Source organism: Paroedura picta, chromosome 2 (assembly GCF_049243985.1).
Source record: "Paroedura picta isolate Pp20150507F chromosome 2, Ppicta_v3.0, whole genome shotgun sequence".
Lineage (NCBI taxonomy): Eukaryota > Metazoa > Chordata > Lepidosauria > Squamata > Gekkonidae > Paroedura > Paroedura picta.
The window spans coordinates 8,399,799-8,543,977 of record NC_135370.1 but is presented as its reverse complement, the minus strand read 5'-3'; the positions used below and the strand labels follow the sequence as shown (position 1 = coordinate 8,543,977).

General features: G+C 47.2%; 1 protein-coding gene across 4 annotated transcripts; it reads right to left on the bottom strand.

The window, feature by feature from the left end:
• Positions 1 to 42,531: 42,531 nt before the first annotated feature.
• IKZF2 (IKAROS family zinc finger 2) lies at positions 42,532 to 143,795 on the bottom strand. 4 transcript variants are annotated; one of them, XM_077319324.1, is made up of 8 exons: positions 143,547 to 143,795; positions 142,615 to 142,663; positions 142,183 to 142,287; positions 89,273 to 89,542; positions 75,382 to 75,549; positions 64,245 to 64,382; positions 53,968 to 54,111; positions 42,532 to 48,287 (listed from the first exon to the last, which is right to left on the bottom strand). In XM_077319324.1, the coding sequence occupies exons 2-8, from the start codon at positions 142,646 to 142,648 to the stop codon at positions 47,563 to 47,565; spliced, it is 1,584 nt and encodes a 527-aa protein (XP_077175439.1). In that variant the 5' UTR covers positions 142,649 to 142,663; positions 143,547 to 143,795; the 3' UTR covers positions 42,532 to 47,562. The 4 variants fall into 4 exon arrangements, with proteins under 4 accessions (XP_077175439.1, XP_077175436.1, XP_077175437.1 ...); XM_077319321.1 differs by lacking the exon at positions 143,547 to 143,795 and adding an exon at positions 143,163 to 143,297; XM_077319322.1 differs by lacking the exon at positions 143,547 to 143,795 and adding an exon at positions 143,163 to 143,297 and having other exon boundaries at positions 89,351 to 89,542.
• Between the last annotated feature and the right edge of the window lie 384 nt (positions 143,796 to 144,179).

Below are 144,179 nucleotides of genomic sequence, written 5' to 3'. Positions count from 1 at the left end.
GACATCAGTCCTGTCTAGGAATTACTGGGAACTCTATGTTTTTTTCTGTAGAGTTTCTCGGAAATCCTAGAGAGGTGTGAAGTCACCCAGAAGTGACATCACACTGGTGCTCCTCTGGTCTCCCTAAGTCCTGCATCCATCATTTTAAAAGTTGAAACGATTCATTTTTGAGAATTCAGCACTTCCTATTGCTAAGGGCCCAACGAGATGTGACTCTGTCCTTGTGGCCACCGGTGACGGCTGAGGTCTTCTTCTTCCCTCTGCCATGCACCCTCCGTGAAAGTCTTTGGGGGGGGGGGCGGGGTGACAGCCCACCATGTTGCAGATCTGATTCGACTTAGGGACTCATGACATTCAGCATATGAAAATGACAATGACATCTGTGGGCAAAAAGCATGCCCTGACCTCTCTTTTGGTTCCAGGCTGACACCAGTTGAGGCTTTGACAGAGTTCTGTTTTTATTTTGTTGAAAACAGATTTTTCATTCCGCCTCCTTTGAAGAAGAGCCAGCCAGAACTGGGAGCGGTCCAAGCATTTCCTGTCTCACCGTGGGCCTGCCTCTCTCCAGGTTTCCATGTGAGTTTTTCTCCTGTGAAATTCCCACATCATCCACCTGCACCTTCCTCCCCCCCCCCCCCCCGTTCTTGTGGCTTTTTTCAGCAGTTCTGCCAAAATTAGGTGGACTAGGAATAAAGATGCAGGTTTGTCGAAGATGCCCTGATTGTAATCCCAGGATTTTCTTAGTACAAAATTTGGGGGGGGGGGGAGGGGAGGTCCTACAAAATGACATAGAGAAGATTTTCCCTTGATCATGGACTCATGCTTTGGCCATAGACTGTGACTAGCAAACAAGGCAGCCATGGAGATCCCCGAGATCACATGATGCTTTGAAATCCTTGAAGATATGCCCCTTACCTCTCTCAGCCCACTTCTCTGATGCACACCTTCTTCGTCTCTCAGCTGTGAGGAGAAACAAAACCACACTTGAGTCTGCAGAAGTGAGGAATTGTAAGCAGGTCTACCTAGAGTCCATCTCAGGTCTGTCCTAGGGGGCTTACTCCCAGGAAGAGTCAGAAGGAGGGCAAAAGGGGGTTGAGGAACGAGGTGGGAGGTGAAGTGACTGTAAAGCTTTCCATGGGATCAGATGTCCTCTAGATGGCTGGGTGGAAGTCCCTCAGTCAAGGATCTTCTTCTACAAAAGTCAGCACAGACCACTGACTTCTCCAGGGGTAGTCAAACTGCGGCCCTCCAGATGTCCATGGACTACAATTCCTATGAGCCTCTGCCAGAGAATGCTGGCAGGGGCTCATGGGAATTGTAGTCCACAGACATCTGGAGGGCCGCAGTTTGACTACCCCTGGACTTCTCTAACATATATATATATATATATATATATATGGGGTCATTGAGTTGGTATACATTTGAGCCTGCTGAGTAACCTATTCATATACGGAAATGAACAGTCCGCATTTTCTCAGCTCCACCTAGATTAGAAATGACAATTTTGACTCATGGGGGTGCTGATAGCTCTATGGAACCGTGTGGCTTTTGCCTTCCCAGTTTCTGAATGTGAACATCACTCAGAGGTGCCATGCTCCAGTTCCTTTGCAACTTGCCTGTAATTATAGTATAAACACAGTGTGGAGAGCGGCAGGGTGACGTTCATGGATTCAGGTATCGTCTTGTTTTGGCTTGCGCTTTGTTTTCCCATCCTTGGAGAAAGAGCTAAATGGAAGAGAAAAAAATACCAGCTTGTTTTCGACCAGTTGTGACAGCTGAAGCACACCGTGCATTTCAAGGATCAGGGAACCAGCAGTTTGAACTCTGGGAAAATAGATGTAGGTAAATTTAGGTAGGGAAAAATTGATTTAGAAATAACGCTTCAGTAAAACTCACAAAATTTATTGTCATAGTTTCTGTGTGCCTTGTTTCTTGGAGGTGATTTTTCCCATCCTTCATCTGCAGGGGATCCCTCTTGCAGGCAGAGTTTAGGTGAATGCCTGGAAAAGGATTCCCCATGAACAGTACAGTCCTGGAATAAGTTGTCTGGGATGGCTGCAGATTCTCCTTCACTGAATCAGCACCTGGGAAAGATCATTTAATTCAAGGATCCCCAACAGGGTGCCCACAGCCCCCTATCCTGGTGCTTGCCAAGTGTTTTTCAAGAGTGGCAGGAGGGGCTTTTGCCCAGCAAGCCTCCTGATTGGCCACAGGAGATCTGATTGGCTTTGCCAGTTTTGAAGATGTTGCTTGGACAGGAGTTTTGCTGCATGCCTGAAGATAATTTGCATGTGTGCCAGAAAATATTTTTGAACAATATGTTCATTTTTAAAAGGTACCTCTTTTGAACATTTTGCCCAGAGGGGTAGGAGTTAACTAATATGTGGCGATAAAGAGGTAAGACAGGCCTTGACCTGGGCCAGCGCTTTTTCAGCCTTGGTCCATCTGGGTAGAATGCTCCACTGAGTGAGATCAGGACCTTAAGCAGCCTGTAAGACAAAGCTGTTCTACTAGGTCAATGGGCAGGAATAACTTCATGAAAAGGCTGCCCTTCCTGCTTGAGAATCCACCCAAACGCCCACAAACTAACGTCTGCCAGAAAATCTGAGGCAATTTTAGTATATTTCAAACATTTTGAGATGTTTTAAAACCTAATCAATTTAATCATTACTCATATAAAAGGGTGTCTATGTATTATATCTGTATTATTTTATTTGATGTAACCAATCCTGAGTCAATTGAGAAGGGTGCAATAGAGGAATAATTTTTTTATTATTACGATTAATAGGAAATGTATCCCCTAGAGCCAGAATGCTAATCGCTGGAGACTAAAGAAAGCAGCAGAGACTGAGAAATGGCTAGGGAAAATATGGTCTGCTTTATGAATGAGGAAAATATCTTCGTATGGGAAGTTCTGGGACAGAGGCAGATATACACCAGGCATGTATGTACGAGTTGTCTGATTCTCTCCATTGTTTTTTGGAACAGGGATAAATCTAAAGAAAAAGAGACATTGGCCCTTGTCTAGACTGTCAAATCTTCCCTCAGGGATATTGAAAAATCTCTTAAATATTCTATAGGGTGCTTTCATGTACCCCCGAAATAATATGCTCTCAATCCATTTTCAATGCACTTTGCAGCTGGAGTTGACTGTGGCCTTTTATGCATCGGTGTTTCCCTTTGCTTTTGGCTTGCATTCCCCTCAGGTGAAATTTCTCTTGTGCATGTAAACTCACTTTCACTTTGCAGGTGGGTCGAGCATTCCTTTTGCTTCTGTGTGGATTGAGCTCCCTTCAGGGTACAGTTCATTTTCTGTTCACTGGATGTCCATTTTCTTAAATATCATACAAGAGTATAAGAAGGACGGTCTAATAATTAAACCAAACAGAGAGAAACAGACCTATCCACGGGCAATATGATAAATAAAGAAAAATGTCTATTTTTGTGGTTTTCCTTGTTTCTTTATTGTTTAGGACTTCTGTCAAAACGGAATCCAGGTAATCTCCGTGTCAATACAGACTGGTATCCCCATACCTATGTGAGCCTGTGGCCAGTATTATACTATTAATATATATATAAGGACTTGTCACTGATGAAAGAACTGAAAATGGAGATTACCTGGATTCCATTTTGACAGAAGTCCTAAACAATAAAGAAACAAGGAAAACCACAAAAATAGGACATTTTTCTTTATTTATCATATTGCCAGTGAATAGGTCTGTTTCTCTCCATTTTCTTAAATAGTCTTATTGCTGCAGTTTCCCTCCTTTCCCGTGTGCTTTCTCATCTTTGCCTGTTCTGGTTTTGCCTCACTTGGAATCCTGTGTTCAGTTTTGGGCACCCCAGTCGAAGAGGGATGTAGACAAACTGGAGCGTGCCCAAAGGAGGGCAACGAAGTTGGTGAGGGGTTTGGAGACCAAGACGTATGAAGAAAGGCTGGGGGAGCTTGGTCTGTTTAGCCTGGAGAGGAGACAACTAAGAGGGGATCTGATAACCATCTTCAAGTATTTAAAAGGCTTCCATATAGGGCAGTGGTCCACAACCCCTGGTCCGGAGACTGGTACCGGTCCGGAGACTGGTACCAGTCCATAGATCAGTTGGTACCTTCTCCGGCTGCTGCCTCAAAGGCTGCCCTGCCACTCTACCGCTGGCTCACCTTTGGTGCTCTCCAGTGGCCGCCATGGCTGGGGCTCCCCCTTGGCATGGCACTGTGCAGCTGCTGCTGGCAGCGCCCCCAGTGGGCGGCGGGAAGTCAGGGGCACCAGTGGGAAAGCAAGTGGAACAGGGGCTCAGGCAGCAGCGGCGATGTCCCTCAGCCAAAGACTACCCCCCCCGGGCCTCAGTAAAATTGTCAAGTGTTGACCAGTCCCCATTGATAAAAAGGTTGGGGCCCACTGATATAGGGGATGGAGCAGAGTTGTTTGCTCTTTCCCCGGTGGGATGGACCAGAACCAATGGGATGAAATTAATTCAAAAGAAATTCTGTCTAAACATCCAGAAGTTCCTGAAAGTTAGAACAGTTTCTCAGTGGAACAGGCTTCCTCAGGAGGTGATGAGTTCTCTATCTTTGGAAATTCTTAAACAGAGGCTGGATAGCCATCTGGCAGAGAGGCTGATTCTGTGAAGGCTCAAGGGGGTGGCAGGTGACAGTGGATGAGCGATAGGGTTGAGAGTGTCCTACACAATGCAGGGGGTTGGACTAGGTGACCCATAAGGTCCCTTCCAACTCTATGATTCTATGATTCTATGATTCTATGATTCTATGATTCTATGATTCTATGATTCTATGATTCTATGATTCTATGATTCTATGATTCTATGACAGGATCGGGCTTGCCTGGGCTGTCCAGGTCAGGGCTTGGAGATAAGCATCTCAGCACTACGGAACAGAGACCGAAATGTACCCCTTGGCCCTCAGAACTCTGCAGCTCCCATCTCACTCTGGATCCGACAGGTGCAGGGCCTCGGGTGCCACCTTCACCTCTTCAACACTTGATGACTCATGCTAAAACCATCATTGTGTTGGATGGAATTTTTTTTGCTGTTTTAAGAGTCCATCCTGTTTTATGTTGTAAGTCGCCTCAAGGAAAGCCTCTGCTGAGGCATCCTATAGATGTTTAGTATGACCGGTTTCTGGCATGCAGCAACCCTGGGTCCCCAAGGCGTGGGGATCGCTTCCTGTGGAATGGGATTAAATTGCCAGCAGGAAAGTGGCTTCTGCCTCATGCCAACCAAGTGGAGCATTTTATTCCCTCTGCTGAAAGTTCCCCCAACACCCTCCCCTGCGTGCCAGCCCAGAAGGAGAGAAAAGCCACAGGAGGGCAAAAGCAGAAATCTTGCTTGCTTAAGGCAGGGACGGCACCAGACGGAGAGGCACAGCCTCCACCGTCATCAGGGGAGAAGAGGACACCTGACGGTCTGAATAAAAGAGAAGGGAGGGAGAGGAGGAAAAAGTAAACAGGCAGAGCACTGGATGAGGAAGAGAATAGGAGACATTAATTCGCTCTGAGAGTACCCGGGACCCACCCATCAAGTATCAGGTTGGTGTTGTTCAGAACGGATTAACCAGACCTCGCCCTTTTGGGAATTCTCCGCTCTGTTTTTGTTATCGTCACCCAGCTAAGGTGTGGCTCTGGAAGGGTCACCTGAAAGGTGAGTGAGATGTTAACTGCTCCACTTGCCCCTAGCAAGGAGAACACGGAAGAGGCAGGCGAGGTGAGGGGAAGGCAAGGCGGGAGAGAAAAAAGCCACGCCACAGAAATAACAAGTCCCAAGCTGGCGGGGAGGGGACTGAGGGCTTTGCTCCAGGCACGGTCACCGGTCCCCACTTGCAGACCTGTTTTTTTCTGCGCTTCCCTGCTTCCTGCTTTGCAGTGCAGCAATGGCCTCATGTCACGCACCCTCCACCCTTACTCGTCCATTTGAGGAGAAGTCACAGTTCGGCGGGAAAGGAAAGGCTCTGCCCAAGGGGACTCGGCCCTCAGCCTCTCCCATGAGAGGCCACTGTGAGCAGGAGGAGATGGGCCGACCAAGGCGTGTCAGGGAGCATGGCAGGATCCATGAAGCAGTGGCAGCAACACTGAGTCATTTCTAAGGCAATGAGTGGCTGGAGTGAATTGAAAAGTAGTAGAGAGCTACATCAAAACCCGGGGCTCTTTTTAATCCCATTGTTTGTGTTGTAATGGTGTTGAGTCCCAACGCAATCCTGGTAACTTAAAAAGAACTATTTTGGACTTGGAGCGGGGGGGGGTGTGCTCAAACGAGACAACATGGCGCTGGAAGAGGATTGGGGAGTTTTTGTCACATGTCAATGATCGATGAGTAAAACAAGTGGCGGGAGGTTCTGACTTCCTGTCCCTTGGCTATCCCTTGTGCTCACAAATCCTGGGGGCAAACTGGGGGGAGAGCAGGGGAAGGGCTCCCTGTGCAGTCACTGGGAAAGATTGGGAGAATTGGCCTGTGGCAAAAAACCAGGGGGCAGTGTGGCATAATGTTTGGGTGAGTCCTCCATGTGGTAGATGTCTTAATGGTGAACAAGGGTTTGCCATAAGGCTCATCAAAGATGCTCCCATTCATTTCTTACATCAGTGGTCCCCAACCTTTTTATCACCGGGGACCAGTCGACGCTTGACAATTTTACTGAGGCCCGGGGGGGGGTAGTCTTTTGCCGAGGGACGTTGCTGCTGACTGAGCCCCTGCTCCATTTGCTTTCCCGCCAGTGCCCCTGACTTCCTGCCGCCCACTGGGGGGCTCTTGCCAGCAGCAGCTGCGCAGTGCCACGCCGAGAGGGAGCCCCAGCCATGGCAGCTGCTGGAGAGCACCAAAGGTGAGCTGGCGGTAGAGTGGCAGGGCAGCCCCCGAGGCAGAAGCCGGGGAGGAGGATGAGGAGGAGCTGCGACCTGGTACCAACTGATCCACGGACCGGTACTGGTCCCCAGACCGGAGGTTGGGGACCACTGTCTTTACATTATCCCTTTAGTAGAACAAAGTTTGAGGCCAGTGGTACCTTTTCAGACCAATGAAGCTTAATGCTGGGTATAAGCTTGCATGCCCACCGAAGCTTCTACCCAGAATTCAATTTTGTTGGACTTCCAAGTGCTTCTGGACTCAGACTTTATTCTGTTTCTTCAGACCAGCCTGGCCACTCACCTGAATCCTTCTTCTTCCCGTTCGTCAAAATTAAATCCACATCAAAACAGATGATACTTGAAGGAGAGTGCCTGCACACGAAAGCAAAGTAGCAAATGTCGGATGGGCTCTCTTTAAACATGAGCTATCGCATGTTCAAGCCATGACTAGGCTAGCAAGACAGAAACATGGTAAGGGATCCAAGAAGCGTATTTGGATGAACAGAGAACTCCAGGAGGAGCTAAGGAAGAAAAAGGAAATGTTCAAGAAATGGAGGGAAGGACGTCTGTAAGAGTGTCTGCAAGTTACAAGGCACTGCAGGTCAGCCACCGGAAAGGCCAAAGCTGGGAGGGAGCTGGGACTGGCCAGGGAAGCCCACTGTAACAAGAAAATGAGGAGCAAACGTAATGTAATTGAGGCAATAGGTCCTTTGGTGGATGAAGATCGAGAGACTCTGATGGGACAGAGAGAAAGCAGAAAGGCTTAGTACCTATTTTGCTCTGTGTTTTCTCAGAAGAATATGGACACATCTAGGGGTGATAGCAGGCAAAGTAGAGTGTCTGGGTAGCAGGTTGACATGGACAGAGAGGTTATTCAGAGGCACCAAGATGCACTGGATGAGTTCAAACCCCCTGAACCGGATGGTGTGCAACTGAGAATGCTCAAAGAACTTTCTGGAGATCTTGCAGAACCTTTGCCCATCTTCTTTAAGACCTCTTGGAGGACTGGAGAGGTGCCAGAAGACTGGAGGAGAGCAAAGGTTATCCCAATTGTCAAAAAGGGAGAGAAATGACCTGGGAAGCTACAGGCCAGTGAGTCTGACCTCTATCTTGGGGAAGATAACAGAACAGATATTAATGGGGGTGATCTGCAGACATCGGAAGGACAACTTGGGGAAGAAAGCATGGATTTGTCTCCAACAAGCCCTGCCAGGCAAATCTGGTTTCCTTCTTTGACCAAGTGATGGGCTTACTAGACTGTGGAGACTCAAAATTTCAAGACGTCATAGTTCTGCATTGGTCAAACTGCACCTGGAGTCCTGTGTGCAGTTCTGGAGGTCTCCTTTCAAAAAGGACGTGGACAAAACTTCATATGTTTAACTAAAAGTGCAATTCCATGTTTCTTGCATTGCAGCAAAATTGCCATTATGAAAGATGTCTTGTTGAAGCTTACCCAGAGATGATGAACTCCTGGCTATATTCCTTGTAGACTGAGCCGCCAGGAAAGGTGAACTCAATGTTCCTGCCCTGATTCGCACTCACTGCAAGGTCTGATTCAGCCCCTGGAGGACAAGGGAGTGGCTCCAATCAATCAACTCCTGATCCCTTTGCTCAAGGGAGAGAGCTCTGCTGACAGGTGAAAAGCGCTCTCCGGCCCCAGAATTATAGAAAAGGAAGAACAGGACAAGGAGCGCTCCAAGAAGGAAGGAAGGAGGATGGGGACGCTGTACCATTTGTAGCCCCCTCAGTCATTATTTCAAGCACTATATTATTTGGCAAGAGCCTCTTGTGGCACAGGGTGGTAAGGCAGCTGACATGAGGCTGGGAGTTTGATCCCAGCAGCGGGCTCAAGGTTGACTCAGCCTTCCATCCTTCCGAGGTCGGTAAAATGAGGACCCAGTTTGCTGGGGGGGAAACGGTAATGACTGGGGGAGGCACTGGCCAACCCCCCCCCCGTATTGAGTCTGCCATGAAAACGCTAGAGGGCGTCACCCCAAGGGTCAGACATGACTTGGTGCTTGCACAGAGGATACCTTTACCTTTACCTATATTATTTGGCACCAATTTATTTTTTTAAAAGGCCTTTATCAATCCCTGGGGTTGCCATATTTGGGCAGGGAGACTTTTGGAGATTTGAGGATGGAGCCTGGGGAGGGGAGGACTTCAGTGGGGTTCACTGCCATAGAGTCCACCTCCCAAAGCTGCTGCTTTCTGGAGATAAATGGTTATTTGGCATCCCCAGGTCTCCCTGGAGGTTGGCATCCCAGTCTTATTGCTACAAGTCTTGCTGGCGTCAGGAAAACCTGACAGATTATTCAAAAGGCATAAATAGATGCGAGAACTTCTTTCCCAGCCACACTGGAACATTCTAATGCATTTGCAGACTGGAGCAAGAGCAACTGTGGATGCCACCAAGGCTTGCCAACCTCCAGGTGATAGCTGGAGATCTCCAGATATCACAACTGACAGAGGTCGTTCACCTGGACGTTTTCCACAGTACGGACTTCCTTTCTTTTTTCTTCATGTTGGTTTCCAAGGGAAACCTGAGATTTTGCACCAATTGTTCCGCAGTTGTCGTCTCTCTTTTATCCTTTAGCTGGCGTTCCGTTGAGCATATTGTCTTCTCAGCCAATACTGAGGTGCTGTAGGAGCCGCTGGAATTTTTGCCTGGTTTATAATACGTTTCCACTCTTGGCGATTGTTGGCAGTAGTTCTGACTATGTGGATAGTCAATTGTTAGTTTTTAAGGTCTTCCTTGGTCTGTTTCAGCCATGTTTTCTTTGTTGCCCATCACTGGATCTTCCATTCAGTTGGTCGTTCTCGCTGGAGGAGTTTATGAGGCAGTCTGCTGGTGTTCATTCTGCAGACATGGCCGAACCATTGCACTCTGTGCTTTTGGATTTGTTCTTTAATTTGCGGCTGGTTGTCACATTTTGTCTGAATTGTCTCATTTCGATCAGGAGACACCCAGAATCTACTGCAGACATTGCATTTGGAAGGGCTCGAGTTTGTTTATATCAGGTTTTAGTAAAGTTCATGTTTCTGATCCATATAGGATTGGCAGGATTAGAGTCCAGGAGAGATGAACTTTGGTCTTGAGAGAAATGTTTGTCTTCTTCCAGAGACACCACTTGTCTCTGTGGCAAATGCTGATGATTCTTGGCCAATCCTATTGTGGGCCTCAGTAGTAGATGACACTTCTTTTCTTGCACCAATGAACCTAAGTATTTAAATTCTTTGACTTGCTCCACTCAGGTATACATTTGTCAGTGATCCATCTGTGGTTACGACTTTGGTTTTGTCCACATTTATTTTTCAGCCATAAGATTGGGCAATGTAGGCAATATCATAAAGGATGTTAGTAGCCCCTGCATCTGTATCGGCAAATATGGCCCTATCATCTGCAAACATTACATCTGTCAGGAAGTTGTTTTGGCCATATTTTAACTCCATGTCTATTCTTGAATACTGTTCTTATAATAGCATCAACTACGATAGTATAAATTAGGGGAGAGGCCACATATCCTTGATGCACTCCAGTGTGGATGGTCAACACTTCTGTTAGCTCATTTTGAATTCACACTTGAAGAAGAAGAAGAAGAGTTAGTTCTTATATGCCGCTTTTCCCTACCCGAAGGAGGCTCAAAGCGGCTTACAGTCGCCTTCCCATTCTTCTCCCCACAACAGACACCCTGTGGGGTGAGTGAGGCTGAGAGAGCCCTGATATCACTGCCCAGTCAGAACAATTTTATCAGTGCCATGGCGAGCCCAAGGTCACCCAGATGGTTGCATATGGGGAGTGCAGAATCAAACCTGGCATGCCAGATTAGAAGTCCGCACTCCTAACCACTACACCAAACTTGGCTTGTTGAACCATTATATGTTATTTGGAGGAGTGTGATTATTTTTGGGGGTACATTTTTAGTTTCTAGTACCTTCCATAGAGAAGGCCAGTGGAAACAGTCAAAAGCGGATTTGAAGTCAATAAAGACAATGACAGTTCTCTAACCGCACCTAATTCTTTCCTATGCTAGTTGATGGATGGTGAACATTTGATCTATACAGCCCCAATGTGGTCTAAATCCTTCCTGCTCTTCTCTACTCTGTGGCCTAAATCCTGCCTGCTCTTCGTGATGTTCCTGTAGCCTTGATTGTATGATCTTCATGAACATTTTGCTAATAACTGACAAGAGGCTGATGCCCCGGTAATTCTTACATTCTCGGTTGTCACCTTTCTTCAGGATTGGGACTATGATGGCTTTCTTCCATATTGAAGGGATGCATTCTGAGTGCCATATGAGAGTTAAGAGGCTGTGGAGCTGCTGTAGCAGAATGTCTCCCCCAGCTTTAATCATTTCAGCAGTAACTTGGTCTACTCCAGGTGCCTTTCCATTCTTCAATGATTTTATTGCGGTTTTTAGTTCATTGATAGTTGGTTCACTGCTGATGAATATATTTTCTGGCAAGTCAGTAGGTGGCAGTTCTGGTGGTGGCCCCTGAGATGCATCATGGTTGTATAGCTCGTTAAAGAATTATTTCCATCGCTGCAGGTGTTCGGTAGTAGATCTCACAAAAGTACCATCTTCTTTCTTAATATCATAATTTGTCAACTTAGCTTTACCACTTAGTCATTTGAGGGTCTGCTATAGGGTTCTGTATTCATGTGGGGATGCTGCTTCTTCCAGGTCTGCTGAAATATTGTTCCAATGGGCTTCTGTTTCCTCTTTCCTCTTCTGTCTAACCTCTTTGTTCAGTCTTCAGTTCTGCTCAAAGTCAACTTGTTTGGCTCGTTTATGTTTTTCTATGAGGTTTATACATTCATCTGAAATCCATGGTTGTGTTTGGCATTGGATGGGTGGACATAAAGAGGTGGCACATTCTGAGAGATTCTGAGAGCTCCTTTTCATCTATGAAAAGAGCCAGTTTGGTGTAGTGGTTAGGAGTGCGGACTTCTATTCTGGCATGCCAGGTTCGATTCTACGCTCTCCCACAGGTAGCCAGCTAGGTGACCTTGGGCTCACCACGGCACTGATAAAACTGCTCTGACTGGGTAGTGATATCAGGGCTCTCTCAGCCTCACCCACCCCACAGGTGTCTGTTGTGGGGAGAGGAAAGGGAAGGCGACTGTAAGCCGCTTGAGCCTCCTTCGGGTAGGAAAAAGCGGCATGTAAGAACCAACTCTTCTTCTTCTTATATGTCCATGTCATCTGATGTTTCAAGAAGGGCAAATGTATTTGATAAAACAATTTGAAATTTTTGTCTGAGTACCAGCTCTCTCAGACATGCCCAATTCATTTTGGCTGGTGCACGTGTCTTGGTCGCAGTTGTACCTTGGCTTGTACCAGGTATTGATCAGATCTTCTTGTCAGGTCCTCTCATGGCCAGGACATGTTTGGGTGATGAACGGAACCTGGAGTTGACCAGGATATAGTCCGGTATTGCTGACTCCTTGCCTGATGGATTTCTCCATGTTAGTTGATGTTTTGTGGGATACTGAAGGTAGCATTCCAAATGATAAAATTACCTGATGCAGCAAAAGACATGAGATGCAGTCCTTTGTCACATATCTTCCCATGGCCAAATCTGCCCATTATTTCCTCCCAACCGGACCTGTCAGTACTGATATAGGCCTTGAAATCTCCAGCCAGTATAGTCAAATCCGTCTGTGGGATTGAATCTAGTACATCTTGGAGCTGAGTGTAAAAGTTGCCCTTAGCTACATCTGTGCTGGTTTCAGTGGGGGTTTGTTTCCTGCTATATGACTTCCTCAATTTCTCCAAAATTTCTCCAATGGGCTAGTGATCCTTGGCCCCAAAGAAGCATGCTGGACCCCAACCAGGGTCAGAGCCTTCTCGGTCCTGGCCCCCACCTGGTGGAACGAGCTCCCCAAAGATATCAGGGCCCTTCCTGACCTACTACAATTCTGAAGGGCATGTAAAAGGGAGCTCCTCCACCAGGCATTTGGCTGAGGCCGGCCAACTCAACAACATCTGTTGGTCCCCCAAATATGCACTCCATGATCTGAGCCATGCTGACCTCTCACGGGTTCTTGTTAAAAGCTGTGAGGAGTTGTTGCACTGCGAATCTGTTACAGTATTTTGTTATAATTTGTTATGTTCAATTATGGAACCACTCTTATGTTCCTGTCACTAGATTTCTATGTATATTCATGAAGTTTTATGTAAACCGCCCTGAGCCTTATGAAAGGGTGGCATAGAAATTCAATAAATAAATAAATATTTGTACATTCAATCTAAATTCATTAGGCAGGTGCTGGGAAAGGTCTTGATAAAATAAGGAGCCTCAGCATGCTCAATGGGGACTCCTGGATTACAGCATCACATCATTATCCCATGACATGATAGACCCAATTGTTGTCTGGGAGATGTGATCCCAATGCTTTTCTTTCTGTGAGGGAATCGACTTGTGAAGCAACAGACTGCCCCAGAGATTGTGGAATATGTGTGTCTCAAGGTGCCCTGGCTCCCGCCATCTAAGTCCACAATTCTGCCCAGTTTGTGGATTTCAACAGGGGCTGGACTCAGGAGCCTCAGAGGGAAGCAGCATTATGAGAGAAGCAAACAATGAACTCACAGCTGTAAAAACCCTGAGAGATTTCCTTGTGCACATAATAAACGTCTTGGCAGGATTCAGAAGGAAATGCTCATATATTCCAGGTAATAAGCATCTCCCGATCAGAAAATGAGATTATCTCGAGGTTTCAAGGGCCTCAGGTGTACTTGAATCAGAATGCTTCTTTTAAGGAGGCCAGCCTCCAGGTGGGACCTGAAGATCCCCTGAGTCACATCTCATCTCCAGACTACGGTTTTCAGTTCCCCGGGAGGAAATGGATGCTTTGGAGGGGTGGGGGGTGTATGGCACTGTGCCCCACTGGGGTCCCCCATCCTCCCCAGGCTCTATGACCAAATCTCCAGGAGTTTCCCAGCCTGGATCTGGGGAGCTCCTGTCTCCGTGGAATCTGCAGAACGAGGAAGGACAACAAGGTCCAGTGACGCCACCCTGAATCTCAGCACAGTTGAAGGAAGACTGCCTCGCCCACGCTTGAGGGCCTGGGATTGACTTCTGAGCAGGGGGCATCCAAGGAGTCTAAAGTATTTGTCTTAAAAAATCGGGTCAAGGTACATTATTATTTCCTTTGTGCCGTACGTTCTTCTCCTTCCCTCTCTAACTATTCCATTCAGTTTTCAATGGGAAGACGAGAGACAGTTCCAAAAGCAGTACAAGGAAAACATGGGAGCAGACTGGCTTTGACCGAAGAAACTCACCGGAAATCCCAGCTCCCACTTGCTGCTTTGATTATCCCAAGGGAGGCGTCTCCCGAAATGACAAGCGTTCTCCAGAGGTCAGTTCCCCTGGGGAGAATGGCTGTGCAGGGACCCTCTACAGCAGGGGTAGTCAAACTGCAGCATTTGCTGGCAGGGGCTCATGGGAATTGTAGTCCATGGACATCTGGAGGGGTTTGACTACCCCTGCTCTAGGGCATTATATTCTCATGTTAGTGCACTCCTTGCTGCACTAACCTTTGGGGATTTTTCCCTACAGCAGAGCAAAGCCTTCCAAGACGACACCCGCTGCCCCCACCCCGGCCCCGCCATGCCAAGTGGTAAAGATTCTATTATAGAACACTCTCAGACCAGACAAAATTCTGGAAGAGGCGGAGCCTTTGAGCTATGGCTTCTATCTTGAGTGCACTGTATCTGTATGTCAACCTCACCCAACATGGGGGGTTGTATTTGAGTCCACCTGCCCAGGTTTGGCTTGGGGCTGTTTCAGGAGCTCTGTGTTGGGCTGAGGAATGGAGTACAAACACAGCAGCCACAATGAAACTCCTCGTTTCCCACTCCATCCCTGCGTATCTTTTCCCATTTTTTTTCAAAAATTACCTGTCCTAGAATCATCGGATCATAGAGTTGGAAGGCACCTCCTGGGTCATCTAGTCCAACCTCCTGCACTATACACCCACAGCCCTATTACTCCTCCACTGTAACCTGCCACCCCCTTAAGCCTTCACAGAATTAGCATCTCCTGTGCTCTCCTAGACAGACTGACCCCCTTATAAGTCTGGCAAAGTCGGTGGGTTTGGTGGCAAGGACTGTTATATCTGTGATCTCCATACTTCTAATGACAACCACTATGCTAATGAAGCACCAGCCAATCAGAGACTACCTTTACGTGAACTTAGAGACCAATGAACTGCTCCCATTAAGGACCAATCAGGTTCTTTGGCAAGGACCAATTCAGGACCAATCAGGTTCTTTGGCAAGCTTGTACAAGTATATATGTCGTGTTCTGTTGTTGAGTGCTTGGTGTTTCTGGTTGGAGTTGACGTTGATACAAGAGCTACGAAGTTGATACCAAGAGTGTCTACCAAACCCGCAGGCTTATTATGATCACCCCTCTCAGGGTTTCCGAGGCAAGAGACAATCAGGGGTGTTTTTTCATTGCCTGCCTCCCCCTCAAGACTCTAATATTCCTTGCTGGTCTCTTTCTTATCCACAGACCAGCCAGGGTTTGAGCCAGCTGGTCCAGGGCTCCACGGGCTGAGAAGGGTATCATTCTGCCTAGGACTGACGGCTAATGCAGAGTGATTCTTAAAGATCTGTACTTGACAATGGAGATTGAGGTAAAGGTAAAGGTAAAGGTATCCCCCGTGCAAGCACCGGGTCATGTCTGACCCTTGGGGTGATGCCCTCTAGCGTTTTCATGGCAGACTCAATAAGGGGTGGTTTGCCAGTGCCTTCCCCAGTCATTACCACTAACCCCCCAACAAGCAAGCTGGGTCCTCATTTTACCGACCTCGGAAGGATGGAAGGCTGAGTCGACCTTGAGCCGGCTGCTGGGATTGAACTCCCAGCCTCATGGGCAGAGCTTTCAGACTGCATGTCTGCTGCCTTACCACTCTGTACCACAAGAGGCTCAGGAGATTGAGGTACAATACACAATACCCATGCCAGCACAAGACGAGTGGCACCAAAACCCTATTTCCTTCTTTAAAATGAGGGTTTTCTTAAAATTCTTTTTCCCCATTTGCTGCTTGTGAACCCTCCAGAAACTCTCTTTTCCCACGCTAAGAAGCAAAGAAGTGCATTGTTCACAGCTGATGTTGCAAATTTGTGCTCCTCTGTGTCTCTCTTGCTTTGCACCTGCTGCTTGCACAAAACAAACTTTTAAAGGCTTTGCAAGCGCCAGAGAGAAAACCTGGAGCAGTTTTGGGAATCCAGTCATGATCTCTGCACTTCTGGCTGGCGAAGAAGACTTTGAGAAGGGGAGACTCTGTGCTTTGTAGCCCCTTGGATGGCAGGAACCCATCCCAATGGAGCCTGCTGGCACAGCAACAAACATCTGTTGGGAGGTATCGGCCCACTTCATGAGCACCCCAGTGGCTGGCTTCTGAGTGCCCTTGGAGCCAAGCCCACAGTCAGCCCCTCCTGCCCCAAGTCCTTCAGAGGGTACTGTTTATCCATCCACCTGGTAAGCCATCCAGAAGCAGCAAGAGGGAGAGAGCAAAGTGGAGGGCTCCCATGGGGTTGGAAAGGTGGTCACTAAGGCGTGATTCCCTGCTGCTGGTCATATTTGTGGAATCCAGTTCAAGTTCAGGTTCTGATCCATGTGTACCACTACAATTAGCAGCGTTGTATTTTACATGGGCAAGAGAAAGTGGCAGAACCCATAGCACCTTTAAGACCAATCTGGTTTTGTTCTGGGGATAAGATTTTGTGTGTATGCACACTTTGTCAGCTACACTGCAATGAAGAAGAAGAAGAAGAAGAAGAAGAAGAAGAAGAAGAAGAAGAAGAAGAAGAAGAAGAAGAAGAAGAAGAAGAAGAGTTGGTTCTTATACCCACTTTTCTCTACCTGAAGGAGGCTCAAACTGGCTTACAGTTGTCTTCCCTTTCCTCTCCCCACAACAGACACCCTGTTAGGTTGGTGAGGCTGAGAGAGCCCTGATATCACTGCCCGGTCAGAACAGTTTTATCAGTGCTGTGGTGAGCCCAAGGTCACCCAGCTGGCTGCATGTGGAGGTGTGCAGGATCAAACCCAGCTTGCCAGATTAGAAGTCCACGCTCCTAACCACTATACCAAACTGGCTCTCAATGGGAGTTAGCACATCATACTTCTAGGTAGAGTATGAGCAGTAAATTAACATACCGCTTAATTAAAATATTTACCAGATTCCCTTTCTGGTACTGAATTTACTGCTCACACTTTCCCTGTCCGTATGGACTGCTAAGTCCCATTGCAGAGTAGCTGATGAAGTGGGCGTGCCCACAAAAGCTCATACCTTGAATAAAACTTGGTTGGTCTTCAAGGTGCTTGACTAGACTCCAAATTTGTCCCGTTGATTCAGACCAACATGGCCATCCACCTGACTCTGTTTCAATAGGAGATAGTGTTTGTTAGTTGGAAAGTTTTCAGTACCCTTCCCGTTGAAAGCAGCCTGCATATTGGTTTCAGAGCTGACCCCTCTCTAATGTTAGCATTTAATGTTAATTCATAGCATAGGAAAAGCCATAGTTGAGCTCCTCTCAATGTGCACCAGGGAAGAGGCCATTTGCAAGGGCTGCATGTCTCTCTTCCTCTGGGAGACCTGGGTGTAGTCTGCATGGGGCTTCTTACCCAGTGTCAGCTCAAATAAATCCCTCCTGTCTATACTGAATTCAATTTCCATTCTGATTTGGGGCACTATAAATTTTCCCTCTGCAACATGCATGAGTGATCTGGAATGACCCTACCTTTCCCTGTGATATCCAGAAGTGGATATAACCCTTGATATGTGAAAAATCACCATCAGTAAGTGTGCAGATTTCTGCCTTTTGCAAATTAACTTCCTTCTCCATGCCTCACAGCAAAGAAGTCTTCCCTGACTGGCCAGGGCATTAATTCAAAGTCTTCCTGGTTCCAGATGCAAGGCTTGTCTTAAAGTGACTACGCTCCGGAAGCCCTAACTTCTCTCAAAAGAGATTTGCCTCTTGGATTTATTCCCCCTCCTCTGCCGCCTCCAATCCTCCCCCCCCCCCAATTCAGTAAAAGAAAGAGACTTCTGCTTCACTTGGCTCCCATCCCCAATCTGAGCTTCTCCAATCTAGTGCAGAACACTTTTCTGTTTCAATGGCGGGGGGGGGGGGGGATAGAGGAAGACCCGAGTTCAAATCGATCTGAATTCAGCAGGATCTATGACAGAAAAAAACAAAGTAAGTGCAGAATCAGCCCTGGACACTTTGAATTCCTGCCATTTCATCAGAAAGCACCACGCCTGTCTGGACTGGGCTTCTTTTGCAGATTTATGGTGTTGAATGCCAAAACAATAAATTGGCACTTGTTCCATTCTTTCCTCTGGGGTTACAAAAAGTGGATCAGCAGGTTCCCACCATTTTTTAAATTACTGGAATTGGGCTTAGAAGGCTGCAACACACACAAGATACAGTTTCCAGTTTAGATCTGGTAACACAGGAGTCAAGTAATCTTACTCAATCCTGAGAAGTGACACTCAGTTTTCAATGCTTATACAAAGAGTAGAGCTGAAATGGGGAGGGGGGGACCTACACTAATGAGGCTCCATGTAATGTCCTTGGTACAGGAGGTATAGGGATCAGTGTCTCTCAGAACGGACAGCAATGTATGCAGCTGAATTGGTCTGTATAATAATGGGAGTGCTGCGCTGGTCTATGCTGCTGTGTGCATGTTTCAGTAGCGCATGATTATCCTACAGGGAGCATTGGGGGAGAGGTTTTTTTGTTTAATATTTTTTGTTTAATGTTTCCTTAAAACTGACTTCAAATTAATTCAAATTTCTATTTTGTGTGGTTTGGAATTTATCTTGGTTGCAATCTGAGCCTATGGAGTGAGGACAGAATATAAATGTAACGGTACATAAATAATATGTGTTCATAAATCAGCACTCACTAAGACTCAGGCTGGAATAGCTTCCGTCTCCGTGGCACCCCGGGACTCTCCTTGAAGCTTCTGCTTTAACTTTCTGGCTTTGCAAAAATGCGTAGTTTGGTACTGAGATCAGCCCTTTCAATCCCAATTCTCTTGTCTCCACCTTGGGCACACTTGCTTGCACCACTCACAATGCACCGAGTGTAGCGCATCCGCAGTGCATGCAGGTGCTTAACAAGCGCTTCCCCCTCCTGCTCTGGGTGCTGATGTGTTTCAAGAGAGGCAGCGAGAGTGAGAAGCTTCTCAAGGCCTCCACGGAGAGCCCCTTACAGGGCTGGTAAGCTGTGCTCCACTGTTGGGCGGGGGGTATTGTGGAGGCCCCACTACTTAATGCAGGGCTCCCGCCTCATCTATAAGTGGGCAGGTCTTGGGAGAGGAGGCATGCACGTTTCCACAAGAAGATCAACATGTAGTTGTGTGCGCACAGCCTGGAGCAGTGTTCGTCCCATTTCACTTCTGGAAAATCTGATCCAGGAGACATTCTGCAATGGGATGTGGTGACCCACTTGAAAGGCTTGGGGACACGCCTTCTTAACCAGGGCTTCGTGAAGCCTTGGAGTTTCTTGATGGCCCTGGAAGGGTTTCCTGAGTGGGTGGAAGCAAATTACTTTTTCAATATATATTTTAAATGTGTTAAACATATAACTATATTTGGTCATGTCAGCCCACCCTCCCCTCCCGCAGAATGGACAATGATGGGCCTGGAGGGGGTGGGAAGGGGAGGGGCCCCGGGTGGGAGTGTCCACAGCTGTGCTTCCCAATCGTATTTTGATGATTGTACCACTTCTGGGGTTTCTCGAAGCCTGAAGAATGTTTCAGGGGTGCCTCAATGGTAAAAAGGTTGAGAAAGACTGCTTTAGAAGAAGAGTAGTTTTTTATACCCCACTTACTACCCGAAGGAGTCTCCAAGTGGTTTACAATCGTTTCCCCATCACTTCCATGAGATAGGAGGGGCTGAGAGAACTCTGAGAGAACTGGAATTGACTCAAGGTCACCCAGCTGGCTGCAAGTGGGGGAGGTGTGGGGAATCAAACCCAGTTCTCTAGATCAGAGGCTGCCACAAAACCACCACAACACCAAGCCAGATTAGGGGAAGTATACAAAGCATGGAGAACAGGGATGTGACAAAGAACCAAAAAGACTGAGGTTCAAAACCATGTAACCCAGCTTTTGCCATCTGCTGTTTCTATCTGCTTTTCATCCTGCATTAATTGATTATTTTAGGCGTGAATTGTAGCTAGTTTGAGGTAATGCAGCTTGCACCAGGAATGCCGGCTATAACACTTGTTGATGTGTGGGAATGCATTACCTCTCCCTGACCTTGAGGCAGGAGGTGCCAGTTCTATCTGTCTGGCCTGGATATGGGGGAGGAAATCTCTAATGTTTCCCATCCAAATGAGGAGGCAGGGGAGAGCTGAGGGTGATGGTAGAGGCTAAGGCAGGACAATGGTTCCTAGGTGTTTAGTCTTAGCAAGGATTTAGAGATCAGCATTGTTGTATCTTCAGTAAAGAGATTTTCTTCAAAAAACTGCTTATTGGGAGCAATTGGCTGAACTGTCACATTGGAAAATCTAAAAATTATTGTTATAAAAATATTTCAAATACAGCTTTTATTGCATAGTGCTAAACAAGGTCAAAAATATGCCACAGATACCAAAATGACCTGACACATTTTGATCCAATTGGATCTTCTTCAGAGGTCAATTACCAACCTACACATACATAAACAGCATATCCATATACAAAAAAATCCCTTTTTACAGCCAGGGAGACTAAGCATGGGTCTGTACTTTAATGAGATACCAATACATACCCTGGGTCTATGATGGATGTAAAGAATTCATGATCACCAGGTTGATTTCTCAAAAACGTAAACGTCTCCTGGACTGAAATGGAATAATCTCTGTGTGGGTTTTTACATATTTTCTACTGTGATGTTAATGCATTCTTTTTAATTGACCTTGCTCAGCACTATGCAATAAAACATGTTATTTAACATATTTTATTTAAAAGTCGGTACGCTAAAATCCAATATACTGACAGACTCTGCCCATGTCCTGCAAAGAAACCTGAGTCAGTGGAACACATTCTCTTTTGTGAGCAACATAACCATCTCAGAGAACGGCACATATTTCCTCTTGTGGGGGGCAAGCAAGACTCACAGTCCTGCAACAATAGTGCACTTTCTCTTATCGGATAGTAACCCTCAAATAACTGAAGGCACTGCAAAATTCCTTCATGGGATTTTCTCCAAGTGACCTGGGATCTGAACCACCTTGTCTTTTGTATAAATGTTTTATTATTACTATTATTATGCCAATAAAGGTATTTGATTGATTGTTTGATTGAATATATTTTATTATAAGGATTTTTAGATTTCTCAACCTTTTATCTATTGATGTGGAACACATCTTCTGGCACGCCTCAGCTCTTCTGGGAGCGCATTCCGCCAGATCGGGGCCAGGACCAAAAAGGCAGTGGCCCGGGTCGAGGCCAGGTGTGCTTCTCTGGGGCCAGGGACCACAAGCAGATTAGCACCCACAGAGTCAAGAACCCTGTGGGGGGCATAAAGAGACAAGCGATCACAGGTTGGGTTTCTTTCCTCCCCTCTTTCGTTTTCACACAGGAATGTGATTCCCGAGTTCACTTTGTGAAGCTGCTGTTTTCTCGAGGAGGACGGATCTTTGCTGTCTGGAGCAGGGGTAGTCAAACTGCAGCCCTCCCAATGTCCATGGACTACAATTCCCATGAGCCCCTGCCAGCATTTGCTGGCAGGGGCTCATGGGAATTGTAGTCCATGGACATCTGGAGGGCTGCAGTTTGACTACTCCTGGTCTGGAGAATAGTTGTGATTCGGAGAGAACTGCAGACCCGCCTAAAGGCTGGCACTGAGGGGGTATTGCCCACAGGTCCTGAGCACCGTGCCCCTTCCACCTCTGCCTTCCATGTCCATGCCAGAATTACGCCTTCAAGAAGTTCCCCAGGCTTGGGAACAGCTTGGCCGATATAGAGCTGCCTTAGGACTGCCAAGCGACCCCAGAGTTCAAGTTGACACCTCAGCGGTGAGCAAAACACTGAACCCGATGAGATGGTGAAGTTTGTCCTGTATTCACACACTGCCCTATGGCTCCCTTCTGGGAACTGCCCCCAAAACACTCCTGACATGAGTTTCCCCAGGGGCAATGCTCACACAGCATTGGGGGGGGGACAGGCACTCAGTGGGTGCCACCTGCTAGAAGCTGGGGTTGCTGGAGGGTGAGTGATGCGCTTCCACCTTCCCTGTGCTTGGCTGATCACCTTTGAGTGGCTGCAGGCAATGCTATGAGTCTTCCTGCTGAATGAACCCCGTCCTCCTGCCAGGAATGGAACAAGCACTCATACATGCAAATGATGAATCACAAAAAGATTTGGGTGCGATAAACAGGCAGAGGTGGATCGCACTTTCATAACAAGAGCATGCTCGCAGGCACTTTGGGCTGGGGGATTATTTTACTTTCGCTGTGGGGAACTGCAGGGGCCTGGAAAAGAACAACCGTGGCCACGATTGGGGAGTCCTGAAGCAGGCCTGTCAGATGCCCCCAGGGGCTAGAAAGAGCCTGTGGGACTGCCTGCCCCCTGGGCATCAGGGTCAAGATCATGAACCTGCAGGTCATGGGAGAAGGAGGAAACACATGAGTAAAATGTTGTGGGAAGCAAGGGAACCACAAATTAACTTCATAAGAAGAATACCCTGCAGGGGCCAGAGGAGAGGTGTATTGTGCATTGGTAGATTAAGAACTTCCTGATGTTTTCAAATCATCTCCTCCCTATTGGCTCAACTGGAGACTTCCTGCTCCTTTTATTTATTTGTTTGTTTGTTTGTTTGTTTAGATTTCTATACCGCCCATTTCTTTGCAGCTCTGGGCGGTTTACACAGAACATTATAACTTACATGGAACATTACATAACATCAAACATCAAAAAGATTACAAAACCACAATTATAATATAATAACAATTAACAGTAACTTTGGGAGAGTCATGGGCAGGCGTCTGGGGGGACCAGCAGGTGTTCTGAGTCGGTCAGCCTCAAGCAAATGCCTGGTGGAAGAGCTCCCTCTTGCAGGCGCTGCGGAACTGTGGAAGTTTGGGCAGGGCTCTGATTTCCTCAGGGAGCTCGTTCCACCAGGTGGGGGCCAGGACCGAGAAGGCTCTGGCCCTTGTGGAGTCCGACGAGTTTCTCTGGGGCCAGGGATCCGCAGCCAGTTGGAGGTGGCAGAGCGTAAGACTCTTTTGGGGGTATAGGCAGGAAGGCGGTCTCTCAGATACACTGGGCCCAAACCGCGTATGGCCTTAAAGGTGATTACCAGAACCTTAAACTTAATCCGAAATTCAACTGGGAGCCAGCCAAGTTGTTGGAGTGCCAGCCGGATGTGGGATCTCCATGATGTTTTAGTGAGAATCCTGGCCGCAGCATTCTGTACCAGTTGTAGTTTCCGGATCAAGGATGACGGTAGGCCTGCGTAGAGCGAGTTGCAGAAGTCCAGCCTAGAGGTGACCGTCGCATAGATCACTGTGGCTAGGTGTTCTGGGTCCAGGTAGGGCGCTAGTAGCTTGGCTTGGCGGAAGTGGTAGAATGCCAGCCGCGCTACCTTTGTGACCTGGGCTTCCATTGTAAAGGAAGAATCCAGGATCACGTCCAGGTTCCTGGTGGAGTGTGTTGGTAAGAGCTGCACACCATCCAGGGTGGGCAGATGTGCTCCCTCCCATGGTCCCTTCCTACCCAACCATAGTCTTTGTAGGGTTGAGCTTCAGGCAACTCTGTTTGATCCATTTTGTCACGGCTTCCAGACATCTGGCTAAGGATTCTGGGGGGGAGTCAGTGCAGTCATCCATCAGGAGGTAAAGCTGGGTGTCATCCGCATATTGGTGGCAACCCAGCCCAAACCTCCGCACCAGCTGAGCCAGAGGGAGCATAAAGATGTTAAATAAGATAGGAGAGAGGACTGTTCCTTGTGGGGCTCCACATGTGAGCTGGTGTTGGTTAGATATTCTCTCTCCTATCACTACCCTCTATCCATGGCCCCGGAGGAAGGAATTCAGCCATTTGTGGGCCGTTCCCCATATTCCGGTGTCGGCGAGGCAGCAAGCTAGGAGCTCATGGTCTACTGTGTCAAACGCTGCCGATAGGTCTAGTAGTATGAGCAGCGCTGACCCGCCCTGGTCTAGCTGACGTCGGAGGTCATCCATCAGGGTGACTAGCGCTGTCTCCACCCCATGTCCAGGCCGGAAGCCCGACTGAAATGGGTCAAGTGCTGAAGTTTCCTCCAGGAATGCTGATATTTGGTCCACAGCAGCCCTTTTGACTAACTTCCCCAGAAACGCTAAGTGCGAAACGGGGCGATAGTTGTCAGGGTCTTGCGCAGCCAGGGACGGTTTCCTGAGTAACGGGCGTACCACTGCCTCTTTTAGACCCTCCGGGAATTCTCCTGTAGAGAGGGAGAGGTTAATTATTTCCCGGAGGGGGGCTCATATTCTTCTGTCTGTTGTTTTTAGGAGCCATGATGGGCAGGGGTCTAGTGGGCAAGTGGTTGGCTTCGTTGCTGCTAGCATCCTGTCCACTTCAGTCTGTGAGAGTCATCTGAAGTGACTCATTGTCCTCTCCAAAGACGGCCAAGGGGCCTCTAGTTCACTTTCTGTGTCTAAAGTTGAAGGAAGGTCACGACGAAGCCTCGAGATTTTGTCTGCGAAGTGACTCGCAAATGCCTCACAGGTAATGTCCAATTGGCTATTATTTTGGCGCCCTTCATCGAGGGCGGTGAGAGATCGGACTATCCTAAATAATTGTGATGGGCGTGAGTGCGCAGACGTGATGTTGGTCGAGTAAAAGTTTCGTTTCACTGACTTCACCGCCATCTCATAGGCTCTTAACTGCATTCTATAAGATGTTCTAGATTCTTAGTTACGAGTCTTCCTCCAAACTCGCTCTAGACGTCTCAGTTCCCGTTTCTTCTGGCGGAGCTTCTCCGTATACCATGGAGCCCGCTTGAGACGGGGTCGGAGAGGGCGTTTGGGAGCTATCTCATCAATGGCTGCCAGCATTCTGTCATGCCAGTCGCTGACCAGTCCATCTAGAGAAGTGCCGGGAGGCATTGGGTCCCGCAGAGCATTCAGGAATCCAATTAGATCCATAAGTCTCCGCAGGCGAGCTGAAATGTGCTCGGCGCCCAGTTGAGGGGGAGATGGCAACCTAAGCCGAGTCTTCAGGGTATAGTGGTCCAACCGCGGCACGGCAGTAGTCGTGACCGGATCCATACTCAACCCTGCTCCGAAAATTAAGTCCAGGGTGTGACCTGCCTGGTGGACAGGGCCAACAACAAATTGCGAGAGCCCTAGCGTCACCATGGCTGACACCAGGTCCAGCCCGTTGCCAGAAGACGGCAATTCCGTATGGACATTAAAGACCCCCAGAATTAATAGTCTGGGGAACTGTAGTGTCCAGGCGGCGGCCACCTCTAGCAGGGCAGGCAGGGCATCTGGAGATGCATTGGGCGCGCGATACACCAGCCAGATGGCCATGCTCTCGGTTGTGCCCCACCCGAGGCCAACACACTCAATTCCTGGGATTGTCGGTGCAGGGAGAGCCCTACTTTGAGCACACTTCCTTCCAGATTGCCTGCAGAACAACAGTTAGACTGTTAGGACTTTCTCTCTCTCCTCTCTTCTTTTAATAGTTATTTCTCATCTCAATAAGGCCATTTATTCTTTAAGCTTCTGGAGCTTTGCATCCTCCCTTGCGTATTTAAACTCTGCCAACACAAAAGGCCAAGACATTTCTATTCTATTATCAATTTATTAAAGTATTATTAAAAAGAATAACCAAAAGAGATAGTCAATGGCTTTGAGAGAGGCGGCGTCAGTCACATGAGTACCAAGGCTGAGCAGGAGGTTTGCTACTGCCAGCTTCCAGGTAGGGGCCAGGACAGTACTAGTCCCCGGACTTCAAGGATGGATTCTCTCTCTCTCAGTTTTCCTTTTTTTTAGTCAGCCCCTCAATCATCTCCCTCAGCCACTTCCTCACATTAATAGAGCACCACCTCCTTAGACAACCCATTCCACTGCTTAACTAGACTCGTAGAACCCTAGAATCTGAAGGGGCCATGCAGGCCACCTAGTCCAACCCCCTGCTCAATGCAGGATCAGCCTCAGGCATCCAGGAGAAGGATCTGTCCAGCCGCTGCTTAAAGAACAGCAGTGAGGGGGAGCTCACCACCTTCTTTAAGCAGCCCATTCCACTGCTGAACTAGACTCCTGAGAATCCTAGAGTGGGAAGGGGCCATCCAGGCCATCTAGTCCCACCCACTACTCAAGGCAGGATCAGCCTCAAGCATCCAGGATAAGGACCTGTCCAGCCGCTGCTTGAAGACAGCCAGTGAGGGGGAGCTCCCCACCTCCTTGGGCAGCCCATTCCACTGCTGAACTAGACTCTTAGAATCCTAGAGTGGGAAGGGGCCATCCAGGCCATCTGGTCCCACTCCTTGCAGGGTGCAATGAGAAGAAAAGCACAAGTGGGCAGCATGTCGCAGAGCATGTCTGAGAAATGCAATTGTGTTATTGTGCATATGCAGACTAAAAAAAATATATAGGGAGCAATGCATGACTGGTGGCTGCTTCCTTTTGAACCAGATGCGGGAAACATATACCAGATTTCAGAGGAAGGGAAAGCCCGAATGCGGAACAACTAGCGTCGACTTGCAGTGTCAGGTGGAAATCCAAAACGAGGCTCAAACAAGGCATGGCCTTCTTGCAGAAATGGCCTGTCTCTCCTGAAAGGAGGACCTCTTTTCCCCTTACCCAGCTCACAGTGAGGGATAGCTGTGTCCTTTCTCACTCTGGCTATTGTTGTGTCTTTGACTCATGCACGCCAATGCCAGGGATATTTTAGGGCAGGGGTAGTCAAACTGCGGCCTTCCAGAGGTCCATGGACTACAATTCCCATGAGCCCCTGCCAGCATTCGCTGGCAGGGGCTCATGGGAATTGTAGTCCATTGACCTCTGGAAGGCCGCAGTTTGACTACCCCTGCTTTAGGGCTTTCAGGAATCATAACTTTGGAATCACGGAGGGGATCCCAAGGTCATCCCTATCTGTCACTGGAATCTCCTCTTTCAGACACAAGCATTCCTGTCCTAATAGATTACTGCACGCAAGAGATATAGGGCATGTCCGTATCCAAGGCTGCTGCATCCCAAGGAAAAAGCGAGACCCAGCCTGTCTTCTGTGCCTGCGGGCCAAGAACACATTCGCGGCTCTGTCCCCTGCGTGTTTATTTGGAAATCAGCTTACAGCGATCAGGTCGGCTTACTCCTCAGGAAGGAATGCGGCTTGAGTAACACAACCCCATCCGATGCACAGAAGAAAGCCCAAGCAGGCGTGAGGAAGGAGGAAGGGAACTATCTCAGGGGTTCGCCTTTCCACCGCAGGTTTCGAGGGAGTCGAGATGGCTCCCTGGTTTTCTGCACACTCTGCAAAACTTAATTGTTCAAGAGCGTATTTCTACGCAGGCGTTAAGGCGCTGTACAAAATGATTCACAAAGTTACTTAGATAAGTCATTAGGGACTGAGGCCTGGGCTGCTGGGTACTGACACCGGGATCCTACTCCATAATTTGTGCATCCTTTCATGTGTCCTGCTAATATTATGCTTGGCTTCAGTTGTTTTCAGACTTCTGGTTGGTTCTGCAACCCTAATTCCTCTTTCCATCTGCACTGTTAGAGGACTGACGTTAAAGGACTCCGAAAGGTGAGAGAGCACGAGGTCAAGGGCCGCTTGAACGTGTTTTCTTTCGGGACCCCTCTATGCCGTACACCACAATAAAATCATTGTTCCCCTTTTGCTTGGGTCTCCTGGAGCAGAGGTAGTCAACCTGTGGTCCTCCAGATGTCCGTGGACTACAATTCCCATGAGCCCCTGTCCATGGACATCTGGAGGACCACAGGTTGACTACCCCTGTCCTGGAGCATCCGAGGGAGGAAATATCAAAATGCTCCTCTCAGGGGAAAACGCTGACTTCTCTAAACAGGCCGCTGAATGTTGGGCCATGGCTTCCAAATTGCGTCCAACATATCTTAGTGCCAGAAACTCTTCATGAATTTGGGTAATTTCACTTTCCTTTTAAGCTATTCCTGTTTAAGATTATTTGAGATCCCCCCTTTTTATGTGCGCTTGCTTGTTTACAATATTTTGTAATCATTAGAGTGTTGGTTTTTGTTTTTGTACTTTGGAGGTTTTCTTTGCTTCTAGTCCAGGCTTTCTCAAGCAGGGTTTTGTGAAACTCTGGGGTTCTTGTACAGGAAACCTGTACGGGTTTCCTCAATGCGGGGGAGTTAATTAATTATATATATTTGCTATCTATCTATCTATCTATCTATCTATCTATCTATCTATCTATCTATCTATCTATCTATCTATCTATCTATCTATCTATCTATCTATCTATCTATCTATCTATCTATCTATCTATCTATATGTATAATATAGCAAATTATATATATTTGCCATGAATATAAAATTATATATATTTGCTATGTATATAAAATTAATTATATACAAAATTATATATATATATATATATATATATATATACACACACACAAATATATATATATATATATACAAATATATATATACAAATTAGATTTTGTGTGGGTGTGTGTGTCTATGTGTGTATGTAAGTACGTACGTACGTACGTATATGTATATGTATATAAAATTTGTTAAACATTTATTGGGTATATGACCATATATGGTCATGACAACCCACCCACTCCTCCCAAAATGGCCAATGATGGTTCGGGGGGGGGGCAATTGGGCATGTGTACAGCTATGCTTCCTAAATATATTCCGCACAATTACGCCATGTCGGGTTCCTTGAAGCCTGAGGAAGGTTTCAGGGGTTTCTCAGTGGTATAAAAGTTGAGAAAGGCTGCCCTTCATGTTCACCATAAATAAGCAATGACGATGCTCTTTACCAGCGCACAAAAAAAAGACTGAAGGGTCTAGATCCAAAGCAAAATCATCATCTTAAACCACTGAGATATATACCATATACAATTAAGTATATACGCTATATACCTAATTAATTGTTCACCAGTGAAAATTGTTGTTGTTGTTGTTAGGTGCGAAGTCGTGATACATGGTATCGTCGTGATACATATTTCTTTGAATCCAGCTTCCAAGACATGTTTGCTGGCTTTGCTCCGGATTGATGAACCAGAGTCCAACTCATCTGGTCTTTGCTGTGAAGTTGTTTACCTGTAACGACTTACCACATCATTGGGCTACGTGTGAGTGACTTCTAGAATGTTTCCCAAAAGGATTTATGGGGTTTGTTAACATTAGTTTGAGGTTTAATGTCATGATTAGGGATGATCTGGGTCATCACCCAGGAAGAGCGAGTGATTGACAATAAGACAGTTCAAAGCAGAGTGTGAGAAGTACTTGGAAGGTCAGGAGTGTGGTATTTACAACAACACCCAGTTGAAGAGCTGTGCAAGGGCTGACACACAGCAACACCTGCAGAGGACTAGCTGATCGGGCCAGGGTTGGTCCAAGTGGATGGGGTTGAACCTCTTGCAGAATGAGTTCAGGGGATGCAAGACTGCAGAAAAGAGATTTTTTTCTTACTGTTATTTCTACCAACCCTTCTAGGGATGGAATAATTCACAAATCTCTTGCATTTGAGAGAATGGGAGACTCCGGTAAACCATGTTCTAGTCTATCAACTTCCCCAGGCTATGCATTAACATAGCATCTCTGGATAGGAGACCATTCAGGATCATTCAGAGACTTCAACCCAAGCGAGCATAAAAGCTCTCCTGTATTGAGGCACAATTATCGCCTGCCCTGAGCCTCTAGGAAAGGACCAGGGATGAATGTAAAAATAGATAAATAAATGGCTGGAGAGGACAGTCCCAGGTCATCTTATCCCTGTTGGCTGTGCATTAACTTCATGAGAATACATAACCCCATACAATGGGCAGCTCTACAGGAGAAAGCCAGCACAGTAATCGCTAGAGAATTCGCTACACCACACCCAAGAGCTGAATGCCCAGTGATACTGTTGATGCTAGCTGGTTCGTCATGGGCCACACTGACCATCCCTGGCTATTAAGACACAAAGAGAGAAGTCACGTGATGGGTTTTTGCTAGGAAATGTGACCAAGAGGTGAGAAATCCCTGGAATTTTCTGTACTTTAGCTGGGAAACATGCCTTTGTGTAGCAAAGCAGAAATAATGCAATATCTGGGGAAAAAATAGAAAGTGGGTAATTTCAGTACCATGGCATTTTTATTTCACCATGTGGGAATACCTTTATTAAGACTGAATATAACCACTGAAGTAACTTTTCAACCTTCTGCTTCAACTGTAGCAGCAAAAGCACAATCCAGGAAAGGATTCCTGTCCTCAGTTCCCTTTCTCAGAAATGGTTTGACATGAAATCGATAATGTCACCTCCTGTCATATCTGTCACCATTTCTATTAACATCGACGTTTTTAACTGATAGATAATATTTAGATGGTAGATTAAAATAGTTTTGGCAAAATGATTCATTTTTTTTTCAAAGTTTTCAATTACACGTATTTATTAGAAATTGAATATGTCGTCCACGTAGAAGTATGTATTCGTCCCTCTGCGGGCTTTACGGACTGGGACTTACCCACTTCCCCTTCCTGCTGGGGCTCTCTGGGTATTTATAGGGCTTTTTTGGTCTTAGCAAGCTGTCTTAGAAAGCAGTTGTGGAGTCAAAACCAGGACACAATATTTCCTTCACTGGGCGGTGGGGCGTTTGTGTGTGTGTATGTCAGTAGACACTTGGAAGCAGCAAAGAGACAAAGCAGGGCTCTGCAGTGGGAAATCACTGGAAAACCGAACTACCAACCTCTTGTACAAATGGAAGTGCTGCTACTTCCAAGGCATAGTGCTCTGTGGCAGATATTAGAAGATGCTGCCATTACCCGCCAGAAAAATCTACCGACAAGGATCCTCACCCCGTCTGTGGAACATCTACGTAAGGGGTGACAATCCTTGTCCCCTGCCCACTCCCACTTCCCAGATATCCAGTCTTTCCTTCCCCTACTTACCTGTGCAGCTTCTGGGCGCTGCGTCTGGCCTGGCCTCCACGGATGGGTCCTGCACTGAGGCCCACTTGCCGCTGCTGCCAGTCTTCTGAGGCTGCTCATGCTCTCCGGAGAGCGGGAGCGGCTTTGGAAGACTAGTGGCCGCAGCTCCAGCACTGAGATGTGCTCATTGCTCTGGTATTGTGGCCATTGATGAGTGTCTTCCAAGGCCACTCCTGCTCCTCGGAAAATGGGAGCAGCCTCGGAAAATTGGCAGTGGCACTGGTGCCACAGCAACAAGCGTGCTAGGCCTCTCTGCTCTGGCACCACTCCCGCTGTTGTGGTCCATCCACTGGCACACTCCCTAAGGCCGGACAACAGATATCACATTTCTGTTAGAGGGACCATGCCAGTAGATGTTCCACATCAACAACAACCACACACACAAAGCGTGAATGGATGGAATCAATCTAACAAAATAATGATGTTTCCCAAGAAAATAACTTTATGGCAGACTATTATACACCCCCCCCCCTTCTTACCATTGTAAAGCACTGAGAGTTCATTATCACGTGAGTTCTAAGAGCGAGAACGAGTAGATCTCTACGAAGCGCGAAGAGTTTCCTCACCCCCTCTGGCCAACGTTCAACTCATTGCATCTCCACTGAAAACCAGAAGTCCAGTTTATCAGGAGAAAGGGGAAGGGGTTAACGCTGTTAGGAGGAAAGATAAGTCATCGGGCGGTTGGAAGCCAACGCACTTTATCTTGAGGAACAGGCCCAGCCATGTCTCCATCTTGATAAGCCTTCAATTGGAAATTTCTGCAGGGATTGAAGTTGTGATAAAACACTGAAGGAAAGTCTGTCTCGGGGTTTTGAGATCATGACTACCCGGCCTGGTCAGAACAGCCAGACAAATGCTTCTGTATTCTGAAAAACACATGCCAAATCACCTAAGTGTGCCTATGCACTGAAAAACACAACACTGTGAGGGTCATGCAGTTTGACGCAAAGGGGTACCGAGTGTCTCAACTGGCTGAAATAAAAATGTATCCACGAGGAAGGCAGACTATAAACAAAGCAGAGAAGTATGTGTGTTCTGCCTTGCTTCTAACTGACGTGGTTCATCCTGTAAGTCCAACATATCTTTCCAAACATTTTAAGTGGCAGGTTCTCCTCCGTGTTTCCGGGCATTGTCTCCACATGACCCAGCACTTCTCTATGTGCCTACTGCTACTCAGGAGTTCTGTTAGCCAGGCCTGGTGGAGAAGCATCTTTTCATCCAACCAACGCCCAACTCCGTTGCCCTCGTTCAGGACGCTTCTCATTCCATTCTGACTCGAGGTCCTTCTGGAGTTTCAGAGGCCAGCCACAAAACAGCCTGATGCAGGCCCCGGAGAACCTTCGAAACCAACTGGATTGTCAGGGCAGGAGCTTTTGAGAGCCAAGGCTTCCTTTCTCTGACAAGGGGAACTGGGGCTCTCGTTGCTGATACCTAGGGATGCTAGCTCCTGGTTGGGAAACACCGGGAGATTTGGGGGGGGGGGGGGCTGATGAGGATAGTGTTTGGGGAGGGTGTTCAGTGGTGTATAATGCCATAGACTTCCCCTTTCAATACCCACGGGGCCTCCCCGACCGGTTGGGATTTCATCCCACAGTTCCCCTACTCTGCAGAGAGTAATGTGAGCTTTCTAGCAATTTTAATGGATTGATGTGTTTTTGCTGGCTTCTTGATAACGTTATATGCCGAACTAAGATGACGGGCTCAAGAGAGGTGGCTTATAAATCTAAGGGATTAATAAATAGATGATCTCCAGCTACCACTTGGAGGTTGGCAGCCCTATTTATGTCCCCAAATGTTGCTGGTCTCTAAATCTAACTGTTCTTTTTGTGTTTGTTTCTCTTTTCAGCCATCCTAAAACGCTCTTCTAAACAACTTACATCAACACCAACCAACACTGTTATCCTCAAATGGCCAGAGTTTCAATCTTTAAGTTGCCCAAAGACCCTTTCCAATGCTAATATATAGGGACCTGGATTGGCAGGACTGAATTACGTATCCTGTCCTGGCCCTCTTTCCAGAAACCATTCCGACCCAATTATTAGGGGATGGTCATTGCTGCAACCCCATGTACTTGTAGACAGCTGGTCCTAGAACGTGCAGCATGCTGGCAGGGGCTCATGGTAATTGTAGTTCATAAACATCTGGAGAGCCACCCCCGTTCTACAACATGAGGCCTTTGATGGGTGTGTCTGGCCACAAGGTGGCTGTCCCCAAAGACTCTCTTTCCCTTATTTGCATAGAGCGTCTATGAACCCAGTTCCTCTGCCTGTACATTTCTCTCCCAAGTTGAGAGCCCCATGGGGAATTCCTCTGATCCCCTGCCCACCTTTTTCCTCTAGTGTCCTCCGTAATTTGAATGGCCAAATCATAGAGTTGGATGGAACCTTTTGGATCATCTAGTCCAACTGTGAAGGACACTCACAACCTTATCGCTCATCCACTGTAACCTGCCATCCCCTTGAGTCTTCACAGAATCAGCCTCTCCGTCAGATGGCTCTCCAGCCTCTGCTTAAAAATCTCCAAAGATGGAGAACCCACCACCTCCCGAGAGGTGTGGCTTCCGCTAACAGCTGCCGTTCCTTGGGAAAGGACCTGGCCGTGGCGAGAAAGTCCCTGCAACAAACTGTTCCGTGTGAGAAGTTTATTTTTATTCGTAAAATATTAAATAGTATACAGAATTAAAAACTGCACGTACACATTTGAGAAATAAGTCTTGGACAAATTTAATGCTTGTTCCTGAGATTCCCTACATTTAATTCCAGTAGCTGTGCACAGTACAAACGCTCATAATATAATCCTTTTCACAAAGTATTACAAAGGTTTTGCAGCTTTTTTTCTTTTATTTATATACATACCCACTCACTCTCTCATGCATTTTCACCACCCACATCCATATACAGTGCACACATACAAGTATCAAACCATTTGTATGCTTTTAAGGAAAAGAAAAAATATATATATATATGCCCCATTTCAGTGACTAAAACAGGGGTAGTCAAACTGCGGCCCTCCAGATGGCCATGGACTACAATTCCCAGGAGCCCCTGCCAGCGAATGCTGGCAGGGGCTTCTGGGAATTGTAGTCCATGGCCATCTGGAGGGCCGCAGTTTGACTACCCCTGGACTAAAATGTACAGCAGTTGTATACAAACTTTGATAGCAACCCTAACATCACTTACTCTAGAGCAGTCCCATTTCACGGCAGCATGGCTCCCTCTTTTCCTCAAATGCTTCCAGAACTAATTCTAGATTATTGGGTTCCGTGCGAGAAGAACACATGCTCACTGGCTCCATGCCCCTCTTATGTACATGACGTTACCGTCTCCTGTCCCTTATAAAGCAGCCAGCTGGTCATTCCCCACCGTATAGGAAAATGGCCAAGCCCACCCCAGACCCCAGCTCCAGCCAACATCAGTACCACAAAGTACCTCTCCCTGGACAACTGTCCCATGTGCCCAGTAAGATGGTTAGCTTTGAGCCCCTTTGGAAAGATTGCAGTGAAATGCTGCTGATCAAAAGCCCTTCCTAATTACCTAGAAGTTGCTCCCAATTATCTCACCTACCTTTCTCCAGGTGTCCGTGGACTACAATTCCCATGCTGGCAGGGGCTCATGGGAATTGCAGTCCATGGCCATCCCTGCCCTAAGGTCTGTGCTTGTTCATAACAAAGAGATTGAGGTGGGAGGCTGTGTTAGTCCGAAGCAGCAAAACAAAGTTGGAGTCGAGGGACACCTTTAAGACCACCAAAGTTTTATGCTGGGTATAAGTTTTCAGGTGCAAGCACATGTCTTCAGATAAGTGTGCTTGCACACCAACGCTTATACCGTGGATAAAATCTTGGTGGCCTTAAAGGCGTCCCTCTACTCCAACTTTGTTCTTGTTCGTAACAGAGAGATTCAAGCCGGTAGCCGTGTTGGTCTGAAGCAGCAGAATAAATTTAGACTCCAGTAGCACCTTTAAGACCAACAAAGGATTATTCAAGGCATGCGCGCACACAGCTCAGGCCTTGAATAAACCTTTGCTGGTCTTAAAGATGCTACTGGACTCTAAATTTATTCTTGTTCATAACAGTTAGGGCGAAAAGTACCTCATCTTAGGAACAACTTAATTTTCAATTTTGCCCACCAAATTGCACATGTCAAATCGTATCACAGTATAGGGATACTGGAAGTCCACAGAGCCCCACCATCTTCCAGGTTCAGTCACCCCAAACTGGCTTGTTCATATAATTCCCCCTTGCACGCTCGATGCCTGTCCAAATTGTGGGTGAAAAGAGATGCTGGAAATAAATACATTGCATCTACAGGAGGGATCACTCTTAATACCAACACGCTGCAAAAAAAAAATGGAGAACTGGTTTTCAAAGGATAACATAATGTGGGTCAGCAAAGAACCCAACTGGACAGGCCGTACAAGAAAAGGGTCCGAGAGCCAAAGAAAGTGGACAGACCACTAACACAAGGCACCATCTTGTGTCGGGTTGACAACGTAATGCACAGGCTTGGTGAACCTTTTCACCCACTCTGTCCACAGATTGACGCTATTGTTGACTTCACACATAATATATAGGTATGTACCTCTAGGGAGAGTTGGAAATCTGGAGAGACCAGTTTGGGTCCAATTTCGTTTAGGTCTTCAGGCATCCAAATTCTGCATGTTAGGATTGGGAGGAGATTGGGAGACTTGTTCCCTTACATTTTTACGAATAAAGAGAGAGAGATGAAGTGTCTGTTTATTAGGACAAGGGCTCCTGGCTGTCTGGGAAGGAAACTCACAGCCATGGATTCTTTCCACCCCCCCACCCCCCACTCCCCAAGCTCCCATTCGTGCTGTGGGTTGGAATAGGTAAGAAATGGTCTCTTCCAAGCCACAGGAGAGATTCTCCCACTTTCTCACCTTCTCCATATCCAATGCAAACGGGAAAACATGGCACCTCTCCCAATGGCCCATGGGGCATGCCATTGGACAAAGGGACTGGAGGGGGGAATGCAAAAGTTGGTCACGGAGATTTGCCCACCCAGCATTCGTGTTCCCACCCCCACCCCTTGAACTAACCCAACTGACTCAATAGGAAAGCTTCCCATGGTCCACAGGGTGAGACCCCAGACAAAGACCTTCATGCTCCAAAGAACCAGGACCTCTGGCTGAAGACTCCTATTTTGGATGTGCTTTACTTCTTTAAATAGAAATGTCTTTAAAACGAATTTTTGGCAAGTGCTTAAAATACAAGATTAATTTCGCTAACCTCTCTCGACTAAACAAACAAACAATCAAATACCAAGAAGCTTCTGGGGTCAGTAACAGCTTCCCAAGAAATTTCACGCAGAATGTCATTCTGTACCTACTCACTTATGTGCAGCGCTGTCGTCTCCATCTATCGGATAATCCCCCCCCCCCCGGTTAATAATATATCAAACAAGCCCATCACATTTGCAAAAGGAGAACGGAAAGCAAGTTGTCCTGGGGAGAGAAAGCCTGCCTGGTGCGTTTCCCCCCAGGCAAATCTTTTACGGTTGTCAGTGGACCTAGCGCTTCTATTCCGTTTGAAACACTTCCTTCCCCCAGCAGTAAAAAAAATCTCCTGCTAGTGGAAGATGGCTTTCTCATGGAAGCCAACCCATTGCAAGTGCCAAGTCTGAGTCAAAGTCCTTTAAAAGGGAGGAAAATTTGGAATGGGCTTCTACGGACTTTGGATCCACAGCTCCCTATTAAAGTTAAGTGCTCTAACCAAGGAGGGGAGAAAAAGCTCACCAGTAAAGAGAGAAGCAGCCTTAATAAGAACGGATCGAAGGCACGCTTGTAGACAAGAAAAATACAGAGGAGGAAGGGAACTCACAGACCCTTCGCTTGCATCCACCCCGCTGAAGAAGCAGCCCTGTGCACCCATTCTTGGCCATTATCCAGTCTTGCCCAGCAGTTCCGTCAAGCAGAAGGGCGAGGCCAAGTGTGTCCCTGTAACATTCGTACCCTTTCCAATGGAACTGGTCAACCTTGTTTCTTTCTAAACCATATTGAAAAAGGTTTCTCCTGACTGTTCAAAGGAGAAGGGCAGGCACAGCATGATCCAACACATCTGGAACCAACTGTGCCCCTCAGAATATGTCCCAGAATCCTCTGCAACATGCCAGGGAGGGGGGGTCCCTGTGGCGGATGCCACATTCTCAAAAGGGTGTCTGACAGCAGACATTTTTGAAATCACTATTTTAAACGGTTGGCCTGGGAACCTTGCCTTCCTCTCCTCTTCAGTCCGCTTTGCAATTTCATGTAGTTAATGAACGTTTAATGCACAGTAAGACTTCCAGTATTGCACTTGAACAGACATTGACTCAGAGCAGACCGAGGGCTGCTTGTTCCCTTAACTAAACAACAGGAATGCAAGCTTCAAGCCTGCTAGAAGCAGGCTCTAAAATAAAGGTCGACGAATGAAACATCAACAAAAGCAAATGTGCAAGTGGGCGGGTGGTTAAAAACCCAAGACCCAGGAATATAACAACAGCAAAACTTCTTTTAAAGCAAATTTTCCATTAGGAAAAATCACGTTTTAACATTTTAAATCTGTTGCGTTAGAACTTTCCAATCTATCATAAAAAGATACACATTTTAAGGGGGGAGGGAATACGACCAGAGAAGAAAACCAACATAAGGGGAGGCAAATATGGAATTATATAGTTCTGTATCTTTGTATCTCTTTAGGTACCGTAAGACTGAAAAGTGTTACAAAGATTATTTTCCTTTAGCTATCAGATCTGCTTTTTATTCCTTTTCATTTCTTAAATATATAAAACTATGCTTGAGTACAAAAATACGTAAACAAACTGTAAGTCGATGAACAGACAACCACAAGTTAAAATTTAAAATGAGATACCTAAAAAGCTACAGTCAGTAAGCCCAAAGCTAGAACTTTAAAAATACAGGAAAAATGGAATATGAAGAGACCAGAAGAAATCAAGAAACACTCCTCATGTGACACAAAAAGTAAATATGGTCCATCCTTCGGAGTGCTCGGAAAGAGGTCAGATCTCAAATCACTACTTCCAATCTTGAATTACTCAAAAATAACCAAATCCCTTCCTTTTTACATATTCCTCAGACATATTTCTACTATATACTACAACATGGAAACAAATTTGTAATTTAAAGGGCATAATAGAGTCAGGATGAAGTTCAGTACTTGAAACCCCATTGATAGATGTAGGAGAATCAAGCATGTATCTAAACATCTCCCATGGAAATAAATGGGGCTTCAAAGGGAGGAGTGCTGGCAAGGCTATGCCCAAATTCTTAACTGAAGCACACGTATTTCAGTGCATTAAAAGAAATTAACATTTACATTTATTGAGGCAAAACTTCAGTTTTGAGGACAGGGAGCCAAACATTCTCCTATGCAAGACCCACCCCATCTTTCCAATCTCCTTGCCTAACTGGAAATTTACCCTGCCCTGGAGGCCATCTTGGAGTCCCCATGGAAAGGCCCAGGAAAGCGCTGGAAACATCCAAATGTTATTTGAGCTTTGTGGTGAATTTGGATGAAAGATGCAGGCAGCTACTCAGCCTCTGTTGGGGATACATAAATTGTTTGGCACCCAATCCAGTTTCTTAAACGCCGGTCTCAATTTTTGGTTATCCAAATTGGAGTTTATTGATTTTGAACTGATACATGATTTGATTTCTTCTCTAAAAGTAACACACTGTCCTAGGTAGGGGGCACTGAAGAACTGGATCACTCCTGTGCTTTAATCCCTATTAATTGCAGCAGGTTCACATTAAGAGGACCCACTCCAGTGCTGTGTAATTAACTTGAGACTGCATGGAAACACTATCGCTTTTCTCTCACCATTGGATAAATGTTTTTTGGGGATCCTGGCATTGCCTAAATCCAGGCAAGTGATTTGCATGTTATACAAATTCTTTGCTAATTATGCAAACCAAGGACACTGTTTTGCGGCCTACCGGTTGCTTTGCGTCTCCTTGTGTTAACTACCACAAAAACGCATGCAGAGAGAAAACTCCTCCCTCATGTCACAATTTGCGCAAGATCCACGCAAAGCTTATATGGGCTGGAGAAACGCCTTTGTGGCCCTCCTGGCACAGATTCTGCTGCTCCAGCTGTTCATGGCTCTGCTGTTAACGGGCAGGAGAAGATGCCCTGTTAGAAGAGCCATGTTTCTTCTCCTCCCTTGGCCGTCAAATTCTAAACATCTACCTTTGCTTGTACCGCTACTAGCTTCAGTTAGATTCGGGCTGTTGTTCTGTGCACACCTGCCCACTATGGACTTCAGCAGGGCGCGCAGGATGCTGCACACTAGAATTAATATCATGGATCTCTCCCAACACCACAGAACAAAAGAGCTTATCTACACAATTAGAAACGAGATTGCAGAACTCAAGATTAATCGATTAATTAATTATTAATCAGGCAAGCCCAAACCCGTCAGACCTCGGAAGCTAAGCGGGGCCGACCCTGGCTCATATTTGGATGGGAGACCCCCAAGGAATACCAGGGTCATGGTGTAGAGGGAGGCAACGGCAAGCCACCTCTGAACATTACTTGACCGGCTGCCAGACTACCGTCGGATCTCCTGGCTACACGACACACACGAAATCACACCCATCTATCATCTCAGACTGACTGCTGGACCCTGGGAACTGCTGCCCCAGAATCCTGGCCTTCAGACTGCTCTATGGCTCTTCCACATACGCTTCAGGGCTGCAGGGCTGGGAAAGACTTTTGGGCTGGCCTAACCAATCAAAGCCTGTGCCGAAGATCAGAACAAGGAAGATGGTCGAGACTGAGTGAGAACAGTCTCTCTTCAGGGTATCCAACATACCATTAGAAGGAAGAAGCATAAGTCTGGCAAGCCACAGTTTTTGTGAGCATTCAGCCCTCACCAAAGGAGAAGCCGTTTGGAAAGCTAGTACGTAGCAGGAAAACAATTGCAAGCCAGTCCCTTTTATTAAGGTTGTTACAAAGCCAAATGCTTTGCAGTCCCCAAAGACTCACACCCAGCCTTGCTATAGGCTACTAGCAATGAAGGACATGGGTTGCCCAAGACATCCTAAATGTAGGTATGTATTTATTTAATTGACTAGGGGCCAAGCCCATTGCATTCAGGAATAGAACGGGAGCTAGATTGGGGGGAAGAACTCTGCGGATGGCCTCCATCTCCCCCCAAGACCCGGAAAGACTACGGGCTAGAGGCCCCCGGGAAGGGAACTCACTGGCAGGGGCAGCTCTCACGTAGCAGGGATCTGCAGCCTCTGAGAATCGGAGGGAAGTGGGAGGGGATGGACAGGGATGGGGGATGGAAGGAGAACGGCTAGCCGCAGGACAGACAGGCAAGCCGGTTGGAGGAGGCACTCAAGGGTGGGGCAGCCGCCCTGAGTGGGTGTTAAGTGCTGAGTGGCATTTAAGCCATGAGACATGCTCCTCCTCCAAGCCCTTGCCAGAAATATTATGTGGATCAGGTGTACCGCCCTAAGACGTCATAGTGAGGAGTGGTATCAAAATTAAATAAATAAAGTCTGGGGGGGGGGCTGCATGCCTTCAGTCCACAAGTTATCCGGTGTGGTCCTTTTGATCGGCTGGTGTTTAACTCCCAGCTGGGAAAACAAAAAGGCCGCTTGGGTTTTCCCTGCTGCTCTCACCCTCAGAGGTAAAACTGAGAAATAAGCACCTCCCTTTTATTTTTGAAGGAAAATTTTCAAAAAGACAGTGGGGTTTGTTAAAGATGGATGCTAAACATAAATGCGTTCCTCTATAACGTCGTGCTTATGGATGCTTTTATTCTGTACTTGTATTTTTATCACTGGCATATCTCTAAACTTAGACGAGTGTATATCTTAGGGTGATGTCATACTTTTAACTCAAAATGATGGGATGATTCAAAAATATCCCTTCAGAAAGCTGCAGGTGTGGTTTTTGGTCTCATCTACTGGATTGCGTATTTCATACTTTTAATATTGTTATTAAATTTTAAAAGTCCGGTGATATATTACTCCCTGATTTAGACAGCTGGCATCTATTCCCCGTGTGCAGAAATTGAAATGTTTGTTTTCCTGCAGATTAAAAAATTGCATGGTGGACGCTGCTCTGTTTTACCGTAAAATTCCTGTACATCTACCAAACTGAGTTTCCTTTAAGGATGTCTGGCCTTTAGGATGTTAAATCCAGGGAAGGGCTCTTTTTAAAGTGGAAGATGTCATTTGATCTAGGTTTCTGGGTTGTTTGTTCTTGGAATTATTTGAAAACTTGATGGCAGGAGGTATTTTCCCATAACATTACTTCCTTTTAGAAGTCAGGGGAAGAGTCAGTAGATGCTGAAAGAACTAGCCTCGGAATTCACCATAATTTATCTTATTGACCAGAAGGAATAGGGCTCTCTCCAGCGCATAGATGTTTTGCATCTTTTTGCCTTTCTACCTGCCAACTAAGAAGAGAAGAAGAGCTGGTTCTTATACCCCACTATTCACTGCCCGAAGGAGTTTCAAAGTGGCTGACCATCTGGAGGACCCTCCTCTCCGGAAAACAAACACCCTGTGAGGTAAGTGGGGCGGAGAGATCTGAGAGAACTGCGACTGGCTCAGGGCCTCCCAGCCAGTGACATATGGAGGAGGAAGAATGGGGAATCAAACCCAGGTCTCCAGATTAGGGGCCTCTGCTCTTCACCACAACACCAAGCTGGAGTTACACCAACGGCTTGATATGTAAAAGAGAAATATGGGAATCCAGGCAATGGTCTAGAGCAGGGGTAGTCAACCTGTGGTCCTCCAGATGTTCATGGACTACAATTCCCATGAGCCCCTGCCAGCGTTTGCTGGCAGGGGCTCATGGGAGTTGCAGTCCATGAACAGGTTGACTACCCCTGGTCTAGAGTCAGGGTAAAACCTGGTCAGCCAAGCAAGATGGCGGCCCCATCAGGGACAAGGCCTGCAACATTGGGGAGGCTTCCCCAGGAGCAGTCTGCCTACTGCAGGTGACCTTCCTGCACTCTTCAAGAGTCACCTAAGATGTTCTAAGCCAGGGGCAGTCAACCTGTGGTCCTCCAGTTCTTCGTGGACTACAATTCCCAGCAAACGCTGGCAAGGGCTCATGGGAATTTTAGTCCATGGACATCTGGAGGACCACAGGTTGACTACCCCTGTTCTAAGCATTCTAGGAAGGATTGTGCTTGCCTGAATTTTCTGTGATTAGTCAATCAATCAATCCAAATCAAAAGAACCTTTCTCTTTGTTTTAACTGACTTTACTACCTTTACAAAAAACGACCCAATCAGAAAACTGACTGTCGTTTCAGTTCCACTGACAAATAAGGTTGTATTTTTCTGGGATGCGTATGTTGAGAGAATCACTCGCCTTTGAATCCTGAGCGTTAAAAGTTCTGCCTCTTGAAAACAGCCAGAAATGCCTATATATATATATATATATATATATATATATATATATATATATATATATATATATATATATATATATATATATATATATATATATATATATATATATATATATATATATATATATATATATATATATATATATATATATATATATATATATATATATATCAACTACCAAAATTGAATTCTGAAATAGTTTGCTCAGACATCTGCATTTGTGCATACAAATTAAAATTTTAAAAAATCATTTTACCCTTATTTTTATCACACCAAAATTTCACTTTACCCACTTCCAATTTCATGCCATTAGAATATTCCAATTTCCATTCTCCAAAACCATTCAGATTTTTTTGTGTGGATTCAAAGCCTTATTACAAGAAAACAGAAAGGGAACTCACCACCCTGCAGTATTTTCAGCATTCTTCCTGCAGTGACGTTTCATTTGGCTCTAAACCGTACAATATAGTTGTGAGGATAGACTAGCTCCCATTTCATTCTCCAATGTCCCATTTCATTCTCCAATGAAAATGCTAGGGAACAGCATTTAACCTAATCCTCACCCGTCTCCCAGCTGTAAGGAGCAGGACAGGGTTAGAAAGGGTCTCCCTTTGCTTCCTGTCACACTGTGTGTCTATATTGATCCTCTGATTTTATGTAACTCTGGAATGATTGTTTTTTTTAAGTAAATCCTTTCTTTCTTTCAACTGGCTAGTCTCAGTGTGGTTACTGGCCCTCTGCAATTGGTGAACTCACGGAGGTTTGAAGGGGAATCCCAATGGTCCCCAAACTTTTTATCACTGGGGACCGGTCAACGCTTGACAATTTTACTGATGCTCGGGGGGGGGGGTAGTCTTTTGCCAAGGGACATTGCCGCCACCTGAGCCCCTGCTCCACTTGCTTTCCTGCCAGCGCCCCTGACTTCCTGCCACCCGCTGGGGGGCACTGCCAGTAGCAGCTGCACAGTGCCACGTCGAGAGGGAGCCACAGCTATGGCAGCTGCCGGAGAGCACCAAAGGTGAGCCAGCAGCAGAGTGGCAGGGCAGCCCCCAAGGCAGCAGCCGGGGAGGAGGACGAGGAGGAGCTGCGGCCCGGTACCGACTGATCCACGGACCGGTACCAGTCCCCGGACCGGGGTTGGGGACCGCTGCCCTAAACCTTCCCTTAGTATAAGAAACACTGAAAGTAATATTATAATCCAAGCCTTGACTGTCAAAACCCTAACTAGAGCATCCAACTTAGGTTCACAATGTTTTTCGGAACACCCAGTGCCAAATTAATATCAAGGAAACCCTAGAAATGGTAACACACAGTACTCCTTGATCGCTCTGTCAAAAAAGTCTGAGAAAAAAACAAGTGTGACCATAAATTCTCAGAAATAAATAATCTGGGCATTCTATGAAGCTCTGCAGAAATCCAATGGATTTCAAAACGTCTCCGACATAAATCTATGGGTTGGCCATGCATTTTAAGACTATTAAATATTTGTGGAGATGCCAATCTTTTTTGCCTTTTCATTCCATTCCACTGCGAAGACTTCAAGGGTGTCTTCAGGGCTTCTTCAGTGGTCAAAGAGCATGGGTATTATTTTGCCTGGGCCAGGCCTCTCCAAGGACAGTTCTGTGAGAAGCTTCTGGCTCTTCCAGCTATTATGCTTTGCTTTCTGCGTGCCCCCATTGGTCCTGGAAGCATTTCAGCAGTTATCAACCAGAAGGGGGTCTTGAACGTACTAGCACAACAGAATGAGAGAATGAACTGCTTTTTGTGTACCTGGAAACCATAAGAAGGGGAGATGACAGTGTCTCTTGTGTGCAGAGAGACAGGATCCTAGAACCAGAGGGGTCAAATAAGTGCAAGTTCAACCAGTGTTTTTCAAAACAGTATTTTTGGCTGAACTCTTTGTAAGAGGAGCCCCTGAAAACCACAGTGCTGGCCTAAGGATCCCCACTCCTGGTTCCTAATGTGAAATGTCTATTAGGCAAAGGATCTTTATAGTTTCCAATGAATTTTTTGCCCTTGTGGTGGAAAGCTCTCCTTTTTGCCTAACTGCCAAGCTTCTTTTTGAGCTGAGAATAGATCAACCCGCAACTTGGGTGTGTAGGGATCTTCCGTCGTCAACTGACCCAAGACGTGGAAATACCTGCTAAACAGACGGCTTGCTTATGGAACCACAGCCTCAAAATAGGAACCGCCAAAATCTCTCATTAGTTCACAGAATTAAGGGATTAGCCATAAAAAAAAAAAAGTTTTCAGTCAAGAATAAAAAAGGCCCTGGATAATTAGGAGCTCTTGGTTTAGTACTGTTTCATCCTGGAATAAACAGTCATGGAAAGCAAAATGGGCCATTCTCTACGATATGCAAATATGACCAGAATTCACAATCTTGCTCCCCATCCCAGGTCCCCCCCCCCAGGAATTTCTTACATTACTTAAACATTTCTACCTATAATGCATTTTACAGACACTTATTAATTAAGCCCTTACATTTTTTAATGCTAAGAGTATGTTAGTGCTGGAGAACAATCACACAGTAATCCGGCTTTGTCCTTCCAACACAGTTTGTACCTGCCAACCGTGCCTCCAGAAAGTCATTCTGCTCCCATCGACTGCTCGCACAAGCCAGGGAAGGGAAGAGCAGCGTGTCAAAGCGGACAATAGGGCTAAACCTTCTTGCAGTCTTCTATGGGTAAAGTCAACCTTCTTTTAAAAAATTTAGCCAGACAGTTCAAAAAACGCTTTCTGAAAGACTCAACCCCACTTGAGTCCACGGTCATCAGAACTCAAAACAGCAAATCAATTGCAAGGACTTGGCCAGGACTTGATCTGGTACTACAGCAGGGCCGTCAAGCAGACTTGGTGGAACACCCCCCTGGACTCCCATTTTAGCACAAGGTGGAGACCCGCTCTATGGTTCTTCAGATTCATTGGAGAGACCAAAGAGGTGCTGGTGCTGGATGATGGAAAAGTCAAGCCAAAGACTACACATTCTCAGTCCAAGGAAGAAGCTTAGAGCCTCATCAGTCAGCAGGGTGCAAATGTTTATGTACTCTCTTTGCAGTTTTACAGCAAGATCAGAAAACTTCTCAGCCCAGGAGCAGGGGGGGAAAAAGAACTAAGGATGTAGAAAAACATGAGGTAGCCAGTGATTTACGAACAAAAATAAAAAATAATATCAAGCAAACAAAAAAAAAAGAGCCTAACAAAAATAAAAATTCAGAATCCAGATATTAACTCACCTAAATTACTGTTCATAGAGGGTTTGCCTATACAATCATAGCCACAAAATAATAACCTCCTGAATCACTTGAATGGCTCATTAGTTAATAGGGTCAAGGGATTAACCAGAAGCCAAAGTTTTCAGCACAGAAAGAAAGCCCCTGGACTATTCAGAACTCCCAATTAGGTTCTATTTCACCTTAGAATAAGGGACTGTGCAAACAATTAAGAGGTCATTATCTCTGGTATGCAAAAATGCAACTGAAATTCACTATGAACCCCAACTATGCTGCAACCCAAGAATTAATAAAGATGTCAGTCAGAGTATAGTGTGAGACTGTGCTGCTTCACACATGATGGCTTTCCAATATGGTACAGAGGATGTTCCTATGCGCTTATGCATGAAACAAATATCTGTTAAGTTGCACATACATTTCAAGACGTTTGTGACATTTTCTTTCCGTATTGTACATCTTTTTTCTCAGCAACCTGTTCTGAAACAGCGTCACGTGTGAAGCGGCCCCCACCTCCCCCCAAATCCCTGCCTGTGTAAACTACAGCTGCTGAGTCAGCAGAAGAGGCCTGACATCTTTGAACTTTTGTATCAAAGTACCGTATTTGCCGGCGTATAAGATGACCCCCCCAACATTTCCACTCAAAATATAGAGTTTGTTACATTACAGTACTATGGGCCACTATGGGCAGCTATGTCTATCCCAACTGAAGTGCACCCGGCATATAGGACGACCCCCCCACTTGGAGGCATGTTTTTCTGGGGGAAAATGTAGTCTTATACGCCAGCAAATACTGTAAGTTATTCAGCATGACGTAACCCAGTCCAAAAAGCACACCGAGAGAAGGCCTAAGTTCTTTGAACTTGAAACCTCATTTTAAATGGTGGCAGGGTGGTCCACGTACAAAAACTAAAAGCAAACCAAAAAAAGAATAATCAAGATTTAAAATCTATTTGTGAGTAATATATCTGAGATTCTCAAGCAAGCCTTAAAAACTGCAGAATCCATTACATAAACTTTAGATGCTTCTACTTCTAAAACTGCATTCCTGTGAAGTAAACTCTCGCTGAACTCAGTAGGACTTACTCCTGAGTAAACATGCATAGAAGCCGATTGTTAGTCACCTAATCAGGTAGATTTGAAAATGTCTTTCTTTGTACACAGGGCTCAACTAGTTAAGGCTAAGGGAGCATCCGTAAGGAACCAGTGAAGTTACGTTTATCACACAATAACACACCAGCAATTCTCTTGATTTGAAAGTGCATGTTAGGGAAAGGTTATAGGGCTTCCAACCTCTTGCAGAATGTTGTACCATGTTTAAAATCGAGTGCCTGATGGTTCAGTGTTACGCAGAAAAGGTTTCAGAGATAGTCCAGGAAAAAAAAATAACACGAGGGGTGTTGTTCACCTTGGGAAGAAATGACGGAATATAACGCTTGGTTTGTGCTCCTAAATCGCTGGAATGCGGGAGCGTGACCCCCCTTCCCCCCACTCCCCACTGGAAAATGTTGAAAAATGAGAATTCTCCATCCTGAACCCCCAAACCTACATATTGGAAAGGGCTTTCATCTGAAAGGTGTGATTTATTTGCCTGAAATTACTCATCTGCCAAAAGTTGGCAGCTTGATCAGGTCTTGAGCACCTAGCGGAGCCCAGCCGTATAAAAATCTATAGAAATAGCGTTGCCTGTCAGTTCCCATGAAAAAAGTAACACCGGTTTTCAGAGACAAACAACAGAACTACTCTGTGGTCCCTTCCTTCCCTCCTCAATAGGGGTGCCAAGTGAGGCTGGGTTAACAAAATAAGATTAACAAGAAAATAACAATAATAAAAAAAAACAGCAACAAAATGACAACAAAGATAACCAACGGTGGGTCGACGTCTGAGGAAAAGTGGGGTTGTTAAGTGCAGAATTTCTTCATGTGCAGCTGATTCTTCTACTTCAGAGTCCCCTTTGGAAGAGAAGGCCTAATGGAATGTGTGTTCCCCTCGGACAATGTGAGACGAGAACTCATAGCGGTCCTGACTCCGGTAGCCACAAATGTTGCACTCTAACGGGTCCCGGTAGCCATGACACCCCATGTGGATGGTGTACATGACGTGGTCGAGGAAAAGAACACGACAGTGCTCGCACTTGAAGGCCCGGATCTGTTCTCCCTCCCCGTTGAAGACCTTGTAGATATCCTTTAAAGAGCCCTTGGCAGTTTTAGGGACATCCGCAGCCTTGGAGTCCTCCTTCATGTACGCTGGGCTTTGCTTCCTTTTGGGATTTAAGGCAGGAGTTCCTTGGTAGGACTGGCGGTCTTCGTGGCTGCTCTCGGAGTCGCTGGAATCGAGGCAGCTGTTGCTGGGAGAGGCCTCTCTTTCCTGGGGCCGACTCTTTGGTCTGATGAGGGAGATGGGGCCGTCCATGTTGTTTTCGTTGCTGTCTGCCGTTTCTCGGCTCACCGGCCTTTCTATCCTGTTAGGGTTATAGACCGGCGCGTAAGCGGAAGTGATGACCGGCGCCACGTCGGCCACGGAGCTAGGCGGGTGCTGAATCAAGGGGTGGAGCGCCTCGGCGCCGAGGTAAGAGATGGCGTTGTTGATGGCTTGGTCCATCATGTGGGTTTGCATCAGCTCCGCGTCTCTCTCGTAGGGTAAGCCGGTCTCGTAATGGATGTCTGGGTAGCCGAATCTCATAAGCTTCTCGCCTACAGAAGGAGGACAGCAAGGAGACAAAAGAAATAGGTGTCACTCTCAGGGCAAGGAGGGAAAAGAATACTGGTGCTCTACGCGTCTCCTTGGTGGAAAAAGTGAGCAGCTCAGATCAGGGCAGTTCTTACCGAGGCAGGAAAAGAACAGACGCAAATATTCCAGAATAGGCCGGGGACCCGGTCAGTTTACTGCCCTAGAAAGAGCTCTATCTCTCTTTCTGTGTAGAAGGCAGTCTGATGAAAAGTTTGCAAGAGGAAGAAGCACGTCTTCTAGACAGGTTGTGTGGTGCAATAATCACCTTCAAGGCCATACGTGGTTTGGGCCCGGTGTATTTGAGAGACCATCTCCCGGCCTATACCCCCCAAAGAACCTTACACTCCACCACCTCCAACTGGCTGCGGATCCCGAGCCCCAGAGAAGCACGTTGGACCTCAACAAGGACCATAGCCTTCTCGGTTCTGGCCCCCACCTGGTGGAACGAGCTCCCTGAGGAGATCAGAGCCCTGCCCGAACTTCCACAATTCCACAGGGCCTGCAAAAGGGAGCTCCTCCACCAGGCATTCGCTTGAGGTTGACTGACTCGGAACATCTGCTAGTCCCCCCCCCCCCCCGCCCCTCTCAGATGCCCCTTCCGTGACTAAACAATTTGATCTCCCCAGGGGTAGATCAGTGCTGTTATTCATGTTGGGTTGTGACTGTTACCTGATATGTTGTTATGTTCTTTGACACTTGTGCAATGTTATAGATTGTGGTAAAGTTCTATGTAAATTTGTTCAATGTTCCATGTAAACTGCCCAGAGCCGTAGGGAAGGGCGGTATAAAAATCCAAATAAATAAATAAAATGTGATACCCTATAACTTTTAATGCTGGATTTGTAACTTCACAGTCCATAAACCAAAACCATGGTTCTGAAACATGCTCCCAACACAGTCAGGGAGATGCCCTTCAGTAGGAGGCTATTTATGCAATTTCTCTACCATTCCATGTGTTGTGTGAGCACTGATGCTGTGGTTTGGTCCTTTCTGGCCGTGCCAGTCTTCCATACCCTAATGCATGGGCTTCAGTCCTTCTGAGAAAGACGGACATTGTGTAAATTAAAAACCCAAATCATTTTGTAAAAACCTTGGTAAAAAGGCATGTGTATTTTCAAACTGGTAGATATGCCAGAGTTAGAAATATAAAGGTGTTTAAGTAAGTTAAGCTTGGTTAGCGGTAGTCCTAGTTAGCTAGGGGATCCCAAGCCATAGGTGTTTATTATGTGTGCAAAGGTGCAGGGTTTGAGAGATATCACATGGTTATTTCAGAAAACGGAAGAAGCAAGATCAGTAAGGATAGCACATCAACCTGATCCAGGGGGAGGCAGTTTTCTCAGCCTACACGCTAAAGTCCCCGTGGCATCCATCTGTCAAGATACTGGTGGGCCAGTAAGCTAGTGGAGGGTGAGGGGTGGACTTCTCTAGACACTTCCTGGCAGGAAGCAAAGCCTCAGGGACTCACCCGGGTCCCCTCGGTGGAGAACCAGCCTGACATACATAACAAAATGGCCTGGCTTGCCACGGCTGACACAGGGGCAAGGCACTACCCAACCCTGCCTTCTTCCCTTCCAATAAACAGAAAGAAATTCCAAGCTGGCGAGCAGAGATGACCCGTCAACTGAAGATTAATAAACAGAAAGAAATATACTTTAATTTTGTTACAGTTTACTGAGGAAGTAAAATACAAAAACGAGGTTTTATACCTAGGAACTCGTTCTGAATAAAGCTTTTTGACATCGCCAGCTTGGAATTTGCTTCTTCCCTTCCAAGGCTGGCATCAGCATCCTATGAGGTGGGGCAGCTGCCAGGGCCCAGGGCTTTGGGGGAGGCACTACTTTCAACCCCTCCCCACCGACCCTCTTGCCAACACACCACCACTAATGGTCCCAGATGCATGCACAATGGATGGTGGGATGGCTCATAAGCAGGCAAGATGGGAGGTATGCAAGGGGGTGAGAAGGAAGGGGGGCACAAGCGGGGCTCCTGGTGTAGGCAGAGGAGGGGAAGGCAGTCCTGTGAAGGGCCCTCCAAACCTGGAGCAGGCCCTGTTCCCATTGAACGCAAGTGGAAGTTATTCACAGCAGCAAACGTGCCTCTCTATTGGTTTCCAGGCAAAGTTACCTGTATCTACAGGCAGCAAGGGACAAAGGGAAAGCTGGAGGGTGGAGGAACAGAGGACAAAGATATATTGAAAGGACAGTGGGGTGGGCAGGGCTATGGGAAAACTCTGAAAGCAGCGACAAAGAGTTGGGGTCAACTCAGGAGAGAGAAGAAACCAGTGCGGGGTTGGAAGGAGGGGACACCTCCTCATCTTCAGAAAGCAGATTTGGACAGAAAGATAGTGGGACATGAATTTTGCTGAGAACTTGGCAAAGAAGAGTTTAGAACATCATCCTTGTAGAATATTTGAGACTCCGATATCTAAGAGAGGAATATCTATTTCATAAACTTATAGATAAGGACACCAAACGAGTCGGAACACCTATATTGTTAAACCGGTGGCTATTTTAAGGCTAGGGGCAGAAGAAACACACAGGCAGACACATCAAATTAATGAAGAGGGTTAACATCGGTGTCATGAATCATAGGATCACAGAGTCGGAAGGGACCTCCAGGGTCATCTAGTCCAACTCCCTGCAAAATGTAGGGAATTTACAACTACCTGCCCACCCACACTGACCCCAATTCCAAGTCCAGACGATGCCCCCCCCCCTCCAAAAATAACACCAGAATCCCTGGTCAGCCTGGTCTGAAGAAAATTTGCCTTCTGACCCCGAAGTGGCAACCAGCATTTCCCTTGGCATGCAAGAAAGGGCCACAAGAGGCAACCTCAGACACAATCCCTTCTGCCCATCCACTTTACAACCTGCCTAAGTTCACAGAGTCTGCATTTCTGTCAGATGACTATCTCCAAAGAAGGAGAACCCACCACCTCCCAAGGAAGCCTGTTCCCCTAAAGAGCTGCTCTAACTGTCAGCAACTTCTTCTGCATGGTTATGGTCTGACCCCCTGGGGCATTAGAAAACAACTTTTCTCCTATAAGCCAGCCCCTCAAGTATTTGAAGACGGTTATCATATTGCCTCTTAGTCACCTTTTCTCCAGGCTAAACAGACCAAGCTCCCTTAACCTTTCCTCATCCATCTACAAACCCCTCAACATTTTCGTTATCCTCCTCTAGACAAACAAAACCTCCTTTGTTCCGGAAAGCGCCCAATGAACACCATGATTTGCCTAGTCTGGTTCAACTTCCCCTCACCTTGGGAGCGGGCCGCTTTCCCTCTTTCTTTTCAAAATTTCAACCCCGATATCGCAATGGGCTCAGCTCACAGGCGGTGAGTCCCAGCTCCTCCCAGCACCCCTTATCGGCTTTATTAACGCTTACAGATATCCCGCCCCTTACCTGAATCTTGGGGTGGCTAACATCATTAAAATAAAATACAATACAACGAGAAAACAATATAAATGTCACGAAAATAGTAAGCATCCCGCAAGAGTGGCACTGGCCCTATAGGCCCTGAGTGTGAGTACACCCACGTTGACCTGAGGAGCAGTTAGCGATGCTACGATGGGAAGTGGGGTGTGCCGTGCTTGGACTGGCCTCAACCAATGGCTGCGGAACTGCCAACAGGGCCCTGATCTTACTTGAGAGCTTGTTCCACCAAGCTGGGACCGAGGCCGAAAAGACCCTGGCCCTGGCGGTGGCCAGACACACGTCTTTGAGGCCGGGGTTCACCGGCCTGTTGGTGTTGGCTGAGCATAAAGCCCTTTGGGGGGTATGCACAGATAGGCGGTCCCTAAGATACGGTAGGCCCAAACACTCTGAGTTTCCTTAGGGGTCCTCCACCCAACCCTAGCCTGCTTAGCTTGTGAGAGCCGCTAAGACTGGATAGTCTAGGCCAGGGGTAGTCAGCCTGTGGTCCTCCAGATGTTCATGGACTACAATTCCCATGAGCCCCCTGCCAGTGTTTGCTGGCAGGGGCTTATGGGAATTGTAGTCCATGGGCATCTGAAGGGCCACAGGTTGACTACCCCTGGTCTAGGCCACTCAGAACAGGGCATTTCAGATTAGGAGGCATCTTCTGCCTTCACATCTACAGCACTGACACGAGTGCCCAGAATATGCCTGTAATTACGCCAATATACAGCATGCCATCTACACCTGTCCCACGTACCTGTGCTCTACATAGAATAGACTGACAATATTTTGTATCCTGGAACAGGCTCTTAATGAAGTCCATCAGGACTTCAGCAATGTTCTTCCTACGATGGGTTTGATCCTGGGCCAACCTAGCATCATGTCTACTTTGTGGACAATACTATCCAACCATACAGAACCATGCAGTCATGGGGTTGGAAGGGGTCATGCAGGCCATCTCGACCAGCCCCCTGCACAATGCTGCTTTTCCAGCAGCACGCTGGGAAGGACACTTGTTGGATGGCAAAGGCTTTGCCCCGCAGAGACACGTGCAGGCTTCTGTCCTCCACCCTGGGAAAGCTTTTAGGTATAGCAACCAAAACAAATGGAGGCGCCACAGATTCTGAGAGCAGGAAGCAACCTTATGCCACTGGAAAAGGACAGGGGCAGTAGGGTCCAAGTACCATTCTGCCACCTAGCAAGTCCAGAGAAATCCTCTTAAATATGGACTGCCTCTGACAATGCAATACTATCAGATCCCTGCTTTTAACCTGAACACAAAGCTGCCTGATACCGAAGCACAAACTCACTCTGATGTCAGCTACTCAGACTGCATGTGTTTGGTATTGCTGGCATTTATTTATTTTACTTTTATTTATTTATTTATTTTCTGTTCTTCTCCCCACTTTGGGCTCAAAGTGGTTTTTGTGCATGTCATTCTCCCCTCCCCCGTTTCCCCACAACAACCCTGCGAGGTAGGTCAGAGTTGAAATTTATGACAGGCATAAGATCTTCCTGTGAACTTCAATGGAAGAAGTGGGGATTTTAACCCGGGCTGCCCAGCTTGGCGTAGTGGTGTAGTGGTTAAGAGCACGGACTTCTAATCTGCCGAGCCAGGTTTGATTCCCTGCTCTTCCTCCATGTGTAGTCAGCTGGGCCTTGGGCTCGCCACGGCACTGATCAAGCTGTTCTGACCGAGCAGGAATATCAAGGCTCCCTCAGCCCCACCTCCCTCACAGGGTGTCTGTTGTGGGGAGAGGAAAGGGAAGGAGACTGTAAGCCGCTCTGAGACTCCTTCGGGTAGAGAAAAGCGGCATATAAGAACCAACTCTTCCTCTATTCTGCATCTACTAAACCCCAATGGCCCTCTGTTAGCAGGTCTTGCCCTCCTGCCTAGTCCCTTTCTCAACTGGAGATGCTGGGGATTGAATCTGGGACCTTTTGGATGCCAAGCAGAGGCTCCCCATGGAGCCAGAGCCCCTCCCAGATTTGCAGACAACCAGAGAGATGTCTTAAGCTTGCCAGCTTCCTAAGGCCTGTGACCCTGAGAGCAGGAGCTGGACTCTGCCCAAGACACCGTGCTGTGCAGCACGCAACTGGCCCACCCCACCTCCCGGCTGGGTGCCCAGTTCAGGGGATGCCAAGAGCAAATGGGCTTTCTGGTTTGAGCAGCATCTCCCCTTTGGGCCATTAAGAACAACAGAAGGGCTTGTCTGACGCTTACCCCCAAACTTCTGTGGGGCGGAGCTTTTGCGCTTTCCCAGGTTGCTTGTCACCTTCTCTAGAACAGCCGGTCTTTCAAAAGGCACCAGAGAGACATGGCTGTCCATCCCAGGTTCTTGTTCCTGACAATCTTCCACAGTGGGCACTACATGAAACCAAAAATCCAAATCAGAGAGGTCTACCTACACTTCCAAGAGAAATTCAATCAGTCAACAAAATGGTCACTTTTCTTTTTTCTTTTTGAAGTCTGGACGCACACAGTCAGGGATCCTGTGGAGTGCTGGAAGCTGTGGGGGGGACATGCATTGGCTCATGAAGGGGCCTGTTAGGGGCTGGGGCTTTCTCCTTCCCGTCCTTCAATCCCAACCCCACTGCCTTGTGGTGTTTTACTAGGAATCTCTGCCGTTCAGGCTCAGGGGTTGTTACCACATTTTATAATTTGCTGGCTGGCTAGCTTTACCAGGCCATTAGATGCAAATGTTATCATTCAGAGTTTGTTTTTTTTGCTGAATTTCGGAACTGGTTTGTTTTACTGACTTACCCTCACAACAGCCCTGTAAGGAAGGTGAGAGTGTGGGACTGGGTCCACGATGGCCCAGCCGACTTCCACGGCAGAGTAGGGATCTGAACCCGGGTCTCTTCAATCACACACACACACACATGCACACCCCGCTGCCTGACTGGTGCGCAGAGAGAAAGACAGACTGCAAACAAAATTAAGCGCATCAAAAGGCACTGCTAAGTTTGGGAAGTGGAGGACGTTCTTCCACTTTTGTCCGGTATCCGCCTGGATCTGGGGAGGGACTCAGGCTCCCTGGAGCTGCAGTGGGGTCTGGGTAAGACACCCCCAACACAGAGGAGATGATACGGGCACAGGACGGAGTGAATCACGGAGCGGGCAAAACAGCTGCACAATTTCCAGAAAATACTTTCCAAGTTTGTGAACTGAGCTCATGGTTCAGACAAAGAGGTGATGCTTGAAGGTGCACATTCCAATGACGTGCAGCGGCATAATAATAATATTTGATTTTTATACCCCACCCTTCCCATGTCAGCTCAAGGAAGGTAACATCAAAGTTAAACAATCAATACAAAAAACCAGATTACATTTATATAACAAAACATTAATCAGCTATAGGTTTAAATTAAGCTTCAAAACTATTTTTAACAACTGTCTCCTCTTCCCAATTTAGAGATTACTGGGGGGGGGGGGTGTAGTGCAGGTTGGGTGGATTTTGTTGGCTGGATGGGGTCTCAGGCAGGGAGGCCAGCATGTGCTTGGCATAGTTTCCTGGCCTCAGCCTGGCGGAAGAGATCTGGTTAAAGCCCCGGAGGGTCCTGATTAGGCTTGCGCACCAGGGCCCCGATCCGGACCAATTCAGCTTCGGTGTCCATTAAAGTCCCAGGCACCATTGACTTTAATCGCAATTCTGGCGTTCCTGCCTTTCCCGGGGCCGGGAGGGGGGGGGGTCCAGTTACAGCCTCCAAACTTTCAGGTCAGCTCTGGGAGGCTCTTCCCTGACCTACCTCCAAATTTCACAACTATTGGACCACGGGGTCCACATCCAATGGTTCCAAAATAGGTTGCCCTCATCTCTCCATTATATCCAATGTAGAGTCCATCCCATTGGACAGAATGGAGTGTATAAAATAAAAGCAGCAGCTTTCCCAGGGTGGCTTCCTTGGATAAAAGGTAGCTCAGGGGATGCAGGTGCCCCTGTAAGGATCAGTGAAGTTCCTCAGGCAAGGGGCACTCAAGATGCCCAGGTCCAGGCAGGCCCAGCCACTGTACTGTAGTGGTTATGGAGTTAGACCAAGATCTGGGGAACTGCAGGTTCAATTCCCCTCTCATCAATGAGTGGTCCAATCACCTACTCTCAGCCTGACTCATCTTACAGGGTCATTGTAGGGATAAAACAATGGAGAGGGGAATGATCTAAGCTGCTTCGGGTCCCCATTAGGGGAAAAAGGCAGAGCATACATGAAGTTCAAAAATATACATACATCCTGGCACCCTTCCCTTTCGAGTATCCCAAGCACAGCCTACCTCTCAGTTTAAGAACAGCTGCAATAAGTGTAAGATATACAGTCGGGGGGTTTAAGAGGAAACTCTGCCTGGCTTCTGTGCTTCTCAAACTGCCCTGAACACAACCTTATGTGCCTCTGCCATCTCTAATGCAAGCCATGATGATGCTTTGGTAGCCTTTGTTCTCGAAGGTGCAAGCTCACGCAAGGGTCGAACTGGGAGCACAAGGACTGCGGAAAACCAGAATACCAGAAACAGATGATAAGGCAGAATCCCTTTTCTTTCAGCTTTGGTCTTTGGGTGTAGGCGAACAAGCATTCAATTGGATAACCCCTTTTAGCTTGACAGCAGTATCTTGGAGAGATGTATCTCCATCCGGAAACAGTCCTGATCATCCAGATATCTCAGGACACATTAGCCTGATTAGGTTTCTCCATGGCACTAGTTATGGTAGCTAAATGGATTCTGATTGGTGGAGGGAGCATGAACTGGGAGGGCTGTTGCTTTCCAGTCCTGTTTGGGGATTGCTGGAGGTATTCCAGAAGACGGTTGTGGGAAAGGAACATGACCCTGTGGACTAGATAGCCCTGATCTAATAGGACACCTCGAGTTCTTGAGGTCACAATTAGTGTCCCAGGAAATGCAGCGGGCATCAGACATAACTTACGCCGTACCTAACCAGGATGTTCTGTTCCTTTAGGCCTTCCAAATGCAGCCCAGGGGGTATAGCTGGTGGCCCATCTGGGGTGTGAAAGCCAGATTGCCGATTCAGGAAGTAGATTAGCCATCAGGAAGAGGGGGGGGGTCATGTTGCTTTAAACGGCCATTTCCCCCTTAACTGGGACACAAGGCTGGCAGCTCAGACACCAGAAGAAGGAGGAGAAGAGTTGGTTCTTATATGCCGCTTTTCTCTCCCCAAAGGAGTCTCAAAGGGGCTTATAATCCCCTTCCCTTTCCTCTCCCCACTACAGACACGCTGTGAGGTGGGTGAGGCTGAGAGAGCCCTGATATTACTGAAGAAGAGTTGGTTCTTATATGCCACTTTTCTCTCCCCAAAGGAGGCTCAAAGTGGCTAACAGTCTCCTTCCTCTCCCCACAAGAGACCCCCTGTGAGGGAGGTGGGGCTGAGAGAGCCCTGATATTACTGAAGAAGAAGAAGAGTTGGTTCTTATATGCTGTTGTTCTCTCCCCAAAGGAGTCTCAAAGTGGCCTACAGTTGCCTTCCCATTCCTCTCCCCACAACAGACACTCTGCGAGGAAGGTGAGGCTGAGAGAGCCCTGATATTACTGAAGAAGAAGAGTTGGTTCTTATATGCTGCTTTTCTCTACCCGAAGGAGTCTCAAAGCGGCTTACATTCGCCTTCCCTTTCCTCTCCCCACAACAGACACCCCGTGAGGTGGGTGAGGCTGAGAGAGCCCTGATATCACTGCTTGGTCAGAACAGCTTTCTCAGTGATGTGGTGAGCCCAAGGTCACCCTGCTGGCTGCATGTGGAGGAGGAGCGGGGAATCAAACCCGGCTTGCCATATTAGAAGTCCGCACTCCTAACCATGACACCAAGCTGGCTCTCAGGAATTGTCCACTCTCAAGTGACACGAGGCCTTCAGAGCAGCTGCAGACAGTCTTTTGCAGGGTCAGTGCTTTGTCGAGGTGCCTAGCACAGAGCTTGAGAGATGCAACAGGCTTGGGAAAGCGTCCGGGATTTGTCCCCATCCAACCACTCAGCCTCCAGTGCGCAACCACCGAGGGCCCCGCGAGACGTTATGCCGGAAATATGCAAATAATCCCATGGTGGAAGTTCTGCTAGGGGAAAGGACAGCGACTGGAGGTGGGCGGCTCTCAGCCCTTGGCCCGCTGGGCCTTTTCTGGCTCAGAACTGCTTCCCCTCCCTGGCTGTTCTTTGTGAAACCACAAGAGGAAAAACAGCGTGTGTGTTGGGGGGGGGAGCGCTCAGCGGAAGCAGAAGCAGAAGGAGAGCCTTCCGTCAATCCAGAAGACTCTTGTGGCTGCTTTCCATGAGGGCCCCAGACACAGCACCCTGTCCCGTGAGATCTCCTGGGGATCTGCCAGCCTTTTGCCCAGACTGGCTTGGGAACTGTTTGGCCGCAGCTTACAGCAAGACAAGTCTCAAACGTCGGGTGCTCCGTAGCCTCACCGTGTCTTTCCACCGTTCATAGTAAAGTGGCAGTCTGTACATCTCCATCCAAGGATGCCCTGGGGCAAATTGGACGGCGGCAGCATGATTATAGTCGTCAATCAAAAACTTGGCATGTCAACGGGCTCGAAGAAAGTGCTGCAAAATGTTGGGCTAATCTGAAGGGCCTGGAAGACTTTGCCTGAGTTTGGGTTCTTTGAGAAAAGTCAGGATGGCTTACCTACAACATTGGCCTGCCTTTGTTATTTTGGGGGGGGGGGGTGGAATGTCTCGACCATGAGCTCGAGCATCCTAGATCTTAAGGTGTCCAAAGAACTCCTGTTTTCTCTGCTGCTTGGAGCCTCTCACATGACAAAGCACCTCTCTGGTTTCCCCTCAGTCCCTCTTTGAAAACCCACCTCATCCCGGAAGAAGAAGAAGAAGAAGAAGAAGAAGAAGAAGAAGAAGAAGAAGAAGAAGAAGAAGAAGAAGAAGAAGAAGAAGAAGAAGAAGAAGAAGAAGAAAAGTTGGTTCTTATATGCCGCTTTTCCCTACCTGAAGGAGGCTCAAAGCAGCCTTCCCTTTCCTCTCCCCACATCCTGTGGGGTGGGTGAGGCTGAGAGAGTCCTGATATTCCTGCTTGGTCAGAACAGTTATCAGTGCTGTGTTGAGCCCAAGGTCACCCAGCTGGCTGCATGTGGGGGAGTGCAGAATCGAACCCGGCATGCCAGATTAGAAGTCCGCACTCCTAACCACGACACCAAACTTGGTCCTCCTCTCCTCCAGAAACTCAGCCTCTGGGCAGGCGCCGCTTATTTTACCTCAGGCCTCCCTCTTGTACCACTCTCCTTGTTGCCTGAGAAGTGACGTTCAGCTTCTCCAGGCAAGAGATGGCCTTCTGGTTGCTCTCAGTGCTCTTCTACTGGTTGCTCTCAGTGTCAGGACAGCAACAGCATCACCCCTTATTTAAATCATTTTTAATTGTGGAGTGCTGGGGGTGGGGATGATGGGAATCAGCCAAGTGCGATGCTTAGTGAAGTCCTCGAATTCCTAGAATGGGACACAACCCTGTGGCATCTGAGGTTCCTATCAGTCCACTTATGGCAAGAGACCTCCAGGCAATTCCAGTGATTGCGCACTGATGCTCAACTTGATCTTAGGTAGAAATCGGAGCCCAAGGGAGGGGGGGGGCTCTCCTGGTGAGGAAAAGGAAAAGTTCTGGGGAGCTCTAGGAATCATCAGAAACTCTATGGTCAGGACTTCCTGTAAGTAGTTTAGAGGCCTTTATTTTTCTTTAATCTTTCTTCCAGGATTCTGACCCCCTCCCCAACCCCTGGTTGCCAGGCACTGCATGGCAGCCCTAGCAACATCACTTCCAGCATCCACGTGGAAGTGACATCATGGCAATAAGTGCCCCTGCCCCTTTTCCGTGAGAGCTGCGGCATTCAGCAGACGCAAGAGACCGGAGGGCTAGAGGACTGCCTGCCATACTGGGCAACCTTCCCTCTTGGTGCTGAATATCGAGCTTCCGTCTTCTGGAAGGAGGAAGGAACTGAGGGTTGAAACAAAGGACCCAAAAGAAAGGTTGCAGCTCAAGTTCGCGGAGCTCCACCCCATGGGAGGAGTCATCTGTTAAAGAATTATCCACGGCTGTGGTCCATGCTGCCTGACAAAATGCGAGCCGGCACCTGACCCTAGCCAGCCTTCAGGATTCAACAAAATGCAGACAGGACAAGGAGCGCAAAGAGACAAAGAATGTTGAGGCTGAGAGGGGCTCCTGCATCCTGGGAGACTCCGGACTTCTGTGGCCCCCCAGGGATTCCCCTAGCCTGATGGGAAGACGCTCATGTTGGAACCAGCATATTACGGCTACTGGAGTGTTGGCCTAGGCCCTGGGAAATTCAATCTTGAATCCCCCATCTGCCCTAGAAGCTTACTGAGTGACCTCAGGCCAGTTGTCCTCGCAGGAGCGGTGGGTCCCCCAGTTTTACTGGCATTGGCTTCTGATTCAGGTCAGGTACTGGGCTACTAGTTCAGTCCGGCTGGGCAAGGGAAGCCATGGAAGACAAGGAAGCACCCGAGAGGCTCACCTGGGCCCACTGGCCATCCTCAGAGATGCTGATATTGAGATTACAGTTTCCTTGGCACGTTCATTAGTATTCTGCAACATCAGACTGGTGAGTAATGACACTGGATTCCTACCAGGACTGGTGGAAGAAGACAACTGAATAAGACCTGCTAGTTCCCTCAGCCCAGAGGCTTGATTCATTTCATTCCTTTCCACCCCACCTTCCTCCTCAACTCCAAAGCAGCAGCCTGCATTTTATCCTCACAAAAACCTTGTGCAGTGCGTTCCTTCATGCTGCATTCTAATCAAGGATCTTTAATATTTTATGCTTGTTTCATTGTTTTTACTTTGTAAACCCTCTGGGCAGGTGGCATAAAAGTTCCCTACAGAAGCAAAACTTCCGTGCGGAGGGCTTCCGTGCGGAGCTTGCCTGGGCCAGCTCAGGATTTCCTGGCCTCTGTTGTCTCTCCCGAACGACCCAGGGCCAATGCCTGAGACAAAAGAGACAAGATCTCGGACATTTTGTGCACTGAGCCTTTCGGGGGAAGGCCAACTTTGGTGCGCTGGAGGCTCAACTGGGGCAGGTGAGTGGGCCACCAGTCTTCCTTTGTGCAAGTGAGCAGCTGGACCCAAATGGGTTGCCTCTGGAGAGTTATCGATCCTCCGGGGCTCTGGAATGCTGTGGAGCCGGAATGGGGAAGACTGGAATGTGAACCTTCTGCCAGGGCTGTTCCTCCGACCCCGTTGTCCTCTCCTGCCCTTGGGGCAGAATACGAGGCCTGGGTTTTTTATACAGCAGGGTAACTTAAAGAGGCCCACGGTTGGGGGTGGGAAGGGTGCCTAGAATGGCAACACCATGAAACTCAGAGTGAAATCTCATGGCACCTGCTGCACAGCTCTCTGGAAGGCCTAGGAGCAGTGGCGGCAGGCAGCAGCAATGAAAACACAATTCTCAACCACCCTTGTGGTTCATGGCTGGCTCAGTTGTCCAAAGTATCCCATCTTGTTCTCTCGCTGAAGGGACACTGGAAGACTAACAGAGTCCCCTGAGGAAAAAGCCCACTGGTGAAACGTGGAGGGAACTTGAGCTGAAGGATAACATACAGGTGTTTTTACTTCACTCACACTATTGGCCCGGGACTTATTTTCTCCCTCATTCCAAGCACTTCAGCAGTTGCCAATGCCTCGGTTGGAGTCTTCAAACTGTCAGGAAATGATGATAAGCTGCGATGCAAGTCTCTCATGGATGGTCCTGACTGGATGCTGGCTGTCACACAGGTGAGGCACGAGAAGCCCTGCGGACTGGTTGTTTCAGCCCCGTTACTGTAATGGATGTTGTCAGGACCTTGGGACTGGTGAAGACCATCACTTGTCCTCTTGGTTCCTCTCCATTCTGAACATCGAAATATTGTGTAGCCTGCAGTAATGAGACTGTGGCATTCACCACAATTCATCACTGACTGCGGGTGCCTTTCATCAGTTATCTCTCCATCACTAGAGAAGAAGGATGTGGCCAGTGAACTGCCCTGGTTGGGAAATGGAGCTAGGAGTGTGGGGGCAGAACAGTGTGAAGCCTTTCAAGATGACTTCTCTGCTCTTGACCCCTTTCGGTTTGGCTCCTGGGCAGGCCATAGGGGTGGAGACAGTGTCAGTGGCTTGGGCTGTCCATGTCTCTTTGATTGTAGGCAAAAACTAAGCCCCTTTGTTGTTCTTGCCGGATTTATCAGCAGCTGTCGATGCTGTGGCGCAGGCCACCTGGTTGAGGCTATTTGAAGATGGAGGCAGGTAATATGGGATTTGCTGCGGATTGGTCTAAATCTTTCCTTATTGATAGGATTCGGAGGAGGACTACAGCTGACGAGCGGGCTCAGGCAATGTTTCCTGTAGTGCTAACAAGACATACAGAACCTTAAGAAAAAGAGAGCTTTGCAAAGAAAACACGCACAAAGGGTTTTGAAATTGTGGAGACAGGGGAACCCGCACTGTGTTAAGGAGTGACACGAACCCTTTTGTAGGAAAGCACACCCTAGGGAGCAAATTCAAACCTCATTTCTCAAACTGATCCTGGAATGTCCTGTCCCATAGCCTGAGCTGGATAGCTTTCGACAGAGAGTGTCCACCACAAACTAAGCTCTTTATAGAGCGCTTTATTAGGCATCTTGTAGCAGCAGACTTACATAGTAGCAGGAGTTCCTCTAAAGGAATGGTGATTCTTTAAAGCTCAGTCTGATGGGCATGCGGAAGAAAGCGTAATCTGCCGTGTACACCCTTTCAAAGTTGCCCCAAACATTTAGGCCTCAAGGCTGACACAGATCTGTTATTGGATATCCCAGGTACAGGTAGACTGAATCACTACAAACAAAGCCAGTCTGTCGAGAAAGCCTGACAAGATAGGGACACAACAGCAACAGTAACACCTGACTACATTTATTGCAAGAGACGTCACTCCCCCTCCAAGTCTCTACCCTGTGATCACCTGGGCTTGAGCAGTTTCCACCAGCCGTCTTCTCGGGGCTGACCGTGCCACACGAGGCAGCCTCTCTCTTTGGCCAAGAACAGGGAGATGGCAGAAGAGTTCTGCGGGATCAGACCCAAGGTCCATCTTCTGTTGACTCCCAAGAGAAGGATAACTGGTGCAGAATCCTCCCAGTTGTGCTCCCCAGCAACCGGCGTCCAGTTCTGGAGGGAGTAGCTCTCCATCAGGACTAGTAGCCGTCTCTTACACACATTACAAAGGTGCTGCAAACTGGTTTTAAGGCCCAGAAAGGGATAGGGAGCCACTGGAGCCATAGCAAAGTAGCATTTGAATCCTGCCCTCAACAGTCTGTGCCTTACCACAAGCCCCCTTGGCTGAAGGCCAGGGGAGAAGCCTGCCTCATGCTCATCCCTAGAGCCTCCTGGCTCTAGGATCCAAAGGATTAGTGCCTCTGAATGGGGAGGTTCCCCACAGTCCCCAAAGCTAGGAGCCACTGATAGACTTAGCCTCCATAAATGTACCTAATCCCCTTTCAAAGCTGCTTATTTCTGTGGCCGTTGCTATATCCTCAGGCAGCAAATTCCACATTTTGATCATTCTCTGTGTCAACTGGACTTTTCTTTTGTGTGTCCTGAACCTGCTGCCCATCGGCTTCATCGGATGTCCTCCAGCTATCCCATTTTGAAAGTGAGAAAATGTCTCTGTGTCAACTCTCTCCACACCATGCACAATTTTAGAATCCTCTCTCCTCTCCCCCTCCCCCTCCCCTTAACCATCCCTTTTCTACCCTGAAAAGTCTCCAGCCTTTCCTTAGAGCAGGGGTAGTCAACCTGTGGTCCTCCAGATATCCATGGACTACAATTCCCATGAGCCCCTGCCAGCAAATTCATGGGAATTGTAGTCCATGAACATCTGAAGGACCACAGGTTGACTACCCCTGCCTTAGAGGGAAGGTACTCCAACACCCTATTTTAGTGCTATGACTGATAACAATTTATTCCAAACACCCAAGAAGCAAGATTAAGGCCTGCCGAACATAACATTTCATGACGCATGAACTATGGTCACATGCACAAGATGCTCCACCCATTGGGGAGGAAGGGTAAGGACCAGTCTGTAATCTACGCAAAGCAGAGTCCAATGAACCAAATTCTGGTTCTGTTTTAGCTGCCCCTCTAGACACCGACCCCTGATTATGGCAAATGGCTCAAACAGGACAAATGCATTCATGTCCTTTTTCCTCACCCTTACTGAAATGCTTTATTTCAGCCCTCATTTTCATTTGAGAGTTAATCCCCGCAAAGAAGCCAATGCTGAACTCTGGCTTCCGCTTGACTTTGCAGTGCTAATTCTGTAGGCCTAAAGTTATAATGAACTGCCAGAACACCCAAAAATACAACCTTACTTAATGCCAAGGCGTCCATTTCTCTTTTTGGCGCGCAGGGGGTGGGTAGGTGAGTGGGGGGATCAGCAGGGCAAGGTATGCTTTTGTGAAACACTAAGCACGAGAGCAAGAAGGCGGAAACAAAAATCAGAGCTACAGGGATGAGCTTCCCAGTTGGGCCTCTACTCACCGTGGTGACCCATGGCGTGCCCCGCCACTTCCATACTGACGTTCTGAAGGTAGTTGTGACACCGTTCCTTGTGCTCCTCCAGAGAGCTGCGCTGCTTGTAACTCCGTCCGCAGTAGTTACACTTGTGAGGTTTGCCCACTATGGAAAGAGGAGAGGGCACCGGGTTAAGTGAGTGTCACCATCGTGGTCGCCCATGGCAACAGGAGCGCCCACCTGCAAGAGGCTATCTGCCACCTTGCCTCGGCTCTGCTCTCAGCTACGCTGGACCTCTGCCCGGCAAGCACTCAGCCGCACCTGGCTCAGTCGCCAGAGGCTGCAAAACTATTGTGACGGCACAGGCAGGCTCACAATAGCGGACACAGAATCACGCGCAACTTCAAGGACCCCTTCTTTTGCAGCAAAGGATTGAGGCAGGTCTTCCTAAAAATGGCACAGAAAAGAACCGCTCACACACTCTGATGGCTGGGGCAGTACTACTGGTGTGTCAGCCACAGTGGGCCTATAAGCTCTCTCTCCCGCAGCCCTGTGGGTCATTATCAGTAGCTTAAAGTTTGTCATGGTTTGCCCAAACAAAAACAGAAGCTGTTCTACCAGGGCCACATCATAAACTGTGTTGGCACACCAGGAAAGAAAACTGGGATGAGATAGGAGCACAAACGCTTTGGATAGTACAAAAATCTGGTGTGAACTAGAAGTTACCATGGCTTAAAATCTTAATGAGCTCCGCTGTGACCAAGCTTTTACTGTAGGCTTCAGCATGGTTTCTACTTGCTGTCTTTTTCAATTCCTTTTCCTCTGCAACCTGTAATTAGATGGGTATCGATGGAAGAAATGGCCAACATGCAGTCTAGCATCACTGTTAGTATATCCACCATACTTAAGAATATAAGAGAAGCCATGTTGGATCAGGCCAATGGCCCATCCATTCCAACACTCTGTGTCACACAGTGGCAACACACACACACAGGTAGATAGATGGACAGATGATCAGAAAGACAGATAAAACATAAGAGAAGCCATGTTGGAACAGACCAATGGCCCATCCAGTCCAACACACAGTGGCCAAACCCTAGGGGCCATCAGGAGGTCCGCCAGCAAGATCAGAACTTCAAAATCTTCCCACTCTTCCCCAAACAGAGTGGCTAGACCAGGTGGCTGACAGCCACTGATGGACTTCTGCTCCAGTTTATCCAGTCACCTCTTGAAGCTGCTTGGGTACGGACCTTGGGAGTTCTTGTCAAAGCCCATGGCACAATACTCTTAATCTGTCCAATCTCAAAAGTAATGGGTGCATAAAACATAGTTCTGCTCAGGGAAATATTTAGAAAGAAGCAAGGGAAATTCATGATGAAATTCACTGACCAAGCTAGCATAAAAGAGAGGAGTAGGAAAATACTTTGAGCTTAGAGTACCCGGATTCTAGTGAAAGATGAAGGATGGCAGAAAATCCATTGGAGATTTTTCAACTTTCAGGGGGCAAGGGGAAACCGTGTGACACAAGTTCTATGAAACATCTTTTCGAGCCACTTTTTACACCTCATTTTACAACAGAGGGTGTAAAGCTTTCTGTTTTTTGGATGGGGGGGGAAGAAGAATGTTCCTCATGAGGAATGTGAATTCTGTCCTTGCACTGGGAAGAAACACCCTCTCCACATAGGATATGCACATCTCCCCTCTCTGTATCAAACCCAGAAGTGAAGTCACAGCATCTACAATCCTTTCAACCTAACTAAGGAACGCCCAAAAGGGCCCTGACCTAGAACAAATCACTCCCAAATGCTGACCCAACAGGACAGAAAGTGGAAACTGCTTTTGAAATCTACAAAATAAAACCCTTAAAAAAAGAAAAGGAAGTAAATAAAGATAATAGATCATCTTTAGAGTTGGACTGTCAGATTTATTTCTGGCCATTCTGGTGCAGACTACCATGGCATGTCAACAGCACAGGACCTTGTAAGAAAGACCAGACTGACTTCCTGTACGGTTTGGTTTTCTCGTGAGCAAAGAAACGAGGACTCCTAACAGCACAGCTCCTCTGCCATTGTGTGGATCCTACTGGATTGTAAAATAACTAGTCAAGCCCAAACTTCTGGTTTGATATTTAATGAAGTAAATCGTCCACACCCTACAAGACAGAAGTCCGTCACACCGTGGATGAAACATTTGGGTGCTGGGAAGAGTCCAATGATTGCAAAGGGTTCCCTGATTTCTGTGCAGTTCGTTTTGCTATTATTTCACAGTGCAAGTCTAAATTATATTAAACGTCAATCAAAGATAAGATGTTTCAAAATACCAGTCTAGAGGGGCTGATAAGACACATTTCTGATGAGCAAGTGACCATTTCTGCATTTCGGTCATGGTTTTTTGTTTCCCAACGTTCAACCAAACAAAATCAGCAACTGTGAGCCTCAACATCTTGATGGCAAGCCTTGTCCCCTTGGGGTGGGTTGCCCTGGGCTTGTTGGGAAAACCTGGGTACAGTACGTGGGGTGCTTCTGGACTCTAGGGCATTATACCCCAGACCCCACCTTCCTCAGGCTCCACCCCCAAGATCTCCAAGTAGTTCCCAACCTTGAGGTGGCAACTATACTTTCTGGGATCCAAACTGGGCATCAACTCCCCCCCCCCCACACACACACACACACACCGTCTTTCCCCCAACTGTTCCACACTCGATCCTGGGGCTCAGGTAGATGGGCAAGAGGACAGGGCCCAGCCGCCTATTCCCCACAGCATATGGGCTTCTCTCCAGCTGCCATCAGGATGGGCAAGCGGAAAGCCTACCTGACATAGAGTGTGACTGAAATGTGCCAGAGGGTGTTGAGATGGCCAGAGAAACGAAAGCTTTCCAGGGGATTCGACAGATTCACGGAGGACAAGTCTATCAATGGCTCCTAGCCATGGTGGCTGAGGGGAACCTCCACATTCAGAGGCAATAAACCTCTGAATCCCAGACCCAGAAGGCAACATCAAAAGAAGGCCTCAGCCTCTATGCCTTGCTGGCCACCCAGAGGAGTTAGTAGGCCTTTATGCGAGATGGGATACTGGACTAGATGAACCACTGATCTGATCCAGCAGAGCTCTTCTTATTATGTGCTTATCAGGGGAAGGTCTCAACCTCTCTGCCCTGTTGTTGGCCCTCCAGAGAAACTGGTTGGCCACTGTTTGAGACAGGATGCTAGAACAGATCCAACCTTCACTGCTCTGATTCAGCAGGGCTCTTCTTGTGTTCTTTTTCCTGCCCAATGGCTGTCCCAGTGAGCAAGCCACGCAGAACCAGCTCTCAGGAGAGCCTGGAAGCATCTCACAATGCTGGGCCTCAAGCCTGGTGCTGGTACTTCCTCTCAATAACACACATAGATATAATGTCTCCATCCTGCCTACAGCATATGGAGGTGTTTGGCATGACATCATCTCGTTTCCTTTCATCAGTGCAAGGTGCGTTTTTTGAAACATCAAGGACTATACAGGCAATTTGCCAAGAGCTTGAGGGCCACAATTAATTTGAATATAAATCTTGGTTTATCTGAGGCACACAGCCAAGATGTTTGCTGCAACCTGCCCATTCCTGGAGAGTATAAAGAACCTCCTTTGTTCTCTCCAGAAGCACCGAGGAAGATACGGTTATAAAGTGGCTATCTCAGCTGGAGGAATCCAAGGGGAGGGAAGTGGTCAGCTGGGGTGTTAAGAGGTGGTGGAGGGCAAGATCTCAGTAGGATGGGTCCCTGAGGACCCAGACAAGCCATACAATTTGTTTTTGTGTGATGCTGGAGTTGGGTGTGGGTGGTGGTGGTGATGGTGATGGAGAAGGTGGGGATCTTTGTCCGGAGGCCTTTGGCAGTTCTAGGCAGCCCTGGCCAAGACTCAGTGGTCAGCATGCAGGAGGTTCCAGGTTCAGCCTTTGGCCTCTCTACTTAAGGGGTCTCTGGAGGCAGTCGGAAACTCAGGAGAACTGCAGCCATTCAGGGCAGACAGCATTGAGCTACGTGGACCTTGTGTCTAAGGCTCAGCAAAAGCCTGGGAAGTCAAAGGCCACCAGCTGCTACAGCTGGCCAAAGTGGAGGCAGCTCTATTCTTAAAGCAACAGTGTTGGACGAACCCTGTAATACCAAGCAGGTCCATCTCAGCTCCCCTCCTGTGCCCAAGAGCAGAAAGTGTTCCCAGTATGCAGGGCACAGAAGTAACAACCATCCTGTCTGGTTGTTCCCAGCAAACTTGGATTCCGTGGTACACTGGGGGTTCCATTTACTGTTATTCTATGAATTTAGGCAGATTGAAAGTGGGTGAGCAGAAGGGACTGTGCTGGTGCTTGGCTCTTGTGGACCTTTCTTGCATTCCCAGAGAAATGCCAATCACCACTCTGCGGTTGGGGGGAAGAATTTCCTCCAGGCCAGACTGGCCAGAATTCGGGGGGGGGGCATCATCTGGGCATGGAATTGTGGTCACTGTGAGTGGGCAGGTAGTTGTGAATTTCCTGCATTCTGGCAGAGGCTCATGGGAACTGTAGTCCACGGACATCTGGAGAGCCACAGCTTGGCCACCCCTAGTTCAAATCCATTAGCACCCCGGGGACCAGCAAGATTTGGGGGGGGGGTATAAGCGTTTGAGAGTCAAAGCTCTTGTCATCAGGCAGCTTTGACTCTTGAAAGTTCCTAGCTGGTCCTGAAGGTGCTCCTGGACTTAGTGTAGCACTCCACACCAACCAGCTACCCTCTGAAATGCATTTTATACTTTACAACTCAGTTGCCCCCAGCATTGACATGCTGTGTCATGAAACAAATAAAAGGTATCTTCTTTAAAATGTACGCCTTCACAATCCAGATCAGAACCATAGCTAATTTTTCCGAGTCGATCTGCATCTATACATTTTTACCTTTCCAGATTTAGAGCCCTATCCTAAACATGCTTTTCTAAAATGTTTAGCCCCACTGAGCTCAGTGGGGCTGACTCCCAAGTCAGCATGGATGGGGACAGCAACTCCTCTGTATCTAACTGGGGGGTTCCATTTTGAGTTGGAGACGACCGCCCTCATTGCCCCCGTGCAGAGGGAAAGAAAACACCAGAGGAAAAAACAGCAAAGAGCAGCTGGTCTCTGTGCGCATTAAATCAAACGCATAGCTTTGCCGTGCAGGGTGCACATGGCCACGAGCTCTCCATGACATCGTCCTTTGATAATCTGCTCCTAGCATCTACAAGAACCGGGAGCAATGCTTGGCAAGAAGGGACAGGTTTCTAGACAAACCGGTTTTCCTGACTCACCTGCATGGATCAATTGGAAAAAATAAGAAAGGCCGAGGGTGGAGATTAGAGAGAAGGGAGAAATCGCAGGTAACAGGAGTGAATCACAAAGCTGGCACGGGGCCCAGAAACGCACTTGCCCCCACTGCCAAAAAAGGTTAGCGACAGACCCAGCTCTGTGGGAGGAAGAAGGGAAGAGGAGGAAGGCCAGAGAGATGGTGAATGCAGCTGGCTTGGCCAGTGTTGGACGAAAAGGCGAGAAGGTGCCCAGTAAGATGGTGGGACTGTGTTCTAGTATCCTTCTAGCAAGATACTTAACCTGCGTTTCCCCCTGCTTGCTGTGGGACTCATTGCTCCACTGGGAAGAAAAGCATTTCACTGCTCTGTCCATGCCCTGAACTGAGAAATCTGCTTTTATCTGCTTCCGTTTCTGACTTCCATGTTCCACCCTGTCACATACTTGGGGTCCTTACTGGACGTTCTAAAATGTTGCTTTTCTCAACCTACAGCACAGCTGAACGCAGCAAGAGACGGGCAGGCAGGTGAGCACGAGGAGACAATTCCAAACAGGCCAAACAGGAACTGGTTCTTGCTCCTTAAGGTCCAGCTTCTCCAGAACTATCGGGTGCCAGCTGTGTCAAAGTGGCAGCCCTCTCCCTATCAAACAAAGCAGGGCTCGCTGAACAATGGTTATGTAAGCAACGCACACATAAAAACCGGTACCCTTGTTCAGAAAGATAATAGTATGAGGAAGTTTGCGACAGCTTTTACAGAGCAATGCGGACAGATTCCCAGGGACAATTTAACAAGAGGGACCGACCCAGTCCAATGAGCTCCTGAAATCGCAACAAATGAAGGCTGCCTTCCCAGCACTTCTTGGAGGAATAGCTTCTTCCTGGATACTACCCTATTTTCCCATATAAATGCAGCATTTGTAATGGTAGCATTATTAAAACGAAACACATGTGCTATTTGTTTTGGTGGGGGGGGGGCTGTTAGGTAGACAGGAAACACTGATGGCAACCAAGGAGGTCCACAATCTTTTTGAGCCTGTGGAATTCTGGTGCAGTATGGTGGACACTAGGGTTGGGCGCTTCGGGGTCCGAAGCGGCCGTTCCAGGCCGAAGCAGCCAGCGACACGGCGCGAGAGGGGGGGGGAGGGGGAGACTCCGGCACTCCATCTAGTCAAGCTTCTTGGAGACCTGACATTTCTATCCATTGCCTTCTCCTGAGACAATAAGTAGAACCTGGCAAGCGATCTTATATTTTTATATTGCGGCAAAGTTATATATTTTTTGCATTTTAAAAATGTATGTAAAATTTTATGTGCAACTTTAATGGAATTATAAAATTTTACATATTTTTATTTGTAACCCACTCTGAGCCCTGGGGAAGGACGGGCTAAAAGTTTGAAAAGAAATAAATGTTTAGGTCATCTGCCAATATATATATATTATAAATTTGCAAGTCATGAAGGCATACGTGGGACCCTTTAAAATATAATTATGTGAAGTGACCTGGAGTATGAAACATAGTTTAATTATCTCCTTACTGGCTTTGATTAACAGCCACCAGTCCCAGCATTCTTTGCCGGAACCTCAGTAGCCTTCTGGCCCCTCAGTGGGTCCCCGTGACGTCCTTCCTGTTTTGCCCCAAGTCCCTAGAATTGGTACAAAATTATTTAACCTTTCAGGATATTAGTTCCATGCAGAAGACTGCATTTGAGTAAACTAAAACTAAATATGGGGAAAGGATTTCCTCGTCCTGAAAGGACAGAGAGGTAAGCACCTACCCCGCTGCAGACATACAAGGCCTGCGCAGAGAGACAACCCTCCAGACACAGAAATTATTGATTTTAAAAGGTTCCATCTTATAGTATTGGATGTGTGTTGTGTGTTTGGTGGGGTGGAGCACAGGGAATGCAATAATCACGTGACTCTTTGGGATGTGGCAGCATTATCAAACGGGGCTCTTCTGGTTGACCTATGGAACAAGCACCACTGATTTTGTGTTTCTTATCTTAACACCGCCCGTGGCGCCACGGGCGCCACGGACTAAATAAAACTGTAAGGCGTTCTGAGGCGGGTTGTGTCCGGGATGAGGAAGGGTCCGGATTGGACCCTTCTTCCGAACAGACAATCGGAGGGACCAATCGGCAGGCGCAAAGCGCCTGCCAATTGGTCCCTCTGATTCCCAGCCCCGCACAACCGCGAGCCGCGCACAGCGCGGCTCGCGGTTGCTCCTTTGCGCCACTGCCGAGGCCTACCTCAGAAGAAGAGAGCCGACGCGAGATGGAGCCGCCGCCCCACGGAGCCCCCAGAGCCGCGGCTCGCCTTCCCCAGGGCCTGGGGAGCTTTTTTTCGGATCGGGGGGGGGGAAGGAAGAAAGCTCCCCAGGCCCCAGGGAAGGCGATCCGCGGCTCACAGAGCCGCGGATCACCTTCCCCGGAGCCTGGGGAGCTTTTTTCCGGATCGGGGGGAAGCTTCCCAGGCCCCTAGCGCCCGCTGAATTTTAGTTTCAGCGGGCTCTACTTCTAGTAAGGAGATAAAGCAGAACGTACTCTAACACCTTTGCAAAACATTTGATGAGAAATTAAGTATTACATCTGTACCAAGGGACTATCTGCTGTTTGACTTTCCTATGCAAGCCAAAACAGAAGTATATATTTCCATTTTAACCTGGGTGGAAACATCAGAAATTAAAGTCAAGAGGAGCCCCTGCCAGATGTCCATGGAATTGTAGTCCATGGACATCTGGAGGGCCGCAGTTCGACTACCCCTGGTCAAGAGAGACCAATATCTTCAATATGTTGCCAGCTCCAGGGTGGGAAATACCTGGAGATTTTCTTTTGGGGGAGGTGCTGGCGAGGGGGGATTTAATTTGGGTATAATGTTGCAATAGCCAGATATCGCCAACCCAGTGTTAAGACAATGTTATTCCCTATGTCCTAGAAGAAAAGAATGCCTACTCCTGAGTAGGCCTGCTACATGGAAGGCTTATTCCTTACTACGTGGCCCAATGCCACTTCTTTTTCTATGATATAAACACAGTTTCTTATCTTGAAGCCGCTGCCTAACATTGTCAATGATGGGATGATCTTGCGAGAGCAGAGCAAAGAGCGCAACTTACACTTCGTAGGAGGACCTTCAAGTTACTTTCTGTCTTATCGGCAGGAAACAGGTCTTTGGGGTTTAACAGCTAGGGACTGGTTCCTGAGACTGTTATGTGTTCACCAACCTTAATGGCAGCAGAACAGTGTAAGGCTGTCTAAGATTGCGTAGTTACTAAAGAAAGTTTTTTTTTAATTCCCCCCTACTTCGTATAATGTAATGAAAACCCAGAACATTCCAGATCCTCTAAAAAATGTGGACTATCTACACAAATGTCTACAATTAGCACAAGAGAGCATAACTTGGCCAATGACAAGCAAATCAGTAATGTTCCACCACAGAATGGATCAGAACCAACCTTTGCAAAACAGTGGACAGTTGTCTTTCTTTCAGTTTTGTGAGGTTATTAACTTGAATACAAAACCCAAAAGGGAAACCAAAACTCAATCTAACCAGAAAAGTCAGGAACTCAAAGGTCGATCTGCAAAAATGATTTTTAAAATTTTGCAAATATTTATTACTTAAAGTGCACGAATTCAAAATCTTAAAAACATCTATAAATGTCACAGTTTAAAAAACATCACAATTCTAACTACACATGGAATAGACCAGCATGGAATGGATCACATGCATTTCGACTCTGAGGGGTCATCCTCAGTGGTCAAATTGTTATGAGAAATGCACTCATGCATAAAATCAAAGGGCTTGCTGGGTGGCAAAGAAAAATCTGTTTGGTGCTGCTCCAACTAGTCTTTCTAATATACAAATATCTGATTTGGAGTCCGCCCTTTAAAATATGTACTTCCAGAGGCCACCACTCTCTGCTTTTGACCAGCTCTCAATTACCAGTGCATTCCCATGTAAAAAAAGTTGAGAAAGGATGCCCTAATCCAACACCGTAATCACTATACTACGCTGGGTCTCAGTGAAATAAATAGTCATGTATTCCCAGATTGTTCCTAAGGTATAAGGCAAGGAAAATTTGACTGTAGCCAAACAGGACAGCTTTTTGTTGCCAAAACAGTGACAAAACAGAAGCAATTTCTGTAGTAAACTTTGCAGGCAAAGAATGAGCTTGCATCATTTTAAAAACTGCATGTTTGACATTTTGATAGGTTAGAGCAAGGGTAGTCAACCTGTGGTCCTCCAGATGTTCACGGACTACAATTCCCATGAGCGCTGGCAGGGGCTCATGGGAATTGTAGTCCACAAACATCTGGAAGACCACAGGTTGACTACCCCTGGAGAACGATACAATTAATATTAAGGTTTTTGAAGTCAAGCTGCTTTAAAGAGGAAAATTACACACAAGCTTAACTCTTTGCAAGAAAGAGACAGGATGAACAGCAGTAGATGGTGTCTCCTGAGGCAAGAAGAACAGTATGGGTCCTGAGGGAAAATGCCCTGAGGGTGAGAGCAGCAGACAAGTAGGTTGGAGGACCACACAGAAAGAAGTTGGGGGGCTGCATGCAGCCCATGGGCCTCAGGTTGGGGACCCCTGCCATAAGTGCTAAAACACATAAAGGAAGTTGTAGAATCCATTACTTTTAAAGTGAACCACAGAGGGTAAGATAATCTGTCTTCTCTGAGGTAATTTCGATCAGAATTCTACTTTAAACAGATACCAAGAGAGGAACTGCAAGTAGCTCTAGTCAGACGTAAGCCAGTTAATCAATAAATATCACTTGCTCTGGGGTAAGTGTTCATAGGATTGAAACCTGAAAGCCATTTCTCAGGAACACAATGCAAATCTCCAAATTACCACAAGTCAAAAAGATCTTGCAAAATCACCACGGAATTCTTGAGATGTGAAGCTAAACAAACAAAAAAACCATGTATTTTACTTCTTCCTTCCTTCCACATGTGGACAACAACCTGAACAAAGGGAACTTTATGCTTAAATTAAGGGGGAAACTCATGGGCAATGTCTACCAGGTGAAACATGCAAAATTAAGGCTTGGAAACGGTTTCTTTAAAAAATGTCCAGATACCAATTGGCATGGCTTAGAGATCCACAAAGGTCAATTCTTGGTTTAAAGTAATGATTCTTCTGTCAGTTACTTAGTGTGTTAAGAAAGAGACAGACAATGCTGTGGAATTGATTAAGGGGACAGAAAAAAATGAGAATCAGCAGGATAAATACACTGTAAAAAACCCAGGAAATTGCACTGATCACCTATGAAGTTCAGAATTTCTGTGGATTCATTTTTTATAATTATCAGAGTCTAAATCGGGACAGATAATGAATCACGATCAAATCCATACATGGAAACATGGGTCACTTTGGACATTATTTAGACTGAAACAGGGAAGGGCTGCTTAAGATTTGAGCTTTCACACAATATGTGACTTTTTAACAGGATCAACAGGTTTGACTCACCCCCGAATGGTGGAATGCATTTCCTCCTGGATTTGGGAACCCGCCACACTCACACCATGAATCAGAAGCACAGTTTTTACACTGCTCAGCCTCCTAGTTCCCAGGCATGCCCGTTCCTTCAAAATGCAATTGGGAATGCGTATAGAGATAGAGACCAGAAGAAATGACAATTTCCTGCATCAAATGATGCCAGGTCCACTGAAAGCGATGAGAATTTCAATAATACAGACAGATTTGTCCATGGGATATTGTGACCTTTGCAGAGATACAACATTTAAGCAAAGTTCAGGAGAAGCACTTGTTGCCTGCAGTTCACTTCCGACACCATAATGAAACAACCTTGTGCTCCCACCGGGGACCACAGTTTAACTGAGAAGCGAGAGGGACAGAGGAGGCAACGAAGACTCACCCGAGTGTGTCCGGAGGTGTCCGGTGAGGGCATCCCTTCTTCGGCAAGCATAGCTACAGAAAGGACATTTAAATGGTTTCTCCCCAGAGTGTAACTTGATGTGCCTCAGTAAGTTGCCTTTTTGTGTGAAGGAGGCTCCACACTGGTTACAGTGAAAGGGACGCTCGCCTACATCGGAGAAAAACAACAGAAAATAACTGAGAATCCACGGACAGCAGATGCACCAATTCACTCTTCCTGGAGTTAGATGCACTTGTAAACCTATATGAGATATTTCAAACCTACAACATTTTTTTTATTAGGTTGCACATAATTTTAACAGTTTCACTGGTGGAAATTTGGCCGTGGAGACCCAGCTGAGAAAGTTTTCCCAGTCAGCATAGATATCAAACCCTCTGTAGGTTTATCCCGCTTGGTCATCAGAGGCGCCTAACGCTACCATTTCAAGAGTGTTTGTACAGCTAACAAGCGAGAGTCTGGTCTAGAAGCTCCTTGGAGATGACAAACATTTTCATTGTGGAAGCTTTTGACAGCGCTTTAGCAGATACCACTCAAAGCTTGTACCCTGAAAATCTTGTTAGCCTCTCTGAGAAGAACAGGGCATTTTAGATTCCCAAGGTTGGGGGGACTAGAGAGATGGCTTTCAAGAATTATGAAACGGGTCTTCTGCCATTGGCACACCCAGCATGGAAGCCCTCCATTTCCCTTCCCAGTCCCATCCAAGCACCCAAGAAGTGGCCCAAGCCATTGGCTTCCTCCCGCCAAATGGAAATCATGCTCCGTGGATAAAGTGACCAGATTTTAACCTTGGTAAAGCGGGACACCATTGACCGGGGGGGGGGGAGGGGTGTTCTTGATTAAGATTTGGTCTATATGGAGCAACACAAATTTTCATAGAATGCATAGAACGCAAAAATAGTATTGTAATATATATATTTTACTTTCAACGTAAGTACAATTTGCCAGGTGCCCCCAGATGTTCCTCCAAAAGTGGGACAATCTGGTCACCTTATGGACCGTGAGGAGAGCTGCAACTGAGACAAGTTGTCGAGCCAACAGCGATGCTGATCCTGGTGGATCAAGACTTCAGAGCTGTGTCTTTGTGACCCAGCAGATTCAGTTCAGTAAGGCCATGTGGTCCACTCACAGTGAAATTGGAAAAGGTGACCTTGCCATTCGAGAGCCACGGATTGGGGGCTGGGAGGAAGAAATGTTACGTTCTACCTCAACAGCTCATGTGTTCCATGGATATTTTCCTTCTTTGGGAATGCAACAATTGCTATGCACACCCAGGGGAAAAAATGTGTGTCAACTGCGGCTTTCTCATTTCTTTAGCAAAGAGAATCCAAAGCTGGGGCGTGATGACAAAAGAGTTAAGGCTGCAGCAATAAAAGGGAAATTCTCTTTTATCTTTTTACATTTAAAGGAGGCAAGTGGCATTCTGGACCCATTTAAGTTCCTACGCTGTCGCTGGCAGCACTGTAAACTTACTTAGCAAAGCTAATACTAATCCAAAGCAAATTACAGTTTTTGTTCTTAAACCAAACATGGCTCTTTGTAAAGAAAATAAAAGAAAAAAGAAAAGAAATTAAAGTGAAATGTTGGAGGGTTGGAGGGGGGATGCTAGAATAACCATTATGTGACGGGAATGGCGGATGGGAAATTAGGGGACTAAAGGGAAGCCACAGGGGGGGAAAGCGGCCTGCAATGCCAGCGCGAACACCGCTCAGGGCATTCAGACAATCGTGAAAGGCAGCTTTGGGTGAGACCCTGCGTGTGCTGCCTCCTAATAAAGGAATTACAAGCACCAGTGCTTGGCCCCCAGGAACTTTAGGTTTACCAATCCACAGGTCGCTTGTCACCAGTGTGAAGTGACATGATTTATGATATCAAAATGGCTGTGTGGATGCCTGGAGTTCTGAAGTGTGATGAGGTTTGGCTCTTTAATCAGAAAAAGCTGCTGCTCCACGAGCCACGGTGAGGAACAACTGGTCGGGGAGACAGAATTTGCTAAGAATCTATCCTTGCTGCAACTGTGTATACTTGCCACCTGGTCTGATGCCTAATAATTAGGGTATTGCATCAGCAAGGTCCAAGACCACTCCTGACTCCCTGAAACGATCCCTGGTTCTGATGTTTCCAGGGAAGCTGGGAAGGAAGAGACAGGCCTCAGCTCGTTGGTAGCCAGCTGGGCTTTGAAACTTTACAAGGGGGCCATCATTTACAGTGGGAAGGCCACATCGCCCCAGACTGAAAATCATACTTCAATGGGCAGCTCTACCCCCAAGCATCTGGCTGGAACTCTACACAGTGGGTGGCCTTGAGAAATTTATTGGACAACGCACTTCCAATGTGCTTTTGCAACTGGATTTTGCTGTGCAGAACAGGAAAATCTACTTCTAAAGAGCTTTATCCAATGTGTACAGAATGGGCCCAGGTCGCCCACCCATTTTTTTCATCAGGAAACAGCTCACTGCTGGACCTTTAAATTATTGTTATTGTTATTGTTATTGTTATTGTTATTGTTATTGTTATTGTTATTGTTATTGTTATTGTTATTGTTATTGTTATTGTTATTGTTATTGTTATTGTTATTGTTATTGTTATTTATATACCGCCCTCCCCGGGGGCTCAGGGCGGTTTACATAATAACACAAGAACAATACATGGAACAGTCTTATAAAACATTTGGGTAACAGTGCAATAATAACATAATTGTAAACATATAACATTATAATTGTGTAACCAATAAATAATACAACGTTGCAACATACAAACAGGTATAGGTGTATAGGTGGTGTTCTGGGGGGGGCGGGGAGCAGGGGCCCTTTGGTCGCTGTTGGTTATATATATCTGGTCTCAACCGAATGCCTGGCGGAAGCGCTCCTCCTTGCAGGCCCTGCGGAACTGTTTAAGCTCCGTCAGGGCCCTGATCTTCTCCGGGAGCTCGTTCCACCAGGTGGGGGCCAGAACAGAGAATGCTCTGGCCCTGGTTGAGACCAGGCGGACTTCTTTAGGGCCAGGGATCTTTAGCTGGTTGGTAGCAGTGGAGCGCAGGGCTCTTTTGGGGGCGTAGGCAGGGAGGCAATCCCTCAGGTACACTGGGCCCTGACCGCGTATGTCCTTGAAGCTAATTACCAGAACCTTTAGTCTGATCCGAAATTCAACTGGCAACCACTGCAGTTGATGGAGAATGGGCCGGATGTGGGATCTCCACGGTGTTGCAGTGAGGATCCTGGCTGCTGCATTTTGAACCCACTGTAGCTTCCGGGTCAAGACTAAGGGCAGGCCTGCGTAGAGCGAGTTACAAAAGTCCAGTCTAGAGGGGACTGTCGCATGGATCACTGTGGCTAGGTGTTCTGGGGCCAGGTAGGGCGCTAGTAACTTGGCTTGGCGGAGGTGGTAGAATGCCAGCCACGCTACCTTTGTGATCTGGGCTTCCATTGTGAGGGAAGTGTCCAGAATCACGCCTAGGTTCCTGGCGGAGTGAGCCGTAGACAGCTGCACGCCATCCAGGGTAGGCAGACGCGCTTCCTCACATGGGCCCTTCCTACCCAGCCACAGGACCTCCGTCTTTGAAGGATTGAGCTTCAGACGACTTTGCTTGAACCATCTTGTCCCTGCTTCCAGGCAGCTGGCTAATGCTTCTGGGGGAGAGTCAGGGCGGCCATCCATCAGGAGGAGGAGCTGGGTGTCATCTGCATATTGATGGCAACCCAGCCCAAACTTCCGTACCAGTTGTGCGAGAGGGCGCATGAAGATGTTGAATAGGATAGGAGAGAGGACCGCTCCCTGTGGGACTCCACAAATGAGTTGTCGGCGGTCTGATGTTCTTTCTCCTATTGCTACCCTCTGTCCATGGTCCCGGAGGAAGGAGATCAGCCATTGAAGGGCTGTTCCTCGTATTCCGGCATCGATGAGGCGGCGAGCTAGTAGCTCATGATCGACTGTGTCGAACGCTGCTGAGAGGTCTAGTAATATCAGCAGTGCCGACCCGCCTCGGTCCAACTGGCGACGGAGGTCATCCATCAGGGCAACTAGCACTGTCTCTACCCCATGGCCAGGCCGGAAACCTGACTGGGATGGGTCTAGGATCGAAGCTTCTTCCAGGTATTCCGTCAGTTGGTTTGCAACTGCCCTTTCAATCATCTTCCCCAGAAACTCTAAATGCGAGACAGGTCTGTAATTGTTAGGCTCTCGAGGATCTAGAGATGTTTTTTTCAGCAGTGGGCATACCACAGCCTTGTAGAGAGCCATTAATTCCTAGGGACAGAAATTTGGAGACCAGGTCTACCTCCTAGGAAATAATACTCTGTTAAAAGTCAAAGGATTGTTGCCTTACCTATCAATTGCCTCACCTTCCTTTCTTCCCCTCCCTACCGGAGATTCAGGAAGGGCAAACTTCCTTTTAATAAACTATCAAGAAGACTGTTGTTGGACTGCCTTTCAGGAACTAGAACACCACTCTCAATATTTTATTTAAACAATACCCATGTCCTTCCTGATTTTCTGACAATGGATAATGGATGTATTTATGTGGATAATGGTTGTGTATGTGTGTATTTTCACATGCACAACCCTATCACATGTTCACACCCTTTCCAGCGGCTTCATTAGTAACACTAGGATAGGACAACCTTCCGAAGTAGGGCAAGGAAGGACCAGAAAAAATATGAGTGGGGGAACAAAAAAAAAACAACATGGAAATTACTAGGGAAAAACTCCTGTGATTCCCCACCCCACCTCCCTTCTCTTGAATTTTTTAAAAATTTTATTTTTCAATTTTTAGGCTACCCCTCTCCAAATGGTCTTGGGGTAGCTTACAACGAATGAGCAAAATTATTGACACAACGTTTGACTCTCTTGAAATGTATAGTATGAGGAATTGAGTGTAAGGCAAACCCCAGCATTATATACAGCTTGGGGCCAGCGTACCTTGATGACTTTTAATTAATTAATTAATTAATTTACATTTATCGTACAGCATGTGTGTTGTTTAATTAGGAGATCCGAGGGTTTTCTGGCAGCCGGACAAGGGATGCTGGGAGGTGTTTTGTCATTTTCTGCCTCTGTAACATAATGACCCCCTAGTGTTTCTTGGGGGAACTACCACCCAAATCCTTGGAGGTCTCCCATCCAAGTACTAGCCAGGGTCAGCCCTGCTTAGTGCCTGAGATCTGATGGGATTGGGCTAGCCTGGGCTGCCAGGTCAGGATCTTACAGTCTGCCTGCCCATATGCTCCAGTCATCTTCGGAGGCCCTGCTCCAGCTGCTTTTGCCATCTGAGGTCAGATAGCTGGTAAACCAAGGAAGGGCCTCCTTGGCCATGGCACTAAAACTTTGGAACTCCCTCCCCTGGGGAATTCATCAGACTCTGTCTACTGGTGTCTTTTTCCAGCAGGTGAAGACAATTTTGTTTTGCCTGCGCATTGGTTACTAGTCTGTTTATTTGTTTGTTTGTTTATGTGCTTCAGATTGCATTATTTTATACTTTTGATTGTATTTTAATTTCTCAAATGTTTTATTTACTTTTAAAGTTCCCTGTCTTGTGGATCCTGACTGGGCAGAAAGGTGGCATCGAAACATTTTAAGTAATAATAATTCCCAGGTACACTGCTGACATACACAACATATTTTCAAGGATAGATTTGCTATTGCTAGATGAGTAATTCTGGCAACATAAAATATGCTGTAATATATTGGATGGCAACAAACTAGTAAAGAGTTCAGTGTGGTCAATGCTGGAAAGTTTAACCTGCTATTGAAATCAGCTGGCAGCACTACACACTGTGAGATTATTTCAGTTCAAATAATGCACTTTCTTTTCTTCTGCACATGTTGCATAATGCACTTTTAAAGTACTTTTAGAAGTAGATTTTCCTGTTTTACACAGGAAAATCCAGCTGCAGAAGCACACTGAAAGTGCATTAGCCAATGGATGTGGAATACTTTACTTTTCTTGTCTTTCAGACTGTGGATAAATAAGGAGTATGCTAAACCAGGGGCATGAGGGCTGACGGCTCTCCCTCAGGGTTTGCAGCTCAAGAGAACATTAAGGCATTTATACTTTAAAATTCCGTAATATGGCAGTTAGTATGAGTTTGTATTAATTATCACTCAGCCTATGCTTTATGTTGCTAAAGTAGCAAAATAAGGTTCAATTTTACAGGAAAAGGAAGTATGGAATATACTTTGATTTTTGCCCCCAATTTCATTTCCACTGCACACCCCTCCCCCAGCAACCAAACAGCTTGGCTTCTCTGAGTCCAGTCCCCAGTCAAGCTTAAGGAGGCCAGCCCAGCTCTATGAGGGTTCATCTGACCAACTCATGCTTCCCTTATTTTCCCTGGAGAGCAGACCCATGAACCAGCCAACGAGCTAGAGGACTCAGCACTGCCTGATCAGTGATTCTCTACCCATGTGGCCATATTCTCTTTTTCTCACTGATACAGAATTTGAGCCTGAGACCCTTGTCCAGTCAAGCAGGCCACAGTACTGCTTGCAGTTTGGGAAGTGCAGATGTACCTTGGTCACCTAGGAATCTTCTTAAAGACAGATGGAACAGAAGGCAGCTGCTAGGATGGAATTGTTTCTAAAGACTGCTAATGAATTAAGGGGGTACTAATCAGTTTCTGGTCTCCCACATGCTTGACGACACATGGGCTTTGAGGTAAAACTCTTGGGGTATATTTGTAGGGCTGCCAACCAACAGGTGTTGGCTAGGGATGTCCTTCCTCAGGCTTCACCACCCAAATCTTGAGATGTTTGGCATCACTACACATTTGCCTTGTAACATGACTAATCCAACATGTTCCCCTAGACCAGTGGTCCCCAACCTTTTTATCACCGGGGACCACTCAATGCCGGGGACCACTCAACATCTTTTACTGAGGCCCGGTGGGAGGGGTAGTTTACTCCTCTACTCTCAACCACTGCCCTGGCGCTCTCTGATCACTATTGTAATGTTTAAACATCCCTTCAAAATAAGATACAGACACGCTACAACAATTAAGTATGTTGTAAAGGGCTGGGGGGATGAAGTAAAGGGCCGGGGGGGGGGGGCCACCTCCAGTTAGTCGAAGGACCACATGTGGTCCGCAGCCCACAGGTTGGGGATCGCTACCCTAGACTGAATTTGAAAAACAGGGTACTCCACCACAGCCTCCTCTTCAAAGGCCATTCCATTTATTTGAACAAGACCCAAGCAAAGTTGGTACAGCTATAAAGGAACCTGAGGAAGTAACTATAGCATAATATTTTTAGGGAGTTCTCTGAAACAAGTGCTTCAAACTGCATAAATTCTGAAGACATTTCACAAAACTTTCAATTAAAGTTTCTGAAGCTATACACACTATTCTACCTCAGCAGTAATTTTCAAGATAGTTACATTGGCTCTGGAGCAATGAATTGGAAGTCTCATGTTTATTATTATTTTAAAAGTTCATCTGATTTCCCCAAATATTCTGAAAGCATATAACAACCCACTCTTCAGTTCAGCAAGAAGACATCAACCATTGCCCTAGGTTTACCCTGCCCAATCAAGTGCCATTTCAAAAATACAGATCTGGATGCTCTGCAATATGACCAAAGGAGAAGGGAATTCCAGGACTTTTTGAAGGTTGCTCTGCACTCCCAGGCCATGCCTTAGATCAGGGATTCCCAACCAGGTTCCAAGGGAGCTTCCCAGTGGCCATGCAGCCTTTCCCAGAAGATCAGATGGTTGCTGACATCACTAGACCTCACTGGAACCCATGTCCCCTGTTGCTCTACAGGTCTAGTCTCTTTCTACACAATGGAAAAATAGTAAATGATTGATTGACTGGCTCCCACATCTGCGCCCACTTATCTGAAGGGGTATGTCACTACTTCCAGGGTTCCTCTAAGCCTGAAAAATATTCCAGGGATGACTCCACAGTCAAAAGGTTGAAACTTAGATGTACCTTGCTGAAGCACTTAGAGAGTGAAAACAACTTGGGGAGTGAAAGCACGAAGTTTGGAAGCTACCAGCCAGCAGAATTGTACTCCTTCTGCCAAAAAGTTCTCATGAAGGGAAACTTCCCACCAAAAAGCTGGCTGCCATGTTTTGTATCCAGTGAATGTTCTGAGATATCTTTAACTCCTGCATAAAGCAGCTTACTGTAGCCCAACTAAGAGATTACAGGTACATGGCATAGCTTGACGAGGTCAGGAGAGTAATGGGACAGGCTAGAATGCTGTAGCAGCCAGAAGACTGGACTAGGTCTGAGAAGATCCAGGTGGCCTGAAGCAGCAGTACAAAGTTTGTGTCCAGTGGCACCCAGCTCTGTCCACCTCTCCTCGGAAGGCATGGATTCCAACCCATCGACCATCCCAATCACCCTCCTCTGAACATGGTCCAACTTGTCAATATCTTTCTTGAACTGAAGCGCCCAGAACTTGGCACTATATTCCAAATGAAGTCTAACCAATGTGGAATAGGGTGGTACTATAACTTCCCTTGCTCAAGATTCTATGCTCCTTCTTAGCCGCCATATTGCACTGTTGGCTCATATTCATATTATTGTCCACTAGAACCCCCAAGTCCCTTTCACATGTCCTATTATCAAGCCTACTATCCACTACCTTAAATTAATGCATCACATTTTTATTACCCCATTTATACTTCTCCCTACTGAAATTTGTTTTGCTGGCTGCAGCCTAATTTTCCAATCTATCCAGATCGCTTTGAAATGTAGTCCTTTCCTTTAGGGTAGTAATTACCCTACTCAATTATTATTGTTGTTGTTAGTTGTTATTGTTGAAATTATTATTATTACATTTAGTGTCATCCACAAATTTCATCAATGTACCCTCTATTGCAGGGGTAGTCAAACTGCGGCCCTCCAGATGTCCATGGACTACAATTCCCATGAGCCCCTGCCAGCGAATGCCAGCACAGAAACCTGTGGTATACCACCCTCCAGGATCAAGATGAATCAGTGATGAACATCTGTTGGGGTTTATCAGCCAGCCAACTACAAATCCATTTGATTATCCATCTCAGTTTTTGCTAATTTTCTCATTAAAATATCATGCGGGACCTTATCAAGGACTAACTATAATCAAGATATACTTAATCCACCACATTTCCTGGCTGTGACTTGACTGTGTAAGTTAGCTGTGACTTGACACACACATTGCAACCAGCCTAAAAAAATCATACGATTGTCTAACAAAAGAGCTAAAATAATCAGACACATTGCCCTTCCCATCTGTATGCACGGGTCATCCATCAGAACTTCCAAGACCATCTTTGCCTCAAAGCCGGGAAGGAACCCACATTGAAAAGGAGGATGGTTCATCCAGGAAGTAGCTGAAAATAGTGAGAAGTGAGGATATCAAGGCATAAGGAGAAAAGTTGAGGAAGCTTGCTCTGTTTAGCCTGGAGAGAAGATGACTAAGAGGGGATATATATATAAGGACTGTCCCATAGAAGATGGAGCAAACTTGTTTTCTGTTGCCCCAGAGCATCAGACCAAAAGAAATGGGTTGAAATTAATTCAAAATAATTTTTGACTAAACATCTGGAAGAAGTTCCTGACAGAGCAGTTCTTCAGTAGAACAGGCTTCAGTAGAACAGGTGGTGGGTTCTCCTTCTTTGGAAATGTTTAGCCATCTGACAGAAATGCTGCTTCTATGAACTTAGGCAGATTATGAGTGGGTGGGCAGGAGGAATTGTGTCAGTGCTTGGATCTTGCAGCCCTTTCTTGATTCTAAAGGTCCAGTCAGCCTAGAAAAGCTGGTGCATCTAAGACCCCTTTTCATCTGCTATTTAAGTCTGAACTGCTGATAAGAGGTATTGAGTGCAAAAGGTCCATAGCAAAAGGTCCATAGTGGGCAACAAAACGTTGTTCCTCGCAGGTAGAATCATAGAGTTTGAAGGGATCTCCAGGGTCTATTCCAACCCCCTGCAAAATGCCCCCAATTCCATGCCCAGATGATGCTCCCCCACCTTCATAAAAAATCCCAGAATCCCTGGCCAGTCTGGCCTGGAGGAAATTCATCTCCTGACCCCAAGTAACAATCAGCATTTTCCTGGGCATGCAAGAAGGGGCCACAAGAGCCAAGCACCAACACGATCCTTTCTGCCGACCACCTTCCAATTTTCCTAGGCACACAGAATCAGCATTTCTGCACTCCAGCTGCCTATATCCTTCTTCAATTATGGTGTCCAAAACTAAACACAGTACTCTAAGACCGTTTACGCACTGGAGGTTTCATGCTGGTCTGCAGGCTGGAGTTTTAGTCATGGCAGGTTGCCCCACCTCTTCCTGCACCCACACGGGAGAGCATTTGGCTCAATGCACCTCATCTGCCCCGGATTTGTGCTCCTGCATGAGAGCTGGGGCAGTAAAGTGCTCAGTGCATAAATGGTCTAAGTGAGGCCTAACCAGAGCAGAGTAAAGCAGTAACATCACCTCACTACTTCTTTTGATAAAACCCAAAATTCCTTTTGTCTTTGTAGCTACCCAGTCACATTGCTGACTCATGTTCAATGTATGATCTACTAAGATCCTAGATCATTTTCGCACATCATTGTATAAATCTCTATCATGTCCTCCTCCTCTATGTTCTCTTTTATAAACAGAAAAATGCTGGATGTCAGTAGAAGTTTGGCCCCTGAAATGTGCTGATACAGAAGTGCAGACATTGTTGGTTCTTCTAAATACCTTTCCACTCTTGACTGTGTCCATGTGGCTCTCCGAGCGTGGCCCCTGGTCTTGTGGGCTAGAGGCTGAGGGGCCAAAACAGTGGATACGAGGACAGGAGTCAACCTGGTGTTCTACCCAGGAAGCATGTCAGCTGTAGGTGTGAGATAGTTTAGGCCAGGCTATCTTAATTCAGATGATTTTGCTGCTACTGGCATTCCCCTTGGGGAGGTCCGGAGGGTGACATGGGAGGGTTTTGCCCCTACAGCTGGCAGCACATATCAGTTTGGGGCAGAAGGCTGTCTGAAGGCTTCTCTTTCCCCAGTTTTTCCAGTGAATAACCCCCCTGGGACGGTGCGTCAGGCCCCCTGACTTTTGATCTTTAGGAGGCAGGTGCAATTAAGATGGCATTGGGTCAAGTTTAGTTCCAATCCTGAGTAGTGATTTCAAATTTTAGTTATTATGTTTTTAACATTTTATTAAGCTGTCTTGAGCTCCAGGCAGAATAAAGGCAGCTCATTTTTTTAAATTTATTGTAAACATTTATAAGCTGCCTTTCTGCCCCATGGAGCTCATGATGGCTTTATTATTAACAAAACCTGCTCTTACCCCCATCAGGCTTTAAGATCTCCTGGCGTTCAGACAAGGGGCCCAAGGGGGAGGAACTCCGGAGCCCGGGGGGACTGGCTGCCAGGAACCATTTTTTAAGCTCTGGGGCAACCTGAATCTCCATGCTCTTCTGAGATCCTAAGAATGCAGTCAACTGGGCATCCCTTGGACGTCCCCAACTGGCTTCTGTTTATTAAGGAAAGGTTGTCGAAGGTCTCGGCAATGAAGCCGGTCATAGTGCAGTTCACCAAAGTCCCCGAGGTGACGCACGGCACACGCTAATATCATTGCCAGAGAAAGCCAGCTCCCTAATTACACTTCAGAGCCACAATTAGTCCTTATTTAGTTGCTTACTGTGTGCGGGCCTGTTACATCACCACGAGGAAGAAGGCCTCCAGGAGAGCAGGCAGGGAGGTTTTAATCAACTGGATGAGCGTCGCGTGATGTGCTGCAGGCAACTAAACAGAGGCATGCTCCGGTGGGCTAGCAGACAGTCTGTGGGTGATGAGCTGCTGATGACTGATGGGCAAAGGGGTTTTGACGACTCGGCAAAAATTAAAGCATAAATGCTGGTATTTAGCAGTTAGAGACCCACACTTGAGAACACTCAGAAGCTAACAGGATGCCACTGGATGTGTACAGTGGGGGAGAGTGGAGAGTGGGCTGTGCCAAGCACAGATGAGGCCACGTGAGTTTACTTCAGCAAAATGTAAGTCCAGTGATACCTTAAAGGTTAACACAACATAAATAGAGTCCGATAGCACCTTTAAGACCAACAAAGATTGATTCAAGGCATAAGCTTTCGAGTGTAAGTCTGAGGGACGGTGCTTGCACTCGAAAGCTCACACCTTGAATAAATCTTTGTTGGTCTTAAAGGTGAAAGAAGAAGAAGAAGAAGAATTGGTTCTTATATGCCACTTTTCATTACCCGAAGGAGTCTCAAAGTAGCTTGCATTCGCCTTCCTTTTCCTCTCCCCACAACAGACACCCTGTGGGGTGGGTGAGGCTGAGAGAGCCCTGATATTCCTGATTGGTCAGAGCAGTTTTCTCAGTCCAGTGGCGAGCCCAAGGTCACCCAGCTGGCTGCATGCGGGGGAGCGCAGATTCAAACCCGGCTCGCCAAATTAGAAGTCCGCACTCCTAACCACTAAACCAAGCTGGTTATTGGACTCTATTTTTGTTGTGCTACTTCAGACCAACCCGGCGGCCCACTTGAATCTATCCTTACAGATTAACTGTTAGGGATGGGCACACACCGGCTCAAGAACTAAAGTTGGTCACAAACTTTGCCTGGAAAATTTCTACAAGAAACATGGCAGATCTTTCAGAGCAGCAGCAACCATTTAGTATTAGTTGTTGTTAATAATAATATTATTATTTTTATATCTTGCCCTTCTTGGTTGATTCTCATGGCAACAGAGCAAAACAATACAGATTTATATTTGGTGCCTTAAATGCTGGCAAATGTCTTATGCCCACATTAGCTTTCATGGACTAAAGTCCATTGCGTCAGGCTCAGTGAGAAGATCCTCGTGGTGCATTCATTTAAAAGAAGGGCGTGCGGGGAAAACCCAACAACAAATGAGCTGCAAGGTTAAAAGGCCATGAAATAGAAGGAGACCAGGGTGAAATGTAGTTCTATGAGGCTGAAACCACAAAGCAAAACACAGAAAGGCCATAATATTCTACATCCCTCAGTTGACCAGAAGTCCCAGGTTTGGCCGAGGCACATTAACGGCAAGAATATGTGCCCCTCAAGTCTTTGTTCAGGGTTCTGCTCAGAGACTGAATTTTTGCTCAATAGATACACTCCAACATATCTGAAAGTGCCTAGTTTGAACAGCTAAAAGGGAAACAAAAAAATTAGATATGCATTTATTAGAAAGACACAACATAAGGAGGGTCCATTTGGATCGCAGCAGGAGCCCAGTCTCTTCCTTCCAAAGCAGCCAGCTTCAGGGATCCACTGCATCCAAAGACAAAACTTCCATTCAGCAATATGACTAACCCTGGCAGGCAAGAGCCACCCTCCATGGCACACCCTTTAAGCATTTTGCCAAGTGAAAGGTGCCCTGATTTTAAGAAATTTCCTATTCTTGGCAAGTTGGTCTGGTCCTCGAATATCTGGTGCTGGTCCAGATTTTGCAAAGGAACCTGCCTTTAAGGAAGCCTTCACAAAGCAGAGCTAGACTCGAGTCCGTTAGCCCCTGAGAGACCAACAAGATTTTCAGTGTATAAACTTCCAAGAGTCAGAGCTCCCTTGTCCTCGAAAACTTCACCTCCGAGATCCTTGTAGGTCTCTTAAGGTGCTCCTAGACTGGAACCCAGCAGCTTTACTGCAGACCTCGGTGGCTTTACTGCAGACCCAAAGAAGGACACCTGGCAGGGAAACGATATTTCTTAGAAGCCTCCACTGCAGAGAAGGGGGTCATTCTGCAAATCTATGCCATGAAGCCCCTCCCCTTATCAGTCAACAGGTCTCTGCTTTGAAAAGCCAAGCTGCTCCTCGCCACACTTAGCCACCGTCAGGGCACTGAGAAAAGCAAGACAGCAAGTCAGAAATAGCGACACGAGAAACCAAAGGCAGTCATCACGTTCGTCTTTCAGCTGCTTACCAGTGTGACTCCTTTTATGTACCATAAGCACATTGGGACCAATGCAAACCATGCCACAGACGTCACATTTCAGTTTACCATTCGGAAGCCGGATTCCTCCCTCGCCCGACAGTTCCTGCAGCTTCCTGCTGTCCACTATCTCGTGGTTCTCAGAAAGAGGCTCTTCCAAACTGCTCCCTTCGTGGTGGCCCCTGAGCCCATCCTCCCGCTTCAGGGGTTTCCTGTCCGAATCCTCATCATCACTTTGCATTTCTAGCTTTATGGAATTTGCTGCAAATTAAAACAACAACAAAAAAAACATTAATTAATTTTGTTTCCCCCAAGCATATGAACAAGCCTAGCTTGACCACTTCCAATCAGCTAATTATCCCTGGCTTCAGGGGAATACATCTGGTACCAGAAGTGGGACGTGTTCTGTCCTGGCCCCCACTTGAGTTCCCGGAGGAGATCCAGGCCCTGTTGAGTTCCACAAGGCCTGCAAAACAGAGCTCTTCCGCCAAGCTTTTGGTTGGGGCCAATGATCTGATAACATCTCTTGGGCCCTCCAGGAACCCCCAGGAATTCCCATCAACACGCTCAATGGAATACATGGAACAATTTGTAATTTCAGTGGACTGGAGAACTGTCAATTATGGTTGAATGTTTTAATACCGTGGTAAATTGGATAATTTTATGTGATAGTTTTTTTTAGTATAGTTCATACTTGGTTTCCAGTCCCAGCAAGTTGGGTATTGCTTCAGAAACTGTTGACTCACTGTGATATCCGGTAAGTTCACCTGTTTGGCCATGTTTGATTGTAAAGCATATAAGGCAGAGAAACTAGAGGAGGACAGGGGGGCTGAGAGGCAGTCACCGTCCCCAAGCAAGCACAGCGCATGGAGCGACTCACCCCTCTGCGATCTCTGGTCCTACTGCTTTGGATAGCTCTCTAGAGAGAGGTGTTATGTGGAAGTGAGAGCAGCAGTAACCATGGCCAAGAGAAATACCATGGCACTGACAGGCATTTTAAAACTCTGGAAATATGAACAATCACATTTACAATGGTTTTATTTGAGCCTGCGATACCCTGACCTGGATGCCCCAAGCTAGTCCAAACTTATTTATTATTTCTATTTATTTATTGCATTTATACGCTGCTGCTCTGGGACAGGCCAGTCCGCATTGGCTAACTATTTAAACACAGGTTAAAATTACAATAAAGTACAATTATGACATTCCTAAAAGCATCAACTAAACCCACCATCCCCTTCATTCATTCATTCATTCATTCATTCATTCATTCATTCATTCACTCTTTGATTTCTATACCACCGCTCCCAGTGAGCTGGCTCACGGCAGTTCACAGCATGAATATAAGAACATATTTACATAAAAATAATCTTATAACAATAAAATCCCCAATCTTAACCCCATAGAATAAAATACAGTCAAACAATAAAATACAATCGACAAGATGGCGGTACAACTAATGCATCTCGCCAGCCTCCAACGCAGTTGACTCAGTGGGCTGGAGTGGCTAGGGATGTAGAAAATAACAGGGAAGTTCAAACATGGTTCTATATAGGTTTAGTACCCAAGAACCAGAGAGGGGAGAGTTTGAAATTCCCCGGTACTCACTGTGCCCAGCCTCAGCCAATATTCCCCCCTTGGTGGCCTTTCCCAGGTATATGTTACATAATTAAATCTTCTTCTTTATTCTTTTTATCCTTTAGCTGGGGACTAGTGGAGCAGGTTGTCCTCTCAGCCAATACACTACTGTAGGGGACACTGAATTTTTTTGCCTTGTTAATAATACGTTTCCACTCTTGGCAGTTGGTGGCAGTAGTTTTGGCCATGTGGATAGTCAATCACTGATTTCTAAGGTCTTCCTCGGTCTGTTTAAGCCACGTTTCCTTAGGTGCCAGTTGTTGTATCTTCCGTTCAGTTAGTCATTCTCACCAAAGTAGTTTTCCATAGCCTGGCCTCAACCAAAAGCCTGGCAGAAGTGCTCTGTTTGACAGGCCCTGCAGGACTCATCAGCTCTAGGAAGCTAAGCAAGGCTGGCCTTGGTTAGTCCTTGGATGCGAAGCTGCCAAGGAAGTCCAGAGTTGCTACACAGAGATAATTTCTGAGCGTCTCTTGCCTGGAAACCCCCATGATGGGCCGCCATTAGTCAGTTGCAACTTGACGGCCACCACTGCAAAGAATGCCTGGAATCTACCTCGATCCTTGTTGGACTGGCTACAGCTCTCCAAAGCCTCCTCCAAAGCCACCCTGTCACCCAAGGTTCCCTGAAGGGGAAATGCTGGGGAAAGGGTGCCTTTGGGGATGCAGAGCACTGGTTTACTCATCAAACTACAGCACGCTTTCTCAACCAGGGTTTCCCAAATGGGGAAGAGTTAATCAATCAATTTATATATTTTTTACATTTGTTAAACATTTATGGTATGACCATATTTGGTCATGTCTGCCTGCCGCGGCCCCCTTCCCCCCTCCCCCAATGGCCTATGATGGTCCTTTAGTGCAGGGGTAGTCAACCTGTGGTCCTCCAGATGACCATGGACTACAATTCCCATGAGCCCCTGCCAGCGTTTGCTGGCAGGGGCTCATGGGGATTGTAGTCCATGAACATCTGGAGGACCACAGGTTGATGAACCTTGCTTTAGTGGGCAGAAAGGGGAGGGGCCCCAGGTGGGTGTGTCCACAGCTATATTTCTCAACCATATTCTGCACTATCGCACCAATTCTGGGGTTTCTTGAAGCCTGAAGAATGTTTCAGGGGTTTCTCAACGTTAAAAAAGTTGAGAAAGGCTGAACTAAAGCCTAGCAATAGGAAGTCCATAATAGATACCAAACGAAGAATAGCTAGCCTCAAACCATCAGCCCAACCCTTTTCTCCTAATCTTCTTAACACCACCCGCGGCGCCACAGGCGCCGCGGACTAAATAATTCAGTAAGGCCTTTAGGGGCAGGATGTGTCCGGGATGAGGAAGGGTCCGGATTGGACCCTTCCCCTGGACAGACAATCGGAGGGACCAATCGACAGACTGGTCCCTCCGATTTCCGATTGGTCCCTCCGATTTCCAGCCCCGAGCAACTGCGAGGCGCATGCAGCGCGCCTCGCAGTTGCTCCTTTGCCGCCGGCCTGACGCGTCGGGAGGCGCAAAGCGCCTCCCGGTGCGTTGGTCCGCCAACTGCTGCAGCCACAACCACATCGCCCCCCCCCCCCCCCAACGCAGCCAGCCACAAGCCGCCGCCACTGCAAGCTTTGGGACCGCCGCCCCGATGGAGCCAGCCAGAAGCCGCCACCGCCAGCTGTCGCCTGCCCCACGGACCAAAAGCCACCCAGCTCCTGCAAAGAGGTACGCACCGCCCTCATGGCATGCCCTGCTAGCGCCCGCTGCATTTTGACTGCAGCGGGCTTATTTACTTGTAAGTTATATAAGAGCTCATCTACTCACTTAACCAGGGTAAATCAAAAAGTATTGCTAATAGGATTCCAGTTCATACATGCACGGGTTTATTCAAAATCCATCTCTGTGATAAGTGGATTGCTACAGACAAGTTCTCTCGATAATACACTTGTCATAGAATCATAGAATCATAGAGTTGGAAGGGGCCATACAGGCCATCTAGTCCAACCCCCTGCTCAACGCAGGATAGCCTTGTTGGGCACCTTCGAAAAAACTTGAAAACTGCACTGGTGAGAAAAAGGCACAGAAAATAGTGCCACTGAATTTTTCCCCATCACGGCAATGCCTCTGCTTGTTCTTTGAGGGTCACAAAGGCTGTCCTATGAGGATTTTGTCGGGAAATCTTACCCCATCCACCTTACAGCCCTGATCTTGCCCATTCAGACTTCTTTTTGGTCCCCAAACTAAAAAAAAAACATTTTAAAGGAACCCGGCGCAAGTCCTTCGAAGATGCCAAAACTTCGTTTTGACATAGTCTAAACCAAAGAGTGCAGAATTCTTCGGGGAAGGGAGAAATGAAAACACCACTTTCAGAGGTGTATAGACCTAGCTGGAGAATGTGTCAAGAAATGGTAGCTTCATATTTTGCTATTTTTTATTAATAAAGGTTTCTATGATGTTGTAGCAATTTTCTTTTTACTTACTCTCATCACTTAGCCAAATGATAGTTTAGTTAAGTGATGTCTGAAGACTTTTACCAGTGGGATAAAATGTTGATGAAAGTTTTAATAAATCTTTAGGGGACCCTTTTTTTACTACTGAAAATTCTTTTGACAAAACTTTTTCAAAAGTTATTTAACAAAATGCTTAGACTCTACTGAGGATTTCCACAGACAGTGGGATCCACACTCACAAAACACAATTACTTGTGTAACCCCAACCCCTGGTGCAGCCCAATATAACCCTGAAAACAAGAAGGATCGCCACCAACAAGACTTCGGAGGGAAATTCAGGGTGCTGTGGGAGAGAGGAGGTAAGGAAGTTGTATTTTATGAACACATCTCTTTCTCTCTACCTGTAAAAATACTCTATAGTCTAATCTTGGTGAGCTGAACAGGCTTGGCCATTTTCCATTCCTCCAAGCAATGATCTCTGCTTTGGTTCTTTCTCCTCCCCATGCCTCTTAAACTTGATATTCCAAAGTGCTCCTAACCCACCCGCTTGGGATGACTGGTCATGGTGGTCTGAACATTGGAGACCAACTGACAATGCACGTTCAACACCTGAATCATTTTCTAACAAACCTCTTGCTTTGGCTACGATGCTCCATTCTGAACTCTGGCTGGGATCCAGTTGGAAAGAACAGAACAGCACAGCAAAACAGAGCAACTCAGCTCTGAAGCAGAAGGTTCCCTGCAAACACACTGCTTCTTTCGAACTGAACCCACTCCATCTGTCCGAGGATGCCCAAGCTGAGGAGCAGAGGAGGAGGTCCTTAGTCAGGCATCTGGCTTTGCATCCCTTTGGCCCCAGAAACTAAAGTTGTGTACACAGTTCAGCATTTCCAGCCCTCCCTGTTCTCAGACCTTACCATTGTCAGGAACCTGCCATTAGAGCTTGTTGCTGCGCGAGATTCCTCTCCATCTGGGACCAGCAGGTCTCCAAGGAGGGCGATGCAGCTACAACAGGGATCTCCTCTCTTTGCAGGAGTGGTTTGCTGCTCAGGTAATTCCCACAGCCTTACTCTGACTTCCCTCACCTTCATATAGGGATATATATATCAGTATCAGTATATTATATAATTCTTTATATATTTTAGAGAGGATACAATTCAGCCACAGTGAAGCACTAGGCATTTTTATAGCAGAGATTTGAGAACACCATGGAAGTTCCTACTGAAACCAGCTAAAATCACAGCTCTGAGAGCACTATAAGAACATAAGAGAATCCCTGTTGGATCAGGCCAGTGGCCCCTCCAGTTCCACACCCAAGGGACATCAGGATATCCACCAGCAGGGCCAGAACTCGAAAAGCCTTCCCACTGTGGCCCCCCCCCTCAAGAACTAAGCCTACAGTGCATCACTGCCCCAGGGCTCTCTCAGCCTCACCTCCCTCACAGGGTGTCTGTTGTGGGGGAGAGGAAGGGAAGGCGACTGTAAGCCGCTTTGAGACTCCTTCAGGTAAAGAAAAGTGGCATATAAGAACCAACTCTCCTTGTTCTTCTACCTGGAACCTACCTAGACAGGGACCTGTGAGCCCTTGCCCTACTCTCTCCCTCTACAGCCTTTTTGCTGCCTCCTCCAGTGCTGCACTCTGTGCACTGCATATGTACCCAGGGGCAGGGGAGTTCAGAATATCTGCATCTCAACCTGCTCAATGCCTTCATGGCTGCTTGAGCATATTAAGTTTCCCCCTCCATTCACCTCACTCTGATTTCCCAAACTTACCCAAGGAGAACAAAATTTGGGTCCAATGGCACATTTAAGACCAACAAAGTTTTATTCAATCTGTAATCTTTCATGTGCATGCATGTTTCCTCGGACAAAGAAATAGGAATCATCAGAGTACAGGTATAAGTTCAGAATAAATTAGCACGGAATTAGTAAACAGGCTTACTGCTAATTTACTCTCTCCTTGTATCTGTACTCTGATGATTCCTGTTTCATAGTCTGAAGAAGTGGGTTTGCACATGAAAGCTCACACCTTGAATAAAGCTTTGTTGGTCTTAAAAGGTTCCATTGGACGGTAATTTCCTTCTGCTACTTCAGGCCAACATGGCTACAAATCTGAATCTTACGCGAGGAGACTCATCCCTTTGCAAAATGACCCCTTGGGAACTGTTTATTTGGGTCATCCCTTCCCATTGGAGGCGGGGGTCTTCCCAAGGGAGGAGGTTCATCATAGAATCATAGAATCATAGAATCATAGATTTGGACGGGGCCATACAGGCCATCTAGTCCAACCCCCTGCTCAATGCAGGATTAGCCCTAAGCATCCTAAAGCATCCAAGAAAAGTGTGCATCCAACCTTTGCTTGAAGACTGCCAGTGAGGGGGAGCTCACCACCTCCTTAGGCAGCCTATTCCACTGCTGAACTACTCTGACTGTGAAAAACGTTTTCCTGATATCTAGCCTATACCGTTGTACTTGAAGTTTAAACCCATTACTGCGTGTCCTCTCCTCTGCAGCCAGCAGAAACAGCATCCTGCCCTCCTCCAAGTGACAACCTTTCAAATACTTAAAGAGGGCTATCATGTTCCCTCTCAACCTCCTTTTCTCCAGGCTGAACATTCCCAGCATAGGACTGAGTCACAGCAGAGACAGTTTCTTTCTTGTTTCTGCACTGGGAACTTCACTGCCCTGGTTCCCATGCAGGAGCACAAATCCGGGATGGACGAGGTGCGCTGGGCCAATTGCTTTCCTGTACGGGAGTAGGAGCAGGAGCAGGTAACCTGCCCTGACTCAAACTCCAACCTGCAGCCCGGCCTGAAGCTTCCAGTGCGGAAACGGTCTTATGTTCAAGGTTTCCCGGCGTGAGCTGCGCCCAAAGTGACCTCGTTCACACATATCAAGGACATATTATTGATTTTAGGTTTTGGAGGCCCCGCTAGTTGGGATGACTAGACCAGAGCCCACACTCCATCAAATCAAACTTGTAAAATATGCACGTAAATAGCTATTTCCCTCTCATGCGTTTCTGAGCACTTCTTGCTGCAGTGACAGATGGCAATGCGCAAAAAAAAAAGGGAGGGGGGAAGTAAAGTAACTTGGGAATACAAACTTTTCATCGCTTCTGTGCGTGCCTGTCTTTACTGTAAATAAAGGGCATTGTGGTACCTCATTAAGTCCATACATCTGTGTAGCAACTTGCTATTTCTGGATATTTTCTATCCCAATGTTTAAATCAACAGCTTTTGCTCACATGTTCTCTTTCTCACAACACCACAAGAAAGGCAGACAACAGCGGAGATAGCCAGTAAATATTTCACAAGTGCTCTCATTTGCTATTAATCTCCTCTGCTCTTCTATAAAGACCCTGAAGGAGGACGGCAATTAGGTCTGTGCAGCCGAAGGAAGCGTTCTGCTCCTGAGGAGCCCCATCTGCCTGGCCTACAGAACAAACCTCAGCTCCGCCCAACTTCCTCGAGGAGGAAGTCAAATCAACCAGAAGCCCCCCCCCCCCACTCCCCTGCATCCAGAAGGGGATGTGCTGGAATACGCACAAGGCAGAGACTGCATGCTGACGGTACAACAATCCTGGTTTTTTTCTTGTTGAGCACGAGCACAGCCTGATGCCGGACCCTGTTGCCAGTTTGCCAGGAGAAGCCCAGCTCTTGTCAGCAGAAATAGCCATGCTCGAGCCAGATATGCAACCCTACTCTTGCTCACCCAGTTCAAATTTAGAAGACTTGGTTTTCATATCCCACTTCTCACTACTCAAAGGAGTCCCAAAGGACCTGTCAAACACCTTTCCCTTCTCCTCCCCTCAACAGACACCTTGTGATGTAGGTGGGTCTGAGAGAGCTCTGAGAAGCCTGTGACTAGTCCAAGGCCACCCAGCTGGCTGCACGTGCAGGAGGAGTGGGGAATCAAGCCCAGTTCTCCAGCTCTTTACCGCTCTTAACCGCAACACCACGCCGACCACAGCCGACTGTGACTACCTGAAAGGGAGGAGTTCACAAAGGGAATTCAAACACACAGGGGTGATGACTACACTTATTTCCTTTAAAAAAAAAAACAACCAAAACCTGTTTTTGAAAATTCTCTCCTTTCCAAACGCATCATGAGATTACTGCTTCATCCTGTTGGCTTCCTAAGAATCTCCATTTTGAGACATTCCGCAGAAGGACACTAGTGTGGGAATCCTTCCAGTCTGGGCAGGTAAATTATATCTGGGGTGGAAGTGGGGACAGTGGAACACCTGGGCAGCCACTCATCTTCACTGATCGCGGGCCAGCACCTCCCAGACGGATAAAAGGATACACTTCAAAGGAAACAGAAGGGCCTTCTCAAGATGACCTCCATCTTCCAAGACAATTATGTCCCAGCATTTCACTCCAGTTAAGAAACAGAATGAATAACCTGCATAATCTGACAAACCTCTTGGCACAGGTGGCAATAAAAAGCAAACAGAATCCCAGGTGAAGAGGGATGTAGACAAACTGATGCGTGTCCAGAGGAGAGCAACAAAGATGGTGAGGGGTTTGGAGGCTAAGATGTATGAAGAAAGGTTGGGGGAGCTTGGTCTGTTTAGCCTGGAGAGGAGACGAATGAGACGGGATCTGATAGCCATCTTCAAGCATTTAAAAGGGTGCCATATGGAGGATGGAGCAGAGTTGTTCTCTCTTGTCCCAGAGGGACAGACCAGAACGAATGGGATGAAATTAATTCAAAAGAAATTCCATCTAAACATCCGGAAGAAGTTCCTGACAGTCAGAGCGGTTTCTCAGTGGAACAGGCTTCCTCGAGAGGTGGTGGGTTCTCCATCTTTGGAAATTTTTATACAGAGGCTAGATAGCCATCTGACGGAGAGGCTGATTCTGTGAAAGCAAAGGGGTGGCAGGTTACAGTAAATGAGCCATTGGGATGTGAGTGTCCTGCATAGTGCAGGGGGTTGGACTAGATGACCCATGAGGTCCCTTCCAACTCTATGATTCTATGAATCTCTCTTCTGTGTGTGCAGAGATACATGCCCAGAGACACTTTTGCTTCATTCCTGTACCTTGTGCCACAGGGAGGGAGGTAGGGTACGATTTCATATTCTGCTGAAACATGCATTGCTCTCAAGGGCCCCACCACCCTCCAGGGCAGTCCTACAGGAGGGACATGGGGGCATAACAGGAGAAGGGAAGAAACTCCCATGAGCCCCCCCCCCTTTATAGAACCCTGGATCATCACTCCAATTAGCAAAAAGGAGATGGGTCATCGTGTTGGTCAGAAGCAGCAGAACCAATTTGGAGTCTGGGGGCATCTTTAGGACCCAAACAGGTTAATTCTCGGTAGAAGCTTTCATGTGCATCCATACCTCTCCACTCGAAGATTTATGCCCAGAATTAAACTTTGTCGGACGTATTGGTTTAAGTGGACTCAAACTTTGCTCTGGGGCTAAACGGATTCTGTTTTCAAAATACATCAATCCACATAATGTTTTCACGCACACATTTCTGGAAGAAATCGCTACGAGAGACAGAGGGCAGAATTTTTTCCAACGGCAAACAAAAGTGTTTCCTCCTTCCATGTGCTTTGGAGACTTCACGGGTTTGAGTCTGCTGCCCTCAACTCCCTGATCTCTACGGCAGAAATCTGTGGCCATGCTGTGGCCAAGCGCTAACCGGCCATGGTCAGATCCTGTGGCCCAGCCTGGGCCTTCTGAGAGGGACAGCCTGAAATGCCATCTGCAGCCACTCATTTTGCTTTCCCAGCCGTCTTTTCCATTTTGCCCTCACCCCTTCAGCATTTTAGGATGGGGGGAGGGCTAATGCAGGCTGCCTCATGATCGCCCAATGGGAGCAAGACCTCAGAGCAGGGGTGGCCAAACTGCGGCCTTCCAGATGTCAGTGGACTACAATTCCCATGAGCCCCTGCCAGCGAACGCTGACATCTGGAGGGCCGCAGTTTGGCCACCCCTGCCTTACAGCTTCCTTTCTGGAATGACAGAAAGGAACTCAAACGGCACCAAGACAGCTTAGGAAGTTAGCATCGACAGCATCAAGATATGAGCACTCTATTACGCTCCGGCCTTCATCTGAAAAGAATTTGGCCCAACAAGCAAACAGGTTATTATTTCAGGAATGTGACGCTTTTTTGCCGTTTGGGAAAAGAGTCACCAGGAAACAGAATCCTAGGACTGTCTGGGGTGGGTGTGCAAAGGGCTTAAGAATTTCTCTTGACGTTTTCCTGGCCTCAACCAGCGTGCCTGGGGATGGGCCAGCTGGATTGTTACTTGCTTGGGCATTCCTCTTTTTCCAGACAGCGATATGATTTCCTGCAGCTCTGTTCTACAACCGGGATCAACCAGCAGAATCCAGCCGGGACAGGAGCACTCTCCTCTCGCCCGTGAGAACCGGGGCGGGAAGGAGAACAAACCAGCCGTTGTTTTCCAGTTGTATTTATGCTTCCATGGACAAGTCCCAAGAACAAGTCAGAAAACCCTGATCTCACAAAACGAAATTGTCCGAGAGAAACTCAATGGGCTTCATTCCGCGTTCAGAAATCTATGGACGTATACACAGAGGTAGAAAAACAAAAATGTTGTATGTATAAATGATCTGTACACTGTAAAGAAGTTCACCAAAAGCTCTTAGGGTGGTTTTCCTTCCGGGGACGGGGGGAGAATTTGAAAACATTGTAAGTTCAAGTTTGTAGAATCCCATGTGACCTAATGATGTCTGCATTAAGTAGCATAACAACAGAAGAAGAAGAGTTGGTTCTTATATGCCACTTTTCTCTACCTCGAAGGAGGCTCAAAGCGGTTTACAATCACCTTCCCTTTCCTCTCCCCACAACAGACACCCTGTGAGGGAGGTGAGGCTGAGAGAGCCCTGATATTCCTGCTCGGTCAGAACAGCTTTATCTTGGTGAGCCCAAGACCTAAGCTGGCTGCATGTGGGGGAGTGCAGAATCGAACCCGGCTCGCCAGATTAGAAGTCCGCACTCCTAACCTCGACACCGAACTGATGTAGACCTGTGAGGCACAGCCACACAACTAGCACCAGAGACATCACTGTGTTGACATCACTGCCAGGAAAAACTCAGAAGCGGTCCCATACCTCTACAGTTTCTGGAAATCCCATGAGTAGTTTAATTTGGGGATTTTTTAAATTAGTTTTTTTCTGTGGGTACTGCAACAAAAATGATAGCTGAAGCAGACAAGGGTTATTTTTCAACTGTGGAGATACCAGAAATGGTACACGCACGCATGTATACATACTATCCACATGATGCTCCTCTAACACTATTTCCCTGCCCTATGGCTCCAACCCACACAATTCTGGTGAAAGAGGAATATAGGAAAACAGACAGAAGGAGCCAATGATTCCGCTACATTCTGCGCATTGAACTCAGAACTGCACAAAACTATGAAAGGAAAACAGATTGAAAACTGGTGAATCACAAGCTGCACAGGAGTATAAAAAGAATGGAAATACGATCACCCTCCTGCCATAGTGGTTTGTGGCAATGGGAAAAACAATAGCTTCAGTTCCTGAAAAGCTTTTGCCAAAAAAGTTATTAGGTGGCATGAGACAAGTTCCCGCTCTAATCCTTAGAACACTTTCTGGGGAGTAAGCCCCACTGAATAGACCTGAGTAGACCTACTTAGTCGAGTAGACCTATTCGGGATGCTTTAGATTACCGAAACTGCAACAGATTCAAGAGTTGGGAATTGTATAACGTAATATAATATTAGCATTAATAATAGTCACACACACAATACAGTTCCTGGCATTAAGAACAAAGGAAACTGGGAGAAAATAAACATAACAGCCGATAATTTTTGATTTAAGAACTGTAGACAAAAAAACAGCCAGAAGAAAAATGACACTGACATTCTCATCGCTAAACAGAAATTGACAAATCAGATCTTTTTGAGCATTAATAATAGTATTATTGTATTATTTTACTAGATTATTATGTCTTATAAAAATCATATAGTGAATTATTTACCATTAAGGATAAAAAGCAGAAAGTAAATTCCTTGTGATATGTAATAATAATAAGATCGAAGGTCCTCTAGATGGGAGGAAATCTTTTTCTTTGTTATTGTTTTATGTTTTCATGTTTATTCTGCACTAATATGTTTAAAAATTAAGTAAAATCAGGCCTGTGAAATTTGATGCTGCTAAAAATTGACTGTTAAATACTTCTTATTTAGCTATTCAGGGGTAGTCAACCTGTGATCCTCCAGATGTCCGTGGACTACAATTCCCATGAGCCCCTGCCAGGGAATTGTAGTCCATGGACATCTGGAGGACCACAGGTTGACTACCGCTAAGCTATATGATATTTGATGAGGAAAGCAAAATGTTTTTAAGTCAGGTTTATATCAGAATTTGAAGGACTGCTGTTAAGTCATAATAAGAATGTTTGTAGAAAGAAAATGTATTAATCAATATTGTATTGCAAGCTTCGCTTAATATGAAATTGGCACCAAATTGGCATCATGTACCTCAGTGGCCAAGGCCACGAGAATGGTGTGTGCTGGGCCGCAGCAGCCTTCAGCATCACACCTCTTTTAATGCTCAAGGGGAGACATTCACTTTGCACAAGAAAAGGTAAAATCCTCGGCACATATGTGCACGCACTCTCTCTCTCTCTCCCGAGTGTGTCACTCCCTCGTCAGAACTTAGCCACCTCAATTGCTATATATTGCAATTCAGGGGAAGGAAAGCAGATAATGGGGAAGAAAAAGTCTTCAAGTGATCGGGAACAGGTTTTATCACAGCTGTCAGGAAATCAGATCTCCCCATTTATGCAAATTGTGACTACCCGTGCATTGTTTGCCTTTGGTGTCAGGACTGCAGGATGAAAGCAGGATAAAGTGCTCAGATCTCGCTTCGGCAAAGACGCCTCAAAAAGAACCCACCCAATGCGCCGCGCCGTGTCCTGATGGTGACCAACTTGCCACCTTGCTGAGTGTTTGTCTCTTCTTCTTTTTTGATTACTGTTTCCTCTTATCAGCTGTTTTTTCAACAGAGGGGTCCTACAAACACACACAGCGCTTCCTCATTCTGAAGTAGACCGTCAGTCCACCAAGGTCAGTCTTATCAACTCAGACTGGCAGTGGCTCTCCAAGGTCTAGGTCTAGGTCCTTCATGCTGCCTGGGTTTTTTAGGTGGACATCTCAGAGACTGAACCTGGGGCCTTCTGCATTCAGAGCCAGCTTGGTGTAGTGGTCAGGAATATGGGCTTCTAATCTGGCATGCCAGGTTTGATTCCCCATTCCCCCACATTCAGCCAGCTGGGTGACCTTGGGCTCCGCATGGCACTGATAAAGCTGTTCTGACTGAGCAGGAATATCAGGGCTCTGTCAGCCTCACCCACCTCTCAGGGTGTCTGTTGTGGGGAGAGGAAAGGGAAGGCGACTGTAAGCCGCTTTGAGACTCCTTCAGGTAGAGAAAAGCAGCATATAAGAACCAACTCTTCTTCTTCTTCAAAACAGAAGTCCCACCCCACCCCCTGCCGCCAAAAGAGGAAAACAAATTTCTGGACCTCTAGCATCACACATGAACCATACACGAAGCAGCCTTACATTCAAGGGCATATCTATCCACTCAGACTGACCATCTCAGGCTATTTCACATTGCCTCCCGCCTGCTCCATCGAACCGGGTACTGAACCTGGGTCCTTCTGCAAGCCAAGCAGAGCCTCTTCCACTGAGCCAAAGCAGAAACCAATGAACAGAAACTGCAGAAGAAGTTCAAGAACAATGGGACTTTTTCTGAGAAAAAGTCGATTAATGTTGGATTCCAGATTCGATTTCTCTTCTAACTTTCTTTTCTCTTCTTTTTACATAAAACTTAATGAATTATATTTAAAAAGCCAGAAACTGTAAAATCAGCAACAATCAAAACCATAGAAGCTTAGGAAAAACAGAAGCTTTAAACTAAATTCAGAACAAGCCTGAGAAACAGTGAAGATCCTGCTTGTCCTGTTCAAAGGACTGGAATCTATCCAGTGAATTCTCTCAGAAAGAAGCACTATAATAGAAGCTTAAGAGGATACCATTTCTAAAGGAGAATGACCTTGCCTCATCAGATGAAGGGGCCTTTGAATCTCAAAAGCTCAGACCCCAGACATATTGTGGACCTTTAAGGCTCTACTGGACCCTCTGAAATGACCTACTAGATTTTAAGCACACACCTTAGCAGAATGAAAAATGTATTTTCCTTGTTCCAGATTCAGAGTAACCACTTCAGTCTCTGAGACTGTTCAGACAGTCATCAAGACTGGAATGAAGAGAGAAAATACTCCAGTAAAGAATTCTACCAGCAGCCAAAGCTTAGGTGTCATGATGAGGTCCAGAACTCCAGAAACCCCCACACTGATGTCGCCAAACCACCATGAATGCACAGTACCACTGACCTTGTTGAATCAGGCCAATGAACCATCCAATCCACCCAAAGTGCCATCAGGAGGTCCACCAGTGGGCCAAAACTCCAGAAGCTCTCCTATTGTTGCCCCTCCCAACACCAAGAATATAGAGCATTACGTCCCCAGATGTAAGAAGAAGAGAGAAATCATGTTGGATCAGGCCATGGGACCACCTAGTCGAACACTCTATGTCACGCAGTGGCCAAAACCCAGGGGCCATCAGCAGGTCTTCCAGTGGGGCCAGAACTCCAGAAGCTCTCCCACTGTCCGTCTCTCTCCCCCCCCCCCCCTCCAGGCACCTAGGTATTGATTAACCTGCCTTTGCAAAGCTCCTGACAAGCAACCACATGAACCATGCTGGGCTGGGGGGCTGACATGCCGCCAGGGTCTGCTATAGCAGGAAGCACCAGATCAGTCGGAGCTCTCAGGGAAAGGTGGGAACGCCTAAAAACCCGCATCGTATTACTGGGATCTAACAACCGTGTCTCCAGGGAGGGGGGGAGGGGAGGAGGGGAGGTTGCAAGAGCTCCTATTCCACTGGAACGAGAAAAGTCAGTCTAAGAATGTCAGGTACCGGATCCTCTGCTCTACTTTGGTAAAAACAAGGCCTCTTGTTTCCCCGTTCCCACAGGGAGGAGCGTCTAGAGAGAAGCACACACTTTAAAAGCCTTCTAGGAAAGCTACCAGTATTTCTCCTCTCCGCTAACAAACACCTTCGCTTTGATTTGTGAAGGAGGTCCCATCCTGTAATACAGACAAGGTAAACAACAGAGAAATGTGCTCAAGGGAGGAAAATTCTTTAGGAAAAAGTTGTCTTGAGCCTATAAAATTAGAAATACCTGGGAATATACCTGAATACTTCTTTATTACACCTCCTTCCCTCAAAAACAAGTTATTATTTATTGTTATTATTTATTATATTAATAGGCCGCCCCCCTCTCTGCAAGCAGACTCAGGGAAGTTTACAAACTACATAAAACATTCATAATCAAATTTAAAACATCCTATAATTAAAACTCCCAACCCAAACTCACTCCCACCCTACCCCACCCCTCTTCCATCTGGCCTACAGGTTGGCTATTGGCCAGGAACAAATGTCCCGCCAAGAAGAAAAAGGGGACAGGGAACCTGGAGATGAGATGCGGGAGGTCCACATGATGTGAAGATTGTGCCCTGGCCTCAGTCACAGGCCTGGCGGAAGAGTGCTGTCTTACGTGCCCTGCGGAACTGCAAAACTCTGTCAGGGTCCTAATCTCAGAAGGCAACTCATTCCACAAGGCTGGGGCCAGAGCCAAAAAAACCCTGGTGCTGACCAAGGCTAATCGATCACCTTGGGGCCAGGGATTACCAACAAATTGACACAATTAACGCAATTCTCTCCAGGGGATGTATTGAGAAAAACGGTCCCTCAGATAAGTAGGACCCAAACTGAATAGGGCCTTAAAAGCCAACACCAAAACTGTGAACCTGATTGGGAATTCAACCAGCAACCAATATAGTTCTTGGAGGGAAGGTGGTCAGTGCCAAGGGTAGCCCCGCATATGGCAAGTTACAATAATCCACTCTGGAGGTGAGCATTGGATAGATCACTATGGCAAGGTCTTTTGGAGTCAGGTAGGGTGCAAGTAGTTTCAGCTAGAGAATATGGTAAAATGCCAAGTGAGCTCCCTTTGTGATCTGAGCCTCCATGAAAAGGGAGACAACAAAGATCACTTAAAAAATTTCTGATGGTGCGCTTCATCTCCTGGTCCCTTCTTCCCCAGCCACAGGACCTCCATCTTCGAGGGGTTAAGCTTCAGATGACTCTGCTGGAGCCACCTAATCATGGTCTCCAGGCATCTGGCCAACTAAATTAGGAGTGTATTTGGTTGGCCGCCGATCTACAGATAGAGCTGGGTGTCAGCAGCATACTGATGACATACCAGTCCATACCCTCAGATAAGCTGTGTGAGGGGCGCATACTGATGCTGAATAGCCGGAAGAGAATCACACCCTGAGGCACGTCACATGGGAGTGGACTGTGGTGGGACCCAATCTTGGAGGAATCTTGAGAGGAATTAACTAGTTTGTTTTAGAGGGGAAATAAAAGTCACCAGGGTATTAGTAGTAAGAAATAGGCATGTGCAAGGAGAAGAACATTTGGATCATTTTTGATTTGGTAATCAAGGATGATTCGGGTACCTTTCGGCCAGATGGAATCAAATCACAAATACCTAGTAAGAATGCATTCATCCTGGTCAAAAAGGTTTTGCCGATTAATCTGTCAAATAGACAATTATTCTTCCGCCTTAAATTTAGGACAAAAATACTTTTCCGTTAAAAAAAAGATGATTTGTCATTGTTTGGTACCCTTTTTAGAAATGCAGATAATTCATTGAGCAGTTCTTTATTTTTTTTTCTCCTGGAACACCAGGATCAGCTTGCCATTACAAAATAAATTAGAACATAAGAAAGCCATGCTGAATGAGACCACTGGCCCATCCAGTCCAACACTCTGTGTCCAACAGTAGCCAAAACCCAGGTGCCCTCAGGAGGTCCACCAGCAAGGCCAAAACAATAAATCCAAACAGCAACAACTATTTAAAAAGAAATCTGCTGGAAAGGTTCGCAGTCCCAGGATACAGTGACTTGCTTTGCTCCAAGGTTTGCCCTCAAAGCGGCTGACAGACCAGACCCACCAGAAATAAGCCCGGCTGAGCTGCCACCCATCCATGTCCACTCTGTGGCATTCTTGGCTTCGAGAAACATTTGACTGTGGTCAAATAATCAATGGCCAATGGGCAGCATGCATTGACCTGTCGTGGCAGTGCTGTGCTTGAACTCCAAAGAATTCTCCAATTTACTATATCTTCCCCTGCTCCTGGCCTTCGGATGCCCTGCCATTGTATATATAAGGCTGAAGGGTTTCACCTTCTGCTCACTTTGAGGCCACTGCCTACTGCTTTATGAACCTGCAAGTGCCTTTGGAATTCTAACATTAGTGTGGTGGACACGGCTACAAAATGGCGGCCCTTCCGTCACACAGTGAAGAGCCCTTGGCTGCTGCCAAAGGGAACCTTTTAAAAACCTGTCCATGGGAAAAGCCCACCTGGCCTTGGCCACTTTGCTGAGAACACTTGTCCAGCCCTGAGAGCCATGGTGCCCACAACCCCATTCATCCTGGCCACCCTCGGCCTGCTAGCACAACCTCTGAATGGCCTAAAGGCGGAATGAGAGAAGGGAAAGAAGGGACTGCACACAGTGTTCAGCATCCACACCTCTACCAATCCTGTGTGTGTGAGTTGCTGTGCTGTGCTCAGAACGGGGAGCTGAGCACCTGGTTCCTGTCCTTCCATCCGGCAACTGCAATCAATGGCAGGCAACATCAAGATGCTACATTTCATCTGCTCCGCTAATGCTCTTTAAGTGCTCTTTGGCCGAAGGTAACTGTCAGTCACTTTTATTTCACAGCAGATGATAAATTCATTTATTGCACATCTCTCTACGGACCTCCTTGGCTTTCTTCTGCAAATCACTGCGGTGATCAATCAAGATCCACCGATAGTCATCCTGGGCTAAGTTGGAAGCAGCAGGAAGCTGCTCTCAAGCCATCCTGAGTGCAGGGGCTTCCTTTGAATTCTGGGAAGCAGATACAGGCATCAGTAACACAGCAGTCAGGAAATGCTGCAGGGGGCGGGGGGGGGGAATCATGTCTTCTGTATCAAAAGCAAGAGTTTATTCAAACCATCAGTTTATACGGGGTACCAAATCCTTCGGCTAATCCCATGCAGGACTTTGTGACTTTAAAGCCAATGAAGGCCAAACGCTCACATCAACTTCCACTGTCTCAAAGAAAAATACTTATCCAGAGAGGCAGTTCACATACTCCAAAGCAAGTCAATTCATGTGATCCAATGCACCTCCAAGGAATCCTGCATCCTAGCACTGCGGACTTGTAGAAAATGGATCCAACCACTTTATTCTGCTGGTAGTGGTCCATTCTTTGGCCACAAGGAGACCAGCCACTCTTCTGCAGATGCAATAAAGACAACAGCCGGTTTCGTGTGGTGGTCAGAGTGTCGAGCTAGGGTCTGGGAGACCCAGGTTCGCATCCCCACTCTGCCATGGAAGCCCCCAGATGACCTTGAGCCTGCCAAACAAGTTGGGGGAGCTTGGTCTGTTTAGCCTAGAGAGGGGATGACTGAGAGGGGATCTCATAACCATCTTCAAGTATTTAAAAGGGTGCCATATGAAGGATGGAGCAGAGGGATGGACCAGAACCAATGGGATGAAATTAATGCAAAAGAAATTCCATCTCAACATCCAGAAGAAGTTCTTGACAGAGCAGTTTCTCAGTGGAACAGGCTTCCTCGGGAGGTGGTGGGTTCTCCATCTTTGGAAATTTTTAAACAGAGGTTAGATAGCCATCTGACGGAGAGGCTGATTCTGTGAAGGCTCAAGGGGGTGGCAGGTTGCAGTGGATGAGTGATAGGGTTGTGAGTCTCCTGCATAGTGCAGGGGGTTGGACTAGATGACCCATGAGGTCCCTTCCAACTCTATGATTCTATGATTCAGCCTGGCCTACCTCAATGGGTTAATGGCTGTTGATAAGAAGGGAATTAGGTAAGCATCGGGTGTCTCTGTTGAGGGAAAGACTACTGGGTTAAATGTAGTTAAATTATCATTTGCCCTAAAAGCACAGCTTTACTCAGTATCCCTGCATATCTTCATATTTCCCAGTTAAGGGGAAAATGCTTTTCAAACACATTACAAATGTTATCTCACTCCATCAGTAACAGTAACAAGAGAAATAAATAGATACACACCTTACATGACACAGTCAATTAGGTAATGTAACTTATTGTGAACAGCTCAACTTCCAGAAAGGTTAACTTGTTACAGTTCCAAGTCCAAGTAAGAAAGAGAAGAGGGGTCCTACATGAGATTAAACAGAAGGCAAACAAGGGCCAAAGTGGTTCAATATTTGCCCAATGAGAAATTAGGGCCAACTGCCAAATTCTCTTAACCCTTTCCCTTCCAAAATCTCTTACATGGAGAGTAACAATATCCAACAAAGACAGGGTAGAAATGAAGTAAAGGAACAAATCTTGCATTGGCAAAATCCTAGATAGAATCCCAGAATCATGGAGTTGGGAGAAGCCATACAGGCCATCTAGTCCAACCTCCTGCCCAGTGTAAGATCAGCCTGGAACATCCAGGATAAGTATCTGTCCAGCCGCTGCTTGAAGACTGCCAGTGAGGAGGACCTCTCCACCTCCTTAGGCAGCCCATTCCACAGCTGAACTACTCTGTGAAATTTCCCCCCCCCTGATATCTAGCCAATACCACATGTAGTTTAAACCCATTACTGCTGGTCCTATCCTCTGTTGCCAAAAGGAACTGCTCCCTGCCCTCCTCCAAGTGACAAATACTCATGGCCCCTCTTCTCCAGGCTGAACATTCCCAAGTCCCTCAGCTTTTCCTCATAGGGCTTGGTCCCCAGGCCCTGGATCATCCTTCTCACTCTCCCCTGCACTGTCTCAATTTTGTCCACGTCCTTTTTAAAGTGAGGCCTCCAGAACTGCATGCAGGACTCCAGGTGTGGTCTGACCAATGCAGTATACAGCAGAACTATGTGACATCTTGTGGTTTTGGTGGGACGCCTCTGTTCGTACAGCCCACCACTGCATTTGCCTTCTGCAAGAATGCACTGGAGGCAACAGAATGAAAGGACAGGATCCAGTCCTTTGGCACTAGAATGAAAACATCTCTCGTTAAATTCACGGCTCAGATTCCCGCCTTTGCAGGAAGCCTCTGCTAAGAGCGTTCTCCTTGCCTTTCAAATTTACCACCTATGAAAGTTGCAATCTTGAAGGCTCCCTCTGTGCTACAGGAAACCTCCTCCAAGTTACCTTCCAGTGTGGTACCCAGCTTCTACGAGGATCTGCTCAGCTCCAACTCCATGCCTTTAATGCAACGCCTTATTTAAGTGTCAAATGGGTAGCTCTGTTGGTCTGAAGTAGCACAATAAAATCAGAGTCCGGTAGCACCTTTAAGACCAGGGGTAGTCAAACTGCGGCCCTCCAGATGTCCATGGACTACAATGCCCAGGAGCATTCGCTGGAGGGCCGCAGTTTGACTACCCCTGTTTAAGACCAACAAAGATTAATTCAGGGCGTAAGCTTTTGAGTGCCTTGAATAAATCTTTGTTGGTCTTTAAGGTGCTACTGGACTCTGATTTAAGTGTCAGAAACATTCTTCATATGTGGCATGAAGCCGAAGTACTGAGAATACAAGCAAAGCTGCCTACTTCAAAAGTTCCAGAAGGCCAGGTGATGCTTTCACCCAGTAAGCCTTCTGGTTGGCTGTGCAGTTTTAAAAAAATAGCTTTGGCAGCACAGCACACAGAATTTCATTGAAGGGAAGTCGCAGCCATTGGTAGATGGCTCCGCCTCCTGGGGCAGCCATTTTATGGCCATCATTTTGCGGCTGTGTCCACGATGCTATGAAGAATTCCAGATGTGCCCACAGACTTAGCAAGGTTGGGGGACCCCCTAAAATAAACATTTCGGTAATGACAACATACTCCCTGTTGCGTTCCTATTTTCAATTCTTGACAAAAGGACTCCTGCCCAACATGCAAACATTTTCAAAACTGAAGTCGGGGACTTAAAGACCAATGAGAACTGTTCCAGATTGCACAAAGACTTTTCTATTGATGCACAGAATAATAAAATCATAGAGTTGGAAGGACCCTCCTGGGTCATCTAGTCTAACCCCCTGCACCATGCAGGACACTCACAACCCCACCGCTCATCCACTGTAAAGGTTAATTATACATGAAGAAGCTTCCACCACCCGTAATATCCGAATAATTAGGGGCTTTATTTATTTATTTCAGCATTTGCATCCTGCTTTTCCACCCTGTGGAGACTCAAAGCAGCTTACAAAGAACCAAATACAACTTGAGACAAACAACAGCACATTTGGTAGCCTTTCAGGTGCTCCTGGACGCTTGCTGTTTTATACTGCAGACAGACAGACAAACAGGGCTATCGATCTGACAACAAAAACTTACATTAAAATGTACCAGACTTTCCATCCAATTTACAGGATTATGCTGTTTTTTGTAAAGGGGGCCCTGTGGCTCACGGGGAAAGTCCCCACAATTCATGCAGAAGGTCCCTGATGGAATCGCTGGCATCACTTGCTAGAACAGGGGTAGTCAAACTGCGGCCCTCCAGATGTCCATGGACTACAATTCCATGAGCCCCTGCCAGCATTCGCTGGCAGGGGCTCATGGGAATTGTAGTCCATGGACATCTGGAGGGCCGCAGTTTGACTACCCCTGTGCTAGAAAGACCAAGCAGTAGGAGATGGGAAAGGCCTCAACCTGGGACCCTGGAAGGCCACTTCAAGCCTCGACAAGACCGACCTTGACATACTCACGGCCTGCCTCAGTAAAAGGCAGCTTCCTGTGTGGATAGAATTTACTCGCCTCCATTCCATTGCCTCTGCTTGCACACATCCCTTCCTAGGCCAGTTTTGGAGCAGACGGGCCCAGGAGCACACCTTCCCTGCAAGACTTCCTTGCTGCCGCTGCCCTCCCCCCCCCCCCGGAAGTCAGAAGGGTCGATCTTACTGTATTAACAAAAAACAGGAGACGTCTTTTTCCCACCCTGTCTTTCCACATTTTCTAGCAAGCTAAAACTCTCCGGAGGGCATATCCACAAGGATCTCGGCGGACTGAAGCGTTCTCGGTTTACCTTTCATCCCTGCATTTATCTTATTAATGTCTTAGTGGGATGATACTCATAGCATTTCATCCAAAGATTTAATTCCACCCCTGATGCACACACATGAGAATTAACATTGCCATGAGAGGTATTGAATTTCTCTGAGCAGGTGAGTATGGGGAGGGTCATCTCCTCCGCACAGCCAAGCCCCAGGGGTTCTCAAGCCGCCAGAGGAAGAGACCTTGGAACTGGGGGAAGGCTTCCAAGGAGAGGGGCTGCATCCCCACCCCTCCCCCCAAAATACCACTGCATGTTCAAACAGAGACTCGAGAAGCAACGCTGGAAGTCTGAAGTCGGTAAAATCATTGTGATTTGCCTGAACTGGATTTAATACTCCAGGAGAACACAACTGTAAGGGAGATGCAGGTGGGCAGCTGGGTTGGTCTAAAGCAGGACAGAGTTCAAGCCCAGTGGCACCTTTAAGGCTAACAAAATTTTATGCAAGGTACAAGCTTTCGTGTGTGTGCATGCTGATGAATGTCTGAAGAAGGTATCTCAACAACTGTGCAGGTACATGGATGCTTATATCCCAAATTTAAAAAAAAAGAGTAGTGGTTAAGCCTAGCGGCCTTTAATCTGGAGAAGAGCTGGGTTTTTATACCCTGCTTTTCACTAACTGAAGGAGTCACAAACTGGCTTACAAACCTTTCTCTGCCCACAACAGACACCCTGTGAGGTAAAGCTCTGTAAGAACTGCTCTGTGAGAACAGCTCTAAGAGAATTGTAACTCATCCAAGGTCATCCAACTGGCTGAATGTGGAGAAAGAGTGGGGAATCAAACCCAGTTCTCCAGATTGGCTGTCTTAAACACTACACCTCACTAGGTTTAATTCCCCACACCTCCACATGAAGCCAGCTGGGTGACCTTAGGCCAGTCCCTGTTCTCTCAGAACCGTCTCAGCCTCACCTACCTCACAGGGTGCCTGTTGTGGGCAGAAGAAGGGAAGGAGATTGTAAGCCGCTTGGGACTCCTTCAGGTAGTGAAAAATGGGGTACAAAAAAACCCCAGCTCTTCTTCTTCTTAAAGGTGCCACTGGATTCAAACTTGATTTTGTGGCTTCAGACCAACAGAACTACCCACCTGAAGGGTGTTTTGTAGAATGGAGATAATTTAATAAAAAAATATTTAACCTCCAAAATATTTTACCCACCTGAAGAAGCGTGCATGCACACAAAAGCTTATATCCCAAATAAAACTTTTGTTAGTCTTAAGGGTGCCACTGGATTAAAATTGTACTCTACAGCAGGGAGTTTGTGTTTGGGGGTGTCGATCTGATTGGTTTTAAATGTGACTGTCGTACATGTTTTAAATTGTTAGCTGCCCTGGTGGCTGGAGTAAGGGCAGAAAGGCAGGATGCGAATCTTGTCAATAAAATAAACAAGGTGTGCGTCCCATGAGTGAAAGATTATGCAAGACCTTGAGTTGCACAGGAATCTTTACAAGATGCCATGAAAAAGAGGAAAGGCTGATTTTTAAAAAAACGATTAAATCAATTTGGCCAGGACTTTGCATGGTCAGTTTACATGACGCCACAGGCTGACCAATGGTGGTAATGAGCTAAAAGGCAAGGAAGGCAGCAGGGTGTGGCTCCATTTTGTCAGATCTCAGACGCTAAGAAGTATTTAGAAGGGAGACCACCATGGAAGCCTCTGCCAAGGAAGGGCACCACACACTCCCTCTGATTCTCCCTTTCCTTCAACGCCCCTTCCTGGGGTCACCACAGGCTGGCAACTGGCAGGAAGGGTAGGGTTTCCAGATTCAGTGTGGGCAACTCTTGGCGATTTGGGGATGGAGCCTGTGGAGGGAAGGGACCTCAGTGGGGTACAAGGCCATGGAGTCCCCCTTCCAAAACCTCAATTTTCTTCCAGGGGAATTGCTCTCTGCAGTGTTGAGATGAGCCGTAAATCCAGGGGATCCCCAGGTCCCCCCTGGAGGCTGGCATCCCTGAACCTCAGTGGGGTACAAGGCTGCAGAGTCCACCCTCCAAAGCAACCAGTTTCTTCCTGAGGAACCGATTTCTGCTGTCTTGAGATGAGCTGTAATTCCTGGGGAGACCCGTTCAACTTAGGAAGAGACCGGGCCAGAAAAAGGTGAACCAGTTTACAAAACGATTCCAATCCAGTGGCATGCTAGACACTAACAAGATTTTTTTTTTCACGGGGTAGGTGAGTTATTGAGAGGAAAAGCAACAGAATCCTGTTGGCCTCCAGAGTGCCCCTGGATTCGAATCCAGCAGTTCAGACCACCACAGTTGCCCGCTGAAACAATCCACAAAAGCAAATTTGCACATGTGAATATAATCCTGTGGCATCATGGACCTGCCTGCATCAGACATTTATGTACACACTTGTTGGTTTAAATGAGCAGAATAGAAGAACAGGATTTGAGGCGTTTTCTAATAAATTATGAGTATCAGGTTTTTACAACTATTACCATCTGTAATATATTTCTGGTAAGGCCTTGGAGGAGGAGCTGGTCTCATGGCTTTAGCGCCACTCAGTGCTTAACACCCACTCAGGGAGGCTGTCCCGCCCAAGTGCCTCCTCCACCAATCGCCTTGACTGTCTGTCCAGTGGCCAGCCAATCGACTTACGTCCCCCATCCCAACCACCCCCTCCTCTTTCCACTTCCCTCGGAGGCTCGGAGGCTGCAGATCCCTGCCGTGTGAGAGCTGCCCATGCCAGTGAGTTAACTAACAGCTGCCTACATCCTTTACAGGTCCTGGGGAGAGGGAGAGGCTGTTTGCAGAGTTCTTCCACCCTGCCCCCCTAATCTAGCCCCCGTTGTATTCCTGAATGCAACGGACTTGGCCCCTAGTAGTCTGATAACCAATAGCAACTAGTTTATCTGAAAAAGACCACTATTTAGTTCTTTAAGCTATTTATATAGTGCTTTACCAAGAAGAATATACGGAGTTCTAACAACTGAACTTCCTGGATGCCTTCAGATAATTGCTTTCGTCGTTTCCCAGTTTCCAACCAGCCCTGCTGGGCAGAGAGCTGCCAAGGGCGTGAGGGGCAAATAAGTGCCATTCAGATCGATATTGTGTGCCTATCTCTATAGATCGGCTAAAAAAAAAAAGATGCAACCTCGCATCGCCAGAAGCAGAATGATGCAAGCTGCAGGAGGATTATCCTGCGAATCCTCCAGAGAGAACATTTTACTCACTCCAGCTTTGTTTGTTCAACGGTTTCCTTGAAGGAAAATGTACGCTGGGTCATTCCTTCAACTCCCACATTCTCCCCTCCTGGAATTCACAGGGGTGGGAATCTTCAGCCTCTGAGGTTGTAGCCCTGAAAACCAGCATCTCTGCCCGGTGGGTAGTCTTTAATGCCCCTCCTTTGCACAGGATCTCCAGAGCAATCACTTCCTACCATTGTGCAAGCACAGGCACACAACATCGAAGAGCACAATACTTAAAAAAAAAAGAAATATAGCGCCACAGCTGGAGGCCCAAGCATTTTTTAACCATAGTAAAAGTGTCCGCAGATCCAAATCTGTTTGGAACAAACTCCATCACGTTGTGACTGTGTAACCTTCCCACAGGAAGTTGCTTATTTTGAAAATTCCAGGGCTGGAATAACGCAAAAGGTGCTTGGCCAATAAGACTTGCCATTGATTCTCGACGGTGACTCTCAGCAACGACCCATGTGAACGGTGGAAGAATTGACATAACACAGATGAGGAAAATGCGGCCACTTGGAAAACCCCAAGGGAAGGAACATGCTCACAAGCTCTTCCCTGTTCCTTCTGTTTGGTTCCTGGAAGACTGGGAAACCCCACATCTGTCCCAAGTCTTCCTCTCTCTCGCTCGCTTGCCAGAGGTGTCAAAAACTGGGGAACTTCTGTTGCCACCAACAGCCCTGAGAGTATCTCCTGCTACACTGAGGTGAACGTCTAACTCTCTAGACCTGGGCTGCTGTATAGAGAATCCACCTAGCTGCTGTGCCTCCCACTAAACTCTAACAATCTTGCACGAAAGCGGCATATCACAACTTCACAATGTGGAGCTTTTGTGCTCTAGTGATGGTGAGTTTACTCTCTGCCCTTCCCCATTACCATGCTTCAGATAGTATAGGACAGGTTTAGAACATTCTAAACTTAAGGAAGTTTATGAATAAAAAGAATACACATGCCCTGTTCCAGCTGAGCAAGGGAACAACAAAAAGGTGAAAGCACACTGTTCCTTTTCTTCATGCTCCATACTTACCCTGAGCAATGAAAAATCAGGGCTGGCTATATTAACGAAGCTGTACTAGCTTAAAGTTCAGCATCTTCTCTCATTTGGATCTTCTCCCTATTGTCTCTGGCCATGAGGACAACACAAAGTCCCTAGGTAAAGCCTTCATGCCTGGTGCTTTCCAGGCCAATAGCTGGAAGGTAAGGGAGTTTCTTCTCTTAGAATCATAAAAGTTGAAAGGGTCCTCCAGTCCAACCCTCTGCACAAGGCAGGAACTCACAACTACCTGCCCACCCACAGTGACCCCAATTTCAAGCCCAAGTGATCCCTCCACCAAACATCTCCAGAATCCAGCCTGACCCGGAGGAAATTCCTTTACCATCCCACAGCAGCGATCAGCAATTTCCTGGGTGTGCATAGAATCATAAAAATTCTTGTGTCCTGAGAATTTCTAATCTACCTTGGGAGAGCCCCTCCACCCCAGGTCATTTAGATCTTCCTGTCCTGCAAAGAATAGAATACATTCTAGCGATTTAGTTGCTTCCTCCTCTGTTCCTGGGCATCACTGTCCAACAAGGAAGGTTTAACCACTGTCCTGCTCCAGCCAGAGTTATCAGCAAACCAAGAGCCAGAAGTCTGATGGCTACTTCCCCACCTTTTTGCAAGTACAAACAAGCACCTGGGCTCCTGAGCACACACAGAGCGTAATAATAATATAATTTTATTTATAGCTCACCTTTCCCCGGGGGCTCAGGGCAGGTCACAACAGATTTCAACCAAATTAATACTATAAAATCATTATAACATTAAAATTCATGATAGATCCCTTAAACAAGTTACAAACTGCCTCCGTCTTATCGCAGGAGGGTTGATAAGAGTCTAGGTTTCATATTTTGGTGCAAATTTGACGAGTTTCAAACAGGGAGGCCACAACTTTGATACCATTTAAGACAGGGGTAGTCAAACTGCAGCCTTCCAAATGTTCCAGATGAATGCTGGTAGGGGCTCCTGGGAATTGTAGTCCATGGACATCTGGAGGGTTGCAGTTTGACTACCCCTGATTTAAGGCCTCAACCATAGGCCTGGTGGAAAAGCTCTGCTCTGCAGGCTGTGCGGAACTGTCCAACGTCCCACAAAGTCCTGAACTCACAAGAGAGAGCATTCCGCCGGGCTGATACCAGTTTGATATCTTTAGGGACAGGGATCTTGAGCAAATTTTGCTCTCTGGATCTTGTTCTTTTGGGAGACAGGGGAGGATGTCACAATGCCTGAAATACTGGGGTGAATTCTTGGACAGAGAGCATTTCTCCACAATTTCTAACTCAGAATAGTATGCTTAAATCTGTTATTAGTGACCAAACTCTCTCCGAAGCCAACTTTGTGGGGTATACACATGTGTGACAGTGTGTGCAAATCTCACTTGCTGGCCCTTGTTTCTGCTAGAAGTCACCACTAATTCCTTCAGCCATACGTTGGGAAGATGCTACTTGATGCCTCTGGATCCTTTGGCAGGTGTTGTTCAGAGAAATGCGTTATTTATCCCTTTTTTTAAAGTCACCGCAGATTGCGGAATGCTGATGAGAATGACTGTACATCAGCAGAGTCATGACAAAGAGCTTTGGAGATCCTCCAGTCAAAAGAGACTCCTGGTTGGCAGCATTACAAGAAAGAGGCTAATTTCTAAGCCTTGAATGGGACACATTGAAATGTCTTTACCTTTTGGTCTGCCCAAAAACCATTGGCAATCCTGTCAATGTTGATTTTGGCATCAAAACCTTGCAGGAAATCAATAACACGTAGCAAAGCAATAAAGTTCACACAGAAACACCAAGAACACTGAGCAGAAAATAACAGAATCCATGTTCTGCTATGTACAATCTTCCTCTTTTCCTTAGACCGCCATGTTTATCCATGTTCCCACGCAACTCGCCTCCAGAGTTCTCTCTTGCACTTGTGCATGGAAACAGCTCAGTAACAAACAAGGCAGAGTTTTTTCTCCTACTGAGTCCTATCAGTGGTGACCAGAATTGCTTTGAGTTGCATGAAAAAGGGAAAGATTTTTGTGGGCCACCTTTCACCCAAAGGAGAAACATTCCATGCTTCCGCATCTACGCAAAGATATCAGTTTGCTTCTGCATTGTGCCGTTTCTATTTGCTGAGCTATTTAAACAGCAGGTCTATTGCAAGGATCAGAAGCAGTAGCAGCAGAAGAAGAATTGGTCCTTATATGCCACTTTTGCCTACCCAAGAGTTTCAAAGCAGCTTATAGTTGCCTTCCCTTTCCTCTCCCCACAGCAGACACCCTGTGAGGGAGGGGAGGATGAGAGAGCCTGAGATGACAGAAGAAGAAGAAAGAAGAAGAAGAGTTGGTTCTCATATGCTGCTTTTCTCTACCTGAAGGAGTATCAAAGTGGCTTTCAGTCGCCTCTCCTTTCCTCTCCCCCCAACAGACCCCCTGTGAGGGAGGTGAGGCTGAGAGAGCCCTGATATTCCTGCTCAGTCAGAACAGTTTTATCAGTGCCGTGGTGAGCCCAAGGTCATTGAGCTGGTTGCATGTGGGGGAGCGCAGAATCGAACCCGGCTCACCAGATTAGAAGTCCTCACTCCTAACCACTACACTAAACTAGCTCTCCGTTTGGTGGGGGCTTATACCTAGGAAACCAGAACAAAAATTCCCAACAACAGGCTCAAAAGAGACCTGGTAGAGTCCATAAGAGGTAAACGGCACAAACAGGTACGACTCAGAGGGATTCAAAGCAGAAAGGGCAGAGGCAATTTAACTTCCACCCATGTGTGTGGGGAATCAAACCCGGTTCACCAAATTAGAAGTCTTCACTCCTAAGCACTATACCAGTGGAAGATCTGTCTCTCTTGGCTTCATTCCTTGGATTACGGGTACAAGAGCTCTTTGGCTTCCACTCGCTTTATTTCCAGCCTCTGGCTCACAGCATCCCAGCCTCACTAGTACGACTAATGCAGTGCTGGAAGCAAAGCTATGTCAACGCTGGTCTTTAAAAATGTGTGAATCCCAGTGGCTCTCTGCTTCGTTCTAACGAAGCACCAGAAGAGAAACTCTGCTAAAGTCCACATGAGCCGCACGTCAAATTAAGACATCAAAAAACCACAGGTGGCTGCCAACCCCTTCGTGAATAGGAACGGATAGTAACACGGAATGTACAGCTCTGGGGCTTTGGTGCTGCAGATCCAGAAAACCAATTCAACTGATTGGTTGACTAGTTCTTTGTACTTGTGGTATAGAAAAAAAATCAAGACACCTTTCACAAAACGTTACACTGTTATCGTCACACGGAAAAAAATGGTGATGGGAGATCCTTGGATCCCTTTGGTTTGGCCTTCCAAATCAACTTTTAAAAGAAACGGCAAACAATGCTGCCCCTCAGATAAAAGAAGAAACACTAGGAGAAAGAAACAGTAAATCCCAAAGCACCCCCAAAACCCACCCCACCCACAGAAACCAAAAGAATAGTTTGGAAAAAGTGATTAAGAAGAGGAAGAACTGGAAGCAAAAGGAAAAAAAAATCAGAGTCCCTCAGTCAATCCGTTGCTGTCCTACCAGCTGCCAGAGCTCTCAACTGTACCATGGGAACTCATGGGGCACTTGTAAGCACTCAACAAGGAAAAGGGGAATGAGGAGAGGCCAAACACTATGCCACTCTGAAATCAGGGACAGGCAGAAGGTAGAGTACAACCTCTTAGAGGGACCACAGATCAATTTGTGGTGGATCACTGAGGCTGTTGGGATTCTTGCAGCTCTAGCTTCAGTGGTAAAAGGCTTGATCCCATTACACCTACATGCCATTTCCCTTGTTGAGCAAAACTCTGGTAAAACGTTCCAAGCAACACAATAGTACAATTAACCTTATCCTCTTGGAAGGACTTTCACCTAGGGCACAGTAGTTATAAAGTGTCTAATATTCCTGGGCCATAACTTGGGCATATCTTGGACACTAAGCAGGGTCAGCCCTAGTTAGTGCTTGGATGGGAGACCACCAAGGAATCCCGTGGGGGCTATGAAGAGGCAGGCAAGGTCTTGGTGTTGACCTTTAAGGCTCTTCGCAGTCTGGGACCCACGTATCTGAGGGACTGTCTTTCGCCCTATGTCCCCTGCAGGGCTCTGCGCTCAACCTGTGCCAACTTACTGGTTGTTCCTTGCCCTAGAGATGCTCGCCTGGTCTTGACCAGGGCCAGGGCCTTCTCGATCCTGGCCCCTACCTGGTGAAATGAGCTCCTGGAGGAGCTGTGGGCCCTAGGAGAGCTTTCTGCTTTCCGTGCCTGTATAACGGAGCTCTCCCACCAGGTTTATGGTCGGGCCCAGTGCTAGGGCAGATGATATGGGTCCCCCTGAATATCTTGGTTCCTGGACCTCTTGGCGCAGTGTTGCCTCCCTCCATGCCACCCTCGTAAGGTCCTCCCTATTTTAAGGAAGGTAATGTTTTTGCCATCTGTCGAGCTTTCTTGTAATTGTAGATATTTGGGGTTTTAATGGGTATTTTACTGGGTTTTATTGATTGGATTGTTGTTGTGACCCGCCATGAGAGGTGGGCTTTACATCCAATTAATAAATTAATTAAATAAATAAACCACTTCTGAACATCTTATTTTGAAAGCCCCCATCTATTCATGAGCTATATGTTGGTAGCATGGGAAATTTTGCAAGAGACAGCTTGGTGTAGTGGTTAGGAGCGCAGACTTCTAATCTGGCGAGCTGGGGTTGATTCCCCACTCCCCCACATGCAGCCAGCTGGCTGACCTTGGGCTTCCCACGGCACTGATAGAGCTGTTCTGACCAAGCAGAAATATCAGGGCTCTCTCAGCCTCACCTCCCTCACAGGGGAGAGGAAAAGGAAGGCAACTGTAAGCTGCTTTGAGACTGATTCAGGGAGAGAAAACCGGCAAAAAAAAGAGAAGAACCAACTCTTCTTCTTCTACGTTTCTACTATTCTACCAAATTTACATGGGACACTCTTGGCACCTGAAATGATTATGGATCTTTGATCCTTTTCTTGTAACCTCTACTATTTCTTTGAAAAAAAAATTTTTAAACCTACTGCTCAACAAAGTAATAAAACAATCAAAGAACCAGCATTAACTGGGACAGACAAGAAAGAGGAACTTATTTTTCCTGGGCTAGGAAAACACTTCCAAGTAACTAGTAATGCAAACACTGTTTATGGCACCTGCACACCCAAGTCCTGGAATTTTCCCCTGCATTCGGCTGATTTGATTTTGTCTCTAATACTTTTCTCTGACTAGGAACCACATCTGCTCAAAAACCTGCAAAACATTTTTATATGACTAGAATGTATTATGATGGCACAGACTTCAATAATATTTTACCAACAAGAGTTTTGTTCAGGAAGTTTTCAAAAACAGCCTAGCCTAGGAGGTGAGGGCATAAATTTCATTACTTGTTTTTTATTTTTATTTATTTACTTGCAAATGTATAATTCAACTGATAACACCGCCCCTCCCTAGAATGGGAGTTGTGGAATTAACAAGTTTCATGGGGGGACCCACGTATATGAGAGTTTGGACATTTTAAAACAAAAAGAGCTTTGTTCATAACTATCCACTGAGGGAGAGAAAATGGAAAAGAATTATTATTGTTTTTGTTGTGGGATTTATTGCCCGCCACTCCCAAACAGGCTGGCTCATGGTGGGTTACATACAGAAATTCAGAACAATAAAATGATTCCCAATTAAACCCCCATCAAAACCCTCAGAGAGAAGCCCTTTGTATCATGCATCTCCTCTATGCAGTCAAACACACATCACTTGACCACTTGGGAATCCATTCCTTTTTGCCGTTGCTTGCCGGGAGACAAGAAGGCGTTCCACACACAAGCCGTTCCGCACACTCTTAACACCAGCGGACGATGCTCCATGGCCTTTCAGAGTGGCAGCTTTCTCCCTAAGCTCCCGTGTTCTTCTGTGGCTGCCTAATTAGTTCTTTCCATTCTCCAAGTGTCTCGGTTTGGTCAGAGGCCCACGCTGATCAGCAGCCGAAATCTAAACCGATTATTTCAGAAGTCTCAACAGAGGAGGAATCCAGGGGGGAGAAGACGTATGTCTTGTCTGTGTGCGCACGGCCAGCCAAAGCGCTGCTTAAGCGAGGGGAGAAATCAATCCATCACATTGCTTATTTCATTCCTTTATTCTATTCATAGCCCAATTTCTGCCAAATATATGTTGTGTTTACAATCTCACGGGCAGGAGCCAATTCCAAGGGGCTTCGTTGTTAAGCAAACATGAACTCTATGCGGACGTTCATTTTGTGATGAAATGAACGAAAGCAGAAGAGAAGCAGGATTCTACTCACTAGCTCTGTTCGCTGCCTCTTGGCCTTCCGCACAAAGCAGAAACACATCCAGTAAGATTGGCAGACCTCCTGGTGGAGGTGGGGGAGGGGGACACTGCCCCCAACCACTGATCATCTGCCCAGCAGGGATGCTGGCTAGTGGGAAGAGGAAAGCCCAGGCCACAGTGCTGGTGTTGCACAGGAAGTGACATCATCATGTCAGCAACTTCTAGGTAACAATCTGGGCTTTGGTCCAAGCTCTTATGGAAGAAACCAGTTTTACAACATAGATTTTGCCAAAGGACCAGCACATTGCCCAGAAGTCACTGACATGATGATGTCACTTCCTGTGCAACATCAGCAAAGTGCCCCGAGCCTTTTTCTTTCTCCTGGTAAGTGCCCCCCAATTCTGTGCATACAGTCAAATACAAATTATGTCCCCAAATGGTTTCTGCCCTGTCTATCTTTGTGGGAATTGATTCAAATCAGAGAATCACCCTAACATCTCTAAAAACAGGGACTAACATGAATGCTACCATCTAGGTCCACAATCGTCCCCAGAGGAATACGGGGCACTTTCCCCTTGGGTTAAACTATTCTCTATTAAATCATCTGCACTTGTGGCTCCTGAAAGCTGGAATGATGTCACAATTTTCCCACCCACAGGTTTTACCCCATTTCTAATCAAAACAGAGGAAGAAGAAAGGATCAAAATTCTGCTTATCTTCCCCAAAGTATTAAGATACTGTGCTCTGGATTATTTCCTAAATCTAACCAACCTGAAGGGACATGACACAATGAATTAAAAACAAAAATGTTTATAGGGATTTCAGATTAAGCCTTGATGTGGGTGGCTATTCTGTCAATGTAATGGAAGATCGAAGTATACTAGATAATCCAAGCTTCCAGTGTCAAGCTTATTTTAACAGTGGTAAGTATGCCGAGAAACCGACTTGTGATGTTTTCACCAGCAGTCTACAGAAGGAATCAGACTTCTTTGCGTTTTCTATATGTCAAGTTGTCAAAGTCTTTCTTCTAAGAGCCCTACAAGGTTGGCCAGTGACTTTAAGCAGCTGAAGGCCACCTATTGGGCAAAAATGGTGTATTTCTGCCTACACCCCTCAAAGAGCTTTACGTTGCACTACCTACAACTGCCTGGTGATCCCTGGCCCCAAGAAAGCTTGTTTGACCTCAACCAGAGCCAGAGCATTCTCCATCCTGGCCCCCACCTGATGGAACGAGCTCCCAGAGAAGATCAGAGCCCTAATGGAACTAGAACAATTCCACAGGGCCTGCAAAAGGGAGCTCCTCCACCAGGCATTTGGTTGAGGTCGACCTGGACACATCACCTTCCACTGGCCCCTGAGCCTTCCTCCTATGAAAACCACTGCTGATTTGTCCAACCCAGAGGCCATCAGTATGCTGTAGCTAAATTACTGAACAGAGGCCACCGGACCACCAAGGACTACTCAGACCGGTGGCAGCTCTCCAAGGTCTGAGGCTGAGGTCTTTCACATCACCTCCTACCTGGTCCTTTCAGCTGGAGATGCCAAAGACTGAACCTGGTGCCTTACCACCACCTGCTTCTGTGTCATAACCTCGAGCTTCCTTCTGAGTACTAACCAAGGTTGACTCTGCTTAGCTTCTGAGCCTAGCAAGATTGAACTAGCTGAGGCTATCCAGGTCAGGGCAAATGAACAGAGGTGGTTTGCCATTGCCTGCTTCTGCATAACAACCCTGGACATTCTTGGTAGTCTCCTTTCCAAGTACTAACCAGGGCTGACCCTGCTTAGCTTCCTAGAACTGATGTGATCAGGCTAGAATGGGATGTTCTCTTACTGACTTGCATCTGAAAACACATTCCAATTGTCTCTTCAAAGACATGCAGCCTCTGCTTAATCTCATAGATTGATGTTCCCCCCAGAATGGCACTCTTATCCATGGTCACACTAGGCGACCACAAATGCTGGGTGCCCTCCTATAGTTGACTAGAACTTCAAGGTAACAGAGCTAGCTGAGAAGTCCGATTGGTCTCTGGAGCAACTCTAGAAGGGACTCTATTTGCTCCCTGCTCTGTCTGTTCATCTGGAAACGCTGGAAGCAGGGAGGAATATAAAATAAGGAAAAATGCTACAAAATGTGAGGACCAAAGTTTAGAACTCTGCAGCCTAAGACCTGCTGATCTTCCTTGAATCCCTTCACCAGCAACGTCCTCCTATTTATCATTCCTCTGACAAAGGTAAAGACTGACCTAGGAAATCAGAAGAAAAAAAGATGCACGGAACAGAAGCTGCATTTCAGAGCAGAATGATTATTGATTTCTTAATGGATTACTACGGGACAAAATTTACACTCCCACCAAAAGCATCAATCTTGGGATAATAATTACAAAACTCTCTCAGTGTGCTAAGCATCCTGAGTGAAGAAAAAAACTTATTACTTTCTGCCGGGAAATGGCCCCGATTTCTATTTCTCCTTTCCCAACCACATTACAGCATAGATTAAAAATATATGCTATTATGGGACTGTTGGTAACAGCTGAAACATGCATCGTTGCAATGAAGTTACATTAAGAGGGTGCCTGGCTGAACATTCTAAGACAACAAACCAAGCTAATCACGGCAAATCAAACTGGACAATTAATGGCTGCTTTGCCATTATTTCAGGACCCCTCCACGCACCACCAAACTCTGCTCTTAGAAGTCACCATCTAACACTGGAGAACAAAGTCAGCAGCTAACGTAACTTCAGCTTCTGCATCTTCACTCACTCCATCTGTTCTCACGTAACTTGGATGCACACAAAACTTAACACACGACAGACAGCCGTTAACACGTTTTAATTGCTTTCTACACAATCAGGGCACTCCACCATTAAAATCAGGGGTGTCAATGAATTGTGACTAGCATGGAGAAAGAAAGAGAGACTGTTCTCCCTTGAAACTAGAACCTAGTGGGGGGGGGGTCAGTGAGCCCTCTGCAATGCAGTGGGAAAATCATGATAGGGAAATGCCTGGTGGCTTTGGGGTGGAGTTGGAGAGCGAAGCATTTGGGAAGGGGAGACCCCTCAGGAGGCTATCGTGCTATGGTGTCTACCTTCCAAAGGAGCCATTTTCTCCACAGGAATTTATCCCCATCATCCAGACATCAATGGTAACTCTGGGTTGGAAAATACCTGGAGACTCTGGGGATGAAGTTGGAAGTAGGGATGCGTGGTTCGGCTCGGCCGCCTCGGCGATCACCGATGCCTGAGGCAGTGCATAGGAGGCCAGCGCCACAGCGTAGAGAGCAGGGGCACCGGCACCGCTGCTCCTCTCCGCACCATGAAACTGGCCTCCTACATGCCATATCGAGTTTCGGTGATCACAGAGGCGGCCGAACCGAGCCAAAGCGCATATCCCTAGTTGGCAGTGGGTGAGAAGTGGAGTAGAACACCCTCCAAAGCCAGCATATTCTCCAGGGCAACTGGTCCCTGTACTCTGGAGATGAACTATAATTCCAGGGGATCCCCAGGTCCGACCTGCTTCATAGCTATGGTCATACAGACACAGCAGTGCCAAAATTTGAGAGAACTGAAGTCCAGAGACAAATTGGTGTGGAAGTCCTTTCCCCAATCTTTCATGCACCCCAGGGCTCAGATCTAGCACTGAGCATGTGAAAGCTAAGGTCTGGAGAATGATGATGCAAATTATGCTCGAAAACAATGTTACATGGGAAACTGCCCTGTAACTGTGGAGCATCCTCATGTGGAGAGGGATAGTGGTTACAATATCAGAAAAGGATCTACGTACAAATTCCTACTTTTCCATGGAAGCTTGCTGGGTGACCTTGGCCAGTCATGCATGCTCGGCCCAGTCTGCCTTACAGGGTTTTTGAAGATAAAATGGAGGAGAGGTGAAAGATGTCAAATGCTCCAGGTCCCCAGTGGGGGAAACAATGAGGCATAAAGGAAGTTACTTAAGTAACTGAAAGCAAGCAGGAGTGGTGTGGCACCTCCAAGATGCCGCCCTAAATGGAGTTCCCCTTCTAAGCCCACCAAACACAGTAGGGTGCAACTCTACCCCATCGTTGCTGCGTAAATAAATGCAGAAAAATGGGCTGAAAAATTCTTAACGGATCAATCAGGATTTAGACACTGTCATAACTCAGGGCCAACGGGATATTAGGGCCATCGGAGAAAGTCCTAGTGGAGTGGTGGAGTTGTGGCAGGGGGGACATCCTTACACCAGGACAGCTCAGCATGAGGTAGACAGGAGCCTCACACACCACAATCTTGCAGTCTCTCCCTTGTAGCCTCCCTCCCCCAGGAGCCAGTGGCCACCACGGAGCACCATGCATGGTGGCTTCAGTGAGGTGGACCCAGCTTGCAGATGTTGCAAGGAACCACCCACTGCAACCCAGAAGTCCTTGGCCATGTAATGCATGTGACAACTGCCACCACATTCCCCTCCCCAAGAGATTGGGTGTATGCCATCATGGAGCCACAGTGAGTGTGTACCTGTCCCACCCTCCAACCAGCATCAAAGGGCAGACCCTCTCTCAGCCTCACCCACCTCACAGGGTGTCGGTTGTGGGGAGAGGAACGGGAAGGTGAATGTAAGCCGCTTTGAAACTCTTTCGGGTAGAGAAAAGCGGCATATAAGAACCAACTCTTCTTCTTCAGTAATATCAGGGCTCTCTCAGCCTCACCTACCTCACAGGGTGTCTGTTGTAGGGAGAGGAAAGGGAAGGTGAATGTAAGTTGCTTTGAGACTCCTTTGGGTAGATTAAAGTGGCATATAAGAACCAACTCTTCTTCTTCCCACCTTTCCCCTTCCCTTGGGGTCCTGGGCAAGGGACAGATCTTTTCCAGAATGCCCCTGTTATGACTGCATAAATGGTCACTCGGTTCTTGTGTGCACAGGAATAAATCTCTGTTGGTCTTAAAGGAGCCCCTGGACTCAAACTTTGTTCTGAATTAATTCCGCTGAGAGTTGGATGCGTAAAGAAGTCTCAGCAAGTTGGAAGCTTGTTTGTGAGAGAGGTCAAGCAGCCAGTTGATTTATACAGTTGTGCACCCTTGGTATAAACCTGGCCAATTGCTTGTGCTGTGTGTTAAGTGCCGTCAAGCTGCCTATGAATTCATGACCTCAAAACATCCTTTTGCTAGCAGCCTTGCAAACCAGGTCTTGCAAACTGAAGGCCATGGCAAATTTCTTAGATTCCCCTTTTCTGTTTATGAAAAAAATGACCCAGAGTATGATAAATTGTACAAATTAGGCAGAACTGCTCATTTTTTGTTCCACTGTAATAAATATGTCTTTTATGCATTTTTTTTCTTTGGATATTAACTGATGGAAACTTGGGGGGGGGGGAGAACACCCATTAGAATTCTGTGCTAAGTGGGAAACAGAAAAGCCTCCTTTGTAGCTCATAGAAAAACACCACCCAGGCAGCCCCCCACCCCCCAGACCTGCCGTACCAAAAGGCAGGCATTATTTGAACCATCTGTCAAGAGACTAGCAACAATTGCTCATTTACAACTGAAAATAGATCACATTATTCCAGCCCCGCCTATCCCATAACACCCAGAAAGCTGTCAAAGATTGTGTTACAAAACAGTTATTGTAAGAGATCCCCTTAAGCAATAAAATTAATTTGACCTATTTTATTACTGAATTATTACTCCCACACAGCTTCTGTACAGTAGATATCTATCAGTGTTGACATTTGCATCCCAGTTTGGCATGCGCCGCAGCAGGCAGCCTCCGCTGTCAAAGGAGAGGGGAACGCCAGACGAAAACAGACTATAGGCATTTCTGCAGCCCAAATTCTACATATGCCACACGTTATACAAATGGAAACCAAAGGAACAGAACCTTAAGCAGGCTTATTTCCCACGCATCTGCTCAGTGCATGAGCGGCTTGCATGTCCACAGTTCAAGTCTGGAAGAAACCGGCAGATCAGCAATGTGGCGGCAGGGAAAGAGAGATGGGGAGAGGAGGAGGACGGGATTGGAGGTTAGGTTCCATTTTGGAAACCCCAAACCATTTTCAAGCCCCGGCCAGTGCCTTCTCAAGAATATGTCCCCCGCTACAAAGCACGCTGGTAAGTCGACAGGAGATACAAGAGTTATAAGACTCACAGTAAAATTCAGCTCATGTATATGAACTAGTAAGCGTGTAGATGATCGAGGCCAGCCTGAAGGAGTATCAAAGTGGCTTTCAGTCGCCTTTGTGAGGGAGGTGGGGCCGAGAGAGCCCTGATATCACTGCTCGGTCAGAACAGTTTTATCAGTGCTGTGACTAGCCCAAGGTCACCCAGCTGGTTGCATGTGGGGGAGCGCAGAATCGAACCTGGATCGCCAGGTTAGAAGTCCGCACTCATAACCACTACACTAAACTAGCTCTCAGTTTGGTGGGGAACTAGGAAATCAGAACCAAAATTCCCAACAACAGGCTCAAAAGAGACCTGGTAGAGTCCATAAGAGATAAACGGCACAAACAGGTACGACTCAGAGTGATTCAAAGCAGAAAGGGCAGAGGCAATTTAACTTCCACCCATGTTCTGATTTGCAAAGTTTGAGTCTAGGGGCACCAGATTGGGACAAATTTTCTTAATGCATTAGTGCACTCACTCATATGTATAAGCCTCTCGATACGCAAACCAGAATAATCTCAACAATCGCTCACCCACCCTTCCCAGAAGGAAGCAGCAAGGACTTTCCTCAGCAAAACAGGAAAATCTACTTCTGAAGAGCATTGAGAGTGCATTATCCAAGATGTGTGGAATGAGCTGGATTGCCAAGAGACAGTTCTTTTGGCAAATGGGAACAGCCACTGCAAAAGCCCCAGACACCTATGGGAACAAACAAAGACTACCGCCCCTGTGCCTTGCTTGTGAACCTCAATGGGACAGTGTCAGAGTCTTAGGCAGACAGAGGAAGAGGATGACGAGGGGGAGGAGGAGTTGGTGTTTAAATCCCACATTTCACTATCTGAAAGAATCTTCAAGCACCTTAAAATTGCCTTCCCTCCTTCTCCCCACAACAAACACCTTGTGAGGTAGGTGGGGCTGACAGAGCTCTAAGAGAACTGCTCTCCAAGAACAGCCCTAAGAGAACTGTGGCTGGCCCAAGGTTACCCAGCTGATTGCATGGGAGAGGGGGAGAGGACTGGGGAATCAATCCTGGTTTTCCAGATTAGAGGACGCGGCTCTTTTACCACGACACCATCCTGGCTCTCTGATCCAGCAAAACTCACGGAAAGGAAGAAACTGCAGATTTCAAAATGAACCAAGTACTTGAGGAAAGGCTGAAGACCAGGGATACTGCGGACCTCCAGATGTCCATGGACTGCAATTCCCATGAGCCCCTGCCACCGGACACCAGTTGTTTCTTCTCGGGAGGTGCCCCTGCTGCATCCCCTGCCGGCTTTCGCCCCCTCTGGCCTCCTCTGCCGTCATGCCACTGCCAGCATTGCTATTTGGATACCGCCATCAGTTCGGAATCAAGCAAGGTTAGTTTCCAGGCTGCCTCAGAACCTCTGCATCTCCCATTTTGTTCCACAATGACTTAGGAGATTCAATAGGGTGGTGCAGGCGGCGGGAGGATGGAGGAGGAGTGTGACTCTCAGCCCCATTTGGGCACCGCAGTTCACAAAAATAGCACAAGGAACGTGGAATGAGTTAAGGCAGGCTTTCTCAACTGGGGCTTTGGGAAACCTTGGGGTTCCTTGAAGGCCCTGGAAGGGCTTCCTGAATAGGTGGGAGTTAATTTTGAATACATTTTTCTAATGTGTTAAACATTTATTGGGTGATATGACCATATATGGTCATGTTGTCCCCCCCTCAATGGCCAATGATGGGGCTGGAGGGGATGGGAAGGGGAGGTTCCCCAGGTGGGCATGTACACAGCTGTGCTTCCCAACCACATTCTGCATAATCACACCACTTCTGGGGGTTCTCGAAGCCTGAAGAATGTTTCAGGAATTTCTCAACAGTAAAAAAGTTGAGAAAGGTTAGGGTAAGGGAAGGCAACAAAAAGGACTCGAAAGGAAGTCCAGAAGCAAAGGCTGGTTATGGAGGAGAGGCTGTGGACATGCCCTTCACATGGGTGCTCATGTAGAAACAGGTAAGCGCATCTTCTCTGCACTCCAGAGGTAAATGTTCATTCTAAGTTATAGCTGGCAACTAGAAATTGCCTTAGACATTAGAAATTGCCAACACACAGGACATAGGGTAATGGGAGAGATCTGGAGAGATGTTTGCCTAATAGCGCCATGACATCTATATGAGGTCATGGTGATGTAACCCCACATGTAGATGGGGGGAGGCAACAGGGAGTACATCCATGTTCCTGGGGCACTAGCAACGATCCAACCACTGCTCCTGCTGTTGGAACACTCAGGACCAAAGTGCTGCAGAAACCCACAGGTGGGGTTCCAACACAGGTCCTTACCAAGGATGGGGGGGGGGGGTGACTATCAGCCCAATGACTAGTTCCCCACAACTACTGAAATCTGAAGTATGGGAAACCCCAATGGAGACCAAAAACACATTGGAACTTGACTCAGCTGGGGGGGGGGGCACTCTCTCAAGCCTTAGTTCACACCATGCGCAGACGGCTTCATTCCATTCATTGGCTGCTACTACCGGAGAATGTTACTTGGGATTCTCGTGGCTCTTCCCATCAAGGGGAATAGCTAAGATGGCATCCAATCACAGCATGGTGCTCTTTCCATGTGTGGTCAACGGGGGCAGGTCATCAGCACGATGCTGTGACTGGTAAATATCAGCAGTGTTCACTAGGGCTGTGCGTGGCGGTATCTGAATCGGCCTGGAACGTCCAATTTGGACACCACCGCGCACAACCCTAGTTCACACACTTGCTATTGCTGTGGCATCCCATGAAGAAGAGTTTTCTATTGATCCTTGGCTAGTATAGTCAGTCTACAGGGGGTCAATGGGAGACCAATGAGGCATGAAGGGAAAGGACAGGGCTCAGTGGCAGAGCCTCTGCTTGGCACGCAGAAGGTCATAGGTTCAATCCACGGCATCTACAGTCCAAGAATTGGTGGTATGGGAGATCTCTACATGACCCTGGAGAGCTGCAACCAGTGTGAGTGGATGGTTCTGACCCTCATGGGGGAAGGGGCGGATGATTTAGCCTCAAGGAGCTCAGTGTGCTTGTGTGACTCTGGACTACCAATTTGCTAAGTATATTTATCTGAAGTGTTTACAGTCTGGTCTTCTCCCGTTAGAGGCTAGGGGAGGGAACCAACTCCCCCACTATGACGCACCCCATGGAGGCAGGCCAACATCACTCTGAACTAGCGTGGATATACTACCAGGTGGAAAAGAAATACTTGGGGTGGTGGTATTTAATTAACCACTGGAAAACCCTTGGGACTTCTCCTTCTAAGCAAGGCTAGCTAGCCTTTGACACGACTCCCTGCAAAAAAACTCTGAAAAGCAAATGTATCCCAGAAACCAGCAGGCAGATATCTGTCCATGCAAGTAGGCACGCATATATATGCACACGCACTATATAATTTCACATCTATTACTAGAAAGCTATATTTAACAAGCATTACACCCAGTAATGAAATTTGACAAACTTATGGTGAGAGGGAAGAAATAGTCTCGAGCAAGTTTTACAGCATTGCTATACAATTACCGTATGCAAATGAGACAAAATCATGTCATATGCCAATTGGATGAGTCATGTCTGGGGTAATGATCCTCCACGGAAAGCAGGGGTAGATAACTGTCTGTTAACCAAATTAGAAGACTTGTTCTTTACAGACCAGTTTGGAAGGGGGTGGGTGGGTAAGAATTCATTATTAAACCCATTTTCCAATAGGTACCAGCACAGGGGCATTCAATCTTGAAGCAGTTTTGTCTGACTCGCACGGAGCTGTTAGGAATGTTACACACAAAATATTTTATAAACATCACAGAAGGCTGGCGTTTCTAAACGGAAGCCGTCACGATGCATCTTACTCTCTTGCTTCTGGAATACAAAGATTAGCATAACAGCATGCAGACTCAGATGTCTGTCGGGTCAGTTCAGGCTCTAAAACCTTCCACCAAACAGGTTAAATTGCACACGCACACGTATATGCACACACACAGGGATTGCTGGGAAGAGGCGTCTCTCTGAATGGTGGAAAATCTGCTAGGCCAGCAGAGAGCCCCCCGCTCAATCCCCGGGATCTCCAGTTGAAAGGACCAAGTCATGGGTGATGTGAAAGACTTCAACGTGAGACCCCGGAGGGCTGTTATCGGTGGTCTGATTCAGGGTAAGGCAGATTCACGTATGTTCAGGGCCAAAGTGGGTCAGATGTTGACACACGTGAAGTTGCCTCACACTGAATCGGGCCATTGGGCCATAACGGTCAGTCTGGTCCGCTCAGACTGGCAGAAGCTCTCCGACCTCTCAGGCAGAGGTCATTCACATCACCTCCTAACTGGTTCTTTTTAACTGGAGGTGCCGGAGACTGAATCTGGCACCTTCTGCATGCCAAGACAAGGTTCTACCACTCAGCCATGGCCTCCATCCCTGACATTCCTCTATCCACACGGCTGTCTGCTTGGGGAGACAAACCTCCCCCACCCTCCCCGTCCCCAAAGGACTCTTCAGCCTGACCCACTTCCCAGATCACACAGAACAAATGAGGCAGCTCCTATCAGCCTAGTTGAGCCCAAAGGATCCCAAGCAAACAATTGTCAAAGCCAATCGAGTTGCCACCAGGTATGACTTCCAATTCCACAGGGTGTGTGTGTGTGTGTGTCAACCTGACAGCATGACTGTTTTACAACACACAGAGGAGAGGAGGGTGTGCCCAGCTGCACCGTAGGAGAAGGCAATCGCCCCAAAAAGTCATTAATGTGGATATAATCATACACTGGGAGATTAACCAATGAGTCAACCCCACCCTGGCAATAACCTTTGTCGAGAGCTTAACGAACAAGATGCTGGCACCTCCGAAGCATTTCTGAACATGTGGGACAGTCAAAACTGCCCCAGCCTCTTATGACACCTTATGGGGGTGAGGGGTAAAACTCAAGGGGAGAGTGCTTCTTAAAGGACACTCTCGCCTTGCTTTTAAACTCCGTCAAAGGCAGTTTGGCCCTTACCATTTTTTTAAATGATGGTTATGATTATTTTTGCATTTTATTAATCAACAAGTTACCGAGTACTTTTCTGAAAGGGAAGGGGGGCACAAAGAGAATGACTTCTCCAACTGAACTTGGAAACAGGTCCGTCCCCCCAATTTGTGTGATGGTTACCTCTAGATTAGATTACAACAATACACTCTACACGGGTCTGCCCTTAATCTTGACCCAGAAACTGCAACTGGTACAACATGCAGCTGCCCGGGTCCTTACTAGTACTCATTCTGCACACATTGGATAATGCACTTTTAATCTGCTTTTGCAGCTTGATTTTCCTGTGCAGAACAGGAAAATCTACTTCTAAAGTGCCTTTGCCAATGTGTGCAGAATGGGCCAGGGACACTGTTGAGGGCTCATATTCAACCAGTCCTCCAGCAACTGCCTTGGTTGCCAGTGGAATTCCAGATCAAGTTTAATGTCCAGGTTCTAACCTTCAAGGCCTTACATGGTCCGGGCCCTGCATATCTGAGGGAACGACTCTCCCAGTATGCCCCCGGAAGAATGCTTCAATCTTCTAATACCAACAGGTTGGTAGTCACTGGTCCAAAAGAAAGATGTCTGGCCATGACTAGAGACAGGGCTTTTACGACCTGTTGGAATCGGTTGACATCCGGGACCTGACAGAACTACCTAAAGTCTGCAGGGCCTGTAAAATGGTGCTATTCTAGCAGGTTTATGGCTGACGGCAGAACAAGGAAATAAATCAAATGAGACTTGCTCCTTCCCTCCCTGGAACTTTCCTTTTATGGCACATCCCACCATTAAACAGTGTCCAGAACATATAATGATCTGTTCCACATAATATATTTCTGGCAAGGGCTTGGAGGAGGAGTGTGTCTCATGGCTTAAGTGCTTAACACCCACTCTGGGCGGCTGTCCCGCCCCTGAGTTCCTCCTCCTCCAACCAGCTTGCTTGTCTGTCTTTCATCTCACCACCCCTTCCTCTAAGGCTCGGAAATTGCAGATCCCTGCTCTGTGAGAGCAGCCCCTGCTGGTGAGTTTCCTTCCCGGGTGCCTCCAGCCTTTCCATGTCCTGGGGGGGAAAGAGGCCATCTGCAGAGTTCTTCCACCCCCACCACCCCAGTCTAGCGGCCGTTGTATTACTGAATGCAACTGGCTTGGCCCCTATTAATAATAATAATTTATTTCTAACCCATTCTTCCAAATCACTCAAGGTGGGAAACAGCAGTAAATTATAATAATAATAATAATAATAATAATAATAATAATAATAATAATAATAACAACAACAACAACAACAACAACAACAATAACAATAATAACAATAATAATAATTTTATATCCCACCTTCTAACACTCATGGTGAGGAACAACCTTAAGACATATACAAAGATTAAAATATTAAAACCTGAAAACCATTTTCAGTCTACTATAATTCAGCCCCCTTCCCCAACTAAAATCTCAAACATGGGAGAGTTGGCAGGGGATGAATGGCAGGAAAGTGGAACATTATGGGTGCTTTATTTGAACATGTTGTAAATCACCCTAAACCTGTTCAAAGAGAAGGGCGATCCAATAAATTCAACCATGATTAATTAAACAAATTTAAATAAATTTAAAAAGGCAAGCTCTCTTCCAAACTTTTTGGAATCAAGTGGCTGGGGGCATCTCTCGCATGGAAGGTCACCACTTTGAGCAATTTAAAGCCTCTTCCACACTAATCTATAATAAACCCGGCTTGAAGTGGTCCAGCGTCAGGCTTTGATGTGCATCCCCTCCCTGTGCCTCTTCACTCGGAACTGCTAACCATGCTGTTAAGCAGGGATTAATTTCCACCCTCGACTGTATGGCTACATTTGGGCTTTACTGATTATTTGGAACGGATCTCTCGAGGTGCACGTGTGCTCATCCTGTACCTCCCATGTTCCTTGACCGGAATCCAGGCCTTGGCAGTAGAGATTGATGGTTCTCAAAGACTGCAGATATTTTTCCCCCTGAATGAGCCATTTACCTGTAAGGGTGGAGCCTGGGAACCATCCTTTGGAGACTGCAGCTGGAGAAATGGCAGCTGGGCGCTCGACTAGGGTGAGTTACACAAGGGTCAGCTCTGGCTGGGCAGGGCTATAAGAGCTCCTCTCTTCACTCTGATAGTTTCAGAGGGTAGCCACGCTAGTCAGCAGTAGAAGAGCTGGGTTCGAGATCAGTAGCTCCTTGGAGACCAACAAGACTTGCAAGATATAAGCTTTTGAAAGCTTGTTTATTTTTGTTATTGCATTTTTACACTGCCCTTCCTTGCAGCTTAGGATGGTTCACAGACCCCAAAAGTCTTGTGCTTCCATGGACATGAATCTAGCACCTCGCTGGGAATCAGATGTGAAGACCAACAGACCCAGCTGCCCATAAATAGAGAACTAGTTTGCTTCTATTGTGCTGTAAATGAGGCACCATTGCTTTCTCCTCTTTAGCAGAGGCTTTCTTGTATAATTAGCACAATATAGCTTTAAATACTAAGTGTTAGCAACTTTCCAGAGGGCTCTACCAAACCCAGAGGGGGGTAACTATTTAGTACCCCTATCTTTTTTTCTTTATTAAAAAATCACTGTTTAAAAACAAGATTCCTGACTTGCCCATTATTCACAATATTTGAGGACTGTTTAGTATGTTTTTATTCTACCTTTTGCCCAAGGTACACAATGTAGTATCCCTTATGTTGCGAACCTCTATAATATATTTTATTTGGCATCAACACACTTATTAATATACAGCAACACTTTAACTATATATTAAAATACGCAGTGGAATTTTAATCTTCTGGTCACCTTTGCTTGTTTACTACAAAAGTAATCTTAGAATGTATAGTATAGTGCAAACCAAAGACAGAACTCATTAAAATTGTCAATACTAAATCAAGGCTGATTGAGAAAACAGATATACGGCAAAGGCTATATTCTGCTATGCATAATAGAGATTAATACCCATGGAGTAATGGGGGCCACAGCTAATAAAACTGAGACCATAGGTTACGGCTAAAAGATAATTACAGCCCCACAGTGCACATGCAGCATAAAACAAAACCACGTAAGGACTGCAGCTGATTGCTCCTTCGTTCAATGAAGTTGGAGTAGTCAAGAGCCTGTCCAGCGAAACTGCTGGTCAAAACACAGAGCCCTATTTCCGACAGACAGACACCAGCAGAAAGAAAAGTTAAAGGCAGTGAGGTGGGAGGCATGGAAAGAAACCTGTAGAAAAAAATCACTGAGAGACAGCCCCCCCCCCCCCCGGACTTCCTGCAGGAAAAAATGAAACCCTGGAAATTTTAGGATACACTAAAATGAACACCCACAATTTTGTTTGTTTGTTTTTGGGAATGTCTGTCATGCTTTTAAAGACAAAGTTTGACTCCCTCAAAAGTCTACAGCACTGGAGAATTCCTGGGCATGCTATAGCCACAGACACTCTCCCATGTCCGGGGGTGGGGGGGTGGGGGGGAAGGGTTCTGGTGGAAGCAATACAAGGGCTTTCAAAGGTAGGTTTATCATTTTAAAGGGACCGGTTTTATCCAGAATTAATGTGCTAAAACATTACAATAATAAATTACTGGATGATTTGGATCCAGACTAAAATTGCCAATGTCCTCTGATTCCTCCTTCCTCCTGCAGACACCCACCCCCAGTGTCATTCCTCATGTTTCCCCATCCCCCAGAAACACCATTTTGTCAAAATTAGGGAAACCAGGGATTCGACTCTTCCGCTGGAAAACTCAGTCCGGGTCCCACCCAACTATTGAAGACATTCAATGTTATACAGTCTAGCTCAATATCCAACTACCTGGCTACTGACGGACTCCACGGCTCCTGTCCAAGGGACAGACTTTCTTTCTTCTAGATAACTGAAGTTTATCCTTCATTTTTCTTACCTCTCAGAGGGAAAAGAGACAGGATAAATGTGCCGGGGTACCATAGGGAGCAGTGGTCGGCAGCTCTCTAGCACTGGAAGGAATACCTTCTCTGGGTTAGGAAACACCTGGAGATGTTGGGAGGTGGAGTCTGGGGCGGGCAAAGTTTTGGGGAGGGGAGGGGCCTCAGAGAGCTATAACACCATAGAGTCTGTGCGAGAAAGGAACCATTATCTCCAGGGTAACTGATCCGGGACGTCTGGAAATCAACTGTAATAGCACAAGAAGCTGTATTGGTCTGAAGTAGAACATTAAAATCAGAGCCCAGTAGCACCTTTAAGACCAACAAAGATTTATTCAAGGTGTGAGCTTTCGAGTGCTTGCACTCGAAAGCTCGCACCTTTAATAAATCTTTGTTGGTCTTAAAGGTGCTACTGGACTCTGATTTTATTGTAATAGCATGAGATTGCGATTTCAAATGGTTCATTTATGTATTTTAAACATGGCGTTTGAATTTGTTGCGATTCGCCCTGAGCTGCTAGGGAAGGGTGGAAACAAGTATAAATATAAATAAAGATTGCCAGCCTCCCGCAGGACACAGATGTCAGGAGTCACTCCAGGGGTTCCCACTGTCTGCCCCACCACTTGTATAACCACTGATTAGCTGTAAAGTGGGGAGTCGGACACTCCCCATGGTAGATTCAAGGCACATCTAGAGAGCCCCCACTGCAGAAAGCTAGGTCATAAATGATGAGCTTTATTGAGACTGGAGGAAGTACCGTCCACATTTCCATTTTTCTTCCAAATTCCTTCCCCCACCCCACCCCCTTTTTACAGAAGCACAAGAAAGGGGGGAAAGTTTTTGTCCACCGCTTCAAAATTCTCAGCAATTTTACATCTCTAGCAACAGCTCAAGTCACACAGCAGAAAACAAACAGAGACAAAAGCCGCAGCCACTATAAGCATCCCTTACAGGACTGCGCTTGGTCCTTACAAGGATACCTCCCTCCCTGACAACCTGTTTTTTCTGTTTTGTTGCTATCACAGAAAGAAGCATTCGATCCTGGCCACCAACACCAAAATTTTGAAGCCACAGAGTTCAGCCACGAGTCCCTCCCCTCAAGGAGAAGCAGGCCACCATCCCCAGGAGACCACAGAAGTGTGGCAGAAACATAGCACCAAAAGGAAGTTGGCGTCCCACCAAGCCTCATGCTACGGAAACACAAGACAAAGCCAGCTAGTCCGATGTGCGCAGGTAAGCTGGAGTGGGCTGAGGGAGATTACTGACTTTCACCCTTCACGAGCACAGTTGACAAAAGGGAAGGCATCTCACATTCACACAAATGGAAATCAGCTAGGCCTGCAGTGCCGTCCCCTTTGGCCAACACAGACGACCACTCATCAAGCTATAACTTCTCCCAATAATAAAGACTGTGCCTGGCAGGATAGCCGGCCAAATGCCAGGTGGAAGCACAACACATTTCTGTTCTCCACCAGGGAGCAAGTCCTTCAGCACCTTGAGGAAGAGTAGAGATCTCTGTGTTACCAAGTGGGAGAACATCCAGCATGGCCAATGGACCTCCAACCACAGAACCCCATATTCCTTCCAGTAAAGCTTAGTTTCCTCCAAGTCTAGAACCCAATTTCTCTCACCTGCACTTCCACACTCATAGGTACAATTCTGTACTGAGTAAGAAGAAGAAGAGATGAAGAGTTGGTTCTTATATGCTGCTTTTCTCTACCCGAAGGAGTTTCAAAGCGGCTTACAATCGCCTTCCCTTTGCTCTCCCCACAACAGGCACCCTGTGAGGTGGGTGAAGCTGAGAGAGCCCTGATATTACCGAAGAAGAAGAAGAGTTGGTTCTTATATGCTGCTTTTCTCTACCCGAAGGAGTCTCAAAGCGGCTTACATTCGCCTTCCCTTTCCTCTCCCCACAACAGACACCCTGTGAGGTGGGTGAGGCTGAGAGAGCCCTGATATGCCTGCTCGGTCCAAACAGCTTTCTCAGTGCTATGGCAAGCCCAAGGTCGCCCAGCTGGCTGCATGTGAGGGAGCGGGGAATCAAACCCAGATTAGAAGTCCACACTCCTAACCACTATACCAAGCTGGCTCTCTGGCTCATAGAGGTGTCACTGCCGAGGAGAAACTATTTTGCTTACTTATTGAGGATGAAACTAAAACAGACACCATCAACAACAGATTGGGGGAAAGGCTGATTGGGAAAAATAGCACTCTGGCCAGTAGCAAGCACTATTTCTTACTGAGAAAAAGACTATAGCATGCAAGTCACAATTCATCTTTTGACACCCAGGAATACCACCCTTTCCCAATCACCCCTACTATTTAAAAAAAGCAAATAAAAAACTGTCTTTATCATAACCCATTTTCCTGTTTTTATAACCGCTGGCTTTTGTGGACTCCGCTTCATTGTAACAGAGGAGTGATCTTGGCTCCCTTTACGATCTACACATGTTCTATGTAATTACTGATCTTGTAACAAAGAGACACAACTGACATCTCTTGTGCATCTGCCAAAAACTTTTGACCTGCAACCTTTTGGAAGCAACCCTGAATATATTCGTGAGTTCGCCAAGTCTTACTGGGAATTGCCACTCGATAACACCAGGGAGGAAAAACCCTCTCTCACCAAACGTGCTGTTTTACTATCGCTGGGTGAGAATGGTTTGTTTCGAAAGGACTCCTTTCCCTCTCCCGTCTGGGCCGTGTACTGTTGACAGTACATAAAAAGCACAGAAGACTGGCCAGTTGCAGCTTTCTGCCTTGTTTCAAATGGGTACAAACACAGGGAATATAAAGGAAGGGGCACAGAGTCCTACTCAAAACAGTCTAGATGCAGATTTTTCCATTATTTATTTACTCCCCTTGCACCTCACCTTCCCCCTGAATGGGGATTCATAATATTCCTCTCCTCCATTTTATCCTCACAAGGAGAGGTGGGTTTCTTCTACCCCGCTTCTGACAATTTCCGGCCGACAATTTCCTTCCCTTTCGCTTCCCACAAGACACCCTGTGAGGGAGGTGGGGCTGAGAGAGATCTGAGAGAACTGGGACTGGCCTAAGGTCACCCAGCCAGCTGCATGTGGAGGAGGAGGTGGGGAGAATCAAACCCGGTTCTCCAGGCTAAAGACGAACCTTGTGAGGAAACTGAGACTGTGACTGGTCCACGGCCACCCCACAAGCTCCCATGGCAGAGTGGGCATTTGCACACAGGTTTCCTAGACCTGGTCCAAGCCTCCAACCATCACATCGGCTCATTGTTACTTGGAAGGGTCCAATAATGGAAGAGCAACTGTGCTTTAGGGACGATATAAAGTCCCATGACTGGTCTTGTTTCTGCTAACGGTAGAACAAAGCCATGATTACCATGCACAAAGGTGTGAGAGCGTCAACTATCACTCTGCTACACCACCACTTTGAACAGCCATCCGTGGCTATGGAATGAAACCAGTCTGGAGTCAATTATGTTGCCTTCAAAGGAAGTGTAAATGGTGCTGAGTAGTATTCAGGCCCAATAAGCTATAAGAGAAGGAGAGCTGTTTTTTTGCACCTCATCACTGCTCTCAAAGCAGCTTACCATAGCCTTCCCTTCCTCTCCCCACAACAGATACCCTGTGAGAGAGGTGGGGCTGAAAGAGCTCTGGTGAAGGACCTAAGATCACGCAGCTGGCTGCATGCAGAGGAGGAATAGGGAATCATCCTGGCTCTCCAGCTTAGAGGCCACCATTCTTAACCACCACCCCAAGCTGGCTCGTATAAGAACAGGGAAATAATATGCAGTGGTTCTCCACCAGAGCTCTGACTGTAGCCTGCTCACTCCCCTCCTCTCTTAGAATGGGACAGTGGTGCAAATGAAAAAGGAGGCCCTCTGGGTGTGCATGAGGTACACCCAACTTACCAATGAAGGTCTGCTAAGATTCTGGGTTCCAGTTCCCACCGACCAAGAAAGTCACAAATTGAATATACACGTCTATTCCCATGCTCAAGCAAAGCTATCCATTTTAAAGCCACAGTATGAACATATGTGTTACAGCTGCTAATTAGGGTTAACGGGTTAGTGCCACAAATGACATGTTAAAATGACGAGGAAAATGTATGCATTATTTCAACAAGTCTATTTTAACATTAAAAATGGGTGGGGAGTTTATTGTCAATATGAACGAGCGTACGTCAGACAACAGAATGAACTCTCAGCATTTGTGAAAAGAAAGAGAAGGAATAGTAAAGTTTTATAATCCATTAAAACATATAACCAAACCCCAAGTCCACATTATTATCTAAATATGCTGCCTCAGAATACTAGTAATCATGTTCTTTAATACCATGAATATAATAACCGGAGATTTCATAATAACTCTACAATTTAAAGGCTCATAAAAATCTATGCCTTACTCGTAAGTCGCTGGAGGACAAGAGAAATGGCAGAGAATGGCTCCTTCCCTTCCATTGCGAATGGCTGGAGTATCATGCCTCATTTTTACAATGAGCTCCTCCAAAAAGTTTCATCTTCCTCGCAAGCTGAACTTGCAAAACAGAAATCCACTTAACCAGTACCGTACACACAAACGCATTCCCAGGGAAGGGCAGAGACGCAGGAAATAAAGCCATAAGTCCCGTATTTTCTGTTGGACAGATCTGGTCCAGTGAATATTAGATTCCTAATCAACTGCAAGAGTATCCAGGTTCAATCAATTTAGCACAGCTAGAGAGACTCTGTACCTTTAGATTCTCAGTCAAAAGCAAAAATAAATAGAACCAAGGAGAAGAATATTTCAAAGCTGCCGAGAAAGGACTAAAGTTCTGGAACAGGGTGGGAAACGCGTCAAGTCCCGGACTGTCTTGGACTCAGTCCTATCTGTGCCTTAAAAATGTCTTGATTGCAAGATAAGAAGCTCCTACAACTGAGGTTTTTTCCCCTACTGGATTCAAGTATGAACCAGCTTCCATAATCCAGCCCAAAACGATTCCAGCTAACTCTGAAAGTTCACGTTTGGATTAAGACAACAACACCGAGACCAAATCTACCCTCTCCTCTTCCCCTCCTGCGCTAGTACACCACACAGGTGTACTGCTTTAAAAAAAAAGAAAAAGAAAAGAAAACAGAACACCACCAAAACTTACTGCTTGTCATGTGACTCGGTGAGGTATGCTGCCCGTTGGGTGTGCTTGAGGTGAGGTCGATGGCCATATCAGAGGGCTCCCTTTCGGGCGAAAGTTCGTCGTCACCTGTGCCGAAAGCAAATTCGCAAAAAAAGTTGTTACGTCTACAGAGAACAGTGGCCCTCGCTCTTCGCTTGCACGGGGGGGGGGAGAGGTATCTGCCTTTGGAGAGCTTCACCCACAGCCTGGCTAGATGCCTCCAGGAGGAACGGGAGGGGTCCTGGCTGCAGCACAAGGGACGGGGGGGGGGGGTGTCCAACACTCCCCCTGTTCTGGAACAAGCCCCCCCATGCTTGGGCAGCCTGTCCCTTTGCTCCAGGGCCTGGGCGGAGAGGAGGGGCAGCCGGGCTCCCGGCCGGCCGACCGGCTAGCTGGCTGTGGGGCAGGACTTACACGGCAGGTGTCCATCCGTCGCCTCCGCGTCCATGCTCAAAGTGCAGTGCTGAAAGGCAAAACGGGGCAGCCCGTCAAAAGGGGGGGGGGCTCTCGGGCGGCGCTTCCTCCCGGCAGAGGGAGCGCCGGCTGCGTCCACCTGCCCACCTGTCAAGGCGGCCCGCGAGCCGTAGGAACTTTCCGCGCCGGCCCAGCCCGGCCCAGCCCAGCCCAGCCCGGCGGCGTCGGAGCAGCCCGCCTCGGGGCGCCCTCGAGCCTCCCGGCCAGGGCAGGAGACCCGGCCGCCTCTTCTCCCGCCCCCCGCCGGGCGCGCGCTCCCTCCCTCCCTCCTTCCCCGGGCCGCTGAATAATTCAGCGCGAGCCACTCCGCTATCGATCGCCGGGTATATTTAGCCCGGGCGCCTGGCGCGCCTCCCGGCCTTACTGGAAAGCAGGCGGCTCCTTCCCTGCTTCCCTCCCGCGCTGCCCGGCCACTTCCCTTCCCTTCCCTTCCCTTCCCCGCACAGCCCCCCGCCCGCCCGCCGAAGGGGAGAGAAAAGTTTGGGCACCATGTCCAGCGCCGCCTGCCGCCTGCCGGGGCCGCGCCCGCCGCCTCACTGGAGCACTGGGGCCGGGCCGGGCAGGCAGGCCAGCCGGGGGAGCCGCTCGCTCGCTCGCCCGCCCGCCCGCCGCCCCTCCCCTGGCCCGGCCAAGGCGGCGGCGACGACGACGACGAGGAGGAGCTGGAGGAGGCGGGGAGGGCGGCCGCCGCGCAGGTGGAGGAGGAGGAAGTTCCTCGCGCGCGTCTCCCTCCCGGGCCGGGGCCTGCGGGCGGAGGGCTCCGGCAACTTCCCGCGCGAGGCGGGCCCCGCGGACGGACGCACGGACGGCCAACCCGCCGGCTGCTCTCTGTCTGTCTGTCTGTCTGTCTGTCTGGGGGCTCCGCGACCCACCTCAGCGCCGCGCGGCCCGCCGTCCCCTCCGCGCCATGGCCGGTGCCCGCGGGCCTCAGCGCCCGCCCCGGGGCGCCCCGCGTCGTCGGCGTCGTCGTCGGGCCGGGCGGCGGGCCGGGCGTCGGGCGCGGGCGGCCTCCATCTTCGGCGCGCCCGGGGCAGCTGGTCAAACCCCGAGAAACCGATCCGGCCGCGCCGCACATGGCGCCCGCGCCGCCACCCCCGAGCCGCGCCGCGCTGCCTGCCGGCTGCCTGGCTGGCTGCCTGGCTGGCTGGCTGCGAGAGGCCGAGCGCGAGAGAGCGGCCGGCCGGGCGGGGGACGCGCCTCCCTGGCTGGCTCAGCGGACTCGGCGATCGATTGGAGGACGGAGCAGGCGCCCCGGACGGCCGCGCGCGCCCCCCCCCCCCACCGCCGGCCACCCAGGCAGGGAGAGCGCTCTGCACGCGCTCAGAGGCACCCGCCGGGAGGAGAGGCCCGCGGGGAAAGGCTCCCCCGCCTGCGGGAACTCCCGGGCATCCGGCGGGCGCTGGGAGCAGGCCGGGCCACTCTGCGCAGAGACGGAGGGGGACGGGCAGGCGCTGTGCTGAGGGCCAGCTTGCAGGGTGGACTTGGCAGATTCGGGGAGTCTATCC

Bases quoted from the DNA above. Each gene is read 5' to 3' on its own strand.
- IKZF2 (XM_077319321.1), bottom strand. The intron at 75,550-89,272 runs GTAAGCAGCTGA...TCTCCGATGTAG, and splicing joins ACATAAAAGGAGTCACACTG to GCGAGCGTCCCTTTCACTGT. The intron at 64,383-75,381 runs GTGAGTCTTCGT...CTCTTTCCATAG, and splicing joins ACACCTCCGGACACACTCGG to TGGGCAAACCTCACAAGTGT.